General features: G+C 42.1%; 2 protein-coding genes across 3 annotated transcripts; both read right to left on the reverse strand.

The window, feature by feature from the left end:
• Window positions 1–10,851: 10,851 nt before the first annotated feature.
• On the reverse strand, window positions 10,852–34,211 carry smarcc1a (SWI/SNF related BAF chromatin remodeling complex subunit C1a). The gene is made up of 28 exons (XM_084047726.1): window positions 33,967–34,211; window positions 31,490–31,609; window positions 30,974–31,059; window positions 30,454–30,535; window positions 30,152–30,244; window positions 29,919–29,988; window positions 29,748–29,817; window positions 29,110–29,185; window positions 28,399–28,524; window positions 27,937–28,055; window positions 27,517–27,647; window positions 26,957–27,016; window positions 26,808–26,845; window positions 26,393–26,514; window positions 26,135–26,206; window positions 25,618–25,731; window positions 25,038–25,191; window positions 24,729–24,839; window positions 24,408–24,467; window positions 23,665–23,923; window positions 23,038–23,199; window positions 21,388–21,443; window positions 18,569–18,719; window positions 17,667–17,842; window positions 16,897–17,031; window positions 13,945–14,221; window positions 13,651–13,779; window positions 10,852–13,370 (listed from the first exon to the last, which is right to left on the reverse strand). Exons 1-28 carry the CDS (start codon window positions 34,156–34,158, stop codon window positions 13,279–13,281), a joined length of 3,333 nt encoding a protein of 1,110 aa, XP_083903852.1. The 5' UTR covers window positions 34,159–34,211; the 3' UTR covers window positions 10,852–13,278.
• Window positions 34,212–43,394: 9,183 nt separating this feature from the next.
• On the reverse strand, window positions 43,395–64,909 carry dpy19l1l (dpy-19-like 1, like (H. sapiens)). 2 transcript variants are annotated; one of them, XM_084053106.1, is made up of 22 exons: window positions 64,392–64,909; window positions 63,028–63,052; window positions 62,815–62,902; window positions 62,160–62,297; window positions 61,163–61,283; window positions 57,549–57,642; window positions 56,825–56,876; window positions 55,446–55,537; window positions 54,816–54,915; window positions 53,692–53,769; window positions 52,435–52,521; window positions 51,692–51,751; window positions 50,751–50,831; window positions 50,360–50,461; window positions 49,691–49,762; window positions 49,214–49,305; window positions 48,553–48,577; window positions 48,001–48,120; window positions 47,449–47,623; window positions 46,938–47,037; window positions 45,263–45,388; window positions 43,395–43,973 (listed from the first exon to the last, which is right to left on the reverse strand). In XM_084053106.1, the coding sequence occupies exons 1-22, from the start codon at window positions 64,615–64,617 to the stop codon at window positions 43,802–43,804; spliced, it is 2,226 nt and encodes a 741-aa protein (XP_083909232.1). In that variant the 5' UTR covers window positions 64,618–64,909; the 3' UTR covers window positions 43,395–43,801. The 2 variants fall into 2 exon arrangements, with proteins under 2 accessions (XP_083909232.1, XP_083909231.1); XM_084053105.1 differs by having other exon boundaries at window positions 56,825–56,882.
• Window positions 64,910–105,000: the final 40,091 nt, after the last annotated feature.

Here is a 105,000-nt window from a genome sequence, read left to right on the forward strand (position 1 = left end):
GGATGAAAGTATTCTATTTTTACAACATGGTACAGAAGGGGCCAGCCATTTAAAACAGTCTGTCTGTCTGTCTGTCTGTCTGTCTGTCTGTCTGTCTGTCTGTCTGTCTGTCTGTCTGTCTGTATTTATACATGCATGTAAGGATGAATGTACTGTATGTCCCCAACTCCATGCTGTATATGCCATATGGGATAGACTTACATCATGTCATTGACGTCACGATGTCGTTCACATAGCTCACAGGGAAGCCCTGTCATTATTAGATCCAGTCTTGTTTGATTAATTTTGTCCGGCCTGCGATTCATGTCGCAGAAGGGGTATTTCCTCCTGCAGCTTCCTTGAGTCCTGACAGCTGCAACCCCTGACTTACACAGCCCTGGTTAGGCCACCCGGCTTGACGGAGGTAAGCACTCCGCAGAGCTTCCTTTTCTAGTTCTTCTCTCCATTCTTCCATCTATCTTTATATCATCTCTATATCCCAAGTTTTCTCCCCTCCATCCGTCTGTTCCATCCATCCATCCATCCATCCATCCATCCATCCATCCATCCATCCATCCATCCATCTCTGCTCCACCTTTTCTCCTATCTGTCCATCCACTCTTCTTTGTTCCTCTCCTCCATCTAGTAGATATTTTTGGTGCCTTGGGAGAATTTAGATGAGAACAGTAATGCCATGCTTGCTAACCAGAGCAGAACTAAAGTGTTTGTGTCCCCACAACACACACACACGGACGCACACACGCACACACACACACACACACGGACGCACACACGCACACACACACACACACACACACACACACACACACACACACACACACACGCTCTACCCGAAAAATACCCCCCTTCCTGAAACCCCCAACGTTGCCGTGTCTGCCATCCATTCATAGGCCCTTCCCCCCACGTGCACGCCTATGGTCAACCTTGCTGCTCCATACACACACATCTAAATACAGACACAGTACATTGCCTATTTTCGGCACACGACAGCATCATACGACTGAGTGCAGCATATGTACATTTGGATACAAGAATGGTAAGGTTGATTTAGCTGGTAGGAGCCTTCACAAAATATTAAAATAGATACAAACAGATTCTCTCTCACATACCACATCCACCCACTCACTTATAATGTCTGACACACTTGAACACTGCACGCCTAAGTACACACACACACACACACACACGCACGCACGCACGCAAGCACGCACGCACGCACGCACGCACGCACGCACGCACGCACGCACGCACGCACGCACGCACGCACACAAACATAATTGTATTCCCATATGTATAAGCCATTCTTTTCAAAGTACACAACAAACTTTTTCCATTATTTATTCACACATTTTTAGACCACTTTTTCTGTACTTGCTGTCAAAAATGCAGGAAAACTGTGTGCAAGCTAATATTTGTCCATCTCTAACAAGTCAATCAAAACAAGACTTTGTTTGGCCAGTGTTCACTATGTCTAATACTGCATGTTTCATATGTTAATATTTATTCATCTCTGAAATAGTATCAATCATAGATGTGCATTGTGATAAGTTTTGCATGAGTTGTTGTTTTTCAATGTGCCATCAGAACTTGTATTATTGACCAGCAATGTATACGTTCAACCCAATTTAACATGACAAACAGTACAACAAGGTTCCTTTTTGAAACTTAAAAATGCACAAACACACTGCACACGTGTGGGCATGGACCCACCCATGCACGAAGCCCACACAAACACACACAGACAAATATGAAAAAAATCGAACTTAAGGAATTACAGCTCGTCTCCTTACAGTAAGTGAATATTAACTCAACAAAGCAATGGTGTGTGAAGTGCATAAATCAAATATATAAATATATTTATACTCCATCCATACCACTCCATTCGCACGTGGTGTCACTTGCTGACAAGAACTGCAGAGTATTAATTAGGCTTCAGTGCATATAATCTAAAGCAGCGGTTACCAACCTTTTCTGGATCAGGGCCAACTTGAAAATCTTGAAAGTGTTCACTTTTAATGGATGGGTGGACCGCTTGCATTTTCAGAGCATGTTTATTTTAATGATCAGTCCATCGATTGAATGGTAAGGATATCAAGTTCTTACTTTAAGTTCTTATTTTTTGGCATATCTATGACTATGAAAACATATTTTCAAAACCCACGTAATTTTTCCCCCCACATTATCTTTTTTTTTTCAATATTATCAAAATCTTAGTGTTTTGCCAATTATTTGGGGACCCACGTGCAAAACCCACCAGTGGGCCCCGGCCCGCAGGTTGGGAATCACTGACCTAAAGTAACCCAAAGTTCTATGCATGAACACCACATTAGTAACCACTGTTCCTCCTCTCATCACACAACATACACACAGGTCCTTGTTAAAGCAGCACTATGTAACTTTTGAACAACTATATAGCATATTATGTCCCACAAAATTATAAAGTTACATGTTAAAGCAATAACATCCTTACATAAATGTATAGACTCAGGGGGGTCCCTGTTAGGGTCTTGACTGTATTACTATGTATAGGGGAGACAATTTCATCCTGACATTTGCCAAGGCACCAAGGCAGAACTGCCAGTCAAAGCGAAGACTGGCCAATCACAGCGTGTCCTCGCCGTACATGCTTGTAGAGACTCTTGGATAATGAAGTCAAAGACGTTGGCTGCATGTTATTTGTGTCCAAAGTGGCCACTGATATCCCAAACTACAAACGACAATGACAACTGCTTTAAACAGTTTCTCCTACAATACAGTAACATGCTTAGTGTTAATTTAACTCCAAAGAGTGTACAAATAGATTACAAGTGGCTTCTTCACCCCATGAGCCTCTTGGCAGCATGAACCGATGCTGGCCTACTTTAGTCTGCTACATCTTTTATGAGAAACACACACAGGCCAAATACACACACATGCATGCACGCACGTACTCACACACACTCGCACGCACGCACGCACTCACGCACGCACGCACGCACACACACACACACACACACACACATAGACGTGTGGGATACGCGACACAAACACAGATACAGTATATTCACATATTTCCCCCAACAGAGCTGACAGTATGAGACAGCAACCTGTCAGGTGGCAAGACATATGCACACAGACCACACACATGCATGAACACACTAATGTACGCACACGCTCGCTCGCGTGTGTCATATATTGGCGTATTGTTTGCTTATATTTTATGAACAGTATGCAAGTCAAAAAACAGATAGAAATGATACTACAGTAAGAAGAATCATGTGTGTGTTGTGACCCAGTCTAGCTGTTGCCATCTTTGAGTTAATTGACCACACGTACACACGCACAAGCACGCGCACACGCACACGCACGCACACACACACACACACACACACACACACACACACACACACACACACACACACACACACACACACACACACACACACACACACACACACACACACACACACACACACACACACACACACACACACACACAGGTAAGACAACCAAACACTCATGCTTTCATAAGTGTGTCAACACAATAATCAGCAAACAATGGACACACGTGCATGGCCACACACAGAAACACACACATTCCAGTCTCTCTCACCAACCCCACACATGTCTTTGACACCTGGCTTAGATCTCTCCCATGCCTTTTTGTCAGAATCAGAGCACAAACAAGCAGGAAGGGCACACAGCAGTATTGCAGAGGTACTGACCACAGTGTAGAACAGGGTAGCACTGCAGAATTGCAGAACTACCCGTATGTCAATGGCTAAGTTGTAATACATTGGTTCTTAAAGTGGGGTCCAGGGACCCCTATGGGTCCTTGAGGGGGTTCCCCAGCAAAATTAAAAAATGTTGCCTCCTATTTTTCAGCCTACTTACTTACAGTACTTATTTTTCAGCTATTCAAAAACAGACACATGTTATGGGGGTCCCTGGCACAACATCTTTTCAAATGGGGTCCGTGGCCAAATACATATCAATTTGGGGGTCCTTGACGTAAAGTTATATTTTAATAGACATTAGCCATGCAAGGCATTCATGGATACTCATTGAGTGAGTATCCTACATAAAAATTGCCTAGAGGGTGGGTCGATGTTGGGTGGATGGTGGACTGTGGATGTCACAAACATAACATCCAGACTTGTGAGACATACTGTACCGTTGCTCCAATCTGCACCAAACGTCTGCCATGACAATAGTCACACCAGGAAAAAGAATAGTCAACAACGTCGGATATCATGATGATACAAACACACGTTTTTGAACTCACATACATATATATATATTTTTTTTGATTTTAACACTGCACAAATAATTTATAAAGCAAGACTTAAACTGCTTCCTGGCAACATACAGTACAAAAAAGGTTTAAGGATAGGGATGGTAGGAATGAGTTGAGAGGGGAACTAAACTTAAAACAACTAATTAGTACTACTTTGAAAAGTATGTGTATTTCTGTTGAAGCTGTGGAATGGCTTGCCTGAGACCACTAAACAAAGTATACGTTTAATGCAATTAAAAAAAAAGGTTCAAACAGTTTATACAGGACAAACACAGAATGAAATGATTGATGGATTTATTGACCAAATGTGTTAATGTGATCAAATGTAGGATTGATAGACTAGGGGTCTACTTATGTACATTATGGATTTATGTTTTGTTTTTGATTTGTTTGTGCTTTGTTTGTTAGTTATGTTTGTTAGGTTCTTCACATTCTTCTTTCTTGTTAAAATGTAACAAAATGTAATAAGGATAGGCATTAATAAGCTACAAGCTTCTGCCTATAGAGTATCAAAATAAACTATTCAGGGTTCACGTCAGGGGACCTTGGCGCACACAGGCACACTGTTGGTCCAATCCGCACCAAACTTGGCACAAACACTGTTCAGGGGTCTGCCATGAGAATAATCACACCAAACAAACCTAAATTGTACACATATGGGCACACATATGGGCACTACAGCAGTGTTTGACACTACAAATGGCCATAACTCGGTGACCATTGCTCTGAACAGCGCTGGATTTGAAAATCTAGTACCTCAAAAGCGTGATGAGCATTACATAGTCTGACATAAAATGGATTCCAGTGTGTTACCCATGATGGCTTAGTGTAGGGCGCTGGTTCTCAACCTCGGGTCCAAGGACCAACAGGGGGTCCAAAGGGACCCTTACGGGTCTGTAACTCTGAGAGCATACAAATGAACACAAAAAGATTCCATTTGTACACTACACTCTCAGAGTTACAGACCCGTAAGGGTCCATTTGGACCCTGGCGGTCCCCGGACCAGACATTGAGAACCAGTGGTGTAGGGTTTATGAATGCAGTCATCAGTAGTGAGCCGCTGGCCTCTGACACCAACCTGTGAGACAGAATGCAAGCCACCGTCTCGGCAACAGTAACCATGGAACCATCGCCATGGCAACAGGCTCCTCCAACAAAGGGCAAGGACCCTCGGTGGTTCAGCTGTTGCAGGAATAAAGCTGGAGTGTATTAGTATGTATCTCTATATCTCTCTCTCTCACACACACACACACACACACACACACACACACACACACACACACACACACACACACACACACACACACACACACACACACACACACACACACACACACACATTAGCTACTGTATGCAAGGGCAATGTCCTTATACTACACACACACTGCCCCCACACCACTGAGACAACACTGATACTCTTCAATAGAAGACTCTTATGTGCACATCTTACAGAATAGTAATGCTACAATACTTTGACCGCTGGTCAGACCTCACAGCTGTACAGAACCATTTCTTTTTCTTTTTCTTTGGGCTTTGTCTAGAAGAAGCAAAACAAGACTAAATAATAAACACACCGAATGCATGACAAATCAAAAATATAAAAATGTACCTGCAAATATTTTGCATCAAATCATTCATATAGTGGATGCCTCATTCATACCTTTATTCACAGTGAAAACTCTACATAGTTTAGGAAAATGTTTATTATTCTTTTTTTTTTGGGATTCATTGTTTGGGAAACACTGCTACAGGGAGCATGAGGGTATATAGCAAGTTCCATGGCAATCCAGACAGTAGGTTTTGATATATGTCATTTGGAACCAATTGAGTATCACAGACAAACCAACATTGCCATCTTAGAACCCTGTCACGAGTGGTAGTATAAAGGAAAGTTATGTCATTAGACTAACCTCATTTTATGAGCACTCTCTGTTCCTCTCTGCTCCGTCATTATATTCTCTCTCTCTTTCCATCTCCACTAACAGTGTTCTGTACAAGGAGCTGCATGGTCGCTCATTAATGGACATTGCCTCTGAATTCATGTTTTTCATACATTAATGTTACTATTTCCTTTTTCTTTTCGTAACTACTGGTGGGTGATGTTGTTGTGTAGACAAGGCAAAGCAAGTTTATTTGTATAGCACAGGGGTTTTCAACTGATTGTGTACCAGGGACCACCACCCTGACTAAGAATCAACCTGGGGACTGTTGTGTTGGGTGGGGATATGGCTTGAAATTAAATAATGTCTGTTAAGGGCTTAATTTAAATTGCTTCACGATACTACATGCAACAAATTAAATCAAGCCCTTAACAGTCATTATTTAACTGATATATGCTAGTGGTCCAGAGCTCAAAACAGATTTAGAATCACTGATCCATTCCGATCCCATGTATTATTCTGTATTAACCTTCTATATTAAACTCATGTTAACTGATTCAATGCAACTTATGTCTGAGCGAGCAGACACATCCGATTGATTATGGGCACATTTCCTAATAATGGTGACTCAACCAGTCTGTAGAACTTCCACAGAAAAGGGAGTTAGAATCTCAAATTCTAACTCCCTTTTCTGTGGAAGTTCTTGACGTCCGACCTCCCAGTAACTGACATCATTGCCTAAATGCATGGTCAGGGACCACATGCAATACCTTCACAGACCACCAGTTGAAAACCCCTGGTGGTATAGCACATTACAAGAAGGCATTTCAAAGTGCTTTACGCAACACATGAAAAGGCATTACTACAACACAATACTACAACAGTTCACAACTTCAAATTCACCATTTTGGTGATTTTTGGTGACAAGGGTTTGGACAGTAGGCCTATTTTGGCAAACAAAGTGTTGATTTATTGATAGGCTGAATAAGAAAAAAAATGCTTGTGGAAAACAAAGGTTTTTAGCCTGAATTTAAAAGTAGAGTAGGAGCAAGATTCAGAAGGCATGTCTCACCATGTTTTCTTTTTTAACTCTGGGAACAGACTTTTTGAGAGTTCATTATAAAAAAGCAAGTCTGAGATGTATTTGTGCCTTTAACCATTTTATGATTTAAAGATGAGCATCAATATTTTAAAATAAATTCTATCACTCACTGGAAGCCAGTGCAGAGATCTGTGAACTGGTGTTCAGCTTTTGTTCCTAGAACTCTAGCAGCTGCATTCTGGATGACCTATCTGTGGCATATTTTTGGGGGGGAGGACCTGAGAGTAGACCATTACCCATTGGAACCGTTATATTATACCTCTATGATTGGAACATCAAAAGCTTATAGGTTGTTTTTAAGTCTTGTGTTTGGACATGCTTGAGTTGTGAAGTATAAAGCTCACTGGTAAAGACAGAATCAGCACAGATGTGGGAGGCCAGAGGGAGGTACCATGTTAATTATTTATGAAAGATCTGAACCCTTCCACACACACATGGATGTCCAGTACTAGGCAAACACACACATTACTCCTTTCACATATGACTGATTTGTTTGTACCTGATGCCATAATGACACATTGAGGTTAGACAACACACTCCATATTTGTCCGTAACTGCATTGGGAACTCCTTGTATGGTTATGGCCAAGTCATAGTGACATGAGCGTCCTCCCTTAAGCCAATTTGAATATAGGATAGGATGGGTGTTCGCTCTAGCCTGCACAGTAAAGTCCTGAGTGAGTGTTGATTCATCCATTCAAATGGTCAATTTTGACTGATACTCCTGGATTTGACTGTGTGGCAGTGTGATATCACGCTTTAGTGGATCAGTAGTTTTGTGCTTTGTGTGGACGGTCCTAAACTGTGTCATTTACACACATTATGAATGAGGAATGGAAGTTATATAGATACATTTACCCTAAACCTGGTACATTGTTTACCAGTTGTCCTCCATTTGCTTGATAGGCCTGAAGTGATACATCATAACTCATAAGCTAAGGGACTATATTTACCACTGGCACTTAAGACTTTCTACCATTCGAGTGCAACTTTCTGATGGTAAACTCAGAAATATCCAACGTTACGAGTTGACGAGGTTCGGCCAAATACACCACAAGAATTCAACAATTATAACTTAACCAAAATAAACGTGTTTAAATCTGTAAGTTCAGTAGTGTTGGAATAAGTACAGAGTATGGTGTGAACTCTTTGGTTTAAAAGGGGATAATGTTCAATTTGCTCACTAGACCCTTGAGGTTGGGCTATTTTGGATTCTATCAGCATACTCTCCAAAATCAGGTAGCTACAGAAGAGAGGAGTGGGGAGTGGGGGGGGGGGGGGGGGGGGGTTCATCACCATGACCTCTTGCCCTAGCCTCACTCATCTGGCACAACCCCCATGCCGAGGAATAATCACCCCCCTGATGCTCATCCCTCTCAAAACATGGCCAACATCCACAGGCAGAATCTCAGCAGATTATAGTGTAGCACTGGTTGACCGGGATTAGGATTTAAATGATGGCCATTGCTATACTTATTTTCCCTTCGTTTTGCTACAAGCTATAAGGTGCTAAACAACAAAGAAAGTAATAACAAATGGTAAATGGTTCATTTATATAATGGCTTATTTCTCCAGGGTGCTCCGTCATTGGCTCATTGGAGTGTGAATGAATGAATGTAGTGTACTAGAATATCTTTTCCCCCCATGTGCCTTCCAGATCCGCCAACAGTTCAGGGTTTGAGATTTTTTGTGTGTCATATCAGATAAAATTTCGATGAACTAAAATCTCTAGTCTAGCAATGTTATAAATAAATAGTATGCCATACATACCACACATACACTTTACTGCTCTCGAATACATTGGGTACTGTCTACTTGACTGAATCTTTAATAACTTCTACTGATGTACAATTCTGAGCTTTTGTTGTCCCTGTACTGAGTACTGAGTATGCACAAAGGCATAGCAGCAATGTCATCATCATTACATCAAATTGGTGAGAATAGTAATTGGATAACTGTAATCATAAATATAGTTGTAAGAGTTATAATTCGTTCCAATACAGAAGTTTCATGTAACCTACAGTACTGCACTGCCCCAAATGACAATACTTGCATCACTATCATTTCATGGCAACATACTTAATCCCAACACAAAAACACAGATGTCAACAAAGAGATAATCCATTTTCTCTTTCGGAAGTGTAATTTATGAGGACAAAACAAAACTAAACTAAACAAAACAAAACAAAAATGTCAAATGGATACCACGCTGCACTTCTGCCTCAAATGACCTTTGAATTTGTATGGTTAATTATTTTCTTTCATAAACATTTTGGGGAAATGTTTAATTTACCCGTTAGTATAAACAATTAGGGGGTCAAAACCCAGTATAAGACTGGAACTTTTATAGGCAATGTGCAGAATTGTGGGCAATTTGTAAGTAAGTAGTCACAGAGCTAGTTTAGAAGAATATTATACGGCACTGGTCAGTCAGTGATAGTGTATAGTGTGAATTGATGGGAATTCCTGGATATGAAATGTTAATCTGCAATTTTCTGTAATGGTCCCAGTAATATTTGTTGTTTAAGTGTACTGAAATAGCATATCATTCATGGTTAACCACTTAAACCCTGTAGACTAGTCCTGGACCTGAGTTGGCTCTGTACTTGGGCCGCTTTTTTCTGTCTACACCAAATCTCTTCACCAGAAATAGCCGATCTACAAGCTCCCAACGCCAGGCATTGTGAGCATGTAGATCTGCAATTTTTTGGGGGGCTAATGTTCCCCCCAGAATATATACTGTATATGGATATGGGTGCTGGGTTTCAAGTGATTAAGGTACATTTTATTTTAGAGAAAGGGGGGGGGGGTATTATAAATGTTTGATTTAAAAGAGAAGTAACTAATAACTCTGACTGCTGTTTCATTTGTTCTGTACATGTGTTCCAAGACTCTGACTGTATTGAGTGTTTTATTAGAGTGATGAGAGTGATATTATTTGTGGTGCTTCAACTGTGCGCTCTCCTTCATGCCTTTTGGATTAATTTGGATGTGTATTGCGCTGATCCATGACCATCTTTCTCCAGATGTAAGGCCCCTATTACTTTAGATCCTAGGGCAAATGTATGGAGCAACATTGGTTTGTAAGATTAGCTCTGGACAGACTGTAATATGCCAGTAATCTCCATAATTTTAAAACAAAACAATTATTTAAATGCCTTCAAGTGGACTTTAACCCATTTTTAGACCTGTTGCACAAAACGAGTAAATTGATCTGAGGCAACCACTAAATATGGACTTATATCATGGCCACATAGTCCTAGTTATACAACCCACGGTTCAACCAAACTTCAACATTAAGACATGCTGAGTGAGACCTAGCCAGTTGAGTGTCAAAACAAAGGACTGGAATTGGACGGAAGTACTGCCCAAGGAAGTGTTTACATTCCAAGTCCATGAAACCTGTGTAGTGATTGGTCAAAAAGACAGTTTCCAAGGGAAGTACATACAACGTAAGTTCCGCCTTATAGACACACTCTGCATTAGGCCGTAACCAGGCTTTTCTCTTGAGAAAAGTATAGAAACTATAATATAGTCCTCAGGTAAGTTGGTTGGCCACTTAACTGACGAAATAAGCTCAAGCCCAGACATCAATCTCATACAAAAAAAGTTTATTCGACAGTGTGTCCAAGTCCCAACAGACCTGATTAAAAAAACAGACAAAAAACGAAACAAAAACAATTGCTACAAACTTCCAAAGAACTCAATCTACACAAAGTTTATTCTTAAAAATACATTAACCATAACACAAAAGTAGCAATAAAAGATAATATATGTTAAGTGGATTCTCGTCATTTTTGTATGATATATAAACAGCCTCAAAATATGTGGAATGGGGGACATGAGTGAGTGGATGAGATTGGGTGGATGAGAATGCATGTGTGTGTGTTTGTCGATGTATCTCTTTTTCTACCTGAAAGAATTGTGATGGGCCTGTCAGTGATGCAACGGTCATGTGGGCAGAAAAAGAAAAGGGACAGGGGGTTACTAGAGGTAGCAAAGGGGTGTGCCAAGAGGTAGCAGATAGCAAGAGGAAGAATTCTAGAAGAGGTAGCTAGCAGACAAAAAGAGGAAGAGGTAGCCAACAGATACTAACAAGGCAGGATTTAAGTATTTTTTTGGCCGTGGGCCATGATGTTTGTATGTGTGTGATACACGCAAACACACAATAAAACTCACCAGCCAACATGGCTTTTACCAAGCATCTAAGATGTTCAGAAGAGAATGGCATTTCTTAGATGTTGGTTGGTTACCGGCCAATGTGGTTTGTGAGAACAGACAAACATGCTGGGCAGCATTTAATTTCCCACCTTGACTAACAGTGTTAGCAAACAGGGCACGTAGTTAGTGTTTAAAAAGCAACGTGAACATGGTGGGGTGGGGCGAATGGTTGGAGTGGGGGTGAAAGCGAGGTAGGTAGCGCTAGGCATTAAAAAGGAGGGGTGGCAGCTAGTGGCTACATCATCAGCACCTAAAAACAGCTAGAAGCCCAGGCCACAGAGCTTTTCAATCACATCTCACTCTTGGAAAAAGAGCTATAAGGTCTGGGGGAGATTATGCCTGTGTGTTTGTGTACTTCTTCAGTGCATTGCGGCAGGGTCTGGCTAAGTTGGTGTGTAGTCTGCCCTCAGTGTGAGCATCCAGCTAGTATACTGCACTTGCATGAGAGTGTGTGAGTGTGTATGTGTTTTATAGTGACACGCCTGGCTAGCGGAGGCTCGGCGTGGGGAGGACTTATGGGGTTTGTGGGTGCTCCCCATCCATCGGTGGCCTGACCCATGAGACAGAGAGGCCAGGGAAGAGTGAGCAGTCATGTGAACAGTCATCAAACACCTCTCTGGCTCTCTTTCTCTCACACATACACACGCACGCACGCACACACACACACACACACACACACACACACACACACACACACACACACACACACACACACACACACACACACACACACACACACACACACACACACACACACACACACACACACACACACACACACACACACACACACACACACACTCGTCTACAGTGTATCATTTTAAGAGGAGCAAGAGGTAGATACTCAATAAGACCAGAGAGTGAGGGCAGCATCCCATCAGATAGAGGGGGCATGTGTGTGTCAGTTACAGACCATACACCTCATCTTCTAACTGGCCTTCAGGTCCGACTAGCTCCACCTGGTGTTTGGATAGGGAAAAAGCTGTGTGTGTGTGTGTGTGTGTGTGTGTGTGTGTGTGTGTGTGTGTGTGTGTGTGTACATGACATGAGGAAAGAGCTACAGTGTCATTTGACATAAGATACAACATCTAGAGGGGAAAGGTGAGAAAGGGTCATATTCAATCCCCTTATCTTGTTTCCTAAACCACTAAATAGAGTCATTCACTTGCCAGTATATCAGCGTGTATCTGGCCCCAACTGGGGAAATAACAGTGTTCTTTACTAGAATAGACGAGGAAAGCAGAGTTACAGCAACCTCGCCGGTGTGCCCTGAGGAAGTGTGTGTGTGTGTGTGTGTGTGTGTGTGTGTGTGTGTGTGTGTATGTGGGAGAGCGATACAGTTAGGATGACCCTTGCCAATGAGTCCTGAGTGTAAGTGTATGCAAGTATACGTTTTGTGTATCTGTGGGAGTTCTTTGAGAGTTGGGGTAAAAAATACCAAGCCAGTAGCAAAGGCCATCATTAGGGCTGAAGTTAAGAGATCTGAGCTTGTGTGTGTGTGTGTGTGTGTGTGTGTGTGTGTGTGTGTGTGTGTGTGTGTGTAGCATCTTGTACTGTAGTACAAGAAGCTGCAGTTTCAGAACCGCATTTCTAGGACCCTATATGAAAGTAAAACAAATGCTATTTGAAAATAGATAATAACTGATTCTCTCTGGTATGCAACTAAGACAGCGCCGAGCTGTGCCTGCCTTGTTTTCCATTGGCGTCATCTAGGGACCTAGAAACGTTGCCCTAGAAATGTGGTCCTGAAACTGCAGCCTCCTGTATTGCAGGAACATAGCACTACAGGGGGGGGGGGGGTTAGTTGTCAGCCACTCGTCCAACAGGGGGAGCTGGAGGGCCCACAGGAGCAGGAGGCATCGCATCAGGCTGTGCAGGTGCTGGGGCAGGGTCTAAGAATGAAAATATGCTGCTGTTAGAGTAGAGCAAAAAGCCATGTCCTTAAGTGAAGGCAAAAAGTGTATTTTGAAGAAAAATCTACTACTACTCTAGGTGGAAATGGGTGTCATAGCTGCCTGGTTAAAAGACGCTCAAGTCAGCGTCTGGCACGTATAGAATGTTTCACTAGGAAATACATCAGGATATGGAAATTAAATACTCTCAAAATACGATACGAGTTTGTCTTTAAATGTCACATACACACAGCAAACAAGTAGGAAGCGTTGTACTCACACATGCCGTTTGGAGCTCCAGGGTGGCGGGGGCCCATCATGGGAGGCATGCTGCCAGGCCCGGGGGGGCCACCAGGGGGTGGACCAGGCATCATGCGTCCAAGTATGGTCTGCCCGGGTCCCAATGGTCCTGCATACCAGAGAAATTATTGTAATTCAGACACGAGGGTTGAGGAGAGCAGGACACAATGAGCATGCATGTCTTTTCAAACCTTCCCTTCCACAGGGCAGTGCATAGGATCAAGCCATCTGCACATTTGATATTTTTTTTTATTTTTACTTTGGTGCCTCTCACCTGTCTGTCCCGTGTGGTGTTGTGCCATGGGGTGGTGCCCCATCGGAGGGAAACCAGCGTGCATCGCAGCAACGGGCGGGGGGCCTCCGTGGTGCATGCCCGGGGGAGGTGGTCCATGATGGGGACCAGGACCGGCAGGCTGCCCCTGGGCGGCAGCAGCGGCCGCAGCAGCGGCCTGCTGTTCCATCTGCTGACGGGCCTTCATCTCAGCATACTTCAGCTGCTCCATGTGGAAAGCCTGGCGCTCGGTCAGCAGCTGCTGCCTCTGCAGCTCCAACTAGGATCCAGCGAATGGATATGGTGAGAAGGGCGATAGACCGGCGAATAAATAGAAATGTAAATATAGGATGAGCCATGCGATTAGTTTTTCCTGATGGGAAGCTACCGTTTTGACTGCCTTTTCTTCACCTGACTTTATTGACGCACAAATAATACATGTGGAGAAATAATATACTTTCTTGTTTATTCCATTTGTATATGGATTCTTCAGTCAAACAAGCCAAATAAAACAGCTATATATAAAGAGAGCATCAAGGTGATAGACGAACCCAAGGCTCATTCCAAAACAGCAGGAGAGGGGAGAGAGAAGGGAGGAGAAATTCAAACAGTGTGCCATTACTGTACATGTGGGAAAAGAGAATAGTAAGGTGTGTGTGTATGAGAAAGGGGAAAAATATTCCCCCCGTTTGTAAGTTTGTGTACTTGACAAAGACGACGTGTGTGTTCAAGTGCTAAGAAGGATAGTGTTTTACAGCCTGTGGTAGCATAGCAAGCCTGGCCTCTCTTTCCACCTCTCTCCAGTGTTACAGAGGGTTTATGTAAAGCAGGGCCTGTTTTTCATGCACTATTTACAGCTGCTAAACTGGGCTACGCTCCCGCTGCCTCCACCATGAACAGAGTTTTACACTCTCGCTGCCGTCTCCAAGGACTTACCTAAACACACACACACACACACACACACACACACAGCTGAGGACCATTCATCTATCAGGTCGCAGTTTCACTTCTCTGGCTGTACAGCTACTTTTCACTGAAAACTGCTTCATTTGCATTACAGCTTTTTTTGTTTCCAAGAAAAGAAATTTATGTTCCCCTTCTCCAGAACTGCCATCTCTAATCTCTATGGGCCAGAACGGACAACACAGCCTTCCTTCCAACAGCTTGTATTTCAAATGCGGGGATCTCTCCCAGCCCCTAATTTTATAACACAATTAATCAGTTTGTATTCATTAGGTCTTTACAAAAGATATTGTACGATGGTACGATGTGCACCATTTTCTGTGTCACAAAAACATTGAATTAAGTAGATCTCAGGATCCATATGGGAACAGTGTGACTACAATGTGGATCTTGGACTTCATGTGGCCATCCTGTGATGTCAGTCATCTATGACAGGGGTTCTTTTGCCACGGATCGGCACAGTTCATGACATTTTCTCAGACCGGTGGGGTTAGTCAAGCATCAGGTGTGAAACTCGTACCAAAAAAGGTTGACTACTATTTATATATTTTATATATACTAGACCATACCCGGTCGGCGCAGCGCAGCCGTGGGGGGATATGCGCACATGATCTGGCAACCCGGGAGGCAGTTCGTCCCATAGCTGGGCAGCCCCGTAACCATGGCGACAGTGTTTGACACAAAAACGCTAATAAGAAGCTGAGATTTGATGAAATTGAAAAACGGGCTTCACAGTTGTGTTCAGATGGTAATGGTCAATGGCTGTGTGCAAAATCAGAGCAATTGGTCCAGCCAGTGAGGAGAAGCGGGTAGCTTCACCTACCACTACAGAGAGACAAACAGACAGAGGTTACTAGAATTATAGTAGGATATATATTTTATATATATATATATATATATATATATATATATATATATAATGTTACATCCTTCATTATATCCAGAAGAGGGCGATTACAATTTGTCTCAGAAATGACTGTGGACAGGTGAAAAACTGTAGCTAAACTTACTAAACTGACGCATTACTTTACCTGGGTTACACCTTCTGATGGTTTTACTTCAATGTCGACATGAAATGATAATTGTGCTAGTGTTTCAGTAGTGTGAGCGTGAAAATCTTGTATTGACAACGCTGCTCTACACTGGTTGAAAAGAGTAGAATAAAGATACCAAGGATTTGTTGTGATGTCACTGTCATGTTATTGTATTTGTACTGTATTGTATGTATTATTGATGAATTGAGTACTATGGACCACAATGGAAGAAAAGCCCCCTGGGGATTTTTGTTATCCTTTTACATTAACTTTGACTGTACAACCTGTGATGTTAAAAGCCTTGTTAAAGTACTCAATCAATCAATCAATGCAACAGTGAGCTGGAGCACGGAGCACGGACGTACACCATACACTCGAGGTTGGTTATACAGATACCAAGGATTGGTCGGTGATGTCACTGTCATGCGACAGAAATGTTCATATTCAGTATTGGCTGCGCATATTTGTACAATCCATAAACTAGGAATTCCCGGTGGCCTTTCGCCATAGTACATGTCCCACGGCCTGCCACCGGTCCGTGGACTGGAGGTTGGGAACCTCTGATCTATGATGTCAGTCTTCTATGACTCATCTATGACATATGACTCCACACATCTGGGCAAGGTTTCAGCCTGATCAGAGCCCCATTGACTTCCATTAGAGAAATAAAATTTAAAAATATTTCAAATAAATCACATGTGAATATTTGTGGGAGTACTTCTGTGGCCTACTCGCAGTGTGCAAAAGACATTTGGCACCGAGCAGTCCAGCGGTTTGTGAGGTTAGACACGCAGACAGACGAACGAAGATGGACGCGCCACACCGTAAAACATAAACCATAAAACATAAACCTTGCATTATATAAAATATGTCTTAAATAAGTTGACAGGGCGGTGTTGATGGTAATTATTACTTAGAAGTCAGTAATATTGCGGCATTGTGCCTTCCAAAGACTTACAGCCTCTTTCTCTCGGTCCATGATGGTCTCCAACTCCTCAAAGTGCCTCAGCTTGATCTCCAGCTTCTTCATCTGGGTCTCCACCAGCAGAGCCACCAGGGACTTGATCTTTCTCTCCTCCACCGCTGCCAGATGCTGCAGAGAGAGGCAGACATTTATAATCAATGTTTCAGGGAAGGTTTCATTCTGGATTTTAATCCAAATTGGAGTTGGATTCAGATTGAGATGCTGTAAAGACAGAACTCATTTTGTAGCATTCTTATTCCCAGTGGGGTTAAATCATGTTTATTTCTGCCTCAAATTGTGCATCAAATTGAGAAAGGCATTGAATTCATATCAACTACAAACAAAGTCGCTTGTAAAAGGCAGACTCTTTGAGATGTCATTGGGTTTCCATCTATGTCTACATAAATCTATTTAGAGTGTAATAAGGCTGGTGTGTTCTGCACACCACCCAAGCTCTCAGAGGTGCACACAAAGACATGACAACAAAGTCACTAAAACCTCCACACAGTAAAAGTGTAAACCACTTAAACCCTCTCGAGATTTAACCACTTGAACCCCAGCATCCCTATTCTGGGGGAACGTTCAGTAAAAATAGCAGATCTACAAGCTTGTAGATCGGCAATTTTTGGTAAAGAGCTTTGCTGTAGAGTTGAGAAGAACAAAAAAAAGTACAGCTGCAACTCAGGTCAGTTTCACTAAGTATAGCGGGTTTAAGTGGTTAACAGTGGTGGGCATTGTGCTGTCCAGGGTGGGTAGGACTTCACCTTGGCCTTGGTGGCGGCAGATGCCAGGGCAGCAGCAGCAGCAGTGGCGATGTTGCCCTCGCCGCCGACATCGAGTTCCAGCTTTTTCCTCTTGTCCTCTCCCTCCTCTGCCGATCCTTTCTCCTCCTTCTCCTGCTCCGACGTCGACGTTTCCATAGCCTCCTCCTTGTCTTTATCTGACGGGCAGAGGGAGCAGGGAGGTTAGCATTCGCATCATAGAGCGAGTATGAGGGGAGGAGGAAACCTTTCAGTGCGCACAAAATGACACATGCTACTGTGGGAAATCTGGGCATTTCATAGACGAAAATGTGTCATGCAACTTTTGCAGTTGCATGACACCATCAGACGACTAAGTATAAAATAGGACATTAATTTAAGAAGACAAAATATGGATGAACAAGTTTCTGAGCGACTCCTCTCATTACGGACACATTGGTGAACTGTGACGCTCACCCTTGAAAGGTTGTGCAGATACAAAGAGGACCTCATTTTCTAAGTGTATCCTTACAAGAGGCAGTGATGGAGGCTGCTAGAAGCAATGTTTAAGAAATACTGTTGCATGTCTCTACTTCTCTTTATTTCCATTCTATCTAGAATGCACAGCGCTGCCATTTTTTGTTTTAATTTAATACTGCAAAAAATGCTGAATCTGCTTAATAACTACTGTATCTTTTTTAAAGGACTCCATTTAAGGTCTCCATTATTTTCAGGTGGTCTTGACAAAACTATGGGTATTTTACCATCTCATTACATACTTTATTAACTTCAGCCCAGGTGATGGAAACAGCTTTTTCAAATACATTTTCTTTGCGATATTTGAAATATTATCTTCAAATGACATCCGCTTCAAATGTGTGTGACATTGAATGGAAACATTATGTATGGTCTTGGCTCCAGTGTACCTGCTGCTGCAGTCTTGTCTCCTCCCTCATTGTCTCCCTCCTCGCGCTCAGAGGTCTCAGTGCTCTCCTTCTTCACCTTCTCTCCTCCCTCCACCTTATCTGCCTTCTCTGCTGATTCACTGGGCTTCTCTGCCTCATCCTTAGACTCCGCCTGATGGACAAGCACACACACCCACACAGAAACGGATGAGACTGATGCACTTTAATAGTTGTAGGAAGGATCATGGTTGTAGTTGAGGATGCATTAGAGTTTGACAGAATACAGGCCCAGATTTGAGAGAAAGAGAGATTTTTTTTGGTCAATCTTATGTGTTGAGAAATGAGGGGCATAAAAAGCCAAAGAACAGAATGGGAGACATTGAAGATCTAATATTAATGGTAATATATGTTACCATATATACCACCGCACACAAGAAACAATACAATAGCAAAAAGTACAATACATTGCAACACAAAATAATTATCATCATCATTATTATTTATTTATGTATAGGATCAAATTGGTTGATAAAATACAGAAAGTGTAAATATAAAAATGATGTATTCACACTGGTTCTCAGCTCCACTTTCTTTGATTGCTGCTTTCAACGTTTTGATCTCAGACGATCAGGAATTTCTTGATGAAGATCGAAACATTGAAAGCAGCAATAAAAAGGTCGAGCTGAGAACCAGTGTTCGATTTTATTTTTATTGTTGATCTGTCGTTTATCCAGGACCTGGACTATAGATTGGATCTCTTGATCTCTTCTAAAATAGAGACTGTGGCCGGGGAATTTTAGGGCATTGTGGCCAATAGCCAAACCGTTCAGTTAAAGGTAGGGTAAGTGATTTTCTTTGGTTAAAATAAGTGTTAAATAGCTCTATATTCTGATAGTACTCATTGCTATAGAGTGTTTGTTCAGTAAAAGGAGTCTCCTTGTCTCTCCAGCTCTTTATAAAACAGAAAATGCATTTTCGTTTCAGTTTCATTTCCAATTTTATCCAATCAGGATAGAGGACTCAATCAGGATATAGATTAAACAAGTGAAATTGGAAGAGATGACACTAAGAAATGAGCAGACAAAATTGGAACTGGAACACTATAAAAATGAAGCTTAAAAATGGGTACTTTCTCCTGATTGGCTGAGATTTTGACACCTACCGGAAAATGTATTTTCTGTTTATTAAAGAGCTGGAGAAACGGGGAGACTCCTGTTACTGAACAAACACTCTCTAGCAATGATTACTATCAGAATATAGTGCTTTAACCTTTTAACAAAATACTTTTTGTTTTAACCAAAAATATCACTTAACCTACCTTTAACACATCGGGTGCCAGCATTTTTTCATAACAACTTACCGTGGGTGCCAGCATTCTCCCCATTGACTGCGCTTTGCTGTTTACAAGCAAATCCGTGCGTTACAAGCAAATCCACGCAAAAAAAAGCATCGATTCATGTTCTGCCATGAGCCTGGCTACAGGCTGGAACCATAACATTCCCCTCGCGGGTTACAACGGGGGGGGATGGTGCATCGAGCATGACCGTTTTTCCCCACAGGAAACAGATTCGGAGATATAGGCGTTTCAAAGTAGGAAATAGACAGGAAGCGGATGGGGGGAAAAAAAGTGTTTCCGGTGAGCGATCTGGCACTTCCTTCGCAGGATTACAATGGGTGCTCCCAGAGCTGCTCTAGCCCCGCCCGCGCGGAGAAAAACGAAAAAAACAAAAAGACTGAAATCACGGTTCGGCACCGAAGCTTCGGAACCGCCACTATGTAAACACACGGTTCAGACCGTGTTTGGCACCCGATGTGTTAACAGACCTGCTTGATTTCAATGAGTCACTTTTTGGTCAAGTCCCGGGAGGAGTACAAATGCGTGCACATTGCTAATGGGTACTAATGATGGAGCTATAAGCCACCACACCAACCCAGTGGAGCATAGTTAACTCCTGTTAATGTTAGCTAATGTTTTTACATTCACCCCCCGGGCCTCCTAAATAAAGGAACACAACCCTAATGAGAATGAGTGGAAAATGTATGTGAACAGGAAGCGAGGAACATTTGAAGAAAGAGAAATGGAGAGGTAAGGGCAGAGATGTTGCTAAAATCAAGAGAGAGGAAGGGGCAAAACGCTAGGGCAGGATTCCCAGTCATGTCTCAGGACACTAAAATCAAAGTGCACTAGGACAATGGTTCTCAATGTCAAGGACCCCCAAATTGACACTTATTAGCCCGTGGACCCCCATTTCAAAAGATATGCCAGGGACCCCCATAAGAGAAGATTTTTTACGGCTCTAGCAGTGATTCTCATTCAACCATTTTAATTTCAAGGACCCCCAGTTTGACATGCATTAGGGCTACAGACCCCCATTTAATGGCATTTCTATCACTTGGACCGCAATTTATATTGTAAAATCTATGTCAATTTAACTCTGAGAGTGTACAAATGTAACCAAATGGACCCGTACACTCTCAGAGTTACAGACCCATAAGGGTCCATTTGGTGCCTAATCTATCATTTAGCTGGGGACCCCCTGGAACTCCCTCAAGGACCCCTGGGGGTCCCCGGACCCCACTTTGAGAACCAATGCACTAGGAGCAACTCACTTCTTATCATTGCAATGAATGTAGTGGTGTCAACTCAAAGAAAATGAAAACATTTCATGATCTGGTGACCCAAAATAAAGTCATTAGGATATTTAGGACACATGAGAGTAGGATTACGATATAGTAAGATATTTTCTTAGAACTGGATTTGAAATTCTGGGTTTTTGAGGGGTTAGGGTCCCTGATGGTGACAGATGGCCCTCTAACAACAGTCTCTTGGGTGGTCTCACCTTATCGCCCTGCTGGGAGTCGGAGTCTGTGTCCGGCTTCTCGGGCTCTGGGGGCTCTGGAAGGACAAAGAAGGTAAACAGACAACATATCACAACAAATCCTTGTCTTACACGATGAAAACGGTGTGCACGAATGTGTGGGGTCAAGTTCAACTTAATTGCCACATGCAGTGAGGCATGATGAAATGAGGCTGTGCCCCAGGGCAAAACAAGTCAAACAATTATGATCAACGCAGAAGATACTTATATAAAAAAAGAAACATTCCATCTACACTACAAGGCTTTGGCAGTTATATGTATCATATTATAATATACTATGTAACAATAGATCAAGGATAGTTGCTGGTGTTAATACATACCATAACGGCATAACCCCTTAATTTAGCAATCTGATAGCTTGAAAATACACACTGTTAAACAGTCTATAAGGGAGGCAAGTCATGTAAAACCAGTGTTTCAACCTGTGTGTGTGTGTGTGTGTGAGAGCAACAGTCCATATATATATATGTCGGGTCCGCTGAGTGTTAAATCGTGTCATGGGTGCACTTGTGCATTCACAGAGTGTTTTAATATTGATCACCTCATGTGTTGGGTGAGTACTGCGGTGGGCAGTGAAAGCATTTAAAGCAGCTTATTGATTGTAAATGTGTTTACAGAATGCAGTAATTCAGGTGTAAGCAGATGCTAGAGAGAGACACTGAAAAGGGGGTGAGAAAGAGAAAGAGAGAGAGAGCTGACCCAGTTTTGAGCCCCTCCTCTCCTCTTGCCCCATCTGCCACTGCCGTGTTAATCCACCGGTTACCACGGCAGCCAGCCATGGTTAACGTACACATGCACACACATACACATGCAGTAACTGAACAAAGGTCCTGTATTGCCCCCAGTGGCCAAACTGAGACATATATGCACAGTAAAACCTTTATTTGTAGGGATGTCCGATATTATCGGCCTCCCGATATTATCGGCCGATATTAGCATAAAAATTGATATCGGGAAAATATCGGTATTGGTTTTTGAAAAAAAAAACATTTTTTTTTTTTTGGCTTTATAAATAAGTTACAGGAGTTCTTACTGTATATGGTGTGTGTGATATGAAATTTGAGCTTACCCTAATCACAATAATCCCCGCATATATCGGTATCGGTTGATATCGGTATCGGTAATTAAGAGTTGGGCAATATCGGTATATCGGTAAAAAAGCCAATATCGGACAACCCTATTTATTTGTGTCCAGAAGAAACAATGAGACAATTAACAAAAACTAGGGTGATGAATATCAGCAGAGACAACTTAAAATCTGCAATATGTCGATGAAAAAAAAAAAGGTGACTTTTGCCTGCTGTCTGAAAACATCCTGCATGTTCACTATAAAAGGCTGTAATATAGCTCTCTACTGCCATCCAGGGGCCAGATTCAAGAATACAGATGACAGAAGATCTTTTAAAATCTGTATTCCCTTACCAGGGGTGTCAAACAAATTTTAGGCCTGATTGTTCTAAATTCCTTTTCATGCGATCCAAACCAGTTGCTATGAATACAAAATGTTGGATGAATGTGTTATATGGGAGGTATATTTACTATTATAGCATGCCCAGTATTGTCCAGGGAATTGTAAACGAAGTGATTCTGATAACATTGTGTATTACTGACCGGTCTTCTCAGGCTCCTCGGGGGCAGTACCCGCGATGCCACTGCTCTCCAGGCCATAGGCAGGGTCTACCTTGCCAGTGCTCCTGGCAGCCTCCTGCACCTTTTTCACATGCGCCTCCACCAGCTCTGCTGGCACCTCCTCACGTACACGAGAGAACTCCTCTGAAAGAGGGATGGGATTTATCGATCAAACCTTTGAAACCTCTACTTAAGAAATGGACTCTCCCACATTGTATGCTAACCACAGTCATACCGTTACTAGGATTGCAGTAACCATATTAATATTTTCAGAATGAATTGATCCGTCAAAACAATTTTGTGAATTTCAAACATAAAATGGTGAAATGAGCTAACAAATAACAAAACAATGGTACATGCTCATCACAAGTTATCTGAACCAAAACAGATGTGAAATTACCCACTGCCTTTATCCAGCAGTCATAAACACAGTTTTATCGTTTAATTCTATAATATGGTATGACTAGAATACTATAAATAAGTCACAGGAATTTTCTCTACAATCATTAAACCAATTATTTAAATACAAAAATGTTGATCCATTGTGTTTGGATGGATTCATCTTTTCACCCCTAGCACAACACACTGACTGATTCTCCATGTCCTCACCTAGTGCCGCCTTAGCTGCAGCAGAGGCCACTCTGGGATCCACCACAGAGGCCAGGAAGGCCACAGTGCTCATGACAGGGTTGCCAGACTGACTGAAAGGAACCGGCTGGTAGGCCAGTGGTCCCAGTGAGGCCTCCGTGCTCTCCAGGTAGGGGTCCTCGATGGGCAGCCGCAGAAAGTGCAGGATGCACTCGTCTTGAGTTCGAGACCCCACGTGTTCCGACACCTTGTTCCAGTCGTCCTTGTACATCTCCAGCGCCTGAAGGGAGTGAAGATAACAACATTATGTGATGCGGTGGGCAGTTTCTTGGATCTGGCCTCACATGGGGGACAGCTGGAGAAACTGGCCCAGGACAGGGATGCCTAGAGAGTACTTGTTTGTGGCCTATGCCCAAAGTTGAGCTATAGGCGTAAGTAAGTGGGCAGTTTTATATAAAGGGATAGAAAAAATATGTGTGGGTGGCCCCTGTGAGAAGCAAGTCACTAACCATGTAGAGATATACAGTATATTGTAGGAATGCATGGGGGATGAAGGAATAATAGGGGTGAGGTGAACGAAGAGATAAAGGGAACAGAGGATGGAGGAAAGAGAGATTCAAGACAGAAACATTATGGAAGGAGGAAGAGCAGTGGCAACCATCTTGTGTGGTTATTCATAGGTACGTCTTAGTGCAGGAATAGACTTGGTTTCAGAGCTCACTGGGCCAATATTAGGTCAGAAGTAGTAGGTTTGTGGGACTCACCTCCAGCAGCAGTAGAGTTTCCTGCTCAGTCCATTCCCTTGTGGCATTTGCACCTTTACTCTGTGGAGACCGACATTAAAACACATTCAATATCAACCCATGTTGAATAATGTTTCTTCTCACTTAAAAAATAATTCATTCAAAGGTGCTTAGAGGCTATACATACTGTTGCCCGAAAAAGGGATGTATGGTATTTTACATTTCATTATTCATCTGATGAATCCCCAAATTCCCCTCACAAGCCTCTGGGGGTCTCAAGACACACACACACACACACACACACACACACACAAAATAGTGGGACAATATTTAAATCTTTACCTTGGTATTTTTCTTTGAATAAAGATCTGTGCGCAAGCCAAAGTTCTGCAGGTCAGTGGGCTTGTCTTTGCCTTTCTCTGGGAAGTTGAGCATCTGCTGGCCAGGGGGGATCTAAACAAAAGACAAATGACATTATTATTAGCCTATGGTTCTCCATCTCTTCTCTCCCTCCCCTATTCCTCGTTCCATTTCTGTCATCGTCTATTCTGAGGGGGTCTCTCTTGTGACCCTCTCCTCTCTCTCTCCCTCCTTCTGTTTTCCTTTACAGACCTGCCATCGTATCGTGTCTCTGTCTCCGTGTGTTCTTACCTGTGGTGGTCGGTGGTGCATGGGCATAAGGCCGGAGGGAGTGTCAGCCAGCACATTGAAGTGGGGGGTGGGCGGGGGTCCCATGGGCAGAGGCCGGCTCTCAGAGTCCACCTGGTAGTTCACAAGACCCCACTGCTCCAGGAAGGCATGAACCCTGACAGAGGTTACAGTGTTTTTAACAATTATTGTAGTGGCATCATGACGATACAGCCAGCCTTCCTGCTGCTAATTTTACACGATTAAGGAATAGTTAAAAATAAAACAACGTTTTGTGTTCTCACCAAGCAGTGTATGAACGTGCAATTGCTTGGCTTCAGACTATTTTGATTATGGTGTATTTGTTTGGACTTCTCATCCATGACTTAAATTGTTTTATGTCTGCAGCAAACTTTTGACAGCAACATGAATGTGTTTGTGTTGTGTGGACAAAACTTCAACCACACATCGAATGGTATGAGGATGAGTAGATAATGACACAGTTTACCTTTTGGGCCAAGTATTCCTTTAACATTAGTGACCTCAGAACCTACAGGGTACATTGGGCAAGGTAAGGGATTTGAACACTGCACCACCAGCTCACCTCATGACTGCACACACATCTCCAGTTAGGTTCCTTCGGCAGGAGGTGGAGGTGAGGTACTCTTGTGGGTTCAGACGGTAGGTGTCTATCATGAAGTTACGATAGGCCAGGTAGCTGTTGGGGAACAGAGCAAAACAACAGGGTTGTCAGGGTAATAACACACCAACGTAGATATCAAAGTAAAAAAAATGAATTTAAATTACAAAAACGCAAATGGCAAATGGACTGCATTTATATAGCGACTTTGTCCAAAGCACTTAATGTATTTCACATTCACCCATTCACACACCGACGGCAGAGGAAACCATCAAGGTACCAACATGCTCATCGGGAGGGGGGTTCCGTGTCTTGCTAAAGGACACTTTGACACGCAGCCAGGAGGAGCTGGGGATCAAACCGATTCCAAGATGGCCACTCTACCTCCTGAGCCACTGTCGCTTAAAATGGCTTGTGTGTTTGTCCATGAGGTCTTGTTTGTGTGCATGGATGTGTGTGCGCTCAAGTGCACTAGACTCACATTTCTGGAGATTTTGACTTATTCTTTCCGTTGAAAAACTCGGGTAGGGCTCGCCTCTCAATCTCATGAATACTAGAGGGTAGAAGAACAAAATGAATATATAATTCTCACACAAAAACAAAAGCGATTGATTTGCCAGGTAAAATCACTATAGCCTTTAGCTGAAAAATAAGGAAGTTATATTTCCTGCCATGGGAAAACACTGACTGTAGTTATAAAGGGTCTGTGTCACATGAGTCGTTAGAGGTCTGCACTCACCAGTTGTAGTCGAACCAGGCAGCGTAGCTGGGAATGATGATGTGGTGGGTTTGTTCCGTCACGTTGTCCTCTCCAGAGTCAATGAGGCGGTTGACCTCTGCCTTGCCCTGCTCCTCGTCCTCCTGCCAGAGACAAAACTGAATCAGGGACATTCGAGTACTCACATTCTGGAAGGTACCAAAGGACTTCTGATTAGATACCCTCAAAGTGATGCTTTAATTTAAATTTTAGAAAGCCCATCACAGACTTGCTATGTGAGACATCAGCTATGTTATATACTGTTAAATATTCATGAGGTTTTGGTGCTTCACTTCAGACCTGACAGCTCTGTGCGTATTGAAATCTTACCTTGCCGATGGGTAAAAACAAAACAAAAACATTTATGATGAAAACAGAAGAAAGACCTATCCCTTACCTTGCCACCTGACAGCACAGAGTCATCCTCCATATCATCTGGTAGAAAACAAAACATTTCCATTGTTGTTAACGTTATGTGACCTTGTTCAGAACCAATATCCGGAACTTCAGCAGATCAAGTCTGAATCTAAATCAAAAAGCATTTACCCAAATCAGCCACATTCCCTCCTTTCACTGGAGTGTGTTCACTGTCTTTCTTTGAATTCACTGCAGATGAGAAGAAAATAAAAGGATTAGGTGAGGAGGCACAGAGACAACAGAGCCAGGGGAAAAAAATAACCAACACGGTTTTGTTTGTCTGCAGGCAGGGAGGCATTATCTTGCACTCTGAGGTTTCAAAAGAAGACAGCAAATTACGAGTGGTAAGAAGGACGTGGGGATAGATTGGACAAAAAGTGGGACATCACAGATGGGACGTGATCTAGAAACCGTTTTCACTTTTTGATTTGAGACATCTTTCAGGGTATATCAAGGTAGAGCCTAGTACTGAACTCTGATTGAACATCCCTGACGGCCATTTTCCTGATTTCTAGGGTGGAACATAGAAGTGAAGTGTGTGTCTGTGTCTGTGTTGACTGCTGTTTCTCAAGCAGAGTGGATTTTTATGTCAGTGTCCTTATCCCAGCATATGAAAGATACAATGAAACAGACAAGAAAATAATGAAATAAATTATGTATATATAAATAAAAGCCTATTGGTGTTGTACCGTTCTTGCTCGGTGTGACCTCCTCCATGCCTGGGACAGAGGAAGGGTCATCCATGTCCTTAGTCAGGTCCTCCTCTGTGTCGTCATCCTCGCCTCGGTGGCCGCGGCGCTTCCAGTGTGGCCCTGTGTTCCTACAACACAGAAAAAGAGAGAAAAGAGAGGGACAAATGTCAGCTCCAGGAGATTCAACAGTCAGTGAAAAATACCGATCATATTAGATATATTTTTATATAAGTTGTATGATATAAATGGCAATTATTCTACAGTAATAAATGCACATAACATAATTCACTCATCATGGTGAATTATATTTATTTTCCCATCTACATATTGATAAAGATATATTTATTTGTCCCCTATTGTGTTTTATGTCTTCATGTGTGTTTAATCGCTTGCCAAATAAGAAAGTGACACCCTTACCCCTTCTTGCCTCCCTTCTTGCGGGACTCAACGGGGGTGCTGGGTGGCGAGGGTGAGCGCCTCCTCTTCTTGCCAGCTGAGTTGGCCTTGCGCTCCTTGCGATCGGGTGTACGGGAAGACTGATCAGACAAACCCCACGTGGCACAGAGAGCGAGGGATGGAGGATGGGAGAGAGAGAGAGAGAGAGAGAGAGAGAAAGAGCCAGAGAATGAGAGAATGGAACGATTGCACACACGAGGTCGGGATTGAGGGGGAGAGAAGGAGAGCAGGGACAGGAGGAGGGATGCGGTGGTGGGGAGAAGACGGGAGGTAGGAGAGCGAGAGCGAGGAAAGGATGGGTGACAAACGGACGTGTGGAAAGACATACAGACAGAGGAGGCAGAGTGCAATCTACAAGGCATACTCAAGCCTTGTGGATAGACTCGACTAAACTTCAAACACACACACACACACGCATCCTACCTCTTCCTCCCGAGGGAATATTTTCTGACGGAAGCTGACTGGTTTCTTGTTCTCATCCACTTCGTAGTCTTCTTCATTCATCCACTCGTTGAAGTTATCTGTATCCTGCACCCACTTAGCATGTACCTGTGAGGGAGTAGACAGAGAGAGAGGAGCTCTATCATCGATGTCCACTGGGTACCCGTGAGCATTAAGCCCAACTTTGCTGTAGGACTGTCACTCACCAAAAATAACCGATATTCAGTGACAGGCGTGGTCATATGACAAAGTATAAATTAACCATTAGCTTATATTAGGGCTGCACAATAATGGCTTACAGGATAATCATGATCATTTCACTTCATACTGTAATAACGAACGATTATTAATCATGATAATTGATCATGATGCTCTTTGGTGGTAAAGTATGTTTTTATACTTTTCTTAATGTCTTTGTTGCTCATTGTGTTTGATCTGTGCCACATCTTTGGTGATGTGGTATGTCATGGCCTCCATAGTTTTATTGTGCCTCTGATGTGGTTTTATGTTGAGTTGGCTACCAAAGAGGCTGAGACAGTAAGACGTAAAATAAGTTTAACTGGGTGGCTCCAGGGTATTTATTTGTGTGTGCCAAATAATATGAATTCAAAGCAGGGTATTACAGACAGCACTACATCTGATCTAAATGTTAACAGGGTTCCCTATCTTGCAGTATCACTGGTGCTGGCTCACCTTCCAGGGCTTCTCTGAGCTGTGAGAATCTTCTATATCGGCGTCCACTTCGCTGGCAGAAACCCAGGTGTCATAACTAGCCAGGCAGACAACAGTCACAGGTTAGTGCTGAGCACAGAGTGAACCAATGTGCAGGAAAAGTAGTAGACTGAACATGCACAGCAAAAAAAAGCCCTGCCCCTTCAGACTAAGAAGCCATCTGACAGAACCTGTGCCTTTTCACTATACAGTATTTCTGCATTACAAGGCTTCATTCTAGCCATTTCACCTTCTTCTGACACATAAGTGAAATGTGTCAAAGTTTACATAGATAGGGAAAGAGAAAGAACAGCCGCACACTCGCAGCTCTGATGCAAATGTATTAATGTAAACTAACAAATAGACCACATTGTCTTCATCAGGTTTAAATAAATGCATTTATTTTGCATCAGAGCAATGAGTGTGCTGTGCGGCTGCTCTTTCTCTCCTCCCATGTCTCTTTCCCAGGCCAACACCTTTCCGTTTTTACAAACATTTGTCTGCAGTTGCTTCAGAAGTAAAACATAAATAAAAAAGTAAATGAAGTGCTACAGCATTGTGTGTTTCTCCTACTCAACACTACATATCTGTTTAGCTATTTAAGGACAGTCCATGCTCACCTGTCTGGGTACATGCCCCAGTGGACCAGCACCTGCTTGTCTTTTCGCATGACAGGGCGCAACCACTCGTCTGCCAACACACACAAGCAGGAACACAGTTATAAACTCAGACACATAATGACTCAAGGGCTAACAGCATAAATAAGTACAAAAAAAACCATGCTAATTTACCATCTTCTTGCTGGGAGGGAGAGGGGTAGATGTGGTGGGTGGCCTTGGATTTATCCTCAGTGATGGAGCCCTGAAAAGAGGGAACACAGAGGGGAGGCATTGGAGAAAAAGAAAGGAAAAAAGTGATGTAACATCAAGAGATGACAGCTGGTGAAAAGCCAGTGTAAGTAGAGCAGCAGTCCAGACAGTCCTCTCCTGGGTTGGTTGGTTGGATTCAGTTAGGAAGCACTCACCTGGTGTCTCTTGATGATATCTTTGAGCTTATTGGCCTGTTTCTGTTCAATGTCCGATGACAGGTACACAGTGGGCCGAGTCAGACAATTATTCTGCAGGCAAGAACAACTAGGTTAGAATGGGCTACAAGGCATATATATAAAGCGTGTGTGTGTGTGTGTGTGTGTGTGTGTGTGTACACACACACACACACACACACACACACACACACACACACACACACACACACACACACACACACACAATACCAGTGTACACAAAAGTATAAATAGAATTTATTTTGACTTGTTCATAGCTATACCTGGACCAGAGTCTTCTCTACATTTAAGAACATCTCCACATTTCTGTCCATCCGAGAAGGGTTCTGTAGGTCAAACCGGCGCCTGGTCAAGGAGGACACAGCACAAAATGTATAAATAAATAACAAATATCAGATGTGGGGGAACCCCCCCCAACATGATTCTTGCGATTTGATTTTAAGTTACTAGGTCTTGTTTTGGCTATCAATGACTATGATTTCAGATGTCTTTTGTAAATAGGAAATTTGGTGTTATTAGTATTACTCCTCTAAAAGATTGCTACATTGACCAGAAGCCAAGCTTGATGTAGAACATTTCCTCTGAAATATCTAAAACACCAACAACATCAACCTTTCCAGACAATTTATATGACTTTCAAATGTTCCACGAGCATGGGAATCCTGTAGGAAGACAGCTACAACTGTGCAATGATACATGTCAGGACTCTATGAGGGTGCAAGGCAATGGGACAGGTGGTTCTGTCAACTTCAGTTGAACGGATGGTATAAAGACCAGACTCACCAGCCCTGCTCGCTCTTGAACTTGTAGGCGGAGCCGAGGATGTGACAGAGAGCGCCAGCTGATTTGAAATCCAGGAAAGTCTTGGCCTAAAGGAGGAGAGTGAGTGAGTGGGAGACGACATTTGGGCAAGTATGACAGTGTACTTAATACATATATAAAGAGTGATGCAAAGGCAGTATGGTGCTGCTATGTGGATGTACTTGTATTAATAGTGCTTACTCTGCTTACTATGATTTGGACTTGTCAGTCACACTGGATAAAAGCATCTGCTAATTGCCTAAGTTTTAAGCGTAATTGAAAATGTTATAGGTTAGAGGACTTGCAAATGTAATGTCTTCCCAGGTATAATGATTAGTAATTGTGTGAGTGTGTGTGTGTGTGTGTGTGTGTGTGTGTGTGTGTGTGTGTGTGTGTGTGTGTGTGTGTGTGTGTGTGTGTGTGTGTGTGTGTGTGTGTGTGTGTGTGTGTGTGTGTGTGTGTGTGTGTGTGTGTGTGTGTGTCCATCCATGTCCTCACAGGTAGCTTGGTGAGGGCAGGGTTGTTGACCCTGCGTCCGAAGGAGTCTTCCTGGAACTGCAGTAGCTGCACAACCAGGCCAGCCAGGGACTTACTGGAGGGAGAGTCATTCTGGACATACTGGAACAAGACAAACAACAGCGTTGACAGAGCTGTCAGTCATTGATTCGTTCATAATATTAAGAGTGGAATCGGATATAGAGATGTACAGTATGATGGAACATCAGACATGTTACACAGAGGGGGTCTCAGGATGTTATGGCGTTAAGGATTAGTGCATGTTTCACTGAACGGTAGTGTTTTCTATGTCTTCTCCAGTTAGTTGACAGCAGGACGGCACAATATGGCAATAATATCAATTGACCTATTGGATGTTGTTATGGTAGTATGACGTAACACATACCATATGAAAGTCTTCCATTCACATTTTCATCCACATTATTCATTTTGGGTTGATTATCCATTTTGGCCAACCTTCTCTATTTATGTTTATACCATGCATGACCATGATTGGAACATTGCATGTGTATGCAGTGGATTGCATCTGGGATAAGGTCCGTAATTCTGACATATTGCAGCACTTTGCAGTCTGCATATTGCACAAGTTCATATTGCAATTAAAGTTAAACAAAAGTATACATCATGCAGACCTAGTTGTAAGATAACGTCCACTTCCCTCCATTCCCTAAGTTTAACAGGAAGCATTAAGCCTGCAGTCACATTATATCACCATTCAGACATAAATCTGGATGGTGACTGTTTAAAACTTGAAATGCTCTCAGTATTATTCTACCTAGAACTGCTATGGCATAATCTATTTCTCCTGTACTGGCAGATGCTTAAAAAAGTGAAAGACATTTTGTTGAAATGGTCTGTCGATGACACTAGAGAGAAAAAGTGGTTTGCTCGCCAGAAAGTCTATTTATAACAAGGACAATGTCAAGGAGAGCCACATCCAGCCTTGAATGAATCCACATACTGTACATGCATACACTGACACTCACACACACACACACACACACACACACACACACACCTCTCCTGTGAAACGATAATCACGTTGTCCTTTTTTGGTTGGCTTGGCTAACTTAACTTGTGATTATATCAATGCTTACAATATCCAATTACACGTCAACTGTCTTTTTTTTTTTAAGTGTCACTCTTCAATCATGCTAAAGTATCAATGCATTGTCATCTTCACTTGAACATTATGATAATATTCAAATAAAGTATTTCTGTGTGTGGAGTTTACTATCAAAACAATGCTAATCAGAGACAGGGTGCATTCTTTGTTTGACAAGGCAGCACACTTCACTGCCTAGCGCGCACTGTGTGAGAGAGAAGCTTTGTTGACAATAACAGTAGCGCCTTGAAGATCAAGAGACGCTTCTTCCCTGAGAAATCCAGCTATAAGTGTTTTTCTACACATCATTCAAGAATGTAAGCCACGTTGTCTGACGTTAATAACAACAGTTGTTTCACGTTATATGCATCGGGTCCCATGATGAGCACCACCATTAGTTTTGTTCGGTCCTCAAGTCAATGCTACTGGCCGTCACGAGGATACATTTCAATCGTTTATTGACAAGAAAGTTAAGATGAATTTAGCTTAACCATCCAGGCACTGTGTGTGTAGATACAATCGTTCAGCTGTAAACATTAGCCCACATGATGAATATTCATCTACTGGCTCGTTGGTTAGCTTATGTGTTAGCAAAATGCTAGCAGGTTTCAGCCAGGATCTATCTAAGAAAAGTCAAATTCCTTGGCAGGTATTTGTCTGCATGCGGACGCGTGCTTTGGTACAGAACACAACACAGAACCTGCCCGTCTGGCTAGATGGACAACAACCTGCATTTTCTGCAATCGTTTGATTAGATTGTCCAAGACCAAGCTAAAAGCTAGCATCCCATTGTGCACGGGGACGCGGGCCTTCATTGAAATAAATGTTGCCAGATTGTCCGAGTGAAATAAGCAACCAGGTCTATGAAAACAAGCCCAAAAGAAGCAACTAATAGCAGATCTACAAGCTCACAACGCGTCGCGATTGTGATCTTATATATTTGCTATTTTCAAAGAAAAATCTTGGGGGAAAAGTGGAAATTTAGGAATATCTTCAAATCTACAAAATCTTGTGGGGGGAGAAAATATTTTCAGAAGGTTGGGTCTACAAATATACTAATTTGGGGGTCTTTGACATGAAAATGTTTGAGAACCACCGGTTAAAACAACAAAGCCTAAATAAGCAACTACACTTTAGAGTCAGGGCTAGAATCAAGGCCAAATAAGCAACTACACTTTAAAAACAAGCCCAAACAAGCAACTAGACTTTAAAAGCAAGCCCAAATAAGCAACTACACTTCAGAAACAAGTCCAAAAAAACTCGCAACCACTAATATTTACAAGCAACTTTACAGAAAAAGAAGCCCCGAAGTCGCTTATAATAAGCGGACATGGCAACACCGATGGAGGGCTACCTTTTTGTAGTGCTTGCCGATCCACGACCTCACGCTCTCCAGCTGAGACACGGTCTCCGAGCTCTCCCAGAACTTAGAGGACGGGCCGCCGTCTTTCTTCCGTCCCACCGCGGTGCTACCACCGCCCGGTGGGCCGGTGGTCGCCGGTCCTCCCGAGCCCGCTCCGCCTGCTGTGGCTGCCGTCGTCGCCATTGTGTTTCGTCCACTGCGTTTTGCTCTTTCTCCTCCACGGCGTCCCTCACCGTGCAAGTTTTCGAATGGTACTGCGCAGCCGCAGACATGTTGATCACGGAGACGTTAGGTCTGGCTACGCGAGATTACCGAGAGCACGTGGTCGTGGTTCTCTTCAACGTTTTCCAGGCCAAGGACCCCCTACCCTAGCTGAGAGAGAGCAGAAGCAGGTGCCAGGGACCCCCACTATATTGTATAAAATTGTGTTGCAGATTCAACTTTTTTTAAACATAGATAGTTGGATTCATGCTAATGTGTATTTTCAGATAGTTAACCTTAAACTCTCGATGTATTTAGTCAACTTGATGGCTCTGTACTTGGTCTGCTCTTTTTTTTAAAAACCTCTACACCAAGTCTCAGAAAATAGCTGCTGCAAGGCGCTGTGAGCTTGTAGATCTGCTATTTTCATCTAATGTTCCCCTCCACACAAAGATTTGGGGGACCCCCTGTAGTAACTCTGAGGACCCCCTAGGGATCCTGGACCCCCTGTTGAAGATCCCTGCTCTAAAGTGTGGGTCCGGGGTCCCCAGCTAAATTGTTGAGGAACCAAATGGACCTTTACTTTATTGATCTGTAACTCCGAGAGTGTCCAAATGGAACCAAATGGGTCGACCTTGAAATGTAAAAAGTTTGAGAATCACTACAGATGCAGATTCAACTTTATTGTCATCACATCACAGGTTTAGTAATCACTCAAGAACAGATTCAGAGCTACGCTACTCGTCGGGAGCATTGGCCTACAAGTGGGCGTGCCTTCAGATCAGGAAGCAGGCCGCGCTTTACCCAATCAAATGTAGTGGGCGGGATTTACATCTGTGCGTTCGCTTCCCACTGGAAACAAACGCAAACTCATTTAACAATAGCATCCTCTGAGCCGACAAAACCACGGAAAGTTAGTAACATTTTAACTTGTTCTTTCATCATAAAAACAAGTGGGCTTATAACCAAAACGATCCATGTTCTTTGGGAGAAATGGTGTTAGTGTTCCGTGGAGAAATATTGTTAGTGGGAATGAAAACATAGGCGCACCACGGGAAGTGGAGGGCTGAGGGCAGAGACCAAACGCCAGTTTCCAGTCATCGTCGGAGTCAAATGCAAAGGTAGAAAACTGCAGAGGGCTCTGTTTTTCCCTTTTCTTTGACGATGGGTTCCCAGATTGCAGGTTTAGATCTCTAAAGAAAAGTGGGTGAAGATCTTTCATATATACGCTCCCATCATTAAGCAGTTTGAACAAATGGTTAAAAGAATAGAGAAAGAATGAAACAGGGATAAGTCAAATATTCCTAATATGAAATATTGACATAAGGTGCATGGTTACAATACTTTAAAAATAGCTATCCACAAGTTTCCTAGGGCGTTGTGGGCATCACTTCCTGTCGATTTTATCAGGTATCAGGGATCAAATCGACAGGAAGTGATGCCCACAACGCCCTAGGAAACTTGTGGATAGCAATTAAAATAGCAATAAACACTAGAAAAGGTGCCCACAGGTTATTGTGGGCCAGCAATGTTCGGAATTCGACAATCAGGATGGAATATGAAAAATCGGACAGATCCGTCTTGATCACTTGACTATAGAGATAATGTGTACTGATTTGCGTGATGTTTGGACACAGAATTGTTTTGCTAAAATCGGCATCCTAGTGGCGCTATAATAGGGCAATTTTAAAATGGTGGCATTTGTTCCTCAACGTATTGCGAATCTGCGTGCAAAGCGCAGCGCTCCGACGTTTCCAATGCTAAACCCGAACCAAACCCGCACCCTAACCCTAACCGCACGCGGATGCCACATAGTCGGAGAAAAGGTCTGTCGGATTAACGCATGCCTCCCATCGGGCGCTGCGTTCATGATTTGCGGCATTTTGTTCAAAACGGCCACCCCTGCAAACCTTAGGTGTCAATCTTAGCCAATCAGGATGGAATATGAAAAATCAAACAGATCCGTCTTGATCACATGGCTATTGAGATCATGTGTACCGATTTGCGTGAAAGTTGGATTGATTTTTGATTGATTGACATTTTTATTAGGCAAAAAGAATGTAAAACAACACAGTTACATTTATAATGCTTTTGTCTAAAAGGTCCGGCCAAAAAAGTCCTTGCGGGCTTGTTTCCATTGGGGTCCTTGATAAAATCTGAAGAAGTAATATCAAACATTGCTTTACATAAGCTATAAAAGGCAGATGTGAAAAATGAAGGGCAGATGTTTGGACATAATCTGTAGGAGTACTGTCCAAAAATGCTTTTTGCACAAATCGTCCTCCTAGTGGCGTTATAACAGGCCCATGTGAAAAATGTTGGGCAGAGATTCTGCTCTGGCATTCAGGGCACCGGGAGTGTGCGCGCACTGTTTTGCTGCCATCAAGCCAGTGGTGTGTTCTACCGTCAGATGCTGTGTACGGCGTATACCTTGAGATTTTTTTTCGTCGCTACCGTATACCTTCAAAAACTGTTTCATCCATTGAAAGCGCGAGAGCGTATACCCACGACCACGCGCATCGTATCGTATAGCGTATACCTTCCGAAAAAAACTAGAACACAACACTGCATCAAGCCAATGGAGCCAGAAATTAGCTGTCCACAGACAGAACTAGAAAAAGTGCTCCTCGGAGCACAAGTCTCCGCCAGGCCAGGTAGGTTATTGTGGCCTACTGGTGTCGCTATAATAGGCCAATGTGAAAAGGGTGCCATTTCTTCTTAGGCCTTTCACCGCAATCGGACACTGCATTCAAGATTTAAGGCATTTTGTTCCAAAAATGTGTTTTGCTAAATTAGACCTGTTGGTGGCGCTATAACAGGCCAATGCGAAAAGGGTGGCATAGTGGGAAAGTGCGTGCAAAATTTCATGGAAAACGCACTCGTTCAAAACGAACCTATCCTGCAAACTTTGGAAGCCAATGTTAGCCAATCATGGTGGAATATGGAAAATCGGACAGATCCGTGTTGATCACATGACTATAGAGATACCGTGTATCGATTTGCGTATTTTTTGGACAAAATCTGTAGGAGCAATATCAAAAAATGTGTTTTGCAAAAGTCGGCCTCATGGTGGCGCTATGATAGGCTGATCTGAAAAATGTAAGGCAGAGGTTCTGCTGTGGCATCCAGGGAGTGTGTGTGCGCAGTTTCACAGCGACCATGCCAACTGTGGAAGAGATTAGTTAGTCGCAGACAGAAGGATGGACGAACGGACGGACAGGGGGCAAAACATACTCTCTCGCCATGCCTTTCGGCCTGGCGGAGACAATGAGGCATTAACCATTGCTGAAGCTGGGCCGTTACTGTTCCTTCTATTCATTAACGACATAAATGCTGCCTGTAACTGCAAACTGTTCCTGTTCGCTGATGACTCGGCACTCCTGATCTCGGGTGAGGACAAGTTGCAAGTTGAGGAAGCTCTCAGCTCTGAACTCTCAAAAATCCGTACCTGGCTTACCGATAACAAACTGTCACTACACCTTGGGAAAACTGAATCCATTTTCTTTTGGACCAAACATTCCCTCAGTAAAATGAAGGTAAATTACTTCAAGGTCAAAGTCGATGACACAATCATCACTAGCAAAGAAGAGATTACCTATTTGGGATGTATTCTTGACAAATACCTGACAGGTGAAAGCATGGCAACGAAGGTGGTCAAAAGAGTACACCAGAGAACCAGATTTATGGGCAGAGTTTCCTCTTTTGTCAACCCCCAGGCCCTCAGGACCCTCTCAGGGGCCCTGATTCATCCCCTTTTTGACTATGCTTGCTCCTCTTGGTACTCCAACACCTCAGTGTCACTGAAGACTAAGCTTCAAACCTCCCAAAACAAACTGATTCGACTACTTCTCGGACTAGGGCCCATGACCCACCTCTCTCCCACTCACTTTGCCAGCCTAGGCTGGCTCAGGGTGGAAGACAAGGTTAAACAACTAAAATGGGACTGGTCTTCAAAATTCAAATTTGCCCGAAATGCCCCCTATACCCGCATAGTATTAATATTAGGACTACTAGTAAACATAAATCTGAGGCGTGATTACAGCAGTGGTGGACAGTGTACTCAACCCCAGTACTTGAGTCAAAGTATAGATAGCCTACTCCTGGTCAAATATTCTACTACAAGTGAAAGTTGCTCAGTGAAATTTGTACTTGAGTTAAAGTACAGGAATACTTGCTTTAAAAACATTTTAAGTATTCAAAAGTAGGCTATTATATATGATTTAAAAAACTACTTTAGTATTCAAAAGTACATATTACAGAGCACATTTTCTTTTTAATATCAATGAATTGCGATATTTAAATGTAGTCATATATACAAAGAAAAGGTTTCCCAGAAACGTTAAAAAATAATCAATTGTGAAAATTGAAGTTCACAACTAAAGAGCATTCATAATAGCCGTTTTACCTCCTAGAAATGAAAAGCATTTGTCTACTTTGAAATGTAATGGATTGAAAGTCAATAGTATCCAAAAATACAAATACTCATATAAAGTGCAGATAACCTAAAAGTGTACACCTAAGTGTACCTCTAGCCTATAATTACTGTCCAGTAGCTAGGCTACATTTACCTGCGGATTGTTCCAATCCTAATAACATGCATGTAGCTATAACACAATGCATGAACGATGCAATGTAGAATTCTGTGTTGCCTAAATAAAATAAAAAAATCACACCCTGTGTGAAGGAAGCGGTGCCTTCGATGAGCCCCGTATTGATGTTGTCATCAATATTTGTTTATGGGACAGACACACACCTGGACAGACACACGGACACACGGACACACAGACATGTTTGATCTTTTTATGACTATTTACATTAGAATTAGGTACTGTACGAGTACGAATAACGCTGAACACCCAAATACATCTGTTGTCACCAACAAACTTCTTTTTTTTTTTGAATTGATGAGTGTTCGTTGTTGACTATACTATACATTAAGCCGCAGTTTAGGACGTTTTCAGTATTGATATTCTAATCTAGACGCCTCGTTTTTAGGCTAATATCTTCGGCAGAAAAACGAGCACAATTCTACTCAATCAAATTTAAATGAATGAATTAGGACTAAGTGAAAACAGCTTTGTATTAAAGGGGGCATAAAAGACTGGGTCTCGCTGTATTACTCAGGCTGCACTGCAGTGTCTATTCACAGGCGCGAACCCACTACTGAGCGGCACGGGGGTTTTGACCTGCTCCGTTTCCGGCCTGGGCCGGTTCACCCCTCCTTAGACGACCTGGTGGTCCCGGGCTCCCCCAGGAGCTCCATATCGATACCGAACTTAGTGCGGACACCCGATCGACATAGTCCACTGCAGCTCAGAACCCCTGAGCTCAAACGATCCGCCAGCCTCAGCCTCCCAGTAACTTGGATTACAGGCGCACGCTACTGCGCCCGGCGAGAAATAGAGGCTCTGCTAGGGCTTTTAACTTTGAGATAAATTACGTCATCGGTAATACTGGAGTCTTCACTACCATCTAGTGGTAAAAAGGAGAATTGCCAGTATCGAATAGGAGAGGTTTTTGACAGATGAGAGAAAATACATTTCTCACTGGAATGGAAAATCAGTCAACAATGGTGACCCCGACTTATACTTTAGTACCCTGACCAACAATGGTCCCCTTGAAAAATCCATTTAAAACTTGTGTAGGCCTAATTGTGAAGCACTGTAACACTAATTGTGTGTATAGTTTCAATGTAGGCTACTGATAGGTTCTTGGTTTACGTATGTATTAGTTATTATTAGATTGTTGGTTTACTTACTTACTTATGTATTACTATTAGATTACTATGTTTATGCATTTGATGTATTATGATGTATTATCTTGTGTCCTTGTTTACTGTAAATCGCTCTGGATTAAGAGCTCTGTTAAAGGCCTAAACTGTAAACTGTAGTGGTGGACAAAGCAGGCTACACAACCCCAAATACATACTCATATTACTGCACTAGGCCTTAAGTAGAACTCTTGCTTAAAATAAAAAAAACAAAGAAAATGGGGGGAAAACTCCTAACTTAAAATAAGAACCGTGTCTAAAATAATGTAATGATGACATGACCAAACTAAAGAAGCCAGTGTGAAAGTGGTTTAACTGTCTTAATACCAAGTTATAATCTGTTAACAACCATGCAAATGCACATTTTTCTTTATTCATTGGTGTCCTGTCATTTCCTCTATCCAAATTGGCTACTCTGAAACCTTCCAGTGTAAGGGGATGGAAGGTCGCTATGGCAACGTGGTCAGCCCAGTTCTGATCTATTGATTAATAAAACAAATATGTATATATTTTTTGATTGATTAATTAATCGCTATTTATTGAGTTCTTCTCATACAGATTTGTTATTTGTATACAAGTGGCATTACTGTAAATAGATTGTGTATGAAATGAAAGCCTGCCAGGCACTTATAACAAGGTGCATAAGGTGATGTCATGGATGGAGCTCTCTCTCTCTTTGATCTCTGCTTTGCCCTGCAGGAGTCAACAAGCATAGTTTTTTCCTCTAAAAATGGATCAAACTACAATAATGACTGTATCACCCTGACATGTGCGTGAAGGATAACATGAAAGCAAACTGACGCTGTGACACTTACATGGAATGTTACATTATTAGTTTGCAGATGGAGTACGGTTTTTATTCAGTGTTCATATGTTTATAGGATGGTGTATTTGCACTGTATTAGCCATACTGATGACAGTGGATTTATAGTGTTGTCTGTTGACAATCTGCTGATCTGTGAGCCCAGCCCACCTGCTATTTACAGATATAACTGCCACATTACCTGTAGCCTATGCTCGACTCAAGTTCCTTTTAATATGCAACTCTCTGGTATAAAGGATTCTCTGACTGGTAATCATTCATTTTCATTGTGTACCAAGTTAACCATACTATACTGTGCACTTCCTCCCAAATGCCTGTTTAATGAGAAGCAAACTGGACATGGACCATGTACTGGTTCTTCTGTTGCCATGGGTGAGAGATCTCATCGACAACAGATCCTGTCACAACAAAGTGGGCAGCATCTTTTTTTTTATCACCATAGCTTATGCAATATGTTACTTCAGAACATTTTAACAACACATATTACTGGGACCACTACAGAAAATGGCACGGCAGATGAACATTTCATAACCAAGTATTCACATTATAATAGTTATCACTGACTATCCTTCCAAAAAATTGCCCACAAATTAATACATTGCCCAATGCCCATACAAGTTACAGGCATATACTAGGATTATTGTCTTATTTATCACAGATTCATTGTGAAAATGTATTGGGTATTGGGTAAATTATGACTCTCTAGCCTACTCCCAAACATTTGAGGTGAGTGTCCAACAGATCAGACTGCAGTAGTATTGCCCGCTCCCAAGTGTGACTGCATGAACTTAAAAACAGCATGCACGCTGAGCAGAAACTTGTCTGTATAAACAAAAACAAATACAGATAAAAAGGTTTTATTTTTAAAATACAGACAAAATAGACAAATATTATAAAAGACATAATAAACAAAGCTAGGCTTGCCATAGGAATAATTATTTACAACAAAATGTAACAGGATGTATGGTTATAGCCCACTCCCTAAAAATGGGCTCTTTGAAGAAAACTCTTACATGTGAGATGTGCATAATCAATCTATAACATGGTGAAACAAATAAAATATAAACCATTTATACTGTATGCTTTCTTGATCAGTAAGCTCGGGCACATTTAGTATTCTTATTAGTTATCAATGCTATTGTATTTGAGAAAACCTTTAAGTAAAAGCAGAGATTTTGCTAAAGTGCCTATGGTACAGTATGTATATGGCATCAAAATATGTTGTACCTTTGATGCAACACCGACCCAAAAAGAAATCTGCAGCATTTATATAATTCAATTCACTATTGCAGCCAATGTCGGGTCTTTTCATTTCTTACATTGGGTTGACTTGTGAGAGCTTTTGTATACATTTGTGGGACATGCATACTCTTTCACAACTAACAGCACACTTGTACTTCAAACACTTGCTGAGTAAGGGTCAAAGAACTGCATTTACTTCAAACAATTGCTGAGTAAGGGTCAAAGAACTGCATTTACTTCAAACACTTGCTGAGTAAGGGTCAAAGAACAGCATTTTCTGAGCAAGAACTGTGTTGTATAATCATTCACATTTAAAATACATTTAAACATAGAAAGCAGTGACAACAGTGACTGAAAATGATTACATCATCAATGTAGAATTTCTGTTGTGGCACCAAAGTTCACTGCCAAAATTGACTGGGTTAAAGGCCACTTTACTTTCACTGCATTGGCATAAAGGCTACAGATAATATAAGAGCTCTACCTTTTAGTGAGAGCATCACAACTTTGAAATCAGCTTACAGTACATTATTGTTACAATACTGAAGAATTTAAGGAGAAAACAAAGAGTGCTACTATTTAGAGAAAATTCACTGCTACCAATTATTTGGGTTATTCAGTTTTAAAGAATCCAGGTTGCAAACAGTGTCTTTCCAGCTGTCCTGGAGGTAATGTATCAATATGAGATTTGACATGATGAGCTGGCACATGCAGCTTAAAAAGGCTTTGGCAATAATACAAAAATAAAATAAAATAAAAGGTTTTAGCATATAAAAAAAAGGTGTTAGCATATTCTAAAATATATTTTGGGTATGCATAAAGCATACATTTTCCACATGATGGAGAATGTACATAACGGCTGTCCGTACTGGGGTCAATCCACTTTCAATTAAATCAATTTATAGAGTAGATTGCATTTTAAATAAAAAAACCTGCAACTCTTACCACAGGAAATGTAAAAATTATAATGAAAATTCAAAATGAACTGACCTCAATCCTGAATTATTATTCAGCTGAATTATTATTAAAAGGCTTAAATAACCAAACTTAATTTCCCTGTGATTCTTTTGAACACTTTAAAACACCACTTTCCACTGACAAAAAGATGTCACAACACCCTTCGGCACACATTTGTATATAGAAATGCGAACACAAATAAATTATAAAAAAATATAGTATTACTGAAAATCTTTCAAGATCAATTATGGCATAATCAACAGTTCAACACTACATAACAACTGAATGGATATAGTTGTTGTCATGTTCGCAAAGGGTATTGCTTCACAGTTGGTGGACATCTTTGATTGGTCCTGGCAGAAAAAAGTTAACTCCAAAAGCAAAAGCCAATGAAAATTATTAATTAAAAAAACAGAAACACTGATGTCTGACTGCAGGGTTGTGTATAATAACAAAATTTCAAGCCAAATACAAAAAAAAATGTGTAAAAGAACCAACACAATAAAATAAACAAAGAAATGCAATGCCTCATATTTGGCATAGAAGAGCACCAAATAAATTGAAATGTGAACGTTTTGGGACAACGGGAATACAGCAACTGGCATGATTAATGAACTCTGGGGAACGTGGGGGTTCTCTAAAGTCACCAACACAATGGAGAAACTCCTGGGTCTTCTGAAGTCATAAGGGAGCGGAATAGAAAGCAGCAATGGCAGTGGTTGCTCCAACAGAGAGACTGACCCTACAGGGAAAGGAACCTCACCCCCAAGACACAACAGGCTTAGTGCCAGTGTGAAAAATACTAGATAGTGTAGAACAGTACAATCCAACTGTTATCTGACCTCTTTGGCAACTTTAGGGACTTTGAGAACTTTATAAACACTGTTGTCAAAGACAGTGGTGAAGTGGGGCCGTGAGTTCCTTGACATGAGGCTGCAGAGGGGGGTGTTGCCAGCATTCTGGGGGTCTTCCACGTCCCAGATCTCTGGCATACTGCAGCCTGGCCTGATAACAGAAAGATGTGAAGACTGTTAGGGAGCCATGGGAAAAAATATATGATAAACTGTTCTTATAAAGCAGTTTCCAAAACTCTTCTACAGCAGTTCAAATGTCAGCCGTTGATATGAAAGTATAGCTTGGCCAAGCTTCTCTCCTCAATTCATCAGATGATCAGAGAAACACACTGGAAGCGTGTGCTCAACGTAAAGGAGCACTTCACTGTATTCAAACTTATCTTCATATAATTGATCCTCACTAATGCTCATAAGACAGCACAATTTCCATCCACTCACTCCACAAACCTTCCTACTAATGACATTATCGATGGGGATTCCAAGCTAATAGAAACTACAGCCTTTATCTTCCTGGAAAGAAGTTAGCATGCTATAATAGAAGCCATTGCGTTAATAAAAAGAAAATAAAACGTTTTAAATCTAGTTTGAAATGACCGAACCTGCCTATCGATGATGTCACTGGTAGGCAGGTTTCAGAACTGTTCACAGCCTTCACAGACATAGAACTAGTAGACCAACATGGTACCATATTGTACTGAGCATTAGTGAGGACCAATTATATGAAGATATGAAAATGGGTGAAGTGCTCCTTTAAGGCCTGATCATACTTGATGTATCTGTGTAGCCAGGACGTTCTGAGGACAGCAGACATGGTTCAGCACATGCTATAATTTGGTGTCTGCACATACATGCGCACTACAAATCAAAATAGTGGAAATTGGTGGTCTCGCAGTTACTTCTGCCTGTACACACTTTCATCTCTTCTGACTGTCAGGGCAATTTCTCTCCATGAACTGAAGCACATTTGGTTGTCTTTATAGTCTTATAACAATGAATTATACAGATACGGGTAGCAATGGATCTCCTCACTCAGCCTCTCCTCAAACAGAGCAACCATTTGTTTTTCTAGTGCATGTGCATACAGCATACTTCATAAAGTATGCACAGTCACAAAATCTGAGAGGAATGCAGATTTCCACGTTGACATGAGCTAGTACCTAAATCTACTGGGAAGGGGGGGGTTAATAATTGAGATTGCATTTGTTCGGCCCAATTCGTCATTCCGTGCATGCTGGGTATCATCCTGCTAAACGATTCATTCTAATGCCTACCATCCTATGACTGAAATATCAGAGGTCTAGATACTTGCAACTGCCCATATGCCGTTGTGAGCTCAGTCATTGTAACCTATTTTAGATGACAACTTAAGAGAAATCCCCAAAATGTCAAATACATTGTGATGTTTCTTTTTAGACTAAGAAACCTGTGGTGTTCATTTACCTGGTTCGCCTGATACACCACGAGTCCTCCAGGACAAAGTAGTCCACATCCAGCTTCATCAAGTTCCTTTTAACCGCTTCTCCAGACATGCGGCTGTACATGGAGTACACCAGCTTAGTCCTCTCCCTGAGGACAGAACAGTATATTTGGTCAAATGAACCATGCCACTACACTCAATACATATCATTGTATATTCACAGCTTTGGCCATAATATTGGACATACTGTAAACACTGAACATTTTCCCATTAGTGCTGGCTTTATTTTTAGATTTCACGTTTTGCGCTTTTCTTTAGCACATCCAAGTTCCAATCAATCTAGACTTTAAAATGCATTCAAATCTAACAATACCGTAACTTTGACAAAAATAAAGTTGTAAATGAAGTTCACCGTGAATTCCACATCTCGAGCAAATGTCAAGTCTCTAAGTTGATTTTCACAGCCTACACTGACATGGAATGAATCCAATTACTTCCTCACAAATCAAATAAACCATGGTAAATGCTTTGTAAAATAGTCGGCAGTCATTTCAGAATGTGTTCACATCGCTACACGTCATGTTTTGCCACTTGAGCAGTGTACCTTTGGTGTCCACATGCTGAAACCGAGGGCAACCTTTAGCATATTATGTACTTAAATGGAAAAAATATTTGACCAAGTGACTCATGATTCCGGGCCATGTTTACATTTGCTTACATTTGTGATTTGTTTACATTTGTTATACGTTAGTTGAGGTATGGCTGCTATCCACTGTGTCAGCACATGAGTTTTAGAAGATGACTGTTTGAGTTATCTTGGTGATGCTCATATAACAGGAAAATTACATCACATCACAAACAAAGGAAGAAGCTCAATAGGTTGTTAGGTTGTGTCAGCATGAGTCTGTTGACCCGCTATGTAAACTTTGCATGTGTATTTTACTGTAGACGCGTTTGTGAAATGGGAATGTAGTATATTGTAGATAAGGGAAGTTTTTAAGTGATATTGTGCATTAAATACTTGTGGCTGAGGTTAGTGTTCAGAAGAACGGAAATCTGGTGCTTATGGATCTACATTGAGTTGGTTATAAGTAAGCCTTGCTGAGTCATGTGGCCCATAGGGCAGGAGCCCATCTCCCGTTTCTGTAGCATGGGCAGCTTGATGTAAACCCCTTGTACATGACGCTAGTATTTCACTGGGACTTACCCCCAAACCGACCCTTGATGCAGTGTGCCAAGCAGGGAGACATTGTGTGACATTTCTATAGTCTTTGGTGTTGGTTATGGCCATAGAGTTATAATACATCTAGAGAACGGACGGCCCCGCCCCCACTTATTAATTTCAATGAAAGTTGCTCAGAAGCGCATGATGCACCCGGACGTACCCTTTTCTTCCGGGATTAAAGCAGGCTACACCAGCGTTTCAGATGATAGAAGCATGCGCAGTGGCGTTGTAAATGCGGAGGTCTTGCAATACCCGATTTTGTATCTCATCCTTTTGCCAAAGCGTTTAAGCCCTGGAAATGGGCAATAAAAATGTCCCGTACTTTTGATCTATACTAGAATGCTTGATTATTTTTCTCAAAAGGGCTGCCCCTTCTACTTCTGTAAGGGGTGTGCAGCCATAATACATGTTATCATAATATTCATCTTGCCATAATAAAAACCTGTTGTGTACAGTGAGATGTTAGTGCTGACCTCAGACCAGCGTCTTCATAGTGGGGGTGGTTGACAATGGGTCGTCCAACGGACAGTTTCACACTGGCCATGGTGGGCATGGCACCAGCAAATACAGACTCTGAAGAGTGCATGCAAACACACACACACACACACACACACACACACACACACACACACACACACACACACACACACACACACACACACACACACACACACACACACACACACACACACACACACACACACACACACACACACACACACACACAATAAATATAAGCGAAACCGAGAGTTATAAGAAATGTGTCCTGCCCCTTCCCTTCTTTTCAATGCAATTGTCCCAGGTAATCCTCACTGGGAGTTAAAGGGTAGATTATGGGTCAGTGCTTCATTTGATTGGTGGAAAAAGTGAATTTACCATGAAATGAAATTATTCAATCCATTTTCATTTAGATAATTTTCATCATCCAACTAAACAATAAGCTCAATGGGGTTAAAATTACATCATGACCAGCAGCACACTCACTTGGATGGGTGTTCTCTTGGATCCAGTCCAGCAATTCCTCCTGGGGCAAGTTGCTGAACTCACCTATGATCCCCCACTGGGCCTGCAGGTTGACTATACCCTGCACAGCCATGATGGACACAATGGCAAATACCGCTAGCTGCAGCTTCACCCTCTCACCTATCCATCCAAACAACTAACACACACACACACACACACACAGTCCCATTTATATAAATAGAAAGCAGATAAGCGAGAGAGGCATTTTACGAAAGGGAAATTGAAAGAGTAAAAAGGAAGATAAATCAGTACAACACAGAAATGGAACTGGGAAAAGTTGTGACAAATTGTGACATGGACATAACCTTTCCTTTCAACACATCAGGATAGCCTCTATGAATGTGAACGCTGGACATTTCTAATGAAGGGCATACAGTAGATGTTTATAGATGCAAATCTTTCAGGATGGCGAAAATAAATTATACAAATGAATGGTACTAAGGATGACTGATGTACTGCAATGTTTGATACCAGTTGAGAGTAAAACCAGAGTGAAAGTGGTACAGTACTGACCCGTTTAGAACAGACCAAGGCGGCCATGATGCACATGTGGGGCGTGAGGAAAAGCTTCAGACGCATGATGAGGATGGCCAACACGGTAAACGCCACCAGCTGGAGACTGTGGTATACCAGCTAAAAGAGAGTGTGAATGCACACATCCAAGTCACCAAAGAAGCTCAAGAGAAGAGGCACGATGAACCAGAGACTCAAACGACAAATTTAAGTTAATCATTGAAGAACTTGCTGGTAAATCTTGGCTGTGGGTAAAAATCTCAGTTTTAAAACTTTGAGAGGGAGGGAAAGCAAAGAAGACCCAAACAGGATCAAGGGGATTTCATACCATGAGGAAAATTGCCTGTCAACCCCTGGCAATGAGTTAAATAATGGAAATCACAAGATACTGTATAATTGCTAGGTTTGTTGAGTGCAGTGCACAAACCAGGCTCAGAGATTGGACTCACAGCATTCAAATGCATGAGAGTGCAGAACACATGCAGTATTCGTGTGACAAAGCCACTGAATACAATTAGCAGTAACAGCCAAGTGTACAGACTGAGTTCTCACCTCTGCTTTTGCTGTCATTTCAAGCCTGCAAAATAAAACAGAAGTTACTGGATCAATTATAACAACGCCAAGCTCAGTTATGAGGCGTTAGGTGGTACACTCTGGGATAACATAACACACGACTAACACATTTGATTCCCAGTATGACACATATTTGCAGTTCTGAAAAAATGACCAACACCAAAATAGAACAAAAGTACATTATAAGAATTATATAAAAATGTGATGTGAGCCTATAACATTTTGGAATACCATACCCACAAGTTTGGAAATAATTGTATTTAGCAACCAGTCTAATATTCGTATGCATTAAAAGATAATAGAAAATCAATTCCAAGCACGCTAAACTGATTTGTTTATTTAACCAGGTGAGTGGGGACAGAGCATTTGCTTGAATACTCCCCAACCGTTAATTCCTGCTACTGCTAGCTTACAATCTATGATGTAACTTATTGTAATACCATTGTTCATTCGAGCCCTGGCCCAGTCATGGTTCATGACCCTTCTAACTGTTCACAGTCAGGAGCCACGTAGCCCATTTTGACCTCCAATTAAAAACAAAATGTAAAAGTGAGGTACATTAAATGGGTATGAGTGAATGAGAACGCTCACATTCAGGAAAATGCATTCAGGTCGAGAGAGGAGCCTATAGATTACTTACCCTTCAGACTCATCTTCATCCTCAGACTTGATATCATCATCCTCCAAGGCTTTCTTGCCTTCCATTAGGAACCTCACTATATCCTGGACAGTCTAGACAGATAGTGGTGTGGGATAAACCATTAGTCTGGTAAACCATCCCGGTCACGTGAATTCACATTATCATGGTTGTGTACTGCTACCCACCCAGCGCTTGGGGCCAGACCGGTCTGCAGAAGACACATGATAATGTGAATTCACGCGACCGGGATGGTTTACCAGGCTAATAAACCATCACACAGAAGCTCAAATGCAGATCATAAAAGGTATGAACATTTTACCAAGGCTGAAGCCATTTTTCAAGAAACCATTAATAATTAATAAATAGGGACAATTTGGTAGCTACACACTTGTGTGATTTGTTTTAACTGTCACAATAGTTTCAGATTCCCGTTCTCATGAGTAAGACACAGCCACAGGATTACAGTAGTTAACTTACCTGTCTAGCAATGAGAGCAACCACCAGCACATTGACAGGGAGCAGTAATGTCTTGGTATAGCGTAGTGGCGTCTGAGAGATAAGAGGAGAGAAGAAAAATATTTTATAAATAGATAAAATAAATAACAGTTCAAGTCAAATGATAATCATTGCTGACACGCAAACGCACACACACACACACACACACACAATTATTTGGACTATTGCTTAAGTTGTACTCATTCATACGATGGTTTCACTCTCCAAAAATAGCAGATCTACAAGCTCACAATGCATCATATTTTATGCATCATGCAATCAGGCTTATGCCTTTGTGAGTTCTGTGAATTTAGCTTCTCACTCTTTTTCTTGAGCGCATGGAAATTGCCAAAAAGCTCTGTGGTTTAGTATCAGATAATAATTACTGATACTAAACAGCAGGCTATTTTGTTTTCAATGTTGACATTTTCAGAGCAGAGCAGTTGACATTTTCAAGCGACAGGGAGGGAGGGTTGTGAGATTGTCACACTGTTCCTTATGCTCTGACACATTTGTCCCTTATCTTCACTCAGTTATCACCCCTTGACTGCAGCTTGGATGGAGCGAAATGTCAAATACTATGACACATGATTTTTCACTTAAAAAAAAAAAAAAGTGTTGAAACGGTTAAGGACCACACCACAGCCATACCTCCATCTCCATGAAGTCAAACTCAGCAGCGCAAGTATACATCAGGGTGTGGAAGTCCTGGTAACTGGTGAACTTAGACTTGATCAGGCCACTAATGTGTGCCTGGAGAGGAAGAACAGGAAGACAAAGCAATATGTTTGACTCAATTTGATAAATAAACATATCTAACTATCTACACACACACAATGTATTACATGCATACTATGTATGTGTGTATGTATGTATGTATGTATGTATGTATGTATGTATGTATGTATGTATGTATGTATGTATGTATGTATGTATGTATGTATGTATGTATGTATGTATGTATGTATGTATGTATGTATGTATATATGTATGCATGCATGTATGGGGTTTTCATATAGTAGTTGACTTTAGACAAGCTTACATCGTCAGAGACTCCGAGGATGGAGGACAACATGAACTTGAACAAAACTGTGGAGGTGAACCAAGCCAGTCCCTGCATGATCTAAGGAAAGAGACGAGATGGCACCAAGATGGGAAATGAATGCCAGCTACAAAGAAAATGTTTCTTAATTATCTGGCAAGTATGGCTTCTCTATAGGCCACAGATCTAACCGAAAATCCATTTGAGATACTGGTCTAAAAATGAAATTGTCAGAAGTAGCTAGTGAAATTTCAAGACGTGCCAGACACAAAAGTTACAGTAGTAGGCTATTGTTCATTGATGTACACACAGTTGCCTCACATACAGGCCTACAAAATATTTTGAGGGTTGCGTGGTTGGGAGCAGGGCAAGAAATGTATTAGATTTCCCCCGATAAATAGGTTTTTAGCCCCGCTAGTGGAATGTTAATGATGGTGATGCCGTTCAGTCAGATGGTCGGCCAACCCAACACTTTGGTCAAGACATCTCAATTCCTCACTTGGAGAAAAGGTTTGTTGTGGACCAAAGAACTGATTAAAAGTGGGCATGGTGGTGGGCATGGTCTATCAAAAAAAAAGGTGCATACTGTAACTTCTGAACAGATTCTTGTAAGACCATGATACATTGAGTAAAGGTTTGCAATGGGGCCGGGAAGAAATGATTCACTTTTAGCACTGATCGCCGAATACCCTGGGTCACAGCCATGACCATTTTGTCTCCAAGGGAGCCTTGTGTGTTTTTTTAATCAAATATTGATTTGAGATCTCCTCAGATGTAACGGCAGACTATCTTCACATCCGAATGTTATAGCTGGTTACCCGGCTGGTGAGGGAGACAAATTTACCGACCAGTCAAGTATTTAGCTTATGGTGATTTCCAACCAACTTTGGAAGGGTGGGGGAGGGCAGGGTAACACACACGTACAAACAACTTCTCCATACCCATGTCACAATGCCAGGTTTGAAGGCTTCAGCAAATTTGTCCCTTAATGCGATGATGGCCTGCAAAGAAATCCAGAGTTATTATCTAGCTGGAATAGATATGACACAAACCACATACAATGTAGTGTGTGACACATCCAGTAAAACTGAGTCCCAACACCATGCATAAATATTTGATGAAAAGGTGTTCAACAATGTATTTTTAATTATCCAATATGATATATACATTTGAATGCAGCATTAAAATGACAATACTGTATGGTGTTATTAAAACTATTCTCATTTCCTTTTATCAACATAAAGAAAAATACATAAAAACCATCCCCTCTCTATATCTTCTACAAACATGGGGTTACAATGCTGAATTATGCAATTAAGGATGGTCAGGCTAACCACAGCAATATTGCGAAATATGAAATATTAATGCTAGGCCCATTCCATCAGCAAACAATTTTCGAGTTTAACTGTGGTTTTGTGGCATTTGGGCAATGTATTGACAGCAGCTAATTATTAGACATAAAACTTGGATTCTGAGTCACTGTTTTACTGATAAAACCAATAGATTTACTGTAAATATGAAGTCAAAGATTCTTTAGGTAGATTCATGGCAATACTATGCCAACAATGGAATGGTCAGTAAGTCATAATGGCAAATTTAATTTATAAGACCTGACTTAACTAGTCAATCCAAGAAAATGCATTGAATCCATGTCAGAGGGTATCTCACGTCGATTCCAACTCACCCAGATGGAGACGAGGGAGGAGGCGTAGAAGGAGGTCAACAGCATAGAGTTTCCAAACATCAGGAGGAAGCACACACCCAGCGTGACCTGCAGGAGGAGACAGGAGAATTGAGGCATCATTCATCATGAGCCGGCTTCTTTGATATGGCTGTGGATTGTAGAGTGTACACTTCTGATGGATCCATGCTCAGAGAGTCAGGGATATGTAGTTTTAATAGTATAATAATTAGAATATAAATTGTCCATTTTCAAACATAATCTGTATTGAATGGCAAGCTTTACTCTTAATCCCACATTGAAAAATGTGCACGATTCCTTTAGTCTGCATATTTGCACAGTGTAATGATTCACATTTCCTCACCCCACTGGGGATAGAGATCACAATACAATACAACCAAGAACCAAGTCATGCAGGACACACAAGCCTATTTTCATGTGTCCAGTGAGTAGAATGTGTTCTTTTTCTCCTCTCCCACAGACACAGATACACACTCGCCACTATTCTTTTGCCAAGCTCTTTGAATTATGCAGAACCATATGTCCTCACACATCTCCACCATCTTAACAAAAAGGGATGCCCGCTGCCATCTGCTTATCTGTAGAGCACACAGACCTGGCCTGCTGAGAGGATTAGAGGTGAAGAATGTGGAGGAGAAGGATGGAAAAGCATGCCTACACACCACAAAATTCTGCTCACAGACATAAACACAGTCACACTTCTGTCCTGGGCAGAACAAACAAGATTTTTTTGGCACGCCCACCTAAGCACTTTGAGAATAAAGCGGAGTTCGCAAACACACATACAGTATAGCCTGATTTATACATGGTACGCGCTGGTGTCACGCACCACAAATGGTCAATCTACGATATCAGTAGAAATTTATTTTTTGGCAAGATGCTTTTGAATGCTTTCTTTCCACCTCACCTGCACCAGTTAGTCACGTTTCCTTCTGTTACACTAAATTCACACCAGCAGCAGCTATTTCTATTCTGTTGTTTTTTCACAAAATGGGAGGTATGATTGGCATCCTTGCAAATAAGCGAGTTGTGGTCCAACAAGATCTCCACTGCTCCGAGAAGGCAAACATTTTCATCTACAACTTCTAATTTAAGACTTTGTTATTAATAATCGGTACTTCCATACAGTATTCCATTTATGTCCTTCTAAAGTGTTGAGACAATTTTTCTTATTTATCATTGTGCAAAAAAATAAGAATAGAACTATCTATTCATGTCTTGCTTGGTAAAGTTGTCTACCATGTGAGTCACCAGGATGGACTGCATCTTGGTGGGGCTGAGGTAACCCAGGATATATGAGGCAAACAAAGAGGCCACCTGAAACACACAAAAACAAATACTATCAATAATACGCTGAGGGCACACTCCCTATAAAATGCAAATGATTTGCTCGCAATAGTCGGTGCATTGCACCGCTGGGACATTTCCTGACACAGATTGAGCACAGCCATATGACTCAACCAACAAATCAAGGCTTTGATAGAGGCTCAATGCCTACTGTACGAGCACATTTGGTCTCACATAACGCTAAGCTTAGCTGTGGAGAAATGGGCTCATTAGCGGTTTAAAAATAGTGAGAAATGGATCAGTGTGATTTAATGGGTCTTTGTCTTGCATTAGCTTTACCACATTAAGCTGCTCAGATGCTGCTGTAGAAACTGCAGAGCCCTAACAGGGCTATCTTCACAGTGTGAATGAAACTGTTTCAAGCAACACATAAATGTAAGGTTTGGTGTGAACTTCTGCCTGCCAGCCTCTGCTGTGTAATCTCCAAATGTCTCTTTCTGCATCTCTAACAGATTCCTTCCTCCTGCACCTTCTCTATTTTAAAACCTCCACACAATATGCTTTTCCTTTGAAGCAATCTCTCCCTCCAACAATCCCAAACAAAGGAGCTTAATAAATGCAATGTTTTGCCATGTGACATACACAAATAAATAAGAACATTACATACAGGACATTCAATGGCAATATAAGATAATACATAATCAGATAATGGATATTATGCACCAGTCAGCATTCATTACATTTATTTCATTCTCTTTTCTCATGTGCAGTTTCTGGGTATCTTGGTCCTTATGCAAACTATTTCTCTTGTCACTTTATTCCCTGGCGTGTGCTCTGTCTCCATTCCTTTCTGCTGCCCACAGTTCACAGTGTGTGTATGTATGTGTGTGTGTGTGTGTGTGTGTGTGTGTGTGTGTGTGTGTGTGTGTGTGTGTGTGTGTGTGTGTGTGTGTGTGTGTGTGTGTGTGTGTGTGTGTGTGTGTGTGTGTGTGTGTGCGTGTGTGCGTGTGTGTGTGTCTCCATTTTCTCTCTAATCTCTCCCCTGCTATCTCCCCTCTCACTATGACCTCTATTACCTGAGTGAGCAGCACAAACTGGGCAAACTGCCAGGGCAGCATGAAGCACAAATTGGAGATTCCCAGGGCAACCATGGCCATCCTGCTTGGGTTCCGTGTCCTGGTGGTGGTGAGACAGAGGATGGTGGTGAGACAGAGGGCAGATAAGTAAAGATGAATTAAGACTGCAGTCTCTCACACACGCACACGCGCGCGCACACACACACACACACACACACACACACACACACACACACACACACACACACACACACACACACACACACACACACACACACACACACACACACACACACACACACACACACACACACACACACACACACACACACACACACACACACACACACACACACACACACACACACACACACACACACACACCTCTGCTGATTAAGACTTGGGGCTTGAATTTAAGGTTTTGGAGAAACAACTACATTGATTGCATTCAATTATGATCAACGGCAGGGCCTTGCTCAGTCAAAAGAATACAATAAGATATGTCAAACAGGTTCCCAAGTTTTGAAATGGTCAAAGCTAGTGATCGTCATGAAATTATCACAACATCTTGCATAATAACTCAAAATCAAATTGTATCGACGGAAGAGAGAAGGAGAGACGACGAGTTACCGCAAGATGTAGGTGAGCAGAAGCATTTGCAGCACCAGGAAGGGGTAGCTAAAGCTCTCCCTCAAGGGTGGGGTCCACATCACACGAGTGCTCTGGGAACACACACACACGCACACACACGCACGCACACGCACACACACACACACACACACACACACACACCGTAACCCAGTGGTTCTCAAAGTGGGGTCCGGGGACCCCCAGGGGTCCTTGTGGGGGTTCCAGGGGGTCCCCAGCAAAATTGTTTGTATAGCATCATAATCAGTTTAACCATTTTACCCTATATACATTGGCTAATTGAAAATAGCCAATCTACAAGCTCGCAATGCATCACATCCAGCTTGTACATCAAAAGATCTTGGAAAACGTGAACATTTTGGAATATTTTTTTTTACACTTTAACAACACAAATCTTGTGTGGGGGTCCCCGGCAAGTATTTTCCGAATGGGGTCCGCAGCCACATACATCAATTTGGGGGTCCTTGACATGAGAAAGTTTGAGAACCACTGCCATAACCAAAATGTCAAAGGTTGGACCATGCAATGGCATGTGGTTTGAGTAAAACACAGATTCCCTGTCTAAGTAATCATTCACCGTCGTTCTGGGTGAGAGCAGCATCTACGTGAATGCCTAAATATACCGACTCAATACATGCGTGTGTGCGTGCGAGTCCACAGCTAATCTTGCAAACCACTGAACTGATCAGCGCCAAATGTCTTGTGCACACTGCCAGTAGAACAAGGAGAATATTCTTCACATATTGTGAATATCTTTCACATTTAGAAAATTCATTCATAACCTCAGATCCTGACGTCATGTTGATGACGATGTCAGCCCAAATATGGAGGGACGGTGTATCAAAGATTCACAGGGAAGCCATGCTGTTATTAGACCCTCTTTTTTTTTTTTTTTTGCATGACTATGCAAGATGCAAAATCATACTCTATGTATAAACTTTCACCCAGTACAGCCTAATGTCAGTGTTAGCCATACACAGCCATCAGCTCATGACACATGGCCATGGTGCGCTTACACTGCTAATGCCACAAATCACAGATGAAAAAAAAAAAACGGATCCAAGGTGCAAGGGAGAGAGACAAGAAACGTGGGTGGATTGAGATGATAAAGGAGTAGAGTGTATATAAATGAAATGTCAGTGTATTGATCTAATAACTCAATAGAGATTCTTGCCATCTGTATTGAGGGAGGCAAGAACGCACGCACGCACGCGCGCGTGGAAGACGTCTCTGTCAGCAAGAGACTGTTCCCTGTGCACCCTTTTGACTACTGTAATGAGTTCCCATTAACCAGCCTTGAGTTCAGCATATTTATTCATTTTCAGCATTTTAGGCATTTAGCAAATAAGAAGTACACTCACCTCACCGTGGTTAAAGAAAAAGCACAGAGTCGTAACCACGCCTCCTAGCCGACTGCCGCTAGGAAGACAAGAGATACAGAGAGATGAGGGTCAACTTTCATCTGTCAAATGTGTCAAATGTCTTTTATTAGAGCCATGATGTTTGTGTTTTTGTACAGCATGTTATTAATCAATAAACCTTGCATGCTAATGAATAGTTGTCTTAATTAGCATTTTTTGGATTGATGATTGACAGTGATTGTATTACATACTTTTACAATGTGGACATAACCACACTGTCTCTCACTCATTCTGTCCTGCCTATGAAAGCCTGCAACAAGGCGGACAGCTGGTGCACCAAACTTCTTACAGTATGTACAGTGTATTTACGGTAACCATTTAAACCCCATACGTTGTTGATTGAAGTCCCTCAGGGCTTTATATTACTGTCTTTTCTGTTTTCACTTTACATTAAATATCTGTGCTGTTTCAGTTAGTGGTTTCGGTGAAGTAAATAATCACAAATGGGACAGCTGCACACATGAAATAAATTATAACGCTATGCATCGCCTATGACTACAGTATGTGATATTTTCATTTGCATACTCTCAAAATGTGCTCAATTTGTTTTTGGTACAGTAGGCAAAGTGCTTTCTGGGTAACTGTAATGATTGGCCAGTTCTACCCTCATGCCCATCTGACCATAACAACATAAGGGTCACAGTGACCAGAGGTACAGACTTACCTGAGGTACGTGCCATAAATAAAGAACAAACTCATCATCAGGCCGTTCAGCAGGAACACAATGGTCACGTAGAAGTATGCCGGATCGCCCATTCCTAATAGGCATGGGTCAGAATAATAGATTATTAGAATTTTTCATGAGGATACCAGAATAAATTCATTGCTGAAGCTTTTGTTTTCTTAATGTTTTAGTCACAATAATTGATAGGCAAATGCAATGCTATTAATGTAAACTAGGATGGTGAATGGTGCAATTTCCACCATTTGATAAAAAAAAAAAAAAAAGAATCCCCAGAACAATTTTACCAAAACAAATTCCCCTTAAAAATTGCTACTGCTATTAACTCATTCACTGCCAGAATAAATACATAAATAAATCATCCACTGCCAGTGATCTTTCGATTTCATTACCTTTTCAAGTAGTCACGGAATATTTATCTCCAGTATGATTGATCCCCTGATCGTTGCTAATCACGGGGGGTTTCACTGTGCTTCCGTGAAGAAAATAAAAAAGTCATCACAACCCCCCCGTTTGCTTGTTATAGGCCGTTGAAAATAGCATGTCTCGTCGAAAATACATAGTAAAACACAGGAGGTGAGATACAGGCGATTTTATACGTTAACCAGGAAGTGAATGGAGCAGTAAATCTTGGGATCACGTGATCGCCTGGTTCTGTGTGCATCTGAGGATGAAATAGTCACTCATATGTTAGCAAAGAGCGCCATCTAGTGGAAGCACCAAAAAACACAAAAAGTCGTAAAAGTGGTCCTTGACAGTCTGAGCCTTTGGAAGAAAAGTTGTCAAAATCGTCCTTGGCAGTGAATAAGTTAATAACGAATAATCGTTATTAATAGCAGTAGAATAATCGACACATGCATGCATGCAAATACATAATAGGAAATCAAATTAACAACAACTCTATATTTTGATCACTATTAATTGATTTCCTATCCATTATCCTGCAAACACAATTATCTGGTAGTAGTGAAATTGATCTGTATGCACATCACGGAAGGGTTACCACCAGGACATTATGGCAAATAGGTCCAATGTGTTTCTGGAGGGGTCCAATGTCCAATGTGAATTGGAATTAATCTCCCAGTTCAAGTACCTTGGAGTCATTTTGCACTCAAACCTGTCATTTAAGAAACACATCAATCAAGTGACGAAATTAAACTTGAACATTTTTAAACAAATCTGGCCCTTCATAACAGTTGATGCTGCAAAAACATATCTCCTGTATGATTATATCCCACATTGGATACCGTTTCACTAACTGGTTGTTAGCTGGTTCCACAGTCCTAAAACCATAGAACAGCTTTTCAATAGAGCCCTCAAGGTATTTGCAGAAAACCACTCATACTGTCATCATTCTGGAAGAATATCACTTCTTTAGTTTAGAAAACTAAAGTTTGTTTAGTGCTTATTTATCTGCAAATGCCTACATGAACTAGCTCCACAAGAAAAGAGACTTGGCACAAGGTCAGACAGACAGACACCATAGGGGACCGTGAGGTCCATCATGGACGGACCACCGTTGGACAAAACTTCCTTTGCATAAAAGGCAGCTTAAACTGGAACAGCCTCTCAGTCACGCTAAGTAAAAGCCCTCACAACATTTAAAGGCCAAATTAAACAATGGTTGAAAAACAACCAGACTTGCGACCGCTTATAAATTCCCCTAGTTCAAATCTAAACTGTTCTTAAAGAATGTATTTTTTCCCCACTGTTTTCTGTTCGCATGTACAGTAGTTGAATGTTGTGTTATTTTTGTATTTATTAGTGTGGTTGCCCTAACAGGGCAACCAGACTATAGTAATATATTAACTTTATTTATTTATTATAGATAAACTTTATTTTCATTGGCTACTCCTCCCACAGTTTTCGTGGGCTATCGTTTTGCTAAGAGATACGTTGTATATTTTAATTGATATTAAATTATTAGTGAATTTCCCCATTGACTTATAAAGGGGACATGCAAAGACTCCCATTCAAGTATTTCTCTCTCGGAAACCATAAGGGCTACAGTTACAACACTTGGAGGGGAGGTTCAAAGTCCCATGCATCCCCTAATTATGAAAAAATAATTACACCAGTCAGCTTCATGGTGGCGCTATAACAGCCCACTTTACGTTTCTTGAACCGTAGGTTGTAGAATTCCTTGGGTCATGACGCATCTCACCATAAAGGCCACGCCCATTTGCATCTGGATAGATTTTCCGCCATTTTGAATTTTCTTCAAAACACACTTTAAGCTCCTCCTCCGACGTATTTTGTCCACATCTCACAACAATCGGTACACATGATCTCTGGACCCATGCGATAAACATATCCAAGCGGAATTTTGATAGTCCATACCGTTCGTCCGTAATTGGCTTCCAAAGTTAGTGGGAGGGGCCTGTTTTACAAAAAATGCCAAAAATCACGAACGAGGGCGTCCAGTCAATCCCAAATTTGAATCACATATGTGGTTTACTCAACGAATCCCCAAAAGCATTTCCACTTTGATCCATAGGGGGGGGGGGGGCACAAATGCACAAAATGTAACCGTTTGATGCAAAAACATGATTTGGGGGGGGGGGGGGGGGACGACGACAATCCTCTCCAAATGAAATGCAAGTGATCTCAGGAGTGACGTGACAATATGATTGGCCCATTACATTTGTGCGAGGGGCCTATTTCCTAAAATCAAAACGGCATGTATCACGAACGCAGGATCCGATCGGCACCGAATTCGAATCACAAGCGCAACCACACTTTGCAATTTCCCAGAATAGTGAATATTTGTTGTTTGTTCTGTATGTCTTCGTTTTTATGTCTGGGGACTAGGGATGGAAATTAGCTTCACGCTAAATCCGGAATATTTACACATAGTGTAAAGATGACTTCATCCTTCTCATGTTTAAAGTGTTTATTAATGTGCATTGTTCCTGCCAAATAAACACAAGTAGATACATTTAAAAAAAGAAGGAAAAAAATGAAAGAACTAAACTTTGAACTTGTACTTGCACTGTAACCATGACCTTTCACTGATAAAATAAATAAATAAAACAAAATCAATAACGCAGCTCCTGACCCTACCCTGACTCATCTTCAAAGTTTGATCCAAATCAGATTAAAACTATCTAATCTATCACTGTGACAGATAAACAGATGCTGGCAATTAGAATACAAGCACTCCAATGGGCACGGATGGAAGAAGTAAAGCTATGTATTAAACAAATTTGTTTTGAATATTAATAAGATGATCATTATATTTTGAGAAGATGTCAAATTCAGCATCACCACATTTCTTGTAAGAAAAGCGTCTGGAATATAAAATACAAATTTTGATCAATGATGATGTATTTTCTATTAACTGCCGTCTCACCATAGGATTAATGGTATCTGGCCAGAGGCAAAGAAACCCATAAAGGTTTATGCAGCAATTAGTCATCCAATCACTCAACATGAGATTGCTTGCTATACAGTGCATGTGTTCTGTATGCGTAGTTCCAGGTTATTGGTGGGTGAAAATTTGTATCTGTGTGTGGGCGGGCGGTTGTGTGGTTGTGTGTGTATGCCCTGGCACATGCATGAGTATGATTGCAGAGCGTCATGGTGACAGACTGTACCTTCACAACTGTCGACAGGGGCCAGCCCCTCTCCTCTGTTGATAGACCAGCACATCTTTGTAGGAATCCCAAAATAGTCCATTGTACCGGTGTAGATTCTGTACCAGCTGGCCAAGACCACCTAGGTAGCAGGGGTGGATGGGGCAGGGTGTTGGGGGGGAGAGAGAAAGGAGAAAAATGAATAACAATTCTGATTGCATATCTATTGGCAAGTCCTTTTCCGTCACTGGGTTTTCTGGCCATTGCATCTCAGCTATTTTGACGCAAGCCAAAAGGCTTTCAACTGATTTGTTTATGATGCTACTCATCCCAGTCGTTATTCCTAATATTACATGCGGTTAAAAAGTTCTTACCATTTTGAGTACTTGACTGCCCCCAAAAAAAATCGATACAGATTTGATATGTCATGACTAGTGATGCACGGGTCGGGTTTTTTCATGACTCGGCCCGCCCCGCCCCGCCACGGAACCCAACCCACCTCAACCCACCCCGCGAACCCATATATAAATCTATGGCTCAACCCGCCCCGCGACCCGCGATTTTTTTATAATTCTGTAAAATCATGGTTAGAAAATAATCCCCAAGTTTATTCAAACTGTTTTATTGTTATTATTCTTATTCTTATTAGGAATGAAGACAAAACAAGAGCATGTTATTTTAAAAAAAAAAATTGCGTGTGAGAGCGCGTGACCCGCTCACCCGCAGCCAGCATAATTGCCTCCGAAATTCTGACTCGACCCACCCGCGCCGCGGGTTGACCCGCAGGTTACGGGTCAACCCGCGCATCACTAGTCATGACAGTCTTTCAAAAGAAATGTGACTGAGTTGTTTTGGTGCAAATGTGGTGTATTGTATTATATATGCACACATGCTTTTTTTTAACGAGTCCTGCGTTTCTCTATATGCACTCTGCGTTTCTCTATATGCATATTAATCAATATTACAAGAAGAGTGTAGTAGAAATGTTGGCGTAGTTGAATACTAACATTAATATTACCTCAGGATACAGATTGAATCTCTTCAAAGTGTTAATAATCAGGGGGTACTCCGTCAGGTGATCATTCATGACCATGTAGAGGCCATTCAGGAAGGTGGGTGCCTCAATGATAGTCTTGTAGTAAGAGTAGTACAAGCCCTGGAACAAAAGAAAGACATACATGTACAGTGCATGGCATGTTCTCACACAGAGAGACTCATAATAAAGCCTGATTTATACTTGCTTGCACATCGTGTCTCATACCAAAAATAGCCGATTTACAAGCTCACAACGCGTCGCATTGTGAGCTTGTTGCTCCGCTATTTCCGGTGTTGAGACATCGGCACGCAACGAAGTATAAATCAAGCATAAGAGAGGTAAGTTGAGCAGATGGCAGTGGCTCACAGCCCATTTGGTTCTAGACAATCCAGTGTAAGAAGAAACATCTTATTTACATAGCATCATGCCACCGCCAGGGTCATTCTTCAAAAGGTCAAGTTTATTCTGTGCCCGAAAACACAGTATGAACTTTCTAGTGACTGCAAGCAAAACAATGTATAATAACTATGAACTATGTTCCACATCCACTCCACATGATACAACCATGATATGAAAACAAACAAAGTATGCGGGACAAAAAGAAAGGCAAAGGCCCAGGGAATTAATTAAAATGTACCATTTCAGTCCGAAAAGCCATCTCCTTCTCCAGGTTAGACAAGTGTGAAAAGTGTCTGTCATTCTCAAAGAGCAGCGTAAGATGATACCTAATCATCAATCAAGAGAGGGGCAGACATATTAGTCAAATTGACAAAAAATACTATTTATTGTAGAAGTACTATGCATTGCTGGTTGGCAATATCAACACAGTGAAGAACAAAGAATGGCTTACCAATGGAGATACCCAGCCAGAGCAGCTGTGAATAAAGTGGAGATAAAGGAAGATAACTTGAAATAAACTTGGATATCATGGATGGTCAGTCACAACCAACGAACCCAAATTAGCATAGGGTTAGGTTCTATAAGACTAGGAGTATACACAATAAATTCCCCAGTGTTAATACATACATTTCATTTACTCTGTACAAATCCAATTGGATTAATATTTGTACAATCTTTAGTTAGATGTGAGTAAGTATAGTCACAGTGTTATAGTCCTATTGTTGTATGGTTTGGTGCTGTATTTATTTATTACTATATTTTATATTGTGCACTTTTACTTTTATTCTTCTTACTCTGCTGCAACAAGAATTAATCCCTGTGGGATGAATAGTGTTATCCATCCATCCATGAAATGAACATAGAGGATTTCAATGTGTATTAAAGTTGGCTGGCTGCTTAGCCCTAGTACAGGACACATTGGTCGTTTAATCTGTTGATTATATGACCATAGGATCCTGGTCCACGGCTATAGATGGCTGCCATGTGTTACTTTGGGATGATGACAACAACTTTAGGACGTTTGCATGAACTTCAACGAGCTTGCAATGCAGGCAGCTGACGTGTAGACTAGAGGAGCAAGCAGGTTGATAGCAGTGCAGCTTTGGAATGACAGTTACACTGGTCTACAGTGTTGCCACGTGTGCTTATTATAAGCGACTTGCGGCTTGTTTTTTTCTGCAAAGTTGCTTGTAAACATTGGTGGTTGCGGTTTTTGGGGCTTGTTTATAAAGTGTACTTGCTTATTTGGGTAAAGTGTAGTTAGTTGCTTATTTCAAGGACCCCCAAAGTAATTTGTAAGAGTAGGACCCCCAAAGAAATTTGTATTTGTCCACAGACCCCCATCTGACAAAAAAATGTGTGGACAGGGACCCCCATACAATATTTGTGTTGTTAAATGTTTAAAAATACTCCACATTTTTCACATAAAAAAAAAAGTTTTTACAATAGCAGATCTACAAGCTCACAACGGTGCGATCCGTTGTGAGCTTTATGAACAACTATTTTCAAATAGCCCATAGGTAATAGGTTTAAAGTGCTTGTATTGCCTATACAGTCGCTTCTTTTGGGCTTATTTTCATAGACCTGGTTGCTTGTTTCTCTCGCAAAATCTGGCAACACCACTAGTCTAGCTAGCCCTAGTTAGCAATCACTGTTATTTTGGGGCAATGGGCACGGAATCTAACTTAGCTATTCAGCTAACGCTACTGGTGGAGAGAGCATAGAGTTGGTGTGGAGACCTGAAGACAGACAACAAGCGTCGGCTAGCTTGGGAAGCTAACAACTAGCCACGTCTCACTCTCTGGGTGAACTTACCCAGAAGCAGAGTGATCCCTAGCTTCATGAAAGCAGAGGGAGACAGTCCCAGTTTGCTCCTGATGCTCGACAGTCCGTTTGGAAGAAAGCCGTGATGGGAACCCTTTCCATCTTTGCCCGTTCGTCTACTTTTGCCAGAAAGAGGAACAACAAGCGGACTCTTCTCTCGGTCAGCCTGCTGGGTTGATTGCGTCTTCCCCGTCTGTTTTCTGTTTTTAACCACCATCTTTTCCCCCCAAGCCGTTGGAATGGAGGCAGTGTGGGACCCGTTGTGCACACCGGTGGTGCTTCAGCTCTGCTGGGTTGTTGCCCCTCCGTTGCAATCAAGTGCCCGATTCTGTGTCTACGCTACCTGACTGGTGCGTTTACTCACACCCATAGCTCTCACACACACTACTATATAGTACAGATGTTGTGAAACTGCGCCCCCAACTGGAGCTTCTACACGACTACGTAAGCGTGCGTTAGTAACCATGGTAACAAGCCGAACTCGCGGTCACAGTTCGTCACCTACTACAGTCAATGTGGCAGCTGGTTCTTCTCAGTTCTCATTGACTTTTATTTTTTTCAACAACGACAACATATATCATTGCATTGCCTCATATATAGCCCAATTAAGAAAAAACTGTCAGGCTACTTATTTATTTTTAATCTTGGAAGTTATCATTGACCTTTATTTTTTTCAATAACAACAACATATATCATTGCATTGCCTCATATATATAGCCCAATTAAGAAAAAACTGTTAGGCTACTTATTTATTTTTAATCTTGGAAGTTATCATTGACCTTTATTTTTTTCAATAACAACAACATATATCATTGCATTGCCTCATATATATAGCCCAATTAAGAAAAAACTGTTAGGCTACTTATTTATTTTTAACCTTGGAAGTAAATGTGGAATAACAACTCAAATCTTGTATGGGGTCCCGTTGGCCATATATTAATTTCGGGGTCATTGACATGAAAAAGCACCACTGGTTATATTACTCCTGAGTAGGGGGTCCGTCGGGGAAGGAGGACCCCAGGGGGGCATTGAGGGGGCCCCCAGCCGACTGAGTAGTTTAATTTAACTATGATTTAGTTGTGCAACAGTTAATCAAACTAATCGATTTAATCAATTATTTAAAAAATATGTTGATTATTGATAATTTAATATTAAAATTATTAATAATAAATCACTATTTTGGAACACTACTATGAGTCAATTGCTTTGAACATTTTACAATAGAAAATAATGTATGAGTAACTATTCAATTAATATATTTAATATATATTTAAATATTTCCCTTCTTTTAGGTGTAGCCATTTATTTATTTTACCCATTTACCTATAAATGGGTACAGGACATCAGAACATGTATTTATCTTACATATTTATCTTTTGTGATGTCCTTGTGGATTTGTATTTGTATAGGTTCTGACCTACTGGTATTTGTAGGTTCTGACCCTCTTGCATAATGTTTTTGTGTAATTTTGTGAATCGGCTTTTGCTATGCCCACCAGGTAGGATATACACATTTATATTGATGGTTGTAACTTGCATTTGTTTTCTGCTGTACTCAGTAGATCTTATCAAATGTTCTATTTTTTTCTAATATTTTCTATTTCTTATGAATAAAGTAACATTTTACAACTACAACATGATGTAACCTAACTGCCACAAGAGAAGCCTGCCATATAGTGTATCTAATAGTGGTTAGATAACCACAGTGGTGGACAGTAATGAAGTTTCAAATGTTTTTTATTTGAGCAAATGACATGACAGTAGTCAAAAATATACAACAGTATACATGAAAGTATGTACCTGCAACAAATAATGCCCTTTTTCACTTTTATAATCAAAAACAAAAGTCATACACATGAGAGATACACACGATGAAAAAAAAAAAAAAAAGAATTATAATACAAACAGTACAAAACATTCATGATTCTATTTGTCACATGGAGAAAAAAATAAAATACAATAAGAAGCAAATTTGAATTTCTGTTAATTCTGCTAAGTAATGAAGTAGCCTACATTTACTTGAGTACTGTACTTAAGCCCTCTTTCAAATATGAGTAAAAATAGCAGATCTACAAGCTCACAATGCATAATGTTAGCTTATGCTAGTGTCTGTATGAAGAAGTCAAAGAGATGCAAAATACAAGTGCTATAAAAGTGTTAGGTCATATCTGACTCGTCAATATATACAGTAGCTCAGTCAGCCAATGTTAGATCGAGGAGGAGTTTTGTCACGCTAGACCAGGGGTCTTCAACGTTTTTCAGACCAAAGACCCTGAGAGAGAGACAAAGCAGGGACCCCCACTACATATAGCCTACTGTACTTTATTTTATTTTTTAGAAAGCCTTCCATGCAACCTTTCCAAGAAGTAAGCTCGCCATATTTAGCTGATTGTCTCATCAACGTCTGTTGAGAGATTTGAGACTATACCTTGAATTGCCTGTAAATGTAATGTAAAACTTTTCTTTTTGCTGATCTGTACATTTTTCAGCTGTGAACTGCCCCATGGTGATTGTTTGACCATACGTGCTGGCACATTTTACTGTGTATTCTTTGCTACTGTGTTTTGTTGTATGACTTGTTGTGAAGTGTACAGAGACCCCTTGGGGTGATGTTGCATAGCACTATGAATAAATAAAAACTGAACTGAACTAATAATTGTACACTGCGAGTTCATGAGTTTCATATTGAAAATATTGAAATAGCTATGTTAGAATAGTCACCCATACATTATTTTCTATTGTAAAATTATCAAATCATATAAATGAAACTGCTCACTGGGGACCCCCTGGAACTCTGACTGGGTCCCAGACTCCCAGGATTGCTGAGGGTAATTTGAGAACTCAGTCTACTGTAATTCCAACGTTCCTATGCATATATCCATTGTGTATGGTGTTGTCCAAATATTTGTACAATGGCTTTGCACATTAGGCAGCTACTGTTTTAGTCCTCAAGATGTGTTCCCGGCGTGAGTTGAACACGCAACCTTCTGATCTGCATCATGATTTGTGTGCATGGGGATCTCATCTTAAACAAGCTAAGTGCTTAATGAGCTATCCAGTTTAGTAGACCTTGTATTGCGAATTTGTACTTCCATGTACTGTTATGTAACTGCCATGTACTGTTCTCATGTCTTACTAAATAAAGTACATCAATCAATCAATCAATCAATCAATCAGTCAAATGCGCTCGTTGCGCCACGAGATCTGCTCCTGCTAAGAGATAACTAAAGTAGGCCTATTTGTCATAATAATGAGACTATGATGCCCCTGTCTTGTAGGTGTAAAACCACATTTTTGTGCTAACATTTTCACTTTCACTTATTACATTATAGCCAAAACAACTTCTCATACCGGGGTCCCTATAATTACTTGAAATGGATGTCTGTCCAATGATCAACCTAGGGATCCAACTGTCTATGATATGAAGTATTCTCACAAGAGCGTAGATTTCGTGGCGCAACGGTAGCGCGTCTGACTCCAGATCAGAAGGTTGCGGGTTCAAATCCCGTCGGGATCAATTCTTGATGTTTAGAACGATATTTGCTCAATGCCATGTGGACATAAACATGTTGTTATAGTATGGGTGTTGTAACTGTAATAATACCACGATGCACAATAAACTCGTGCATGCAGTGGAGCAATCCTGGGAGTCTGGGACCCAGTCAGGAGTTCCAGGGGGTCCCCAGCCAAATGAGAAGCTTCATTTATATGATTTGACCATTTTACGATCGAAAATAATGTATGGGTGGCTATTCTTATAATATAGCTATTTCAATGTCTTCAATATGAAACTCATGAACTCGCGTGTACTATTATTACATTTGGGCAATTCAATCCTACTATAAATGCGTGAAATCTCGCGTGCGCGCATGCATGCGTAATAATGCGTGTTATTATATAGGCTAGTTCACTTATCTCTCGAGAACTATTCGACCAATCGACTTCAAACTCGGTGCGTGGACTCTATGGGACTCGAAGAGCAGTGTCGAATCCGAGGGATAGGCAGTTGTCCTCCAGACAGAACCGCCGATCCGACCGCATATATTGATGACACCAGGCTAGGGTATGTAGGCTACGGGCATAAAAGAGATAGAGGACAAGGATAGAATGCAGCCTACTGCCTACAGTAGGCTTATGGGCAGACTTTGGGTATGGCATGCATTACCAATTTGCATCGTTCCAGTCCCGACTTGCATCGTTTCTGGGTGGGAACTGGTCTAGCTTTAGACCCCTTAACAGACGACGTCAGCCAGTATGCGCGCAACGAAACCCATTATATCAGGTCTCGTTAGGACGCGTCTCACTAGCCAACACACACAAGAGGGGGTTGGGGTGTGCTGAAACCAGTGCACCCCGAAACAGGTTGGGAATTGATTGCGTGAAACAATCACCTGTGCGTCCAGGCTCAATGTTAGTAAACAAATAATTGGTCTATTACACCCAAAACAGCTTCCCATACCTGGCCACAATAATGACACTCACCTACACAGGATCAGATGACTCCAGATCAGAAGTTTGCGTGTTCGAATCATGTCGGGGTCAAAAACATTTGATGATTAAAATATCAGCAGCGTTTTATGTCATGTTGATGTACCATGGGCGTTTATTTAACAGCACCAGAATGTGTAACAAAATTACAATCTCAGACACAGGTGTCCAGTGGAGTAATTTCTGCCATGTGCTCTCCTGGTGGACGACTTTAGTTTTCTGTCTAATCAGGGTTTAACTGCATTCACCTGGCAATGCTAGCGTCTCGTCCCGCACTACCACACGAGAATAAGGTACATTCATGTATGTTTTAAATATGCCTCAGAACACTTCCAATTGAGTGTTCAATGTTTTTGATTTTCCATAATATGACTTTCACAATCAATGAAAACATCTTGAGAAAGTGTTATTTTTTCAGTCTTCTTGAATTTTAAAACCAAGCAGTCAGTTTGATTTTGGGCTATATGAAACAGGGTCGTTTTTTTAATCACTGTGCTAATTTGTCCACCAACTTCCATTTGAGGGTTTCCAAACATTTTAATACCAGACACAATAGGCTCTATTCACATGCAGCCATATTATGAAGACATTCACAGGTGTTACCAATGATACTAATGAAGGCTCTGTTCCATTCTGGTCAAACAGAGTCAGGGTGCTAATATTGTGCTTGTTGGCCCACTGGAAACACCAGTGGGTCTACCGTCTACAGTTGGGGTCCAGGGAACCTCGTGGACTTCCAAATGGCCCCTTACAGGTGTGTAACTCTGAGAGTGTAAGGGTCCATTTGGTTCCATTTGTACACTCTCAGAGTTATGGGGGTCGTGGAAACCACTGTGCTACACTAAATGGAACAGAGCTAGCCTTCATTAGTATCATTGGTAACACCTGTGAATGTCTTCAGAATATGGCTGCTGTGAATAGAGCCTATTTGACAAGGGAGCCATTCTGGGAGGACTTAGAGGATCGAGGATACAATATCCTTCTACCACAAGCTTTTAGCTGATGGGGACAGAACTGTGTGAAGACTGTCTGAAACGCATGGTTTCTTTCAAAATCGGCCCGAACAAAAACATCTATCTGGACATTCAGGAGACCACAAGGGGAGGTAAATGTAGATTCCCATCGAAAGCTGATGTCATTCACTGACGTCGTTTTTCCTTTTTCTCCTTGTTTGTATTTGTTGATGACATGTATTGTGTTATTATCTTATGCGATGTTGATGAATTGAATACACAGGTAAACAGAACAAACAAGTCCCCAGGACTTTTTTTTGTGTTATCCTTTTAGCCTTAATGGTTATGGCTTACTGTACCACGTGCTGTTTACATTTCTGACTAATAAAGTATTCAATCAATCAAAAACAAACAAACAAACAAACAAACAAGAGAACTTCTCTCATGAATGGATACTTTTCTAATGACATCGACTAGTAGGCTAAACCAAGATTTAAAATATACACGTTTTTCTGGGGAACCTCTGTCCATAAAAGGTTCAGATCCCTATTGACATTTTTACATTTTATTTTCCACATACCACATGACATAACGCTGAGAACGTTGAAAAGCCATCAGGAAAACAGGCAAATCCCGTTAAATAATGTTAACCAGTAGATGTCACTAAAGATCCATGTGTGATAATAACTGAAGTTAGAGTTTGCCTTTTACATTACGTTCCACATTACAGCTCAGACTATAACCATGTATTTAGTATTGATTTGTTTAATGTGAGCATATGACTTCAACTTGACAATGCAGTTTTTATAGTAATGACAATTTCACATTTGTTTCATTATCTTAAATGATATCTTCCTAATGGTTTACCAATGCATTACTATCCATATAAATTAAATGGTCTTCATAATTTGTCCCATTGCAAATAGCTACTCAGATTATGACGATGACCTTATTTTAGCCTTTCGCTTTGGCAGTGCTTTTAGGGCAAAGACACAGTTACCATAACTGCAGGTCAGTGGTGAAATCCTCTATTCCAAAACAGAGACAGTCAGGAACCTCAGGAAAGATGAGCTGATCTCATCTGTTTGACTTGGAGAGGGATGTAGAGAGAAACATGGAGAAAAGCTGACTTCTAGCGGTGACCTCATGACAGCTTCTCGCCATCTCTGCAAACAAACACCGTGGGGGAATCAGCACAGTGTTTCCCGCCAGGGGCGTTGTGGTGGCATTGAGGGAGGGCATTGGGGTGAGGAAACGAGGGGATGAGAGGTTTTAAGGGATGGTATGTTTGTTTTCTCCGTCAAGTTGGTCCTGGGAGCCAAGAGCTGCTTGTTTTTGATGGGAATCTTTGATGAGGAGGAGCAAGAACTTGGGGCCTGGGCTTCCCACGCAGTGGTCTGGCTGTCCAGGTGACTGTGCATAAAGATTTTGGACCACATCCTCTCTCGGTATATTATTTGTATTTATTTTGTTTACCGTCCAGTGAAATATAGGCTTTTTTTTCTCGTAAAGTAACACAAGCTATTAAAAAAGGTCTTCCTACTGTACCTTTTCTCTGGGCTCCAGTTTCTTTTACAAGAACTTGTGTAAAAGCCTCAGCCTCTTCTAAGTTTGCCTCAATTGTTCTGTAATTTTCCCTGATTTCCCAGAGTATTCATAGAATGGGACTACTGTTTCCACAGTGTGCCATTTGATATGTTTGTGTAATAAAATGGTTACATTGCAGTAGTGCAACCAGCCCAGTCCCCTGTGCCAGAAGTCTTTCTCCAACGTTCACATACACACATCTGACAGGATGCTTATTGTTACACCACCCGGGAGGAGTTGATGTTGGAGCACCGCACATTTTGTACTTCACCTCCCTCTGTTGCCCTTCTCCCTCCCCCATGTCAATTTAAATCAGAGAGTATAAAAATAGACTTGTCCATTTTTCTACACCCAGAGTTACAGTCAATTAAAAGGATTTTGCTGTGCATTAGCCCAAAGCCGGTGGGCCAGCAGTGCAAGTGTGCATCACATGGCATAAACCCATGCCAAGCCCTCATCATCAACCCCATCTTTCCAATCCACCCTTCACTTCCTTTCTCCGCCAAGCTCAGGGTGGCATTTTCTCAATGTCTCAGCTGATTCATGGCCGCTAGATTGAGCTTAAATACAATAACTAAGGCAGAGTTGTTGGCTAGGCCTGTCAGATACATAGGGTCACACACACGCACAGGGACGACGGCAAAGAACGAGCCGTTGAAAAGTGCTGTGCTGTTAGCTCAGCTTGCTGCCACACTGTGGGAATTTGTTTTTTCACTAAACAGAGCACAGCGGCAGTGCTGGCTTGGCTTGGGAGGAAGACAGTAAAAGATAGACTTTCAGGGAGGCATACTCGGAGAGGGAGAGAGGAATAGAGAGATTGTACGCCGAGTTTACCTCAACAGTGTGGAAAACAGATAATGGGAGTTGAAAAATAAAATAGGACGCAAATAAATCAAGAATTCTTTTTCCAAAAATTGTCAAGAGAACACTCTGAATCTTGTATATATATATACCTGTACGTACATACACATATGTATGTTTGTTTATTTGTTTATTTATTTTACACATGTTAATTTATCCATGTGCAACTCAGAGAGTGAACAAATGGAACCAAAATACCAAATGGACCCGTTCACTCTCTGAGTTAGATGAACATATAGGATTTGAGTGTGTTAGCACACAGTGAACAAGCTGGCTGAGGTGTGAATCAGGGCGCATTGCTTATGTTCTGTACTTCCAGAGCACTGAAGCATCTGCTGCACACAAATATCTCCCACATGAGGGAGGAGAGCAGGTTCGCCAGGCGGCAAGCTTGGAAAAACCATGGGACAATGGGAAACCTCACAGGTGTGGTGTGTGTGTGTGTGTGTGTGTGTGTGTGTGTGTGTGTGTGTGTGTGCGTGTGCGTGTGCGTGTGCGTGTTAATAAGCATGTGCAGCAGTTGTATCTGGTTTTGACCGTAACATTCTTCTGATCAGTGTTTGGATCTATTATGTATTGTGCTTTTTGTGCAGGTCCAAATAAAATAATTCAAATATGTGTGTGCGCGCGTGTGTGTGAATGAGAGAGAGAGAGAGAGAGAGAGAGAGAGAGAGAGGACAAATTAGTATTTTTTGTGTTTGTGAATTCTTTGTGATATAGTGATTACAAAACTGCAAAAGTGTCTAAATAACCATATTGTAATTGGGTGTGTGTACAGTAAGTGTGACTTTAAGTGATTTGTGTGTGCATGTTTGGCTGGTGGCTCCGCTTGCGTGCGTGCGTGCGTGCGTGCGTGCGTGTGTGTGTGTGGGGGAGAGGGGGTTAATTATGGCCCAACTGGCTCCCTCTGTTGCTGTGACATGTTTATTACTGCTCAGAAACACATGCTGTCAATGATCACTTATTCTTTGGGTATCAGTTATCTCAACATTATGGCCCATTAGTATTCTCTGGAAACCAATTCAATTAACTCTCTCCGGGGGCCTGGGGGCGTAACACTGCATCAATCTGGCAGCAGGGGAGAGTGGCTGTCAAATCAGCTTGTGTGTGTGTGTGTGAGGGAGAGAGAGAGAGGGGGGGGGGGGGGTCTGTCCCGGCTCTGACAGTTACTCTGTGTATGTTGGAAAGCTGGATAGTGTTTTGGCTTAGAGGGCAGATATGAAATGCCTTGTTCCAAAATAAGCCCAGTTGTCATTTACAAAATGTCGTTGTTATGCAGTTGTAAGTTAGATGATAACTTCTTTTGTCTTTATATCGTCTCACTTTCGTTTAATTCCACCTATTTACTATTTACTAAAAACGTCTAGGTGGTTATCACGACCTATGAAAATATAATAAGGTATGAGAATCACTGTTGTTTTAGTCTTTTGAACATTTTCCATTCTACATCATTCTGCTAAACATCAGCAGGTGCAGCAGTTGTACTTGTCACCCCAGATTGTCGTCATAGCAGCAGGAGCTCCTGTGTCAGGTGGAGAACAGTGCCCTCTGCTTTCTTTAATCCTGGTAACACAGCTGGCTGGATTACCAGAGCGCCTTGACCTCCAGCATTTGAATCCCTTGCTTCCCGGGACAAAGCTCCTGCTCAGTTCACCTGGCTGGTTCCTGCTGATGGAGAGATAAGACGAGATAAAAGTTGTCAGCCTTGTGAAGCCCTGACACACAACCTCACTGCTTGTTTTTCATCCGAGGATAGACAAAGGAAGATGATTCACCATAAAATCTGTTAATATCGAAATATGATAAATTAGACCTCATATGACTACACTGTATATGTCATGCCCGGAAGCTCTATGGATTATGTTGCATTATATTAGCAGCCTTTCTGTTGTGATTTCTCTTTCTAGATCTCATGCATTTCATCTTATTACTATGTCATTTGACACAGAAGACATCCCTTGGCTTTTAGTAACTGTTATGAAGTAAGGTACTATTCCATTGGCATTGGATGATCATAAAATAAAGAACAGAATATTTTTGCAAATTAAACTAAATAGATAGACCACATGACACAAATCAGGACCACTGGCAAAGGAGAGAGAGCGACAGAGGGCAATCGAGGGGCCAGTGGGTTGTGAGTTGAGAGAGAGGACATGATTGGCTTTGGCCAGTGCAGAAAGATTGTTTCCTTTGGCCCTGTGCTGCGATTTCCTGCCCTGTGATCATCTCTTCCATATGATTAAGCCGATGTGCAGAGCATGCAGTCATATGATGGGCTTTGCACCACTGGGCCCACGCTGGGGAGGAGTTAAATCAAGCGCAGGAGCAACAGTGCTTGGCCAGTGGGCTAAACTGAACACTAAAATCCTGAGTGTTAATTTAACTCTGAGAGTGTACAAATGGAACCAAATGCACCCGTAAGAAAGGATTAGCTTTGGAGAAAGCTATGACCCAGAAAATACGTGTTGTAGCTAGCATTATTGATAACAAATTGGCCTTTTGCCATCCAATTTTAAATTAATTAGCTTAATCAATAATAGATGATGACACTGTCTGTTTGATTGGAGAGACTAGTGGCTATGTGTGGCTAGGAGTATGCGTCTGTGTGTATTTTTGCCATCTTGGTCAACTCGTCTCTCACTCTTTTTCTCTATCTGTCTGTTTGATTGGAGAGACTAGTGGCTATGTGTGGCTTGTAGGAGTATGCGTCTGTGTGTATTTTTGCCATCTTGGTCAACTCGTCTCTCACTCTTTTTCTCTAGCATACACAGGCACACGCACACGCACATGCACACGTTCGCACGCACGCACGCACGCACGCACACACACACACACACACACACACACACACACACACACACACACACACACACACACACACACACACACACACACTAATGCAGCCTTAACTAGCCCTAAGTACGGCCCATGTAATATAATTATCCCAAATCACTGACCTCTCTTTCAGAGCCTACACAATGCTAAGGGGGCCCTGCCACCCCTGTCCCTACCCAGTCCCAAGAGTCACCCAGCTGGGGCTCTGGTTAATGGAGAATGGATCAGCATTCTGGGACTGTCAAACACAAACACAAACACACACACACACACACACACACACACACACACACACACACACACACACACAGATGGGGAGAGATAATATAAATGTGGACATGTCTTCGGAGTTCGGACCAGAGTGTGCATGGGCCATATTTCATGTTGCATCGCATGAGACTTTGCTGCAAATGATTGATCCATTAATTCACAGATTTTCGTCTTCTCACTTTACATACTCCCTTTCTAATCTCTTCATCTGCCTATGTGCCTTTCTGTATTTCTCTCTACTCTTCCTTCCCCAGAATGTGCCTCCCTCTCATTACCCAAACTATTTTGACTAAGCCTCTTACCTCTACAGCTGTACCTGATCCAGTATTGGAGAAGCAATCTGGAAAGCCAATTACTTTAATTAAGGCAGAGTCCCTGACCGCATAGTTGAAGACCCTGCGGTGTGTGTGTGTGTGTGTGTGTGTGTGTGTGTGTGTGTGTGTGTGTGTGTGTGTGTGTGTGTGTGTGTGTGTGTGTGTGTGTGTGTGTGTGTGTGTGTGTGTGTGTGCGTGTGTGTGCGTGTGCGTGCGTGTGTGTGCGCGCGCGCATGTGTTTCTGTGAGGATTCTCTGCTATGGCTTACACACTCAACAATCTTCTCTTGTCACTTGTCAACACCCCAACATTTTAATCCTTCCTGCCTGTGTGCGTATTAAAAGTTTATGAGTATTCTGCATGGCTTCATGCACACCGCATAAGGACCATTTCTCTGAAGTCATCCTGTTCATTCCGAGAAGGGGTTAGACGAAGTGCAGCGGGGGTGGGAGGGCGGGGTGTTCGGTGGTGTGTGTGTGTGTGTGTGTGTGTGTGTGTGTGTGTGTGTGTGTGTGTGTGTGTGTGTGTGTGTGTGTGTGTGTGTGTGTGTGTGTGTGTGTGTGTGTGTGTGTGTGTGTGTGTGTGCATGCTCTCATGATGCGGACATGAAAGTATAACTCCCTTCAGAAAATAGACTGCATTTTATTCACTGTATGTCTATCCAATGTTTTTGAATTACTTACGTTACTGATGAATTATTTTCAAGACACAACTTTAAAAAACAATATGCTTAGTGTTTTTATTTAAGAAGGTCAACCCATTTCAATAGACAGTCAAGTGAGCTATTTCTGTAAAATATGATTTCTGTGCAATATGATTTTCTGTAAAATATGTGATATGCATGTAAGGCATTTGGAATGCTTGTTAATCAAATGTAATCAAGGTCTGTTTTTCATGGCTTATAACACACACACACACACACACACACACACACACACACACACACACACACACACACACAACAAAGCTTTACTCTATCCTCGACAAATAAACACACAGCAGGCCTGTATTTCGTGTGTGTATGGGTGTCCACGCGTGTCTGTCAGTCCATCCATCTATTTAACAACTATCAGACCAAATAACATGTCAATACAGTGCATGTTTCTTCGTGTGTGTGTGTGTGTGTGAGTTTACATTAACACATGGCCCAGGTAGGCGAGGCGTAATAGCCTCTTTCAGCACCTTGGCTGGCTGGCGTGCTGCAGTGATCTTTCAGCGGCCAGACGCCCCGCTAGCACCTCTCTCCTCAGTGCAGTCCTTCAATTAGCAGTTTATTATTGCAGAGGCCCTCCATGTTGGCTGCTGGCGCTGATAGCTGCATGCCAATACTGCTACTGACACTTTGGTGTTTATGTATGTGCTTGTACGGAGGGAAAGGGTGGTGTGTGTGTGTGTGTGTGTGTGTGTGTGTGTGTGTGTGTGGGATGGCCGCCAAAGTGCAGAGTGACACCTTTCACTTGCTTCAGTCAATGAGGGAGGTTGTGGTTATTAATGAAACAAACTACAAGCTAACCAAAGGTGTGTGTGTGTGTGTGTGTGTGTGTGTGTGTGTGTGTGTGTGTGTGTGTGTGTGTGTGTGTGTGTGTGTGTGTGTGTGTGTGTGTGTGTGTGTGTGTGTGTGCGTGCGTGCGTGCGTGCGTGCGTGCGTGCGTGCGTGCGTGCGTGCGTGCGTGCGTGCGTGCCTGCGTGTTCCAATGAAAACTGACTTCATATGAGATGTGACAGTGTGTTCTGTGTTGCTGGGAAGAAAGACAAGAAAGACCTTATGAGAGCGTCCCACATTGAATTAGATCTAATTCATGAGGATTAACGTGGAATCATCCCGAATAATGTAAAGGAAACAAAGTAGAATGATTTGAAATATATGGAAGAATCGGTCGAAAACAGTTTCAGATTTCAGATTTTTGACAGTGTGCCTCCTCGCTCGTCATGAAAGACCAGATGGCTACAGGTGTTTTGGTCTGTGTTCTGGGAAGAGAGATACAATGACTAAAAATAGGTCCAACTAACTATCACTATCTCTGGAAACACAACACACGTCTTCTTCAGAAAATCCTGTTCACCTCTGATGTCTTACAATGTATTATATAGAAGACCCTGTGAGTGTATGTGTGTGCTATGGTGGATTGGGAAACTTGACTTCTATCTTAACTGTGCATGATCAAGAATGACATGTGTGTGTGAACTAATGTCTACATAATGTATCTATACACTGTACTTAGACACATGCATCCGCGAGTACATACACACACACGCACTCACACACACATGCACACGCATACACACACGCACGCACGCACGAAGGCGCGCGCACACACACACACACGCACGCACCCACCCACCCACACACACACACACACACACACACACACACACACACACACACACACACACATCCCTCTCCCAGCAGCCTCTCCAAACCCCCATGCTCTCCTATCTGCCAATGCGCTGCTGGAGATATTGTTAGCATTCCATTTGCCATTTACATTTTCTCTGCTTGACATAATTGAGGAATGGATGCTCTTATGAAAATTAAACCCCCGGTCCTCCTGGGGTACTGTAACCCTGTTAAAATGTAATGAGATTCTTTATGCGTCTTCTTGTGATTTTTTTTTTATTAAATAGAATATCAGTATGACTAATTCCCTGGGCCTAAATGCGGACTGGAACACAGCATTATTGATAGGCTAGTGCATAAGTGGTCTCCCTTGCCCTGCCTCTAATGGCCTAATAATGCATTATACCAGTATCTGTGGGCCTGCGGCTTGCAGTGCTTATTGTCGTTATTGAAAACACCTGGGCGAACCATTCATCAAGGTTAAATCTCGACGGCCCATCCGTTCATTAGGCTGTCAGTAAACATCTTTATTTAGTTTCGCCTGCCGATGCTGGCCGAATGGAGGCACGGAGCGCCCCGCCGTGTAGCTGGGGCTAACCAGTGCCCACGGTGGGACCCTGGCCTCCAGACTGTGTCCCTTGTCATTTTGGACGGATGATGAAGCGGAACAGATTAGGTTGGTCGTTCCCGGAACAGAGGCAATTCTATATTCACCGCGCATATTTATCTTCTCTGATGATTGCTTTGAGTGTAAGCAGAAGGAGAGGCTGAAAAACTGTTGGGTAATCTCCGAGAATTAGTTTTTTTCTCTTCTCTTCTTGTTCTTTTCTTCAAGACTGATGGGCTGAGCCAAGTGCAGGCTAGTCGAGAAATGATTGTCGAGCCCAATTTTTAAGTTGAACAGCAACTTGACAGATTGGGGGGGGGGGGGGGGGCATTGCAGTGGCGGCCATTTTGTGGTGCCACAGATAGAAAACCCATTCATTATTCCCATAGAGATTTCCGAAAATATTTATGGTGGTGAATCATGACCATAAAACATTTGATTCTGTGTCAAAAAAATATTGAAACCCCCCCAAAAAGGGGTATTTATTAAATATAGTATATAATGTAATTAAATATTCAAATATTTTTGGTCACAGAATCAAATGTTTTATGGTTTCACGCACCTAATAATAAACACACAGATTTATAAACTAAGCTCTCAAATTATTTATATATTCTATAATTTTCTCATTTCCCAAAACACATAAATAATCAATAAAACATTTTACTAGTGAAATTGTGTGTTCAATAATGTTACCCTAACCCATGGCTAGTAAAAGTGTAGTTTTATCAGCGTTTATACTGCAATAGCTTAAATGTAGGCTATACCCATGTACCACTACCAGACAATTTAATGAATAAATTAGGCTATATTCTACAGAATTAGTAACATCTATTGCTGTATTCTAACACAAATTGAGTCTAATATGGTTGGCCATGACATCAGCTATTACTTTAAAGAAAATTGCAACAAATTATGCAGAAAGGAAACACTATGCTCTTCTTAATAAAAAGAGAACCCATTCTCTTAATTCTGGCTTGGAGTTTAATCTGGAAATTGGACAAAAAAAATCAAAAGCTGCAATCATTGTTTGTTTGTTTTTTGTTTTGAGAGACTACTCATTCAACTGTAATGAAGATTACCATTGCCTGGTGGTAATTCATTTGCAGAATGGCTTCCTAGTGGTAAAAACTGACTACAGACAGACGGTCTATTAATTTTGTTAATGTTCATCACTGAAACAGCAAGTCTAAGCTAAGTGCAAATGCACACATTTAGTCTACTAACCAGAATATTTTTGTATTCCTTGTTCCCTCTGTCTTCAACCATTTTGCATTCTGTTATCTCAACAAATAGCAGTTAATTGACAAACATGTCATGCAGCAATGGCTCAAAAAGACCATGCACTTAAATATAAATAGGACACCGTTTACCCACATAAAAATTAATACAAATGTCAGCATTTGCATTTATTTATTTGTTGTGAACTTATTACCCTAGACAAAAACAGAAGACTATTTAGATAATGGGGGTGTGAACAGTGAAATAGCCAGCTACAAACCAATTGTAACAAGTTTAGGTGATGTTGTTGGCATTTCAACAGACATTAAACCTTTGACTGTCTCCAAACAGGAAAAACATGATTCATTCTCTCTCTCTCTCTCTCTCTCTCTCTCTCTCTCTCTCTCTCTCTCTCTCTCTCTCTCTCTCTCTCTCTCTCTCTCTCTCTCTCTCTCTCTCTCTCTCTCTCTCTCTCTCTCTCTTCTCTGGAGGAGATATGCAGGAAGGTCACAAAAATAGTTGGGTGTTCAAGGGCAGTATGTGCACACGCACACACACACACACACACACACACACACACACACACACACACAGTATGTATGGTAAGTATGGCCACACGTAAGATGAGGCAGATGATGGCGTTGGTGAATTGATGTGCCAGGGAGTGGACCCCTTGCCAGGCTGGGACATATACAGTTTGGATCCATGGGAAACAAGAGTACCAGGGAACCATATATCTCTCAGAGGCAGCAGGGTGTTTCAGGCCTGTGCATGTCTGTCAGTGGACTGGGCTGGACCCCGGGCCCTCAGACCAAAGACAAACAAGCAGCAGCAGCTGGACCAAGAGTATTCATCTACTTACGCACTTGCAAAGACACATTATACACACATCCAGTCACAACATATACTTACACTCACACTCTGCACAAACCCGCATTTTTCGCTACACATAGACATTTCTGCTAGGATTATTTTGATTACAAATATAAATAGGCCTTTAATTTTGTAATTTTAGGGATGGGCCATTTAACCTTCAGTGTCATAATGTATTTTGACCATAGATGCCTCCTGCCCAGGGCAGTAAAATATGAGAACTCTTTTTATGAATATAAAGATGGGGTGAGGCCGATAGAGTTTATAGGGGACAGGCAAATGTAATGTTGATTGTAATTTAGGGAGCATTATAACTATACTCTCAGATTTAAATCAACACTCTGGATTTTAGTGCGTAGAGCTTAGACTGATTTATACTTCATAAGTTACCTATTTTCAGTGTGTCATACAACGGTGCATAATTAAAGCATGGCGGGGCACGTGAAAATGTGACTATGTTCCAATATACCACAATTATTAATGGCTGAGTATTATGTGCAGTAAAGGTTGCTACCGCATGTTGTAAGAATAGGCTGTTAGTAGGCCTAATATTGAAATAAATTGCTTATAATTCCAAAATTGCTTATTCTGGAATGAAGTAGGCCTACAGTTCTTCCCTCATTGACACCTATAAGCCTATACTGTAAACGTAAATGAGATGCACAAGTTATGATTCCTATCTTTGTATCTTTTTCTTAGTTCTTCTCCATGGGAAAAGACTTATGAAGTGACCTCAGATTCAAGGCCCTGTGATTCATCCTGTTCTTAGCCTGTGTCATTAGCTGTGGCTTTTGTTTGTACAAATGTACAATCATGTGTAAATTGGTTACACTAATGCACATCTCCTTCTGTTCTGGTAATGCAATGACACTTCATAAATAGAGTCAACATTATTCCTCACAAGGCCTTCCGCCTATGTGTATACATTATACGCTGGTCCCAATGAATTGTTGCAGTATTATACCTCCAAATAACTCTAGGGGGCAATAACAGCATATTTCGCTTATATACATTGTGGACTGGGTAAATAAATGTTTCAGTTAAAATAACAAGGATAAGGCTAATAAAGAGCCATCCATCTTTACAAGACATACAGCTAAGCAGAAAACATTTATGGTGGACAACATTGTTATTTAGCCTTTTTATTATTATTATTAAGTCATGAGACATCCTAAAGGCTTGGTTTTGAATACATTTTCCATCCTTTGACATTTTAAAAGTAAAGGAAAGATACTGTACATGAATAAGCTGTCTTTGGCCTTGGTAGGCTATAGTGGAGTCCACATTCTGTCACTCTTGTATTAGTACTTCCATTTCCAATACTTTAATTAGCCCTGTATTGGTGCTAAAATAGTGTCAACGTCAGTTAGCTACCCAAATGCATGTATTACATTTTTTTTTAATATCCCAGCCAACATAATTCTTAGTGTGTGAACTTGAAGACAGACACAAACAATTAAAAGCTAATAAGTGGCCATTTTGGCAACTACACACAACATAACAACAGGCAGCTCTCCTGGCAAGAGACAGGCCGAGGGAGAGAGAGAGAGAAGGAGAAAATGAAGCATTCTCGACAGCCTTCGTCATCCCGGCAGGCCCCCGAGAACTTCTGAATGAGTAAAATGATTTGATTATGTTGAGGCTAATGACGAGAGGCATACTTAAATCCATCCCAACGTTTTTCTTTACTTCTGCCCCTGATTCAGCGCCCTGTCAGCAGCTTGTTAGAGGGTTCTTACTGCGGTATTTCAGAGTCGCTCTGCGCTCTCTCTCTCATCAGATGAATACTGAGTGAGAGAAAGAGAGAGAGAGAGAGAGAGTGGCACTGATTGGGGTAGAGCGTGACCCAATAAAAGAACTGGTTTACTTTGACACTGGTGTCATGTTGGCAGTGTCAAAACAGTGATATAAGTAGGTGTCACTGTCATCATCTTTCATGACACATCTTGACAATCTGTCATGATAGAGATTTTTGGCCTCGGATGGAGCAAGCTTAATTTGATGTGATATTATGTTTGCATGATGACTCAGCAGCCATGGGATGGGTTTCTGCATTTCCCACGGCTTTCCCAACACGATTAAACTTATATCCTCTAACCATTCAAGGCAGAGTGTTGATTTACTTTTGGCATGCAGTTTACTTGTACTTTTAAGTCTAAGGTATTTCCTGATTTATCAGATGGCACACAATGGAGAATTAAACAATCCACCTGGGGGTGCAAATCCTGCCTGCACAAACGTTGGTTGTTCTACAACTACAAACTTTGAATTCTTTGTCTGGAAGCTAATCATCTCTTCAGGGCAGCTTATTGATCAATCCCACCAAGTGTTCATGAACAATGAACATATACCCATTTGTTCTCAAGGTATCTTGTTAACAAACACCTAGCCTGGAAACCAGGCGATTCTGCCATTACAAAAAATAATCCCATATCTACGCAGTGATATTAGTCTGGCCATGCCAGGCTAACAAACACCCACACAAACAGGACCAATTACAATATCCTGCCATGCATTGCTTTAGGCAGGGTAGTGACAGAGAACGTGGTTGAGTGAGAACAGGGGGTCTTATATGTTACACGGGTTATGAACAACAATCAAGTCTATGACACAACAAACTCCTGTGCACACAGAGACACACAATGGTAGTCTTGTCCTTTTGCTCAAGCACACTTTGACATGAAGCCAGTTCCCAGACATCTGCTCTACATCCTCCGCTACTGCGGCCCTATTCTCTCAATAAAGACTGTTGTTTCACACAGTATTCAACAGTCCGTACATCCGACTCCTGAAAATCAGCTGATAAATAAAGCAGACCCCACCCCCCCCCCCCCACACACACACACACTTTCAAAACACTATTTCGTTCAAAAACGGATTAAAAATACATTTTAAAGATATTTTAAAACATACTTTCGTAAATGGACAGCTTCCTGTACAAGACTTTTAGGAGGCAGAAGCACAGACTCTTTGTAGCATTTGCAGATTGTGGACGAGTTGCCTGGCTTGTCTGCAGCCCCCGTGTACAGTGTATTTGTTCTGTGTGTTTGTTTGTGAGTGAATGTAAGTACAGTAGTGTCAGTGTGTGTGTTCCTAGCATGCATACATTTGTCATTTATGCTTATTAGGATACACCACATTCATTATTTTAAGCAAATACATATTATAACATGCCATGCTAATCTGTGTCTCCGAAAATCAATACAGAGACATATGGGAAACATAAAGTGACGCCCTCCTTAATTGAGTTTTTATAACAAAGTACAAGATTAACCAGTACACCAAGCTTCTCCAGCCCTGCGGTTTAATTGACATATCAAAAGGGCCCAACAAAAGAGGTCACTGACAAAGAGTGACCTCTTCATTTTGCCAGTCAATACAACAAAGAAACCAGCACAGGGAGCTGTCCAGTTTGCCAGCTGCTGCTTCAACTGGAGCATAAGGTAGTCTAGTACATGACAGTCACTCACTGGGCCAGCCAAGCAAATTACTGTAAAGCGCGGCATGCACAGAATAAATCACATTAGGGAATCACTAACACATAAAGGCAGATGAAAGTGAATAGGAAATGTGTATATAACCAATTGTTATAATGTTAGGAATGCCATTGTTGGTAGAGCCAAGCCTATTGGGAACACTGTGAATTATAATACACAAGCAGTTGTGCTGGTGTGATTAGGTTAGGCTAACGTGTAAGTGTGCTTGCGCATGCGCATGTGCATGCGCTCGCGCGCGAGTGTGTGTGTGTGTGCGTGCTTGTGCAGATTTCTCCAGATGCATTAAGTCCTATCAGTGCTTGTCAGCTGTCCTGTAGTTGTCTCATCTACTACTAGTGTGTGTGTGCATGTGTGTGTGTGTGTGTGTGTGTGTGTGTGTGTGTGTGTGTGTGTGTGTGTGTGTGTGTGTGTGTGTGTGTGTGTGTGTGTGTGTGTGTGTGTGTGTGTGTGTTGTGTGTGAGTGTGCATTCACGTGCATGGCCCAGACATCAGAGCCAGTTAGTCTCTCACCGTTATCGTCACATCCTTGTCTACCTCAGGTCACACCGGCAAAGAGGAGATGGCAAATAGCGTGAAAGAGAGAGAGAAAGACAGGGACCGAAAGAGAGAGAGAGAGAGAAGGAGAGAGTGGGTGGGTGTGGGGGTATTGTGGAAGATGTAGAGGGGAAAAAAAGAAAGGTTTCACCGCTTTCAGAGAAACTCTATCGGTGAGGAGCCCTCTAATCACATTACCCGAGAAAACTTTTACTTATGGCTAATGGAATTCGTTTAAAATTGAACCACTGTGGAATAAGCAGATTTGCATTGATCCAGATATGTATAGAGCCAGAGTCAGTCTATCTATTCTGTGAGGGAATTAAAGGCCGCTAAGCCTATAGAGCCAGACTGAATAATCCTATGTCAAAAGATCAATACAGGCTGCCGGAACCCGCTTGAGATTTTCCACTGCATGTATATGTGTGTGAGTGTCTGTATACTGTATGTGCACATGCATGTGTGAATGCACTCATATCTTATATGAAATGTGGTTTAATCAGGCTGTGTGTATACGCATGCAACCACAATGATTGTGCACCCGTGCATGTACTGTATGTGAATGCCCTCACATGGCATACGATATGTAAGAGTGTCTGTGTGTGCGTGTGCGTGTGTGTGTGTGCGCGTGTGCGTGTGTGCACACGTGTGTTTATCTAGGGTGTATATTTTGCCTGCAAATTCTTCAGTGTGTGGGAATTGGCCATCCTTTTGGCTGTTACCTGGCTCATTGGGTGGTGGCCCTGGGCCGAGGCAAGCATGGGGCTCTTTGGGGTTTTTCAGCTGGACTGTTAACACCATACAAATAAGCCTGGGTTGCTGGCGTTTATTTAGTCTGACACTGGTGACATCCATCGTCTGGGCTTCACTCTGACAGCCCTGCCCCTGGGAAGAGCAAGCCAGTCAGGCCCAGGACACTGGCTGCAACAAAACACAATTGTCCAACACAGCAAACACACACTGGATCCAAAATGGAGGCTAATGATGACATGGGGTTCCCCTGCCTGTGCTGCCGAGGACTTAATGTCCTTTAATGCTTTACTTGTCCAAGAAAGGGTTAAGGGCATATATAAATACATGTATAGGTATGAAGCTGCTTTGGTTATGGTATCCATAGCAATAAGTATCATCGGGTACCCAGCAAAGTAGTATGGAAATAGACATGCTTATGATCTACCTATTCTTTCGTATCTATGGTTATGAGCATGCATGCATTTATTCAGTATTGCCTAAATTATAATGTAAATCAGTCAGTGGAACTAACAGGGAGCCTCCCAGTTAAGCCACAGTGACAGTCCTCTTCTGCTGTCCACTAAAGACCATTTATGCCAGTATGTCAGTTCCTCACCCCCCACGTACGCCAATCCCCATCTCTGTCTAGTATGTTCCGGCCTTAAGGAGTTTCATGGGAACATTTGGGGTTTAAGTGCCTTGCTCAAGGTCTCTTTATAGTTGAGGAATTGATGAACAACATTACTCCACAGATCTGTTGCTTTGATTGGGTTACTTTCTGGGATATTAGATGTTTTTTCAGTCCTCCTAAAATCTATTCACAACAATATTAGAGAATCATAATAAGGAATTCATTATTTTTCTATCCGTGCGCCTGAAATCAGCTAAGTGGCTCAGCTTAATCGAATCACACAGCCTTAACTGGGTGACATTGACCAGCTCTGCCAAATAATTAGCAATGGCAGCCCATCGGTCTCATCCATATTCACTCTCTCCTCTCGGTTAGCTTGCCTGATTACCCTGCAGATCCTGAGAATGTGCTAAATGACCTCACACACCAACAGCATCACCGCACACACACTCGATAGTGACCTCATTGATGAGCCAACCCCTGCCAATACTCACCCACACAAATACACACACTCTCATCAGTCAGAGAGGTCAAGACGACCCCATCATCATCACGCTGGCTGCAATGGGCAGTAGTAGTGCACTGCAATGACATTGGCCGTAAGCAGCGGAACACCAGTGAATCTGATGACTAAGATCCCCAAATATGAGATTAGCCGTTCCCGACTCCCGTGCCTAAGTGCCACTCGGCACAAATGGGGCCCTAAGAAGATAATAACCTTACAATTGCTTTTATAGGGATTGAGTTATTTGATTACAAGCCCTTGGAGTGAAATGTACCTCTACCTGTACCACTGCTGGACATGAGGATATAAGCCATTTTCGCAACCTTTAGGAATTGAGGAACAACCGGAATGTAGGGACATTGTGTGTGTGTGTGTGTGTGTGTGTGTGTGTGCGTGCGTGCGTGCGTGCGTGCGTGCGTGCGTGCGTGCGTGCGTGCGTGCGTCCATGTGTGTGTCCTTGCAGAGAGAAAGAAAGAAGAGAATTGGCACCAAGATATAGTCAACTGTCGATGGAAGCAATTGGCATTCAGTCTAGCCTTGTTTGAACCTTAATAATCTAGTAGGAATAGTAACAGTAACAACTGTCACTTTTTATACATGTTTCCAAAAAGCATATGCAACATTCGCATGGTTCCTAGAAAATTGGTTGGCAACAGCTACACAGGAGTAGTATGAGTAGTGACAAATAAAGCCTTCTTGATTATTTTTGATTCTAAGAGGCTTTCTGGTAGAGCTGCAGTATCTTCAATGTCCATTCAGCTCTCTACGGACTGCACCAGGGGAATTCATCTTCCTGTCCCCATCCGCCAATGAGAGTTCACGACTGCCCTGTGCATTGAATACTGAACCAGTAGGTTAGAGTTGACCATGCTTTCGCTGCTCTTTGGCAACCTCCTGTCCCATGATGGCGAAGCTGTTGAAAGTCTCAAGGCAAACTCCCACCCCACTGGCCCTCTCTCTCCACAACCCGCTAGCTTTGAGCTAATCCTGTTTGTCCCCGTTTACCAGGATTGAAGTGGAGAGGCCTCTGTGCCTCATCCCCCCCAACCCCCCACCCCTCTGTGCTCTGTTTAAAGACATTTACTGGACCATATCTATGTGCCCTTATCCAGGACAACTTCTATTGCCTACAAATTAGAGGCGAGTTAACCCAGTTACACAATGAGGCTGTGGTTCTCCTAGAAATCTACAAGGTTTCCAGGGGACAGTGTTTCAGTCAAGGGCAAACCATGGTGGAGCAGATAGTGTTTGAAAGAAAATGTTTGATGGGATAAAAATACATCCAAAAGCAATCATTTGAAGGGAGTGTAAGTTATATGTTTTTGTTCCTAGAGTAATAATTGCTGTAGATTGTTGTTCAGTTTCAGGGTTCTCTTCAGAACCCCACAAAGATCATTTATCAGCTTCAATTTGATAGTGTTACAATTCCAATTGTGTTTTTGGGTCACTTCCAATTTCCCTTGTTTATCCTGTGTCATGTATGAATTCTCTCTTCTGATTGGATAAAATTGGTATCCTGACCTGAAAATGAATTTTCTATTTACTAAAGACCTGGAGGGACTTAGTTCCCCTAGAAATTGTCCTAGGTTGTTTTTTGAATCCTCAGCAGGTCTCTAGAATGGCAATGTTGGTCCGTCGCTATGATTATAATATATGATAATGATTCTTTTCATTATTAGGAATAGTTGACGGGGTGAAATACAATTACAAGCTGATGATGTCATCAGTACCATATATTGCATATATGTGCACATTGCCACATCGATATCATGTGATAATTGATTGTCGCATGTCCCCCAGCCTCCCAAGAGAGCTTAGACAGCCATGAACAATATTGATTAATCAGCACCATTCCCGACATGTGAGGGGATACGTACGATTGCATGGACCACGTATGGTTGCGTAAAGGTCCATTTGGTCACATTTGTTCACTCAGAGTAAATTTAACACTAAGGATTTTACTGTGTAGGCCCAGGGCACAAATTCAGACCTCCAGTATGACATTATAGCCAGGACATATCACTGTTATAGACAGTTGCGTCATTTATGATTCTTAACAGTTTACTTTCTTTTGTTATCTACATCTAACTTTTCTTTTTTCTTTTCTGTTTTTGTAAATAGTTGATTATCGTGTTGTTGTACTATAGGAAGAAAGGAACCCCAAAATAAAGACACACATAAAGAGTAAAGAGAATAGGATTTTTGTGTGTCCCAAATTAAAGGTGCAGTAAGTGATTTTCTTAAGTAAGTGTTAAATAGCTCTATATTCTGATAGTAATCATTGTTACAGACTAGAGTGTTTGTTCGGTAACAGAGTGATTGGAAGTGATGACGAAAAGAATATCCTACTATAAATACGCTATTGTCTGTCTGTCTGTCCGTCTGTCTGTCTGTCTGTCTGTCTGTGCGTGCATCTGTAGTTCATGTATCTCGAGAACCGTCCGTCCGTGTCCGGCATCGAGTCAGTCGCATAGGCGGTTGTCCAGAACAGCCGATCCAACCAATACCAATAGTGTCAGTGGGGAACTAGAACATTCTGTTAAATACACTGGGGGAATGTAATGGTGTCTGGGGCACCCATAAGCTTTGTTCAGAGGAGTTTGGGAAACACCAGGACCTGGGACCCCAAATGTGTTCTGGGAACGTGTTTTGGAAACACAAAACCAGCAATGACATCATGGTAATTTCCACATGTGATGGCTGAACAGAAGAGGGGTAAGTGCTCTTACATCATAGATATAAAAGAACAGATAGGTCATAGACACCCTACTTCCATGTTCACAGCCTTCTGCTGGGGTACCCGATGTATGATGTTTATTGTGTAAAATAACCAATGCATCTAGAACAAACGCATCACATTCTGTTTGATATAGAAGCACAGTGTTGCTATTAGTGAAAATGACAGTTCTTTACATTTATTTTAATGTCTTACTTACACAATACGATACTCAAGACATTTTGGCTGATTAGGAAAAGTAGAACTATATATTTTAAAACATTTTTACTCTGTATTTTCTCCTAAATGTCTTTCATACTTTTGAACGTCTTTGCATTTGAAAGTTCTATACAAATGAATTTGCCTTGCCTTGCTCATATAAAGTAACAATTTGTTAGTCATTTTACTTTATAAAATGCTCAATACAGTATAATCCCACATTATGGCTGACATTTTGCTGGTACAGACGACGTGTCTAGGAGCAACATAACCACCATCCATTTCTCCTTTCCTCAGCTCTGGCCTGATCCTATAGGCCTACAGCACAATACCTGGATGCTCCACTGTTTTCTCAATAAGCAGGAGCAAACATCAGAGGGAACAGTGAGACGACTCGGCTTCAGCCGCAGAGAGACATGCAGCCTTGCAAGCTCTAAAATGGCTATTTTTATCCCATGTGGAAGACAATTTAGTAGTAAAGAGCAGAAAAGTAGTTCCTCAATAAATGCATTTCTGAAATGAAGACAGTGTGCAGGACAACTTTTATCCCATATGGAACCCACCAAGAGATGATTTAGGAATGTCAGAAGAATACTCCACACACATAAGGCCCCCATAAAGACACATGCAACGATAACACACAGGCTCAGGAAGGATGCACAGAAATTAGTCTGGCAAGAAGCCATATGATGGAGAGGTCTGGAGTGAAATGGAGAGAAAAGGCCACCACATGAAGCGCCCTGTTATCTTACAAACAGTTGCATAACAGTTATGAAGTTATAGTGTTTTATCTAGGGCCATCAGTACTCAGATAGAGCAGAGCCACTGTGCGGGGCTGACAGATCGAGGATTGGAAGGCCTGTGATATATGAGGGTTCGATAAGTGCAGAGGTGTAGAGATCTCAGGAAACACAGCCTATTAGGTTGCTAGAGCAACCAGCGGGGGCCCCTACAAGTGGGGATTAGGTTAAGCTAGCTTTCAGTCATTTACAGCTTATCAAGGAGAGGCCATTTCTGCCAGCTACTTTAGCACACTTTCAACAAAGAGGTCAGGTCTGGGGAATTTCACACAGATCCAGACTTTCCCTGCCGCTCTTCACACATTATGCACATGTACACACAGTCAAATGGGCAAATGCATGAAGGCATGCACACCGACAGGTGGACACACACACACACACACACACACACACACACACACACACACACACACACACACACACACACACACACACACAGCCATGCATACATACAGTACATAAAACATAGACAAAATGTGTATTCAGTCACAGAATATTGCACTTATCACTAAAACATCATGCACGCACGCACACATGTACGCACAGAGAGTTGCCTGTAAGACACCTCGCTCTGTCCATCTCCAGTCTACCTCTTCACCGGGGCCTGGAGGGCTACGGAATAGTAAGCAGGCAAGCAGCTAGCTAATTAACTAATAACTCGCTAATCAAATTGGCAACAACCGCCTCTTTAAGGCGTACAGTGGGCACATCCATTATCATCAGCAACTGTCATCAAAGGTGTAGCTCCCAGGCCCTCAGCCTGTCAATGTTCAGCCACGGTGCACATTTCCCATCTAACATTGCACCTTTATCCATCCACAGCCCCTGCTGATAACAGCCCACCTACTATATACCTAAAGTTTTTAAAGTGTGAGACACACTTTAAAAACACTCCTACACCAAAATGACCATCCTCTTGTTTAAATGTCCATACATGAACACAGGAGGCACACACGCATGCACGTGTGCACGCGCATCACACACACACACACACACACACACACATACACACACACACACACACACACACACACACACACACACACACACACGCACACGTGTGCAGACACACGGATACACACACATGTACAGTACACGTTCTCTCTCTCCCTTTAAGAAGTACAGAGCTCTCCACGCCTCCCCAATTAGGTCTCTAATTTGGCTAATGGAGCATTAATGGACAAAGAGGTTGCTGAAGACCCAAGCTCAGCACAATGAACCCCCCCACCCCCCACCCGCTACCTTCCATACTGTACTAACCCCACCACCATCACCCCAAGGCAATGCGACACACAGATTCAATTTCACTAACAATAGTATCTGAATGCTCCCCTCTGCAGTCATACAAACACACACATGCAGACGGACGAGCACATCATTTTAAAAGCATACATGTGGATGTGCATGTTTGAGCATGCACGTCATATGTATGCTTTTAAAATGATGTGGTCGAACACATGCAATGGAACTGCGTACATACAAAATACATTGGAGAACTGTTTTGATTTCAGCATAAATCAGGAGAGTACTGTAGATGTTTTGCTTATTGTTTAATGCATAACTATAACGTATACGCCAGGCTTAAAGAATATGTTACCAAGTCACTTAGCATAACTTACTAAGTACTTATTATGTGTATGGCTTCTACACACAAATCCACAGTTACACACACACAAACACACACACACACACACACACTTACACACGCGCGCACGCACGCACACACACACACACACACACGCACACGCACACGCACACGCACACGCACACGCACACGCACACGCACACACACAGTCATAAAAAGGATGTTGATGGTATGGGAACCTAGTTCTGCTGAAAGGAGGATCAACATGGCGCCATCACCCCACTTCTTATCACACACACACACACACACACAGACACACACACACACACACACACACACACACACACACACACACACACACACACACACACACACACACACACACACACACACACACACACACACACACACACACACACACACACACACACTCATAAACACACAAACATGTACTCTGTATCTACATAACCCTATGGGATATTCCAAACATGTTTGACCTGTGCACTGGGCTTGTGTTTTGGCCCCATCATCATGCACATGTTTCAGCAACATTAGCCAATATTGTCCAAATGTTGTGATAACATTACAGTGCACTCCCACACCGCCGCGGCCGCATTGCGTTGGAGTTTCCAAGGAATGACAGCACTGGCGACAGCCGTATCTGCGGTTGTGCGCCTTTTCAAGTCAACCGCTGCCACTTCAATGTCTCTATCCCTCCGCCCGCCCGCACACACACACACACACACACACACACACACACACACACACACACACACACACACACACACACACACACACACACACACACACACACACACACACACACACACCCTACCCCCCCCCCCCCCCAACTGTAGATAGTGGCTTTGCTCCAGTCTCCAGCTCTTTGATAAGGGGACCCCCTGAAAAAAGAGGAGGGGTACAGCCAGCATACATGGTGAGTAGGCTGAGTGGTGGAGAGGAGAGAATTAAAAAAAAAAAAGTAGTGGAAAACCAGAGACAGAGTGAATAAGAGAAAGGGAAAGAGAAAAGGAGAGAGAGAGAGAGAGAGAGAGAGCACAGCAGTCATGCTAATCTCCAGCCTGGCTCCATAAACACTGCTGTAGCCTAGTAGTGCCAGAGCCTCACAGTCTTGTGGCTCCCAGTCTGACACACAGTACAGCTCACACCACGCCGCCATCCGCCCAGAACAAACCCAGATTACAGCTGGCTCTGGGTGATGATGTCATCAGCAACGGCTCTCTCCAGAGATTGAGAGAAGCTGAGTCCAGAAAAGCAAACAATAGCTTCCTCAAAGGACGAGGAAAATAATGCTCATTTGTCCAATATTGGTGATCTAAACCTCAGTTTAAAAACAGTTTTAGATGAGGACTTCAAAGATTGTTCCACACAATCCGTGTTATTAACCATATTCACACAGCTGCCATTTTGCTTATATTAGCCTATAAAAGTCATAACAGCCTGCAGGCAAGGTTATTATAGTTAACCATAACTAGAATTCAACTATTTTAAACAAAAACAAGGTTTAAAAAACTATAACTAAATGAAACTGCATTGTATGTTTACCAAACTCACAAAAACGAACTAAAATCATAAAGAAAATGTTCCTAGTTTTAGTCTTATTGTCAATATTTTGGGAAGCCGAGAAGCCTGTTTGATTATTTGTATTTGTTATATGCCAGCAATTGACAAAAAAATGAAAATATTTTCTTATAATCGACTAAATCAATTAATATGATTAACCACTTAAACCCTACTTTATACTTTGTTGTACAACAGTGTCCCACAAAAATAGCAATTGTGAGCTTGTAGATCGTCTATTTTTGATCTGTGCTTGTACCTGCTATTTTTGCTTCAGAAAAAAAGCTACATTTCACAATCTTTCCTGAAAAGTGATTATGTTTTTTTTAATTAAAATTGGTAATCGATATTTTTTTTATAATCGCTTAAATTGATTTGTTCGATTAATTGTTGCACCCCTGGATAGCAACACTGCTTCCGGAACAGGAAGTTCAGTAATGAATCCATAAAGGCTGCCATCAGGCAGTTGTTTGAAAGCATAAATCCATCTTTCCTCCAGGGATTATTTTTGACTAATCAAAGCTCCTTAAAATGCATCAAATGTAATAACATTACTTTGATAAAAGTCTCTGCGAGTAGATTTTCATGCCTTAATGAAATGAATGGAATCCAATGACTTCCTCGAGAATCAAACAAAATAGTGAGTCGTAGTCAACATACCAGACCACTGGTATGGTACTTAAGATACCAATGGTCTTTTTCAAGACATGGCAGTGTGTGTTATGTCTATCTGAAACTTATCAGAGTACATTCTTTTGAACATATTACAGACTACAACTCTGAGGTTACTGGCTAATTTTTCACTAACCCATAACCCTTTGTTCAGTTTTGATAGGCCCACTTAGCAGTCAGAGAGTTCTGATTGGCTCTCAGCTGTGTTCTGAGTTAGGTTGAGCATCCTGCTGTGAAGTAAACTTGAGTAGAGGCAGATAAGAGTGGTGCCAGAGGCTAATAAAGAGAAGCAGTCTGTTAGCATTCCATACATCGCTTGATACCCCCTACCACACACAGAGACTTATTGCTGCTGTCATAGAAAATAAAACATCCAAAATGAATTTTAGGTGGTTAGTTTTCCTTTTCTTACATGCATTGAAAGTTGACATTGCATTGTGAGTTTCATGACATTAGTTGAAAAGTATCAAAAACCTAATGTAAAGTTTCACAAATGCATGTCTGTCAGCATTGTCGAAATAGGCCCATATTCTGCATAGCTGATAAGCGTACTTGTTGAAGATATGAGATTTTCATCCATCAACAGCGATACACAGCTCAGACACATACAACGCTAACACAGACATAACCACAACATAACAAAACAAAAAGGATAAACTCAGATATGGATGTGGTATTCAGGTCCGCTCACACACTAACGATAAAACAGAGATGCAAAGCAGACGCAAAGCAGCCTAGTCCACATGGAGCAGTGTGGCATTATGGTTACACTTTCTTTGCATTTTGCAATGATGTCTACTCTAGTACACAGGACTTGCAGTACGTACAGTGAGTGAGTAGGTACTGTACATGTAGGTCAGCGACATACTTCAGGAACATGTCAGTTGGTAGATACAGTGGTTGCTGCAGGGACTGGAGCATGACCCAGTTCACTCTCCTACACCGAGGTCTACTGTATAGAGCAGGGGTGGGCATAATTATTTTCCAGGGGGCCATACTGACTTTGATAAAGTGAGTGAAGGGCCACACATTGAATACACGCACTATTGAATTGAAACTTGAAACACATAGTGCTGAATTATGTTAAAACTGCATGAATTTGGTAGACACGACTATTTTTTTGTTTCACTGTTACATACTAAACATTTAACATTTGAGTACATGGAATATGGAATGCAGGTATGTACTCAAATGGTACATATGTATTCATTACTAATTATTAATTGGAGTCGAGTTAAATTAATTTCCCTAAAAAACATTAACATAATGCTGCCTTTTAAGATGTACATTTTTGGTCGGTCATTTTGTTTTTCTTTGAGGATTTCGAGGGCCGGATTGAGATGGTCAAAGGGCCGGGTCCGGCCCCCGGGCTATATGGCCCAATATGGCCGATATCTTCTTACAATAAATGCAGGGAATCTCTGTACGTACATATGTACGTCTGTAATCCACGTATCTGAGAACTGTTCGACCGACCGACTTCAAATTCGCCACGCGCGCCGCAGACAACCCGAAGGAGTGCAGTGCCCGGCGTCGAGTCGGTCAGATAGGTGGCCAGAACCGCCTGAAAAGGCTCTGGCTCTGGCCCAAATGAGCCAATTGATTGCCATGGCAACCCCAGCCTAAGCTTGATTTGGCAAATTTCCCACACCTGCCATTTGATTACTTTGTCTACTTTCCACAGTCAGTTTGCACTCTTCAGACATTCTCCACAGATGTTTACCACTGCACAAGGACTTTCCAGAACCGCTGATTCCCTGATATGCCCATATATGGGTATGCCCATATATGGCTGATCTATAAGCTCGCTGACTTTGTAGAAGAATTACGATTCTATGTTTTAACTTGTTTGCTTGTTTATTGCATACCAGCTCAGTGGCCTTGTGGTTAGTGTCCGCCCTGAGACTGGGAGGTCACGGTTCAATCCCTGGCCTAATCATACCAAAGACTATAAAACTGGTACCCTGCTTGGCACTCAGCATCAAGGGTTGGACATTACTCCCTGCAACATACTAGCGTCATGTCCAGGGCGCGTTATTATGAATCCCACGCCAGGTCCTGGCAAACCCGCTGTGATTGGTCAGTAGTCGCTGTGATTGACAGTTCTCGTTTTTGCTACTATGCCTATACCTAACCTTAACCCTTACCCTAACCTCAGTAAAACTATGCCTAAACCTAACCCTAACCCTAACCCTAACCTCAGTAAGACTATGCCTAAACCTAACCCTAACCCTAACCCTAACCTCAGTAAAACTATGCCTGCCAGGGAGCCAATCAGACAGGTAAGGCGGGTCTAAATCCTGGAGCGTTGGTGGGATCCATAATCAGGCGTCCAGGGCGTATACTTATTATCAAGTTAACAGCAGATTTGGCCTATGGTTACATTTAAAATAATTTATCTAAAAAGTTATTTTTATTTGTTTGCATATAAATGAATATTCTCAAATCAAAACTTTAATCAAATCAAAGTTTTTCAAGATTTTGCATTTTTTGACAAAATATCAGTCAAAAATATTGGTAATTGGTGGTTTAGCAATCTCCAAAATCGGGATTGGAATCGGAACCAAAAATGTCGCATCGGTCAGCTACTACTCTCAGCTCAATTCTATAACCCCCGGAATACCCTGTTTGCATTTCTACTTTCATGTTTACCTGCTTTATATGGACGCAAAAGATCCTGTCTTTGGCTGTCAGGACAGGATGTTCATCGTCAAAACTTTCCTGTTACGGGTAGGGTTGACTCAGTCCTGTGGATCTCGACTGTCTAGCCTGGGTCTAGAACTCTAGATGAATGAGAAACTGTCACGTTCAGGACAAAAGCTCCCAAGTGGGAACTGCCAACAGCTCACGACATGCTATTGACACAGAGCGCTTTCCCTTCCTAAGTAAAACAGCAGCCGTCAAATGCTACAACCGGGTGCTGTTAAAAACCGGCAAACAACAACGCATACAACTTCTCACACTTTCGCTCATTCATGCCATGGGAAGTAGGATGCTGTTAATTATGTCTCGCTGTTATGACTGTGTCAGCTATAGCAGGCGAACAAGGAGATGGTAACTTCCTCTTTTGAGACCACCAGCTTACGCCCCGTGCCCAGATATCCATCTGAGGCCAGCCTGGACCAAAAACTACAGCTATAAAGTTATTTTAAGTACTATAATTTCCCCCAAGTGATTAACACAAAGAATGGCAGACAGATACACGTTTCAGTGCAGGGGAAATTAATGAGCAATGCAATCCCCACCATCAACAGCAAGGCACTTAATCCTAAATAAAGTGCTGCAATCCTCCAGTCGAGCTGCTTTGTGGCCAACAGTAGATAGATACTATGGTTGTGCAGGTCCTGTATAAACACTGGATTGATAGGAATCACAATCAGGGTGTTGCCATTGGGAAAGTTGGGGATTATAGACTTTGCTCAAGGGCACATCAGTAGTATTGACTGAAGGGCATTGTGTGTGTGACTCACTCACTGTACTGTACTGTACTGTACTGTACTGTACTGTACTGTACTGTACTGTACTGTACTGTACTGTACTGTACTGTACTGTACTGTACTGTACTGTACTGTACTGTAGGTATAACCACTGTCCCAATATTCAAGATGAAAACATGCAGTCACCAAGGAGACAATTGCTATTTGAAGAAGGGACACCAACATGTAAAATTAATACTTAATACTCGGACATATAATGGATATATTGTGGAAACAGATTTCTATAGAAATTACATTTTCCTGTGGGGGTGAAGTTTCAGGGTTACAGGACATGGCTGTGTGAGTACAAGAGTACCTCTGTTCACTGCGGTCATAAACAAGCCATGACTGTCTTAAACCATTGAATGGCATCTTACCTTTGATCTCTCCAGTTATACCTTGGTGTCCACACCTCCTAAGTGGGTGAATATGTGTCATTGGGGTGTTAACAGATGAGGTAGTTAGGAAGAAAGACACTCGGAGAGGGCTGCTGGCAGCGGATGCTACACACACTTCAAAGAGCCCAAACACTGCCGTTCTATCTGCAACAGAAATTATGTGTGATTTTGCCATTCATCTCCACGGATCTAGACAGAGAGGTCAAAAGCACATCAGTACCTATGTGTTGTTGAGGGTGGAACAGCAACTACGGCCCCCAGGGAATTCTCAAGCTCAGAGCCTCAACGCCACACAAGAGGAGCTAAGCCCCGGTGAAGAGAGCCTGTCATCTTCTCCCAGCAGCACCTGTGGAGACTGGCCTGCCTCTCCATGTGCCATGGCTGGTAAAGAGGGGGGAGCTTTGGAGGGATTTGGGCAAGAATGGCAACCCACTTTGCACCTTGACACAGTAAATGGCATGAATGGGTAGATGAGTTTCAGGATGCCCTGAGGGAAAGACATGAAGATGACACTGGAACCAAGGAAACGCTGTTTCCACATACACATAGTACACATATGCAGCTGCACAGACACTCTCACAGATGATCTATCTGAACAGTCATTTTCTCTCAGGTGTTTGAAACGCAACGCAACCTCTAAATAACACAAACTAAACTTGCAAAGGATTATTTTAAAACGTTTTTTTTTGGCAAAAAAATATGTTTTTTGGCTAAAAAAGATCCCCCAGGGAGCCCTTGGGGACTCCGATGCAACCTTGGGTTTAAGTTACAGGGTTTAAGTGGTTAATTAACCTGAATAAATTGATTTGGTTTGCAACACAACTAACACGCTAATGGGGAGCATACAGCGTTTCCCTATCAAAGGTCAAACACCCCATGTTAAAATACATAAATATTAAATAAGTTTGTTTAAATATAATCAGTGTTGCAAAATATATTTGAGGGCTTTTCTGTTTAACAGAGCAATAGAGACTCCTCCTTTTGCACCACAACATCCATGGTGCAGCCAGCCACAGCAGCAGCACTCAGATGTCTTGAACTCAATGGACAGCTTTAGTTCATGTATGGGAAAACAAACTACTTTCCCAGAGTCATAAACACAGAGAACGTAGACTCAAACACGTGATGTTGTCAGGTATAAAGTGTGGAGCCCTGTGTTACTCTTATCATTAGGTTTCTCAGATCAGAAAGACAGATATATGTAGGTATAAACTCATTCAATCTCCCTATAACTCCTCCCTAACTCCCTCGATCCACAGAGGTGCGTTCCACATTCTGGTACTGCAGACGTGTTTACATGCACTTAATCCATGCTGTATTTATTACTGAGACCAAATTCCCAGGTACTTAAACATTCAAACCCACATTTGAAATTACAAGCAAGCACACACACACACACACACGCATGCACGCACGCACGCACGCACGCACGCACGCACATACACACATGCTTTCTCTAATGCCCACAAATACACCAACAGCACAGCCAACACATACAAACAGATGCACTCACACATACCTCCACATATGCGTGCACACTCCCACACTCTTTGCATTATGAAAGCCACATTGACATGTGCATAGTTTCTCCATGCTCATAATTCTTGCAAACACACACGCACGGGCACACACACAGGCACGTACCCTGCTCACAGGTACTTAGCGTATTAGAGAAACAAAACAGATCTGCCACTCAGCGTACCCTTTAATCCTCAGGCATCCAATGCTGAGATGGTGTGAGAGGGTCTGAGGCTGCACATCGCATCCATACCGTCCTGCGCTGACAGACGCGGCTCTGCGCAGAAGGATAGGTCATTGGGTCATGTGACCTATCTTTGGAAGAGCCCCAGCAGACACGAGGGCCTTGCCAGTGAGCCACTAATGCGCCCATCCTTCTTCAGTGCACTGTTGGCGGACAAAAACTCACATATAGGTGCACAGTAAAATCCATAGTGTTAATTTAGCTCTGGCCCTTTTACACTATGACCCTTACTGGTCCATTTGTGCACTCTAACTTACCATTGAGGATTTGACTGTGTAGCCATAAAGAAACAAAACATTTTACAGAGCAGGGTAAAAGTATACAACAGCTACAGTATACCAGTGTTTCACGGTATGCACGGTGTGCTGAGGTACACTAGGGTGCCAAAGATAAATCCAGGTGTGCCAACTTTCAACCAGCCCTGTTGGGCATGTCGTTATGGGCAAAATGTTTTATTTTAAAACCGTGAGGCAATGCATTGTGAACTTGTAGATTGTCTATTTTCTCTATGATTGCAGGTGTGCCTTGACATTTTGACTTGCGCACTGGTGTAGTGCCTTGGGCAGAAAAGGTTTGCAGTACTCCATTACTTGTCTCCAATTTATTTCTGAAATAATAAAATGCTGTTGTGTCCGGTTTCAAAGGCCAGAGGTTCATTAAACTCAGTGAGAAAGTGAAAAATGAAAAACTCCAATAGCCTTGTAGCCTAATTCTTTTCCGTGGCAGCAGCAAAAACTCGAACAGGAGACTGATGCTTCCTCTACAGTGTGAGGCGTGAAAGTTCACAAGGGTCAACCGGCTGATCCTAACCTAAAAAAAAAAAGGTTCAGGGTTTAACCCACAAGCCCTGCGTGCAAGAGTGCTGAGAAAGAAGAAAGTGTAGAGCCACTGGGCCAGAGTCAGAATCACTCTATTCATTGAGCTCATGTAGCCTACTGTACTGTACATGGAACGGAAATGTACAGGAATTTGTCTTAGGCCACCGTGGTGCAGAGACGTATCAGCAAGTAACACAGTACTGTACATTCTGACACAAGTTTTCTGTGTCTCTAGAACAAGTGGTGGAAAGTGACTAAATTAACCGAATGAGGTCACTCATGCTGAATTCATGCTCTCTCCTATATGACGGTGTCACATGCCGAAAAAGAAAAGACCAATCTAGTTTGTACATTACAGTATAAATCATGATTTAGGTAATCTGACTCACTCGATCTAGACCAGAGCCACAGTAGGATGTGTCACTATGCTGCTTTTGGACATCAGAATCTCATTACTTGTCATGTAGAATATTATAATATTCAGTAGCATGTGAGAAAGGTATTCTGTGCCGCCAGATCCAGCAAGTCAGCCTATCCAAGTGATGGCCTTGGTGTGAATTTCTCTTTCCATTGCTGGAAAGAACATTTTAAAACAACATTATGACATAAGGAGGGTCTCACATACTGTACTGTGCACACAGCACAGAGACTATTCAGGACACAGTATACACAATATCAATGAGCACAAAACCAAAATGTAACTACTTAAACCCTATTCATGCAAATAACTTTAATATGCACAATGTTAGAAACAACAATTACTACAGAAGACAAGCTTGAAAATATTGATGTACATATACAGTACATTCATGGTGCCTTTTACACATTCAACAATTGTGTGTAGAATATTATGTCAAAATATAAGTTGGTCACACTAACGTGTAGAAAAAGGTGTGGAATGTAAAAAAAAAAAGAGGGCGTTATAATCTGAAAAAAGGAGGGTAGAATGAGCAATGCTAAGTACACAATACATCACAGATGCAATGATGAAGATGGAGGGGAAAGTGTGAGTGAGGGACAGTGATGGAGTGAAAGATAGAGATGGAGGGAAGAGAGAGGGAGTTGTGGAGCCGTGGTGAGGGCAGATAAAGCCAGGACTGGGGATTAACTTGTCTTGAGTGTGTCTCAGAACCTGCATGGCTGAGGGACAGGCACTCTGCACTGAAGCTCTGGCAGTTCTCACTACCGTCCAGACGACCTGTCTGCAGTCGGCTGTTCGCAAAACACACACACACACAAACACACACACACACACACACACACACACACACACACACACACACACACACACACACACACACACACACACACACACACACACACACACACACACACACACACACACACACACACACACACACACACACAATGATGCAAACACATGCATGCACACACGTTCCCTCTGTCCTTCATGCTGGCCTACAGTCACACACAGAAACACAAAAGGCATACATTAACACATTCGACCACTAACCTCCCTCAGTCCTCGCACATCCTTCACGCACGCACGCGCGCACGCACGCACGCACACACAGACTTAAAGTGTCTTTGACAGTAAGTTATACACCCAACCTAATATTCATGAGATAGCCAGCATTTATATTTGTTGAAAGCAACTCATAGAACTGATATCTCACCTCTTCAGGAATCTCTTGAAACTCCTAAGAAACTACAACAATCAATCATTTTGTAAGTGGTGTCGCTGCTTGTGCGTGGCGGGTATCTCATTGGGGAACAAAAGCTTTACAATTGCATTTGGCATTACACAGCGTTAAAACGAATGTGACAGTGGTTAGCGGGGCTGTTTCACACCATGGCACTCTTCTCTTGTATGGGTACCTCACTGCGTCTGCTCACGGGTGTCAGCTGAGGAAGGTGACAGGGTCCCGTGTGAACACCCTGATAGGGCCAGGCTATTCCTGAACGTTCCCATGGAGCGTCTCAGAACCAGGGAGGAGGGGGGGGGGGGGGTGCAGTCACCAACGCTGACAACATGATGGGTGACAAGTGTGCCTGCTGTCAGTCACACGAAGCAGAAGGAAGAGCGAATGATTAAACATGCAAGCAAACACTGAGGCTATAGCTCAGTTCTTCACTCACTGCGTCAAAGAAATCACAAACACACAAAAGTGATGTGTGTGTATACTGTGTATTCGTGAAAAAGGTGGGTGCACATGCGCTTGCACATAGAGTACGCACGCACGCACACACACACACACACACACACACACACACACACACACACACACACACACACACACACACACACACACACACACACACACACAGTCACCTGCTTGCCTGGATTTTGTCTCTCTGTCACCTGAACATCTGTCCTCGTGGGGAGGGCTAGGTGTGTCTGTGTGTGTGTGTGTGTGTGTGTGTGTGTGTGTGTGTGTGTGTGTGTGGTGTGTGGTGTGTGGTGTGTGGTGTGTGGTGTGTGGTGTGTGGTGTGTGGTGTGTGTGTGTGTGTGTGTGTGTGTGTGTGTGTGTGTGTGTGTGTGTGTGTGTGTGTGTGTGTGTGTGTGTTTAATAGACGTCAGCACTAATATCATCTCTGTCATAGAACACAGAGGTAGTGATGATGAACCGGGTCCTGCATAGCCTCAGGCTGTGCCTGCAGGCTAGTGGTGGTGAGTTGATCTAGTCATTACATTAAATTGGATCCCTGTGGCCCTTCAGAACTGTGCTGATGGTTATCATTAATGTAATAATTAAATACAAATATATGAGTGTGTGTGTGTGTGTGTGTGTGTGTGTGTGTGTGTGTGTGTGTTTGTTTGTACAGTATATATATTGTATATATGTCATTCGTGTGGGCTGAATGATGCAGTCTGTTTGTGTAGCACTGATCCCCAGTTTGCTATGTCTGCTGTGAAGTTATAAAAGCATTCAGTGACTGAAAGACAATATTTCAGTTCCCTACAATGTTTCCACACTAAGCCCTTCCACACAATCGATACAAAGATTTTCTTTATTTAACCAATTGTATTTTACACTTCTGTTTGATGGTGTACTTTATTTAAAAAGCTATTTTACGTTACCTTCTGGTTAATCAGCTGTACCATGCCAGTAGTCTTAAAGTGACACAAATAAAGGATAAAGAACAAAGGATCAACATGACTTGTATGGTTGCCAGTACACAAAGGGAACTGTAGCCAACGTACCATACCAAGGTAGGCTAACATTATCAAAAAAAGACAATTTCAAATCACTTCATACAATTGCTAATTTTGTCATTTTGACACATTTTGACTTGTTCAAAATCGACCACGGTAAGAAGAAATTAGAAATGTTGCAATTCCCTCAGCAAAATTCCATCGCTGATATGCAAGGTTGCATTGACATATGGTGTGTAAAGGCCTTTAGAATTGCTGTCTAGCTGTGGATTTTCTCACTGCTGCTCTGAGAGTGATTCTGGGTCCATTTGGTTACATTTGTACACTCTCAGAGTTAAAATAACACTGAGGATTTTACAGTGCACTGTCCAAGAAACTAATAAAATTGTGGAGAGCGCCCATCCCACTTTCTTCTTTAAAATAGACATCTTCAGTCAACAGAGCCTCCACGATTGCTGTTAGCTCTATTGTATCTGTGATATGTCATCTTCTCTTTCACTGCCAGTGACTTGGCCAGGGGACAGCGGGGACAGAGACGCAGCCCTTTGTGTCTGCCTGGTGTTGAACCTCAGTGAAAAGCAGCAGAGATGAGGCAATGAGCTAAGTGATATTTCGCTCTTTGCCTGCCGCCATACCCTGGCAGTGGCACCGACACACACCGACACACCGACACACACACACACCGACACACACACACACACACACACACACACACACACACACACACACACACACACACACACACACACACACACACACACACACACACACACACACACACACACACACACACACGCAGTGTAGTGTACCGCCCGTCTCAATACAAAAACAGCCGTTGGGGTTAACTACTACCCCCAACAACAAACAGTATAGAGCAAACACACAAATAAACACACTCACATACAACACACACGCACATATGCACGTATGCACGCATGCACGTACGCACACACACACACACACACACACACACACACACACACACACACACACACACACACACACACACACACACACACACACACACACACACACATCTACTCTAAGCCTGAATCTGACGTTGACAGCTCGCTCTTTTGTCCATCACTCACCCGCAGACTTGTGCACAAACAAGAGAGGAGAGAGAGAAGAGAAATGGTGGGAGAGAGGGAGAGGGATAGATAAAAGCCCTCCCCCTTGCCCGCCGTAATCCAATTACAGGCCTGCAAA

Source organism: Gymnoscopelus microlampas (genome assembly GCF_963454915.1).
Source record: "Gymnoscopelus microlampas genome assembly, chromosome: 3".
NCBI classification, from domain to species: Eukaryota; Metazoa; Chordata; class Actinopteri; order Myctophiformes; family Myctophidae; genus Gymnoscopelus; species Gymnoscopelus microlampas.

Coding starts and splice junctions, on each gene's coding strand:
- smarcc1a (XM_084047726.1), bottom strand. CDS start 34,158: ATGGCGACGACGGCAGCCACAGCAGGCGGAGCGGGCTCGGGAGGACCG. Junction 26,207..26,392: donor GCCTGGTTCGACTACAACTG/GTGAGTGCAGAC, acceptor TCTACCCTCTAG/TATTCATGAGATTGAGAGGC. Junction 17,843..18,568: donor AGACAAGACTGCAGCAGCAG/GTACACTGGAGC, acceptor TCTGCCCGTCAG/ATAAAGACAAGGAGGAGGCT.
- dpy19l1l (XM_084053105.1), bottom strand. CDS start 64,617: ATGGTGGTTAAAAACAGAAAACAGACGGGGAAGACGCAATCAACCCAG. Junction 53,770..54,815: donor AGTTTGTGCTGCTCACTCAG/GTAATAGAGGTC, acceptor TGTGTGTTTCAG/GTGGCCTCTTTGTTTGCCTC. Junction 51,752..52,434: donor CCTCCCTCGTCTCCATCTGG/GTGAGTTGGAAT, acceptor ATTTCTTTGCAG/GCCATCATCGCATTAAGGGA.